Source organism: Cyanistes caeruleus, chromosome 16 (assembly GCF_971803275.1).
Source record: "Cyanistes caeruleus chromosome 16, bCyaCae1.hap1.1, whole genome shotgun sequence".
Taxonomy (NCBI): domain Eukaryota; kingdom Metazoa; phylum Chordata; class Aves; order Passeriformes; family Paridae; genus Cyanistes; species Cyanistes caeruleus.
The window spans coordinates 12,830,737-12,954,724 of record NC_141716.1 but is presented as its reverse complement, the minus strand read 5'-3'; the positions used below and the strand labels follow the sequence as shown (position 1 = coordinate 12,954,724).

Sequence of the window (123,988 nt, the reverse complement as noted above, 5' to 3'; positions counted from 1 at the left end):
CAGGTGTTTTTTTACAGGGAGGAAATCTAGATGTGATTCATTTTGAAAATAAGGCACAGAAGGAAAAAAAAAAAAGTGATTACATTTTTTGTTTTGTGGACTGAAATGTCTGTGCTCCTCATTACCCTCAGAATTTGCAGCAGGCCTTGTGCTGTTTTTCAGAACGAAAATTGCCTTTTTTCCACCAAGGCTGTGAAAAAATAAGTTCTGAGAAATGTGAGCTCATCTGAAATGAAGCTTAAAACATTTTTCTTTGCTGCCTTGTCCCCATCCCCCCTGACACCCTTGGACAAGAGAGGGAGGAGTGGTTGCTTTCTCTGTTCTTCTGAAGGAGCTGTGCACAGCCCTGGGCTTCTCCTGATGTGATTTGGGCTCCAAGTGGCTGTTGAGGTTTCCCTGGTGGTGGGAAAGCCCCTGCTTGGGGCTGCCTGTGGACTCTCCAATATTCCACACATGGCAGTTTGTTTTTAATTCCAGACCTTCTCCATTTTCCCAGAATTCATTTAAACCATGTGCTGAAGCACACTGTTTGCCTCTCCTCTTTGCCCTGGATGAGGGAGGTGGCCTTTAAATCCTGCCCCTGGCCAAGAACATCCCTGGACTCGGGGAAGGTGGAGTGTGCTGGGGCTGGAACCCCAGTCCCTCTGGAGATGCTGCAGGCAGAGGTGGCTCCAGAGCAGCACAGGGTGCCCTGGCCTGTGTGGACAGAAGGGAGGGGCCGAGCTGAGGCTCAGGGTGCAGCCCAGGATGTCCCAGCTGAGCTGCCAGACCTGCTCCCCTCGCCCCACCTGCCTCAGGCTCACCCAGCAGGAGCTCTGAGCAAACATATCGAGTGCTGGGGGCTCTGCACCCTTGTGCCAGCCTGGCAGAGGCAAAAATGCCCCTGCCTGGGAGGAGATCTGGGCAAGGAAAGGTGCTGAACTCGGTGTTTGCTTGCAGGACCAGGGTGTCCATCCAGCCACGTGCCCTCTGTCCAGGGCAGGCAGAGCATTCCCAGTGTGGCTGGGTCCTTTCAGCACCACCGTCCCCATCCAAGGCCTGGGGGTGTTTTCCTGCCAGAGGATGGACAGGCTCCACCAGGAGCCTGTGGGGCTCTTGACCACATCTCCACACATAAAACCTGGTTGAGGAGAGGGAATTGAAGTTCCTGTAGGTAACAAGAAGACAGTGCAGGAGGGATGTGACCACTGTGACAGACACTGCAACTGGCTCTCACAAATTCCCCAAAGGACAGTCCTGTTACAGCTGCAGTCACTGAAATGTTCCCAAAGTGCAGCACAGCCTGGAACTGTGATGCTCCTCAAAGTTAATGGGAGTTCTTCAAGTCAGTGGGGGTTTTTGTTGTGTCTCCTGATCAGACTGCATGAGTGCAGGCATTTTGGCCCCAGTGATTGATTGTCCATGTCCAGAAGCAATGGAAGGAGCATTTGGGACTGGAGGAACCCTGCTCTGCTGCTCTAATGCCCGTCCAGGCCAGCATGGGAAAACCAGAGCAGCAAAGCCTCCTGCACATCTGTGGGTGCCATGCTGTGCCACGTAACCCAAAGTGTGTCAGCAGCCTCAGACACTCCTGCTTCCTGTGCAGAGCTGCAGGGAAAGCAGCAGGGACTGAGACTTTGGGGGTGTTTCTAACCAGGACCGTGCTGCTTTTGCCACTGATGGGATGGCAGCAAACAGCAGCACAAGTGAGAACCCAGCTGAGGTCCAGGACACTTGGGAATGGGACCTTCCCTCTGTGGGTGGTGGGGAAAGTCTTTCACAAAAGCTTTATTTATTTTTTTTTCAAGCTCACACCATGTGTGTGTGTGTTCAGTCGAGCTGCTCAGTTTATGCTGGTCACTTTTCTCCAGAATATGCAGCTGTTGAATTAATTGTCTATGGGGTTGTTCTGGAGGGAATGGACTGGCCCAACCCTCATCTTCCCCCATCCCAGCAGGGCAGGGACAATTTACAGGAGTGCTGTGGGAACACTGGACCATGGAAAACAAGGTTGGGTGCAAATAGAATGGGATCCTTTACATTCATTCAAGAGCTAATGGGATCTAACACATCTTTGTATGTTTGAATTTTGATGTTTGAAGGGCTTGAGGAGGACCACACCTCTGTTAGGCAGGACAACCCAAAAGGGCCAGGAGCTGCCGGTGCCAAAAGATGAGATGGGGAAGAAAACTGGCTTGGCTGAACTTATGCCTGGAACTGAGGAGAAAAGAATAATTTCTGACTTCTGGAAGAACAGAGAGGTGATTTAGGACAACTACAGTGGTGTCATGGGGTTATGCAGGGAGAAAATAAGAAGGGTCAAAGCTTAACTTGAATTTAATCTGGCTACTGCCATAGAAGACAATAAAAAACGTGGTTGTAAATACATCACCAACAACAGCAGGGCTAAGGAGAATCTCCCTCCTTTATGGGATGTGGCTGGGGACTGGTCTCTTTTCCCAGGTATCAAGGGATAAGACAAGAGGAAATGGCCCCAGGTTGTGCCAGGGGAGGTTTAGGTTGGATATTATGGAAAATTTTGTCATTGAAAAGGTCATCAGGCATTGGCACAGGGCAGTGGTGGAGCCCCCATCCCTGGAGGGGTTTAAAGGGTGATGTGCACTTGGGGATGTGGGTCAGTGATGGCCTTGGCAGAAACTGGGGAAGTTGGGCAGGATGGCCTTAGAGGGCTTTTTTAGCCTAAATGGGTCTGTGGGAAAACCGTGCTCAGAGCAGGGGTGACCCCTCCTGGGCTCCCTTTCCTCTCCTGATGGACCAGTGCAGCCAGCAGGGAGCTCTGCAGGTGCTTTATGGCCCCAAGGGTGAATGAAGGGGTTGGGGGTGTCCCTTTCCCACCCCCTGCTGCCCCCTCACCCGGGTTCTCTGCACTGCCATGGACAGACCTCTCTGAGCACCAAAACCCCAGAATTCATCTCCTTGGGGCCCCACTCTGCCAGGAGCAGAGTGAACTCCCTGCAGGGGCCTGCCTGAGAGCTCCCAAAGCTCTCCTCCCAAAATAATGAATAAAATCAAACCAGTTGTTTGCTAGGAGGCCTCATCCATGCTCTAGAGCTGAGCTGGAGTGACCCAGCCCCAGCCCCTGATGCACTCAGCTCTCAGAGCTGGGTGTACGGCTCAGCAGACTGGAGGCTGGGCTGATTTCCATGTTCTTGACAACCTTGGTTTGGTTTTAGGGCTTTTTTCCCCCCTCCTGTTCCTCCTTCCAGTCACAAAGATGCCCAACCACCAGTCTGGTGCTGCTGCTTCTCACGTTGGAGTGAACTGGTGATTCATGGCAGGATGGATGGACAGGTGGATGTTCAAACATCTCACACTCACCATGAACTCAGGCAGTTTTGCCCTCCAGGGCTGGATGGTGGCTTGGAGAAACCTGGTTCAGTGGAAGATGTCCCCAGGACATCATCTTGAAGGTTCTTTCCAACCCCAACCATTCTGGGATTCTGGGATTGTCCCCATGTGGTCACTGGTCCCTCCTGACACCGCTCTGGTGCCAACCAGAACAACACTCTGCTTAAGGAGCAGTCTTCAGCACTGCTGGCTTGTGCAAACTGGCAAAGCAGCCAGATTTTTCCAGTCTGTTATGAGCTGGACCAGTGCAAAGTCCAGAGATTAAAGGCCTGGATTTGGCCCCTGCTCTCCTACATCAAAGAAGTTTCCAAGCCTCCAGAGGAAAATCCCAGAACCCCCGTGAACACAGATGTTCTGCTCAGCCCTTTCCCCTGGGCAAGGGAAAGTAAATCCTGTGGGCAGAGCTGAGTCTTGGAGAGGGGAAAAAAGACTTGTCTGGAACAGAGGAAACGAGTGTGTGTGCATGGCAGAGAGAAGAGAGGGGAAGCAAACTAGATTTCTTTCTTTTATTATACAGGATTGTATGTACAAGGTCACCTCTCTCCCAAACAGCAGCAGCACAGTCAGTTCACAGCCAAACCTGCAGCTCATCTCTCCAGGCCTGGAGAACAGCTCGGGACAACTCGGGGCAGACCTTGCACAGGAACAAGGGCAGGGCAAGCACGGGGCTCCCTCCAACCCCTCCCCAAGCAGCCCAAACTAAGAAATGCAAAGAAAACTTTGTGCTTCAAGAGCCACGTGTCCTCCAGGACGGCACCAGGGGCAGGGAAGTGTCACCCCTGGAGCTGTTTTCCCTTCACCCTTCCAGGAGATGCTGTGGATGAGGTTGGAGCACTGGGAGCACGCAGGTGTTGTGTGGGAGGGACTGGCCGGGGGAAGGTGTGGACACTGCTCTGGTTCCAAGCAGGGATGTGTGTGCTGTCCTGGAGGGGAAGGGCAGGCAGGACACAGCAGCTCTGGGTAAAGCTGCCCGAGCTCCAGTCCCGGGAAAACGGAGCCCAGGAGGGAGAAACGAGGAGGAGAACGGCCGAGGCCTCTCGGGTGCGGGGGTCCCACGATGAGCCCTCTGCTCACAGCACGGGGCAGGGGGCAAAGCAGCTGGGGTCTGGGGAGCAGGGGAGGTGCTGGCACACCCTGCTCGGGGTGTCCCCGGCCTCGGGCACGCTGTCACCCTGGCGCTGGAGCTCAGGCAGGAGCGGCAGCACCGCTCCCCTGGCGTGTCCTGACCGGGGCAGGAGGAGACGTGGGCAGCCAGGGAAGGGGCTGATGTCTCTGGTTCCAGGCTGCAGGAGTTGGGTGCTCCACATCCCTTCTGGGGAGCAGCTGGTCCAAGGAAAGGGTCTCATCTGCTCACACCCCTCACTCTGCAGAGGCTTGCTCAGCCCTCACATGGTGGAGGATGAGGACACCAAACCACTGAGGGTGACGTTTGCTTGCTTTCTCCTGCTTGGGATCACTTGCTTTCCTGCAGCTTCCTCTCCCCTATCCCTCTTCAAGCGGCTTCCCAGAGCACAGCAACTGCTCCAGCACTGACTCCTTTCCACCTGGAAGTGACTGTGGACACACAGCAGCTCGTGGGGCACAAGAGAGGTGACAGGAGGTGGCTGTGCTGGAGGACAGCTCACCCCACAGCCTCTGACCCAGCTGGATCTTCAGCACAAGAACACAAACTGTCCAAACTGAGACACTGCTTCTCCCTGTTAGGAAATGCTCTGGCTCTCACCTCGCAGAGGAAAAATGTCTTTACTGGGCTGGGCTGAGCTCTCTCTGCTCTCCTGCAAGCAGCTCTAGAACACCTCAGGACACTTCTGCTCTCTGTGGTGACTCTGGGTTGTGCAGGTCTGGCTCCTGCCTCCTCTGCTGGCTGCAGAGCTCCGAATCCATTGCAGGGGTGGTGGGGATCTGCTGGGAGGATGAGTTTTCTTTGCCTTTGCTTTACAGATGGATGGAAGATGTCGGGCCATGTTTCTCCTTTGAATGCCAGGTAGAGATGACAGCAGCCCTTCCATTCAGCTTGTCTTGCTCAACGTGCCAGGACAGGGTTTAGCCTCGTGCTTTCCTCACACTGCTGCTCACAGCTGCAAGGAGAGAAGGGGGAGCTACAGCACCGTCCTTGAACCCCAGAGATTTGTCACTCAGGAAAGGGGGTGAAGGGCTGGCCAGTGACCCAGCTGAGCAGCCAAGCTCCATGCTAGGAAAACACAGAGGATCAGTGGAAAAGAGCTTTTCCTGAAGCAGCAACCCCCCAGGCCCAACAGGAGAGCTTTGGCTCCATCAGCAGCAGGGAGCTGTACCTGGTTACTGTAGCCTGGCATCCTCCACGTCTGTGTAATGGCTGTTCTCCTGCAGGGAAAAGGGAACCACAAACAGTGAATCACCCTCCTGCCCTGCCTGGGACACTGGGACACCTCACACGTGGTCACCAGCTGGTGCCCTGCTGTGAGAGAGCAGTGCCAGGGTGCTCAGTGTGATGGAGGAGCTACAGACCACAGCTGGCATGGACACCGGGGCCAGGGCTGTGCTTTCTGCCACAACACAGGCCCAGGAAAAAACACAAATTTCCTCTGGCTCCTTGTTCTGAAACAGCTCTGCCAAACAGATCTGGGGTGTGGAATTCCCTCCAGGGCTTGGAAGTAACAGAATCACAGAATCATTTAGATTGGGAAAGACTTCCAAGATCACCAAGTCCAAGCAGTAACCCAGCCCCTCCATGTTCACTTCCCTGGGCAGCTGTTCAATGCCTGGCCACCCTTTCAGTGAAGAAACTTCCCTGATCTCCAATCTGAACCTCCCCTGGCAGTTTGAGGCCATTTCCTCTCATCCTGTTTCTTCTTCCCTGGAACTACCCAGTGCTGCCAAGGTGCATCAGTCCACAAAGGCAAATCAGTGTTCTGAATTCTGCTGCTGAGCACAGGAACCGGTCCCAGTTTGCAGCAGAACTCATTCTCCAGGACAGTAACACTCATCCATCACTCCAAAGGCCACAAAAATGGTGCTGAACTGGTGTTCCCCATGCAGGGGGTTTGGAAAGCACAGCATGTGTTTGCACTGACTTGATGGTCTTGGAAGTCTTTTCCAGCCTTTATGGTTCCCAGTGGAATTTCCTCCTGGGGCTGCTCTGCAGAGCAGCATCACTGGGGGAATGGGGTGCTCAGCAGTGCTGTTTAATCTCCTGAACAGGGTGAGGACTTCAGGGATGGAAATGGATCCAGGAGTTGTCTGCAGGAGACATGAGGGGCTCCAAAAGGAAAGGCAAGGGAACAGGCTGAAAGGCAGGGGAGGTGGCCTTGCCCTGGGCCCAGCTGCAGTGGGATGTGCCTTGGAGCAGGCCTGAGCCAGCTGGGAGCCTGGGGGGAGGACCAGGGCCAGCCCAGCGAGGGTGACACTGTGACAGGCATCTCCTGCACACCCTGGGGTGACCTCCACCACCCTGGCATCTGGGGGAAGGGGCAGGGCTGGAGCAAGAGACAGGAGACTTTTGGAGAGCATTGAGAGTAAGTTCTGACCCAGCTGAGCAGGGGTGATGTGGTTCTGGTTCCTGATGGCCAAGGACACCTGGTCAGGGTGTAAAGGTGGAGAGAAGCCTTGGCTGCAGAGCCCACAGGCCTGTGAACCTGAGCACCCTGAGTGAAGTGACCAAGAGCAGGATCAAATCCCTGAACTTAAGAGAGCAGATTTTGGGTTGTTCAGGGGTCTGACTGGTAAAATCCCATGTGAGACTGCTCTGGAGGCCAAGGAGGCTGGGACACCTGGACTGCAGTGGTGTGAGGCTTCCAGTGGGCACCCAGCACCAACCCCAAAAACTGTTTAGATGCAGACTAGGCAGATAAATTACCAAAACTGCATGAAAGGTAAAACAGAAAAAAATCTGACTGCAAATTAACCACTGTGCTATAAATGCCTGAACACATCAGGAGACTTTTAGCTTTCCCTCCAGAGCAGCTGTCTGTGTGCAGGGATCTCCCCTTGAGCAGGCCCATCCCTCAAGACACCCCACAGCTGACACCAGGCATTGATGGGCTGGCAGGTGACATTTTTTGCACATATGTGACATTTGAGGCAAGTACACAATAACTGTATCCCCTACTAGGTGTAGTAAATAGTACAGACCACCAATCCAGCTGCACTTACTCAACATTTTCCAAATCCAGATTTATGGCTCAGAACTCAATGAACTCCCTCAGCTCTGTCTGAGTGACCTCTGTCTCTTTTTCTGCCACACCCCTGCCCCTCAGAGCCAAAGAGATTTTAGGGACCCCATGTGGGTGCCATGCCCATGGACAGCAGGTGGTGACAGCCACACTGGGGTGTGGGATAAAGGATTCCACAGAACTGGGGGAATTCAGAACTGCTCAGTGCTGTGAGCTCTGCTGAGCTGCCTTGCAGGGCTCGAGAAGCTCCCTGCACATGAGCTGCACACACTGCCCTGAGCATCCAGAGCACTTGGGAGCCTGTCTGAGGCTGGCAGTGGAATGTTTCTGGTCTTGATGCCACATCAGGACCAGGGAGCTACAGAAAACAGAAATGTAAGTGAGCTGAAACAATCATCTTTTTCTTCTTCTCTTAATGAGGACCAGCTCTTCCTAAACCACTGCCAGCAGATGTCTCTCCACTGTTTTCTTACCCCAGCAAAGGCACAGAAGTGCACTTTTTTTGTTGACAGGCTGTGTGCTGCTTTAGCATCATTAACATCAGCAAGTTTCCCCCTAATTTCTACCATCTGTTTGCCCTGATGTAACTCAAACCTGGCCTTCCTTTTCCTGTGCCTTTCTTCTTCCCAGTGCCTGGTGTGACGTCTGTCCTCCCACAGGACTGACGGACTCCAGCCACGAGGCCCCAGACCTGCAACAGCTGAAGGAGCTGGTTCAGAGCCCTCACCCATCATGGCTGGAGCAGGACAGAGCAGGAGAGCACAAACCTGCTGGGAAAAACTGGAGCTGGAGGAGTTTAAGGCCTTGGGAAGTGCTGTGGGTGTGCAGTGTGGTCACTCCAGGGATGGGGGGTGAGGAAGAGGAAAGGGACACTGAACTTCATCCTCACTTCTGCTGCCACCAGTGCTGGGGTGGGGAGGGACTGGAGCTGTTCCAGGGACCACTCAGAGCAGCTCATATCCTTCTACCCTGCAGCCCTGCTGCCCTCAGCCTGGATCTGGAGCTGATCCTGCTCTCAGCAGTTTGGGTTTGGGATAAATGTCAGTGCTGCCAGTGTTACCACAGTGCCTGGAATGACCTGTTCTGCACCCAAACACTGGGCTCCCATCCAAATGCACAGATTTGTCACTGGGCTCACCAGAAACACCCTTGCTTGGGGCAGGACTAGGAGCAGTGGGGCTGACGTGTGCCCCACACACCGCTGGGGTCAGATCTTGGCTTGTGCCATGGGACAAGTGCCTCTGGAGAGGGACTTTGGATAAGGGCCTGGAGTGACAGGACAAGGGAATGGCTTCACATTTCCAGAGGGCAGGGTTACATGGGATATTGGGAAGAAATTCTTCCCTGTGAGGGTGGGCAGGCCCTGGCACAGGGTGCCCAGAGCAGCTGTGGCTGCCCCTGGATCCCTGGCAGTGCCCAAGGCCAGGTTGGATGGGGCATGGAGCAGCCTGGGACAGTGGAAGGTGTCCTGCCCATGGCAGGGGGTGGAATGAGAAGTTATCTCAGGTTCTTTCCAATCCAAACCCTCCCATGACTCTGTGGGTGTCTGGGCAGCTGCAAGGACACTGCAAATGCAGCTCATCTAACACAGCCTGTCTGCTGTGTGTTTAAATCTACCTAAGGATCACTTGGGAACAGAGCACCTTGGTTTAAACCACTCCTAGCTGTGAAATCAAGGATAAATGTCTGAATTTCAAGAGCCAACTGTGTTTCTTCAGCATCTCCACACATGCTTGCATGGACAGTGCTTCTGCAGGCAGCAGAGCAGCTTGGAAGCTGTGAGCAACAATCAGATTTAAATACAGTGATTTCTTTGGAGGAAGGAAAAACTAATTTTCCTGGAGATTTGGCAAGTTCCAGTAAAACTGTGGCCCACTACTGGCCTCCTTTTCTGCAGGGGTGCATTACCCAAGCTCTCTTACCAGTTCATCTTCACACTCCTCCCGTGCCAGCCCCTCCTCCTCGCCCTCATCCCCATTGAGCGGCTCCTCGGCGGTGGCCTCGGCCTCGGAGGCCGTGTCCTCCTGGGACACCTCGCTCTTGCTGCTCTCCGCCTTCTTCCGGGCCTCTGTGGGGCAACAGCGGGATCAGGGCTGGATCAGGGCTGGGATCAGGGCTGGATCAGGGCTGGGATCAGAGCCCCAGCCTGGGCACCCTGGGAGAGCCCCACAGGCCTGGGCAGGGAAATGGCAACGATGGAAACGCTCCCTGCAGCCGGGAGCTCTGCTGGTGTGGAGGAGGCAGCCTGGGACACCATGGAGAGGGAACAGCAGGTCCTACACCCCCCAGCAGGATAGGGATGGGATAGGGATGGGATGGAATGGGGATGGGATGGGGATGGGATGGGGATGGGGATGGAATGGGGATGGGATGGGGATGGGGATGGGGATGGGACAGGGATGAGGATAAGATAGAATAGGATAAAACAGAGATACGATAGGAAATGAATAGGAAAGGAATGGGAAAGGAATAGAAAATATGCAGAGCAGAGCAGAGCAGAGCAGAGCATAGAATAGAATAGAATAGAATAGGAATAGAATAGAATAGAATAGAATAGAATAGAATAGAATATAGGATACGATAGGATATGACAGAGTAAAACAGAATGGTAGAACAGAAAAAGCCAACTAAAAAGTATAAACTATGTGACAAAAGGGGAAAAAAAAAATCTCATAATTTTAAACCCCAACTTCATAATTTCAGGAATTTTGATGTGTAATTTGAGCCTGTGATTCTACTCTGGAAGCTGGAGGTTGACACTTCCCTGTCAGAGCCTTGAAGAAGGTGTGATGCCCAAGGCCAGCCCCACACCCCACTGACCTGCAGACAGCTTCTGCTCCTCAGCAATCTGCTCCAGCCGGCCCAGGAGAGCATCAATGTTGGATTTGATCTGTGTCAGCTCAGTTTTGATTGTCTGCAGCTCGCTGCTCTTCACTTGGAGGGGAGGAAGGAAGGAAAGGAAGGCACTCAGTGCCCTGCAGAGCAGCCCCACCCCACACCCAGGGCACCTCCCTGAGCAGGCAGAAAGGAACCCCAGGCTGGAAACTTGCTGGGAGACTGGCAGAGGAGCTGGGGGACTGCTCCCAAAAGAGCCCATGGGTGCTGTGTCCAGGCAGGCTGTGGAGGCTGACCCCAGGCTTTGGCACGCTCAGGCTGTACTGATGCTTCAAGTTTTAGCTTTCATATTTTCCATACTCTGCACTGCATTGGTACATAACTCTGAACTTCTGATAGTGTCAGCAAGTTCTCCTCAAAGCTCAGGCAATTCTTTCCCAGCCCCAGAACCAAGGAAACCGCTGCAGCTTTGGGCCCAAAAAGTGCAAACAACAGCGAATTGAGGAGAGCAGTCTGGGAGGATGGGACTGCATCACCTGGAGCTGGAATAGCACAATTGACCCCAATATGGAAATGGACCAGAACTGATGAAAGTTTAACTCGTGACTGGTCATCCATCTCAGGTGCAGCCTTGACTGGGTTCTTGCACTGCCCAAGGTGCATCCTTTGAGGGCCTTTTAATAAATCCCCACTTCATCCCTTTAATTCTGTCCAGCCTCTGTTCCAGGCACCTCTCAAGTCATCAGTGCCTGCACCTCCCCCAGGTTCACCCCCACAGCTGGGCTGCTGTTCGCCGGTGTTTGGGGCTTCGGGAGGTTTTTTGGGAGGTGTCCGTGCTGCCCCACACGTGTCCCCAGCCCTGGCCCATACTCACACTTGAGCCTGGCCGAGCTGTTGGCGATGGCAGCCGACCTGGCGAAGAGCTTGACGGGCAGCGAGGCCTTGACGCGCCGCACCAGGGGGATGGTGACCCGCGGCCGCTTCACCGGCACCACCCGCGGCACCGGGGACACCCGGCCCCGGTACTCGAAGATCCTGAGGGGAGGGGAAGGGAGGCAGGTGGGGCTGCCTGGGGGGTGCCCCAACCCGAGCCCCCGCAGCTTGGGGCTGTCAGATGCCGCCCCACAGGCTGGGCTGGACCCCCCGCACCCAAAGCCCGCCCTCCCTGCCCCACACAGCCCCTCGGGCCGGCGCCTCACCTGTCGTAGAAGTCGTCTCTGTAATAGTCATAATCGAAGTCGTAGCCACTGCAGAGACAGTCAGGGCATCAGGGGTTAATTAGCGCTGGTAATTTGTTATTTTTGCTCCCTCGCTGCCCGGTGAGCGCCCCAGGGCCAGCGAGGATAAATAAACTGATCCCCCTCAGGAGGGTCTCAGCAGGGAGGCGGGCTGGGCCCAGGAGGAACCCGGGGGGCTGCAGCCACTGGGGACGGTGATGTTGGCAGCTGTCCTCCTGCTTATCTCAAGGAGGAGCAGTAAGATGCGTGTGGAGAAAAACGGGGACAAAGGGGATATTTATGGGGATATTTACTGATGTAAACTCTCTCCCCTCAGCCAGGCAATGACCACATCCTGTGTTCTTAAGCTTGAGCTGCATTTTAACCCGAAGTAGGAGCATTCCCAGTCCCAGGAGACCCAGTAACACTTTTCCCCTTGCTGCAGCTGATTTTTCACAAGGCAGCACAAACCAGGGCACCCTTCCCTGGTGTGCTGAGGCTCAATTAACACTGGCTAAATCAGTGATGCTGGTGATCTCCTCTCTGCTCCAAACAAACAGAATTAGTGCAGCCCCAGACAGAAAAGTCTGTCCTGCCTCCTGGAGTGGCTGAAAAGAATGGGAGATTGATGGGAGAGAGGGAAGGGCTCAGCCACGAGGAGCTGGGGACAGGGAAGGATGAGCACCCAAGTGTGTAGCTGGGAGATAATTTGGTGTCCTGCATCTTGGAGAGACGTGGCAAGGACAGTGTGTGGCTGACTGGTGGGAAGCATGCTTTGTCCCAGGAATGCCAGGCTGGACCTGTTGGAGTCTGAGGCACTGAGTGTGTGTTCTTATCTCTGATACCTGGCTCTGACATCTAAGAAAACATTGAATTTCATATAACACCATGAAAATAACTGGTAAAATAATGTTAAATATGTTAAATATAATGTCAAATGTTAAAAAAATGTTAAATAGAAAACCTAAAAGTGTAAGTGTGTAAATTAGTCAGTTTTCTTAAGTCACTGGGTGAAAAAGTTAGTTTAAGCTTAAACTACTTTAGAGAACAGAAGACAAGATGGAGGAGTTAGGGTGTTGTCTCTTGTCCTTCTTTCTTCTTCATCTTCTTCTAGAGGTTTTTGGGTAGTAGTAGGTGATTGGATAGAGAATGCCACAGTGCAGCACAGAGGTGATGGGTCATTGGGTCAGTAAGAAAAATAATTAACATGTCTATTGTTAATTAGGTAAGGATAAGTATAAAGATAAAAGAGCTGTGTATTTCAAGGCCATTTTGTGCCTTTTGAGGCAGGTGATGGTGGGTTGAACCTGAGCAGAAAGTCTGGGGAAGACCTGCCATTATTATGTGTTAATAAACAGGAGAAACAAGAGCCTAAGGAGCCTTTGGAGAATCCTTCCTGACACAGAACTGAGATAAGGGAAACTCTCTGTGAAGGAGTATCCCAAGGGAGCTCAGCCCTGAGGAGGCTGAAATCTCCAGCAACAGGACCCAGGAGGGCTGTCCTGCCTGTCCTGGCACTGAGCTTCCCAGCCAGTGTTAAGTGTCACTGCCTGGCTTCTGGAAGATGGTTTTTCCAGGCTCCTTGGGTTCCCCATGGCAGCCTCTGGAGACCCAGCCTGTGCCTGGGGGGAGCTGAGCACCTGTGGATGCTTGCAGACACCAGAGCTGCTTTGGGGCATCAGTTGGTGCCAGGGTTAAGGATGTGGAGGTGGCTTGTGCACCTCCTGCCCCAGTCATGCCCTGCCATGGGGACTTCAGTGAGGAGCTATTCCATAAAGCTGGGCCTTATCCCTGAGCAGCTGCTGCCTGAGGCATTCCCAGAGGGCTGAGGATGGGATGGGCAGTGCAGGTGTCCCTGCTCAGCAAGGAGACTGGTGGGGAGATGTGACTGTGGAGTGTAATCACCACAACCCTCCCAGGCTCCACTGCAGGGTGGAAAAGGGCCATTTCTGACAGATGAATTCCAGATTCTTTTCAGGCGCCCTCCCCTTCTGACCCGAGTTGTAGCCAACATTCCTGCTGGGCTCAGAGGAGACAGGAATATCCCACAGCCTCTGTCCCAACCACTGCATGAGGTGTGTTCATTTATTCCCTCTTCTGGACGAAAGGGAGATGCTGCTGGGATGAGCCCAGCTGTTTGTGGGGCTGAGGGGATGGGGAGCAGGGATCCAGGCACCTCCATGGAGCTTTTCCTGATGGGCAACGGGATTTCTGTTCATCCTGAGGTGAAACCTGGAGATACAAAAACTCACCAAGAAAATAGCTCCCCTCAGCCTGCCAATTCACTTTGATCACTGAGGATGTTTGACTTCAGGTCTGTTTGAATCCAGTAAATATAAAATACCATCAAAATAGGAAGCCATTTGAAAGGAAAATTGAAGTAGGATGCTTCTACGCTGTCAGACTCTTCTTCTTCAATTTTTCCCCCATCCTTAGATGCAACTCAAATGAAATTGCTGCAATTTTGTAATATTTTCAATCCTGACAGGCTCTGCTGAAGTACTTCTGGCTCTCTCCAGCAGAGCCAGCGTTCTCCCCAGTCCCAGGCAAGAGGAGACAGTGGGATCTCCCCCTGGCTCCAGGGCTCCGAGTGGGATGAGCCATCCTGAGACTGAGGGATCATTCCTCAGTGACCTGGCAGCTCTGTCTTTCTGCACAGGAATTGTTTTTGCCATTTTTCAGTCAGCTGGTGACGTTGCACCCTTTCAGAACAAAGCAGGGGCAACCAGAGTGAAAGGCTGGGAAGCAGGAAGGCTTCAAGGAATGCCATGCTTCCACCTCCTGATGCATTGCCTCTGCTTTGTTAGCCTTTAGCAATCAAACATTTCTGCTGCCACAGGTTCAAAATGCAACTGTTCATAACTGAGGGGTGATTGTCTGCAGGTGCTGCCTCTCCACCACATTTGTGGGGCCACTTCTGAGCCTGGACCTGGACAGCAAATGTGCATTTGAGCATCTGTGCTTTAATTACTGCCTGATATTGCTAATCAGTGCCACGGTGAGCTCAGCTCCAACCCTTCTGTCATGGAATTACTGCAGCAGGGAAAGGAATACCTGCTGGAAAGCTGCTTGGAAAATGTGGCATTGATCAAACATGATCTTGTGGAGCTGTGTGACTCCTTCCTCCTGCACACGGCCAAGGCAGTGGGAAATAAAGGGATGTGTGATGAAGCCTGGCATTCCCAAAGTGCTGGGGCTGCTGTAGGCTGGGACATCACTGCTCACCTCCCCCTCTGCCCCAAGGCTGCTCTCAGCCCTGTCCATGTGGATTTGGCTCTGGGATGTCCCTGCTCCAGCACAGGGTCTGAGAGGGGTGTTTGGGGTGGGCTGACACCAGCTTTGGGTGTAACAGGGGCTGGATGCCAGTGTTCACTGCCTGTGACAGTCAGTCAGCACTGGTTTGTCCCTGTCACCACTTCAGAGACCCCTCCTGGGGCCACTGAGCTGCAGACACCCAGCAGCTCTTGCTCAGGTTGTCCTCTCTGTCCTTTTGGCCAGCTTTAGCCCCAGCTCTGCAGGGCAGGACAGAGATTTGTGCCTCCAACACCTTCCCTTCACAGCCAGCTGACAGCATCTGGGTGGGACCTCTGGCAGTGACCTGAACGTGGTCCCACATGCCCCAGGAAATCCTGCCCAGACACTTTCTGGGCAGGTAAAAGGAGGTGTTGCCAGAAGGCAGATTTGGAGAGGCAGCGAATGACTCCCTGGGGACACGGTGACAGCAGCTCACTGCCCAGCCACGCCTGTGGTGGTGGCCAGGATGCCAGGCAGGACCTTCCCTGTGCAAAGGGATGCTCTGGGAAGTGCCAGAGGGAGGGAGGCAGGAGCAGAGATCCAAGGGTGGAGGACAGCAGTGATGGCAGCAAGTGAAGGTGCCTCATGTGGAGACACCTGAGAAAACTGATGGTGGCATGAGCCTGGGTGGAGGTGCATGGGAGGCTACATCCCCAAGGGTTTCTGTTAAACACCTGGACACCCACCTAGGCTGGTGGGTAGATCAAAATGTCCCAACTGTTGCTTCCTGTATGTTCAAAATGGAATTTCCCTTGCCCTGCCTTCCCCTCGACCCTCCCATGCAGACTTGGAGGGAGGCAAAGCAAAATCCAGCCTTTGGAAAAAATCCTCTGCTGTGTTTAACACAGCACTCCTTATAAGTTACAGTGCTATGATTTTTGAAGTCTAACATTTAGTAAAATTGATGGTGGTTTGGGAAGCTGTAACCACAGCTCGCTGCAAACCTGGGATCCCTGCTTTCCAGGTGATATCGTAAGTTCTGCCAGTCCAGATGGCAAAGTTTTTATCTGACAGCCAGTCTGGGATGAAATATTGCTGGAGCTCAGAGCAGTGCAGTTCTCTGGCCCATATTTTAGCATATCCATATTTGTGGGAGGAAGCAAACATCTCTCTCAGCAGTCTGGAAGTCTGAAATATTGGTCATTCCAGAGGAAGGGATTAGTGCTCCAGGCACGGCTGAGCAGTAAATGAAAAGCTCGTTAGTGCAAGATGTATGGAAGGAGCTGATGTGTGTTATGGCCCCAGCCCCACATGAGCAGGCCACGTGCAGCTGAACAGCAGGATCTGTGTCATCTCTGCTCCCATCTCCTTCCCTTCAAGTGAATCCCCTGGAAATGCAGAGAGCCACGTCCTGGGAAAGGCCAAAGTGTCCCAGGGTGGGAGGAGACACGTCCCTGAACGCTGCACAGGGGGAGAGAGGCTCCTGGAAGGAACACAGGGATGCCCTGTGGGTGCTGGGAGGCTGCTGGGGCTCTGGCTCTGCCAGAGCTGCATTTTCTAACCAGGAGTTGCCATTCCACACCACAGCAGTGCAGGACCACATGGCTCAGTCTGAACCACAAGGTCTTCTTCACCCCTCACACTTTTTTCTTCTTTTTCTGGAAAAATCTCCAGTTCTTGTGAATTCCCCTTTTGCTACACCCACCTATAACCCCAATACTGATTTTAGTCTTTTCCTCCCAACCTTACATACTCCAACTCCTGTCTCAGCCCCTCAGTCTCCTCACCATGAGACTGACATCAAAATTATGACAATTTATAAATAAAACACATTTGGGGACCCTGTTATTTGGTTTTGGGTTCCTGAACCTGCAGGGCACTCCTGATATCCCTTCTCAAGTTTCCCTTTCTGCAACCAGAAGCAAGAACTTAATGAGTTTCTCCCCTCATTCCCCTGACTCCAGAGTCTGGGGCTTAAATGAAAATCTTCACCTCTTGTGGAAGTAATGATAAATTCTCTCGAGCTGAGGGCTCACTGGCACCTGTAACATGCTCCACGTGCCTCAGACCTCTCTGTGTCCCACCTGCCCCTCCTGCTCCCTTGATCCCTTGGCTGTGCTCCTCAGAACAGGCTCCCTTGGGATTTCCCCCAGCCACCTCCTTGGTTCACTTCCATCTCTCACCCCAAGGGCTTCCCACTTCCTTACCTTCTTCTCTCCCTTTGATAATCATTCTTCTCTTTCTCTGAATTATCCCTGTTCCCCGTTTTTTCCCCCCACTCAGCACCTCTGTACCCTCTCCTGCTCCCTGGCTCCTTTTGCTTCCCCTCCTGTGGTGTGGTTAAGGCAGCTACTGCCCACCCCTCCCCAGGCCCAGCTCCTGCACAGGACCCAGGAAACCTCCCACAACGCCCCAGGACTGGCCAACCTTGGGGCTGCCACTGCCTGAGGGGCACTGCCAGGGAAAGGAGCCCTTGGGAGAAGCTCAGCAGCAGTGCCCAGCAGGCTGCTGGGGGCAGGCAGCAGGAGCTCAGGGGGGTGCTGGAGGGCAAACACCAGCCCACAGACCTCACCCACTGTGGTCAACACCTACCTGTACAAGGCAGAAGCTGCTCTCTTCAGCCCTTTGGGTCTGTTGGGTTTGGGCTCCCCGGCCATGTTGATGTCTGCAAGGAAGGGACACGCAGCTGTGACACTGCCCGTCCCTGACCGCCCCCACCTCAACCTGGGCATGGAGCTGGGGCAGAGGCACACAGCCCTGCCAGGGAGAAAGGAACTCCTCCACACCCCCCAGCCAAGCCCACCCGCTTCTGGCACATCTGGGGCCTGCTGGGGGCTCCACAGGAAGGTGAATAAACCCTTGCACTTGGCAAACCTCTTCCTTTTTCCAGAGCCACTCGCCATTCCCTGAGCTGTCAGCACCCTGCACATGGTGCACTCCACACACACAAATCCAGGACAGCTTTCTTGGGAGATTTTGGTGTGATGAGGCAAAATCCAAACCTGCTGCACAGTGCTGACTGCTGAGCACCCAGCCCTGGATCCTTGGGGAATAATGAGGAATGCTGGGCCAGGCAATCCAACATGGGGTGTGGAGCCAGAACTCAGAGAGGTGAGCGGTGGCAAATGTCCTGCTGCCTTCTCCAATCAGCCCTAAACACTGTTGGTTCTTCCTATGTTTATGAAGAGGTGTCAGACCTCTGGGCATGGCAGATCTGAGCTGAGCAGGACAGGATTTCCTCATGTGGACCAGCACTGCCAAGCCCACCACAAAACCACGGCCCTCAGACACAGCAGGAATAAAGAGAAAGGAGTATTTATGTAAAAGAAACCCTCATGTTTCAAAAATGCAAGCAGTGGAAGGAGGGAGTGGAAGAACAGCTGCTGAGTCCATGGGGTTGGTTAAGAACCTCCTTCATCAGCTGGTGTGAGGCCAGTGATCTCCAGGAGCTCGGAGGAGCCACACCTGTGCTGCTGGAGAAGGCTGGGTGGGTTCAGGAGACTCTGCATCACAGCTGGGTCACCTGCTGAACAGACTGGTCCTCAGGGCTCTGTCCTGACCCTCCCAGAGGGACCTGGGCCCCCAGAGAGAACCAGGGGCTGGGTACATCCTGCAGCTCTGTGACACCCCACTGGAGCATTGGGATGGACCAGAGATGTGGTGAGAGAAAAAGATCCCAGAATGGTCTGGGTTGGAAGAAATCTTCCCTGAAAGCACAACCCATTCCATCCCTGCCACGGCAGGGACACCTTCCACTGTCCCAGGCTGCTCCAAGCCCCATCCAACCCAGCCTGGGACACTTCCAGGGATCCAGGGTCAGCCCCAGGTGCTCTGGGCACCCTGTGCCAGGGCCTGCCCACCCTCCCAGGGAGGAATTTCTTCAATGATGCCTTTCTTTCAGCTACCTGCACCTTAGGGGACATCCAGCCAACCTTTTAGCACATCAGGTCATTTAAAACTTGTATTTTTTTCATGCTTTATGAAGGGATTTTATGAGGAAATGTGGACAGGTGGGTCCACACACCATCAAAATAAAGAGCCTACAAAGTGAGCCAAAGGAACATCCTGCTGACTTAGGTATTAACCAAGAAAACCATCTTCAGGAGCACAGGAAGGCTGCAGCATTGCTGGGAGGAGCTGAGCAGGAGGAGCACAGGCTGCACACGACTCTGGAGGAGCATGGACACGTTCCCACTGCTCAGGGCCTTGCTGTCCAATTCCTTGGCTGCCTTTTAGGGTCTGTCAAGAGACCTTATCCCTGCTGAAGCTGGAGCCTCTTTCTGAGCCTGAACAACAAATGTGGTGTGGTGTGGTTGGCTGAGCCATGGCACAGTGGAGGCACATTCCCACCAGAGCCCGTGCTTCCCTTGCTGCCTTCCTCCACCCCACCATTCCCAGCTGCAGGGGAGGGCTGAGCCTGGATGCTGAGAGGGCACAGGACAGCTCCCAGCTGCAGGGGAGGGTTGAGCCTGGATGCTGAGAGGGCACAGGACAGCTCCCAGCTGCAGGGGAGGGCTGAGCCTGGATGCTGAGAGGGCACAGGACAGCTCCCAGCTGCAGGGGAGGGCTGAGCCTGGATGCTGAGAGGGCACAGGACAGCTCCCAGCTGCAGGGGAGGGCTGAGCCTGGATGCTGAGAGGGCTGCACATGGCTCCAGGGCCAGCTGCTGCCAGCAGGAACATTTCACACAGGGTCACCTCTCAGAGCCTGCTGAGCCACCATGGCTGCTGGCACTGCAGGGGAACAGAGGGAGCAATCCTGCCTCGCTGTAGCCCAGGACACAGCCCTGCCCAGCTGCAGCTCCCTGGCTGAGAGCCCTTTCTGCTGCCAGGGTGCATCTGGCCACTCACTGCTCCTGGAGAGCCCCTGACAGCACCAGGCTGGGCAGCACCCTCCAAGGGAGAGGCACTGGGAGCCCAGGAGGGGAGAAGGACAACAATTAGCTCCATTTGCTGGTCCCCACTGCTACAGAGAGCCCTGTGGAGCCCTCACTGGCACCTGACAGCAGCAGGGAATTCATACTCTCAGCTCTGGTGGTGAGGGGCAGTCAGATCCCACAGGATTCCCTTGAGAGTGAAAAAGGAGAAACAAGAGCTCAGCAGGAACATCAGCCTGGACAGATTTTGCATCTCATTCTCATTCTGGCTCCCTCCTCTGCATCACTGACTCCATCTGCCCACCCCAAGGCAGTACTGATCCCTCCTGCTCATACCCAGGCACCTGTTCCATGCTCAGTGGGGAGCTTGTGCTTTGTCCAGTCCACATGGCAGGGGCAGGGGATGGTGTGGATCCAGCTTCCAGTGCCTCCCCAGGGCAGCAACCTCCTGCAGTGCCTGGGGTGGCTGCAGAAGGCACTGCAGAGGCTGCCAGGACCTGCAGGGACAGTCCCTTCAGCAGGGTGTCTGCAGTGTCCCCTGGCAGTCCCAGCCTGTCCTCCCTCTCCACATTCCCACATGGCCATCCCTCCTCTCTTTAGAGAAAAGCTTCCAGCCTTGTCTCAGCACAGCTCCTCTGTGCTGGCTTCTCCTGCACCCTGCTGCTCACTGCCAGGAGCAGCAAGGGGAAGCCTGAGCAGCTCTCCTGTGCTCAGACTGGCCCATGAGGGGCAGGCAGATCAAAGGCAGCTGAGTTTGCACCTTGTCCAGGACATGTACAGGACACCCAGCTACCACACAGCCCTTCTGCCTTCTTTTGGAATTCCAGGCCTTTTTGGAATTCCTCTCATCAGAGATGAGAGGTTTCAGGGGTTTTCTGAGAGGAGGTTTTTCTCACAGCAAACATCTCTCTCTTCAGCTAAGTGAGCAGGTGCTCCCTGCCTCTTGCCACATCTCCTCTATCTGTCTGGAGCATCACAAGGGTTCCCCAAGGCCCCCTCCATCCTATCTCAGGCTGCACACGTGGGAAACACCTGGGCTGGAAGCACTCCTGGCATGCTGAGCTCTGCCAGGTCTGCAGCTCTGCTCTCTGGAGCTTGAGAGAAGTGAGCAGAAGTTTCTGGTACCTGGATAAACCTCAGAGGAAGCAGCATGGCCCCAGCACAACTCCTTGTGTCAGGCTGCTGTGCCAGCAGCAGGGTGGGAATGGGCTGCAAATTGCTTTCCTGGGTACCCACTGCCCACAGCAGGCTTGGAAATCACCATCTTTCATTAAAAATCCTCTCCCCAGTTCCAATTCCCACTTGGAGCTGGTGACAAGACCACCTCAGAATATGACACCTCAGAGCAATCTGAGAAAGCAAAGATGCAGCTGAGGGGATTTGCTTGTTAGTTCTCATCCCACAGCAGTGCAGAGGTGGGGGGAAGTTCTCTCATTCAGCATCTGCTGGCTGAAGTTAGGCTGAGCTGCTCTGGAGATCAGCTCTCCTGACAGGCTGAGGGTAGAGCCTGGTCCTGGAAGGGAATCACTGAATCATAGGATGGGTTGGGTTGGAAAAGACCTTAAAGATCATCCAGTTCCACCCCCTGCCATGGCAGGGACACCTTCCACTGTCCCAGGCTGCTCCAAGCCCTGTCCAGCCTGGCCTTGGGCACTGCCAGGGATCCAGGGGCAGCCACAGCTGCTCTAGGCACCCTGTGCCAGGGCCTGCCCACCCTCACAGGGAGGAATTCCCTCCCAATATTCCATTCATCCCTGCCCTCTGTTTAATGCCATTCCCCCTTATCCTATCCATGTCTTTGATACCAGGCAATGTCTTTCCTCACCCTCGTTCTTCCCCAGCAGTTCCAGGACAAGGCCATGGGATGATCCAGAACTGTGGTTTTGCTGTTTGGCTCCTACAATCACAGCCCAGAGCTGAGGCTTTGGGCCACAATGTCACGTGTGGTGCCTTTGATCCCATCCTACACAGGAGCTGGGAGCACTCAGACCCTGCCTGGGGTGCTGTGGGAATGCTGATCTCCAGCTCTGTGCCTGCCCATGGATCCTGCTGACCCTGCCTTATCACTCTGGGTCATCCCTCATCTGCTCTGCAGATCCAACATCCCAGTCTGACCCAGCACTGGCCACCCCTTCACCACCCCCTTTGGAACTGATGCTGTTTGGGTTTTGTCTTTTTTGTTCTTTTCTGCGTTCTCTGTATTGTTTGCACATTTATCTGTAGCCTATCCTATCAGTGGCCAGTTTTCCCAGTCATTTCCCACAGCCTTTCCCTAGGCTGAAAACCAAAACAAATTCCAGAGCTCCAAGCCCTGGGGGGATACAAGACCCCTGTGTTATCTTGGTTCTTTCTGGGTACCAAGCTTAAAAACAACTCTTCAAGATACATTTTTGTAGACAAAGTACAACCAGTGCTGAAGGGGGGCTCCAGAGAAGGGGCTTGACCTGGGGTGGGGAATTGCATCACCACTTGTGCTCCTAATTGTTGCTTTTTATCAATTATGCTAATTTCCTAAACCTTTAAAAATATCCTCACTCCTGGCAGGAGGGAATGGACTTTCCTTAACTGCCCCCTGAAAACCTTCAAACAAAATAAAATAAAACAAAAACCAGACCACTTTTACATGACCTCCTGACCAAAACACTCTCGTGTTTCATTCCCAAACGGGGGAAAAGTCAGGAGGAGTGGGCTGGGGACTCACCCAGGGTCTGTCCGGCCAGCACGCGGCCGTTCTCGCCCAGCACGGCGGCGCGCGCGTGCCTCTCGTTGGAGTACTGCACGAAGGCGTAGCCCTTGTGCACGGAGCAGCCGACCACGCGCCCGTACTTGGAGAAGATGGTCTCCACATCCGACTTCTTCACCAGCGCCGTGTTGAGGTTGCCGATGAACACCCGCGAGTTGATGGACTTGGGGTCATTCTTGTTGGTGATGTTGCTGGTCTGCACCTTCAAGGACATCTTGGAGGCCTGCGAGGACAGGTGGGGAGTCAGGAGGGCGTGCAAAGGGATTCACAGGAAAACAGCTGGGGGATAAATCAGTGGAGGAAACAGCTCCTCAATTTCAACAGGTCACAGTGGGACAGATCCCGTCTCTGGGAGCCCCTGGGTGCTGAGAGAGCACTGGCACAGTCAATCCTAAATTCTTGCTGGAAATTAATTGATCAGGCTGAACCTGGTTGGCTCTGTGCAGGGCCAGGAGTTGAACTTTAATGGGACTTGTGGGTCCCTTCCACCTCAGGGTATTCTAAGGTTGCTTTTAGAGGAGAAACCAAGATTTAAATCCATTTCACATCTAAGTGAAAGCTTTGATGCTGTCATACCAAAGCTTTTACCTCTCTATGCTAAATCACAATTCAAAGAACTCTTTCTGAAGCAGTCTGCATCCAGCACCTTGGTTCATGCTCGCTGTTCCAGGCTTTCCCCTGCCAGCACCTCCCAGCCCAGCCCTCACTGTTCACAGGGATGGGTTTGTCCCTGTGGGGCCACACTTGCACCTGGAAGGGGACTTGGGAATTTTGGATATAAATGAAGAGATTTAAGCAGTGATCAGCCCGTGTGCTCCTGCTGGCGTCTGCGCTGCACTGCCTGCACGCTGGGTTTCGGGCTGGATTTTGTGCCAACAGGAGGTGTCACTGTTAGCTCAGAAATCACCATCACATCAGCTGGGAGCTGCTCCAAGCCCCTTCCTGATCCTCCTTTGTGCCTCAGGTACCTGGTGGGCAGCCCCTGGGAACAGGTTTGCCCTCTGAGCATGAGAGAAAGGCTGGAAGTTGTCTGAAATCCAAGGCAGCGTGGCCTGTCTGCTCAAACTGCAGTGAAACCCTCAGCTGTCCAGAGAGATCAGCTTGATTTCCACCTTCCAGCCCCAGGGATGCTCTGGGATCCGCACTGTGCTGCACACACAGGGAGTGGGATTTACCTGGGAGCTGTGCCAGGTGTTTTGTGATGCACACTGAGGTGCTGCCCTTCCCCAGCCCCTTCCAGCAGCAACCACAGGTGCTCCCACTCCCGAGGGCAACAGTACCAGGGTGTGCACAGCTTCTGGAGCTCCCCAAGCCCGGCACAAGCTGCTACCACAGGGCCTGCTGTCCCCTGCCTGGTGGTCCCCAGCACCTGCCCTGGTTTTGGGGTGCTCTCTGGACTCCAAGCCCAAGTCTGAAGAGCCTGGTCCGAGGTGGGGTGTTGCTCTAAAAACTCAGTTTTTCGATCTTGTTGACATAGTTTCTAAAGACTTTCCCAGGACAGTAACTGTAAACCTAGAGATGTGTACATTCTTTCTGATACATGTCTTGTGATGGACATCTCTCGCAGCCAGTGAGGTTGGGAAGGTGTTATCCTGACCATCCAATCCCAGCAGCAACAGAGGATGGTGGCAGCTGCCTGCCTGCACTGCTGCAGCCCCTGGGGACCCTGTCCCCCTGGTCCCCAAGCCCTGGCAGGCTCTGCTGCCCCCAGCCCAGCCTGCCCGAGGCACTGACAGGGCCCTGGGGGATGTTCCAGATTTAGGGCTCACCCTAAGCCACACAGTTCCCTTTCCTACATTTCTGCCCTGGCAGCCTGAGCCTGGCAAAAAGCCACAATATTTTGGGGTTGTATCCAAGACTTTCCAAAACCCCAGTCCTGCTTCTTCCTTCCTGCACAAGATTCCCCACAGGACACAAAATCTCTGGTTACTTCTCTCTCCTCTGTTAGAGGGGGAACACCATCACACCCCCCTCACCCTCTGCCCCAGGGGAGCCCTGTTTTGGCTCCTCAGGGATGTTTTCCCTCCCAGTGCCCCGGGATCTGCTCTTGCCACAGCCCCACTCTGCCCATTGGTGCCAGGGCTCACCAGCACTGCTCCAAACCCCAGGGCTGATATTCCAGGACAGGGACACGGGAGGAGACTGCCCCATCCCACAGGCAGAGGGTGTTTGCAGCCTGACCCAGGAGCCAGAGGATGCTGGAACAATCCCCCAATGGGCTCTGTGCCCACCTCCACCTTCCACCTGGGAGCGCAAAGGGCTGGACACTCCATCCCTTTCCCCATTTACAGCCAGACCACACAGAGCACTGGAGACACCTGGCAAGTCTGAGCCTCTCTCTCAGGATGTGGCTCCACAATAAAGCCCCTCTGGCTCCAACCCCTGTGACTCCATTAACCTGCCACTGAGGCTGGAAATAATCTTCCTGCTAAATCCAATCATAAAAAAAAAAAATAAAAGTTAGACTTTGTCTGAGTCTGGCTCATTGTATTTTCCCTTTCACGCTAACAGATTAAAAGAGCCAGAGACTTTTGTTTTATTACTTTAAAACCAATTCCTGGCAGGCAGAGTTTTCCTAAAAACACTAGGAAAAATAGCCAAAGGACAGGACTTTTAAAGGAATCTAAGTGAATTAAATTCTCAACCTTTGGCAAGTGGTGCTCCAACTTCTACCCCCATATCAGCCCTTGTTTAATTTCTCTATTTTAACTTTTTTTTCCAGTGCCATCTGGAAGAGGTTCCTGAAGGAAACTGGTGCAGATGGGGAGAAATGGAGGCTTTTTCCAGCTCTTTGGTCACTCTGGGTACTCAGCTTAACCCTCAAGGACTCATTTCTTAGAAATCCTGAGTAGCTGCACCAAGCCCAGCTGTAGGCTGGGCTCCAGGGTGGCCAGTGCCCAGGGAATCTCCTCCTGAATGTGGCCAGTGCCCATTCCGTCTCCATCCAATTCCAATTCCAAACTCCATCTCCATTCCAATCTCCATCCTGAACGTGCTGGGAGTGGCTGAGGCAGTGCAGGACCTTCAGAGAGCCTGCACACTTGTGGGGTGTCTGCAGCCAGGTGGCCCTGGGTGGCCTCGCTGCCCTGAGGACACATCAGACCTGCTGTGAACTCCTTTCCCTGGGGATTCAGCAATGTCACACCTGGTTCTCCTGGAGTCTCCAGCTCCTGAAGCTCGTATTTTCTTGTTTCAGAGCCAGCCTGCCCTGGCAGCTCTTTCCCCCACCCCAGGCCATGCCACAGGGACATCCTTGGTCCCTTTAAGCTGCTTCCCCCTCTACAGGATGCACTCCCACTTTTCCATTCCCATCTGGTGGAGTCTGGGAAAGTCTCCAACCAATTTTCTACCCACCCATGGTCCTCCTTTCCCCCAGACCTCAGAGAAACTCCCCTGGTCCCTGGGCAGGGTGTGAGCCCTTCTCCCCGTGCCTGGAGCCCCCCATCCAGCTTGCACTGCCCTGGGGCCTGTGTCCCACCTGGATTCCAGGATGTTGCAGGATATCCAAAGCCTTCCTCAAGCTAGGGCAGACACCAACCACTTTGCCACAGAAAAAAAATTAGCTTGGTCAAATCTGGCCACACCATTTGCAGGCCTGGCCCTGCTGCAGGCAGTGCTGAGGAAGGTTCTCTTCATCAAAATCAGACCCAGCACCCACATCAAACACACCCCTGGCTCTGCTTGCACACCCCAGCACTGAAGAGCTTCACTGCTGCTACCCCCCAGTCCCAAATCAGGCAAAGCCCAAAGCCTCCCCAAGGACTAATCAGCCCAGTCAGGTATTATTTACTTGAGCCTGAAGCTCTGCCCAGCTGTTTGCAGCTGCAAACCCCAATGACATCAGGGGCTGAGCTCCTTAAGCCTGTGTAGGAGGGATGTGGGTTAAGCTGCCTCTGTGGCTGGGCTGGAACAGGCTGCAGGATTCAGGTGGGATGTGGGGAGGGTGGGGATATAAAACTGTGGTTTCCCCCCAATTCCATGGGCTCTCAGCAGGTGCCACGTGAGCTGTCACTGGACCCTTCCCCATGTGGGTTTGCTATTAAAAAAAAGATCTGGATGAAGCTGAGGTGTGGGCAGGATCTTCACTGGGAGAAGGAAATCTCCTAAAGTATCTCCCAAGATGAAGATTTTGGCTGCCATGGAGTTGGAGGGGGTTTGAAAAAGGGGAATCTGTGCCTCTCCTGGGTCCCTGCTGCCCATCCCCACCTTGCACCCTCCTTGTCTGGCTCCTGTGACCTTCCCCACGCTTCCTGCAGCTGGACCAGCACGTGCTGTGCTTGTTCCCTGTGCTGTGTCCTCCCCTGGGTCCCAACAATCCCATCAAACTGGGCATGGGATGGGCAACTTCTACCCCTGTGGAAGGGCTTTGTAAAGCCTTACCTACAGGAGACACAGCCCCACTGCAGGGACAGTGAGCGGGGAGCTCATCCCTTGGGGCTCCCAGTGGCTCCAGAGCCACCTCAGGACACAGCAGGTCTGTGCAGGGATGTGCCTGGGCTGATGGGAGATGGGACAGGGCCACCAGATGGCCAAGCCAGGGTCAGGCAAGGTGATGGCCACGCTGCTGGGAGGGCTGGGGAGGGAGGCAGTGGGACCCCGGTGTCTGCAGATGGGAGCTCTCCAGGGCCATCTGCCCACGCTCTGCTGGCCCTGCCCGGGCAGGCAGCAGGGATTTGGCAGCAGGGAGAAGGGAAGGCCAAGGCTGGGGAATGCTCAGAGGGTTTGGGCCCCATCAGTGGTGGCTCCCAAGCCCCTGGGCACTGCATGTGCCTGCACCCTGAGCAGCTCTGTGAGCAGAGCTGCCACACAGGAGCCAGGCATTCCCTGCAGAAATCAGCCTCCCCTTCTCCTCTGTCCCACTCATTTGGGATTTCCTCTTAAACACAGCATCACTTGGCACCACTTACTGGACTCCTCACTGCAACAACTGGAAAATGGCATTTTAACCATGGCTGTTAATGTTTCATACTCCCCCTCCCTGGATTCCATCAGGGACTGTGTGTCCAGGTGAAATCCATCAGCTGGGAAACAGCTCCACACCTGGGGAGAAGAGAGGCCTCTCCAGCCACCATCACTTGGATACACCAGGGAACATCCAGCAAAGTCAGAGCAGAGAAACTTGGGGATGAGCCTGGTCAGAAACACTCACACAGCACATACACATATTCCTGGTAATTCCAGGATATTCCAATAACCATTGCATCAGCAGGTGCATTTCCACTGCTCTGATTTCACCTTTCAATCTCCATCCCACAGCTGCCACAAGATGGACTAGAGTTGGAAAAGAGAAAAGACAAAAGGAATAACACTTGGACATGAGTAAGTGAATGTGTAAAGGGGTTCTTCACCTCCAGGGAACAGCAAGGACAGAGTATTAGGATTACCCCTGTTTTCTGCAAGGGAAACTGAGGTCCACACAGGAGAGGTCTGGGGTGGAGGGGTGTGTGCCCCCAGCCTCACCAAAGCCTCCAGGGATATTGCAATGGCACTCCCAGTCCCAAATGCCCCTGAAGACACAAGGACACTTAAGGATGAGATTGCCAGGAGTAAGATTTCTCCTTCCATACTTCCTTCCTTCCTTCTACCCTTCCTAGAATCATTGAGGTGGAAGAGACCTTAGAGCCCATCCAGTGCCACCCCTGCCATGGCAGGGACACCTTCCACTGTCCCAGGCTGCTCCAAGCCCTGTCCAGCCTGGCCTTGGGCACTGCCAGGGATCCAGGGGCAGCGCCAGCTGCTCTGGGCACCCTGTGCCAGGGCCTGCCCACCCTCACAGGGATGAATTGCTTCCCAATATCCAATCCAAACCTACTCCCTTCCCCCTTTCCTTGCTTCCTTCCTTCCCTCCCTCCTGCCTGTGCCATCTCCTCTGTCCCCAGGGGACAGCAGTGACCCCAGAACATCTGTGGACGTCCATCTGCACCCAGGCTGGGCTGTCCAGCACCTCTGAGCACCATCCCTGCAGCCTGACCCTCCACACACCCCTGGAGCCTGGGATTTACCCAAGACTCTCCAGGGGTGCATCCCTCTGGGCCTGACCTGCGTGCCACTGCCAGGTAAACACAACAGGGATTAACTGAGCTCTGCAGCCCAGTAATTCAAGGGGACCCCCCATGTCATTTCTAAGGGCTGGTGAGGACCACTGCAGGGTCCCAGTGAGCTCCCCCACCCAGGACAGGCCCCTGTGCCATGCTGGGAGGGGGATGGATGCCAACAAGCTCCTCTCCCTGCCTCTGCTTCTCCCTTCCTGTGACAGCACACCTGGCAGCAGTGTCATACACTGTCCCTGCTGTTGCCAGCATGCAGGAATCCCTCAAAAATCCTGCTATTCCACCCAGGAGGAGCCCAAGGCTGGCACTGGTGTGCTGATTCCCTGCTCTCAGTGCCTTCTTTCCCAGATTAGCCCATTAATTGAGAGGCAGGTGGCTGCAAACCCCAGGGGCCCAGGTGAGTGACGAACTGTCACAGCAGGAGAAGGGAAAGCAAAAAGCAAAGCCAGGCCCCCCTGTCTCCTGCAGGAGCTCTTTGTGTCAGTGTGAGGCAGCAGCCGGGCTCTTCTCCCCCCTCTCATCACGTTTGCTCTCGGGAGAGGAGATGTTCTCTCCTCTCCTGCCCACATCTCCACCCTGAACACCAGTCACACGTCCTTCCAACTTGGAGGTTTGACAAATGCAGACATCCTGCAGGCACCTCCAGCACGGGAGCAGAGGGACAAACCTGGTCCCTGCCCGGTTTGAGGCTAATTTGGCATCAGGGGTATTGGAAAAAGCACCAGCAACCCGTGTCTTGGCAGCATGGATGGATGATCCAGCCTGGATCGTCATGCTGGAGCCAATGTGAGTGAGGTGCACCTTGTTCAAGTCTTTTTAACCATCTCAGATGCTCCTGTGCAGGGCAAACCCCAGCCCTGACCTCGCAGCTTTCATCCCAAACCTTTTCCATACAAATATCTTTCTTGCCACTTGCAAGGGAGCAGCACAGAAAATTTTTGGAACTTGATGGGGCCAAAACTCTGAGTAGGGTCTGTTGTGACAGGACACAGGGGAATGGTTTTAAACTGAAAGAGGGTCAGTTCTGGTTAGATATTAGGAAGGAATTGTTCCCTGTGAGGGTGGGCAGGCCCTGGCACAGGGTGCCCAGAGCAGCTGTGGCTGTCCCTGGATCCCTGGAAGTGTCCAAGGCCAGGCTGGACGGCCTTGGGATAGTGGAAGGTGTCCCTGCCATGGCAGGGGTTGGGAATGGGATGAGCTTTAAGGTCCCTTCCACCTCAAAACCATTCTGTTTCCATGAACTTAAAGGCTAAATCAGCAGCATTACACTGGAGACAAAAATCCACCACGGGAGCGATTTGCACTTCCTTGCAAGCAGCCAGAAAGGTGAGTGCTAGGAAAGGCCTGGGAAGTTAACATTCCCTAGCACAAACAAATTGGCACAGCTGTCCCACAGGGAGGATCTCAGTTTGGGCAGCCATCAAGACTCTTTTTGGCTCTGAGGGGTTTAGGAGAATCACAGAATGGGTTGGAAGGGACCTTAAAAATTATCCTGTTCCACCCCCTGCCCTGGCCAGGGACACCTTCCACTATCCCAGGCTGCTCCAAGCCCTGTCCAGCCTGGCCTTGGTCACTGCCAGGGATCCAGGGGCAGCCACAGCTCAGGGCACCCTGCTCCTGTTTGTTTTCCTTTAAGCTGGAAAAAGAGACTTTTGAAAAGAAACTCAGCCAGCTGTGAGAGAGGGGACTGCCCTGCCCAGCTCCATCGGCAGCACAGAGCCCCACAGGCCCTGGAAGTGTGGTCCCTGCCACCTCCAGTGCCAGTCATTCCTCCCTGGAGAGCCCTGAGTAATTTCCTAGCGAGTCCCCAGACACCAGAGCCGAGCTCAGAAGCACTGGTTTAATAACCAACACAAACCCTGCACTCTTTTCAATAACTCCTGAGTCCCCAGCAAACCCTGCACACAAACCTGGAGGCTCAGCCCTCCCCACAGACAGCAGGAAGATCCTGCTCACTGCTGTGGGCTCCAATAAACAGAATAAACTGAGAGGAAACCAGTGCTTGGGTTTTCTGGGGAAAACAGCTTCAATCCTCCCAAACGTCAGTGTTAAAGGACTGGGAAGTTATTAAAAAAGGGGGTAGACAAAGGTGCCACAATTATTAGACTGCTTCTGCAGGCCCAGGGCTGTCTCTTGGGGGAATACTGCTGTGCTGAGAGCTGTGCAAAGCTGGGGATGAGCTCAGCAGGAGCCAGACTGAAGCTGTGGGGTCCCTTTGCCAAGCTGGTTCTCCCTGCAAGTGCAGATCCCAGGAAGGGAAGATCCCTGCGGGCAGGATTTGGGTCCCTCGAGTGCCATTCGGGGCTGTCCCCTCTCCCATCGGACACGTGGCTCCTTCTACAGGGCCTGTGAACATCTCCCAACACCTCCCAGGGCTCCACCCTGCACATCCTGCAATCAGTAAGGCTGGAAAAGACCTCTGAGATTGTCAGCTCCAAGCATGCACCCAGCACTGCCACCAGGCCCAGCACCACCTAAACCACACCCCAAGCGCCACAGCCACAGGTTTTTTGGTCACTTCCAGGGATGGTGACTCTACCCCTGTCCTGGGCAGCCTGTCCCAGTGCTTGACAACCCTTCCCATGAGGAAATTCTTCCCAACATCCAAGATAAACCTCCTGTGGCACTACCTGAGGCCTCAGCATGCCGCCTGTCCAGGCTCAGGCTCTGTCAGTGGCAGTCCCTGACCTCCTGGTGCTGTGCAGGTGCACCAAGGCTGTCCCTGCTGGGGACCCCTGGCTGTCCCCTACCCCCTCTCCATGGCCAGCCCACCCCATCAGGGCTGTGTGGCTGGGGCAGAAGGCACCAGTGCAGCTCCTGTGCATCCCCAGTGAGCTCCAGGCACCTCCTGGGAATGCCTGAGGACACGGGTTCCCTCCTGAGCAGGCAGGCTCAGGCTCAGCCAGCTCATGTTTGCCCTGGAAGAATGAAACGCTGTGTTCACACCTGAGCTGCAGGGTCAGCTGCCACTGCCCTGGCTGGGGACAGCCCCAGGGACAGAGGCTGAGACCCCCAGGCCGTGGCAGAGCACCCAGACATTCCCTGGAAGCACCTGGACACCCCCAGGGAGCTCCCACCCCCGTTTATAACCTGACCCCACTGCCTGCTGCACTCAGGTTATGGGGTGGGAGATGGGGGAGCTGCTCCCCACCCTGCTCCCCTTCCCCACACTCAGGGTGAGGCTGCACTGGCCCAAACTCGGTCTGAAACCACCTGGGGAGAGCAAAGAGCCGGGTCTGGGCTCATGGGGACACACAGCAACAGCCCAGGCTGTCCCCACAGCAGATGTGGCTCTGCAGGAGGGGTGGCTCCAGCCCCAGATCCCGGCTGATGCACTGGGAGCATCCTGGGCTGGAGCTGCTCCAGCACAGCCTCACCTGGTGTCACCTGTGCTGCTGCCTCTGTGCCACGGGCAGGAGCTCCTTTCACCCCTCTCCTTTGCAGTGATGTCCCCACAAATCTGGGATTCGCTCCTGGCTGATGCAGGGACAGGACTGGCTCCCCCCAGCCTTCCTTCAGCTCTCCACCCCGCTGTGCAATGAGCCTCCTGTGCAAAGAGCCTCCTTTTTGAATTTTTAATTAAAACAAGTCATTTCAAACTGCCAAAATCCTGCCAATCCTTTGAAAAGCTGGCTCTGGTTTAAATTTCTGAAATCCTCCATAAGGCAGCCATAAATAATCAATAGCTGTTTAAATAAGTATTTAATCAGCTGTTAAAGGTGCAATAGTCACAAAGTCCATCAGGTCAGCACTCAGTTTATAGCTGTGGCTCGTTACCATCTGTCCTATACATTATTTATGCCTGCAGAAGCTTAAAAATCTATTCATTAGAGCAATAAATCCTTCCTAATAAGTGTGATAAAGGAGGAGCTAGAGCTGGACAGTGAGAGCTGTCCAAGCAGCCTCTGCTCCTCACCCTGCCTTGTCTCCACACATCTGGGGCTCCCCCAAACGCTGCACAACTCACTGCACATGGGTGGGGTCACCCCAAAGCTGCTCATCTGCTTCCCCTTTGGACACAGTGCTTTACCCCAAAGAATCATGGAAGAGTTTGGGCTGGAAGGGACCTTTAAAGATGGACTTGTTCCATCCCCAGCCATGGGCAGGGACACCTTCCACTATCCCAGGCTGCTCCAAGTCCAACCTGGCCTTGAATATCCCCAGGGATGGGGCAGCCACCATCCCCATCTCTTGGCAAGGCTGAAGTTTTGTCTTTGAAAGAATTTTCTCCATGAAAATGTATTTTAAATTAAGGCACTTTTCTCCTAGAAGCCTTCCCTCCCCAAATAGGAGCATCCTTTGATTGCAGAATATGCAACAAGTGAAGTTTTCAGGAGCCTCTGCCTCAAATCATCTCAGAAATCTCTCGTGAACAGACCAACATTCTTTTTGACAGCAGCAAAATAAATTTTAAAGGTCAATTGAATCAGATAAGCCCAGTCTGGCAGTCCTTTCAGATGCAGAATTCCATGGACAACATTTAGGCTCTGCTCGAGAACAGAAACAAAATTCTTTGGAGGAAAGAATCTTCAAAAGAAAAAAAAATAAAGAGGAAGAAAAAGGAAACAGCAATTAAATAGAATGTCATCTGTAATCCCACCAGTGCAAAACCTGATGATTACCTACCAGGCACTGGACAATGCTACATGCACTAATCTAATTAAAGGCCTTTTTTACAGGCAGCCGAAGCTAGCTCATTAGTGTGTTACCAAGATGCTCATTAATGACTAATTTCTTGAGAATTATTCTTTAATTCTTTATCATTCCCAGCCTAACAGAAAACCACAATGTTTCCATCCCCCCTCTCCCACTCACAGGGGTTCTGATGTTCCTTAATGAACACCCCCCCCCCAGCCCAATTGTTGTTTTAACAGCAAATGATTGATTTATTTATGGGGAAAACCAAGGGAAGTTTTTGGGAAGATTTTTTCTCTGGCAATGAGCTGGAATTGCTGCTGCTTTCAGTACCTCCTGCCCCCATCCATGAGCCCAGGGCTCTCCTCCTCCCACAAACCCCTCTGGCCATGTCCAGGAGCTCTCCCAGGCTCCCCATTCCCAGGCTCCTGTGGGAAGGACACGTGCATCTCTCACCACTGGGAAATGCTGAATTAGAGGGAGAATCTGGGCCCCAGGGAGGCCCCCATTTTGTGCTGTCAATTAATTTAATTTAACCCCCTCCAGGGACACACAGCTCCCAGAGAGGAGCTCCCAGGGCTGGAGCTTCACTGATGGAATCCCCTTTTTGAGCTCTCTTGGTCTCTTAAATCATTACAGTTGAAAATGACCTCCAAGATCATCCAAGTCCAACCACTGACCTTATCTCCTGGGCAGAGGTCCTGCACTGTGCTGCTCCAGCACTCCAGCCCTGCTCCTCCCAGCCAAACTGGTCCTGCTCATCCCCCAGGTCTCTGCCAAGCCAGGAGGGCGATGGCTCAGCCTCCTGAGTAACTGAGCAGAAATCAGGGATTTCCTGTCCCTGGGGATTTTAGCACAGCCCCAGCCACCAGGAGACTTGGCCAACTCCAACAGCAGGACAGTCACCAGCCAGATCAAAGGGGTCCCAGGGAGCCAGAGCACACTGAGCCTTCAAAAGGCTCAGTTCTCTTTGTCTGCTCTCCTGCAGACAGAACACCTGACTGTCCTCCCACCTGCTGAAGGACTTCCCATCAGGGGCACCACCAAACTCACACAGAACTCACACCAAACTCACAGAGCCTGGGCTTGTGGCAGGGGGTCAGACATGGGATGAGGAGCTTCAGGGAGTCTCACTGAGAACCTTCACCAGCTGAGGGTTTTGCCACACTCCTTTCTTCTCTCTGAGTTAATTACCAGCTGATTGCCTTTCACGATTATTTCAGACACTTCCAATATGCAGAATGACATAAACAATTAAGACACAAATCTCTGTGGAGTGGCTGGGATGTGGCTCCTGCCTCATTTCTGGCTGGATTTGCTGAGGTTTGGTTGTCTAAATGCCACCTCTGAGGCTCCACAGGGATTGGGCAGGCACCTTCTCTCCAGGGAAAACATCTCAGGTGGGACTGGGAGACCTGGAGAGCGGCTGGGAACAGCTACAGCAAGGCCTGTGGTGGCAACCATTCCTTTTCCTCCTGAAAAATAACAAACCCTGCTCCTGATCTGTTGGCCTCTGCCTCTCCAGCTGTACACGGATGCAAGGGCTAAAGCCAAACCTGGTTTTGCAGAGGGTGCTGTGCTCCCCTCGGGGTCTGGGGATTTCCCTCCCACGTCAGCGGGCTCTGGGCCAAAGCTGAGATCAAAGCACATCATCTGCTGCTCTCCTGCTCCATCAGCATCAGCGTGACCGTCATGCGTGCCAGGGTGATGGGTCAGGGCTGCAGGGCTCCTGGGACTCTGCTGATGCTGCTTTCACCCCTTCACTCCCTGCCAGCCCTTCCTGGGGACAAGATTCAGCTCTCACAGAAGGGGCTGAAGACACAGACCCCCTTGGAATGAAACAGCAAGATTAGCAGCCCATTGTTGTTTGTTGATTATGGTCATTCTTTTCTGTAAATGAAGTTTAAAAATCATCAGCAGATTATCAGCTGTGACTTATGAGCCCTTCTTGCTGTAGGGGAGTGAAGCAATGCCAAATCCCCTCCACCAGCACCTCATCTGTTATGTGTGAGGAGTTGTTCCAATTACCAGGGACCCTTGGAATCCATAAACAGAGAGCTACAGAAATGTCCTCACAGCTGCTGGGACCACTCCAGCCACGGCCCCAGGGACCAGGCACATGTGGCTTTACCAGTGCTAGCCAAGCCCTGGGCCCAGAGTGGGGAGTGGCCGGAGCAGGTCCCAAGCAGGAGATGGGGCTGAAGGGCTGCAGGAGCTGAGGTTGGGGCACTGGCAGTGTCTCCCATCCAGGGCAGCTGCTCCTGGTGAGATGAGGAGGAGTGTGGAGAGCTTGCTGGGACAGCAGATGGGGTTGTACACGGTTCTGGGGGTCAGGACCTTTCTGGCTGTGCTCTGGGATGGAGGTGGCTCCCCACAGATCATCCTGGTAAAGCCAAAATTCCGTGCCAGGGCAGGGCAGGCTCAGTGGGCTCCCCACGACTCCTCACCCACACTGGATGCTCAACTCTGCCCTTCCCATGGGATGCTGAGCAGCTCCCCCACACCAGGCAGGCTCTCCTCCTGCTCCCACTCATATCAGACCCCAAACTGGCTGCTGGCCCCTCAGTCCTGGCAGGAAGGCAGAAGCTCTCCAGGTCCCTGCAGATCCTTTCTCTAACCCTCTCCCAGGGTCCAGCCCCACTCTGGGGGTTCCACACGAAGCTGGAGCCCCCCAGCCTCTCCCAGTGCCACTGGGGAAGGGCACACATCACGTATCAAACTGCCTGGCTGATGCCAGGGGACACTGGAGAGCTTCTCGTTAACACAACAGCTTATAAAATCAATTAGATCACATCAAATGGCAATCTGGCCCTCATCACACTCAGCCTCCCCTGGGAGAGGGGTAACGGCCCCTGGACATTTTCCTGTTTGGCTTTCATTTGTTGGGCTTGGTGAAGGGAGCACTGTGGATAACCTTGCTTTTCCAGGCAACAAAAGCTGCCACTAAAACCTTTGAGACAAGCTTCTCTCCAGAATTTCCTCTCCCAGAGCCCTGTGAGGTGTCCTGGGGGTCCCCCAGCAGAGCAGGGACGTGGGGTGCCACAATGGACCAGACCAGTGCCAGGAGCTCTGGTTTGCATCTGGCAGTGGCCACCACCCAACCCCTGCCTGTGACAGCAGCAGAGACGACAAAGAACAGCCCTTGACTACCCTGGGTGTGCCTGACATCCTCATGCCCAAAAGCTGATCATCCTTCACTCACCCTCACATGGAGGCAGGCAGGAGTTTACCCTGTAAACTCTATTTTCTCCTATTTAACCCAGTCAAAAGCAACCTTTTATCAGCAAACCTGGCTGCCTGGGACTGTGCCTTCCACCAGTGGTGCACAGACCCCTTGGGGCTCACCCAAGCCAGCGTGACTCCCAGCTATGTTTGCTTTCCTGGCTGTGCAGGGCATCTTTGACTGTCACAAAGAGCTGTGAGCAGGAACAGATCTGTCTGGACACAGCTGCTCCACAGTTATTCATTTTAACAGTAGCAGTCACTGGGGGAGCAGCAGAAGAAGAACGATTTCATTTTCATAACCTTGAGTTCCTGCCCTGCTCGGATGAGTTTGGCTCTGTTATTTGCACCCCCAGGAATGCAGACCCCACTCTGCTCCAGAGCATTTCCCACGTGTGCTGAAGGCTCAGTCTCAGCTCTCAGATGCCCAGGGCTTGTTCCAGTGTGGTGGATGATGAACCCCCCAGGGAATCTGCGATTGACCCGCGCGGATAAACCCTGAGCATCCAACCCGAACTCACTTCCCCTGGTGAGTGCTCATCTGCAAGTGCCAAATGAGCTGCTGTGAACTGTGCCCCCTGTTCCTCCACACAAGCACCAGGGGCCCAGCCCTGGCTCCCTCATCAGCTGAAGCTGAAAAACTTGAATGGGGAATTTAAATTGGTTTGTGGAATTTAGTGTTTCACTGTAGTGGGATTTCAGCCTTTCCCTCAGTCCACACCCACAGCCATGACACCCATGAATCCTCTGACACTCCTGGTCACGCTCTGGTTCTGGGAAAGGCAGGAGGTTTTAGTTTTTATTATGTTATGCATTTCTGTTTTATGCAAGAGTCTAAGCCATGCCAACGCCTCTGGGCCACACGTGGTTATTGCTTCAGACCCCATTGCTGCACACTGCCAACACTAGAGACAGAAAAATGAAGAAAATTCCATTTTGAAGGCTTTTCCTAAGCCCATTCCATCCACATGGCTTTTGTTTTGTTAAACTAGTGACAGCTGCTCGGTTCTTTGCAGGTGGGTCTGTATTGGCAGTACCTGGCACCCATTTAATGGCTGCACTGGGAAGCCACTGGTGACCTGCACTTTCTCCTGGTGCCAGGGGATTTTGTGAAACTCACTTTGATTTTGTCAACCACAACTCCTGTGATGCCTCTGCAGTGGAGAAGAGCAAATATACCCCAAACACTGCAGAATCTTAGGATTACTTGGGTTGGAATATCCTCTAAGATCATAAACTCCAGCTGTTATCCCAGCACTGCCAAACTCACCCCTAACACATATCCCTCAGACATGGCAGGAATAAAGAGAAAAGAGTGTTTATTTTAAAAATGCTTTTTTTATTTTGAACCAAACTAGTGCAGAAGCTGAGGGAACAACTCCTAACATCTGTGTTTGTCTCCCTGCAAAGAAACCCTCGCTCCTGAGCAGAGAGGAGGAAATATCCCTTTTATATATATATATTTTACCTCCTCCAGAGCTATTTGATTCCTTGTCTCTGTGGCTCACACAGGCTCTGACTGGCTGCCACTTCAGGAGGACATTTCAAACTGGGAGGGCTCTGCATGAAGAGAATTCATCCAAGGAGATGAAAACCTCCCAGTTTCGAGCAGCCATGGGAACATCTTACTTGGGAAAGCTGGGAAAAATTCTCTTTCTTTCACTCTGATCTTTAACCTCCCCGTGCCACAGTTCATGTGAATTGTTTTTTGGATTTAAGATGAAGCTGTGAAGGTTTGCTCCTGGCTGTGAATCACCTGGAAAGCAGCCTGTGATACCTGCAATAGATAACATCACCCTCCCACACATCTAATATACATCTTGGCCAGTCAAGAGGGACTGTTTTACAGCAAGATCCCAAGCTGGGTTTATAGAGGTGAAGATGCATCAATAAACTGAGACTTCTTTAAGATGTTTGACTTGGGGCATGTGTTTTCACTCTGAGATCTGAACATTTACTCTGAGACCTGACTGAGGGCTGCAAGTGTCAAAACGGAGCCATGACAACACCCAGCAGCTGGAGGATGAGGCAAAGGCAGATTATAAACCAGGTACAAACACTTAATGCTGGGGGTAATCAGCCTGAGAGGCTTCTTGCTCTGACAGATCCTCTGTTGCTTTTAAAGCAAGGCAGATAATCTTCCTAAAAAACCTGATACCTGTTCCTTTAATATGGAATTCAGGGCAGTCCTGGGACCTGATTTATATAGATGGTCAGATTAAGGGATAATTCCAGTTAATAAATTTATCCAGCAATTTATCACACACATGACAGCTCAAGCACATGGTGCTGTCTCCCTCTGGTTTCACATCCAGAGGAGTTCTCCCTTTGCCAGCACCAGGACATCCTGGCAGAAGCAGGAGTCCAGTTGCTTTGCTAAAGCTTGTGGCACTTCTAACTCTTCATCTAAAATATCTAAGAATGTGCCTCTGGCTGTTAAACTACAAGTTCCCCCATTTAAAGGATGCTCAGGACCTACCTTCCATTCTCTTGGAAAGGGTGCCCAGAGCGGCTGTGGCTGCCCCTGGATCCCTGGAAGTGTCCCAGGCCAGGATGGACAGGGCTTGGAGCAGCCTGGGATGGTGTGAGGAGTCCCTGCCACAGCACAGGGCTGGAATGAGATGAGATTTATTGCCTTCCAACCCAAACCATTCCATGATTTCATGAATCTAACGCTGTCAAACCAAAGGACTGAGTGGACTTGTACAGAAGCTCCATGGATGACACAATCCATGCCACCATCACATTTCATTTCTGCTCTTCCGAACTAATTGTCCATCTGGGCAACAAAACTTCTCTGGAAATGGCATTATTCACTCTGTTTAAATCATCAGTTACAGCCTCTGGGAAATGCAATGGAGCTCAGTGAGGAGGAGATGGGCAAATCCAAACATTAAATAGGTACAGGTGGAAAAACTTCAGCTCAAATTTAGCCACCTTGAAGCTCTGCACGGGTTGTGCCTTGTGCTCCTCACGTGGAGTTTGTGACTCCTTGTGCCAAGGGCAGCTCAGCAGCACCGTCCTGGCCCTGTGCTGGTGCCAGACAGACAAAGAGGGCCATGGTCCATCCAGAACGTGGTGGAGTGGGGTCAAACTCCCAGAAGTGGGAGAAGAAAGGGTTTAGAAAGAGACCCTTTTCTTCTTAATCAGCTTTCAGCTTATGAAATCATTACCCCTCTTTGGGCAGTGCCCATCTGTGCTCCCCCTCTGGCAGTGGGGGAAGGTGCCTTGGCAGAGCAAGAGGGCATTACACAGGAATTTGGGGAGATTTCCACACCTTTACAAAGCTCCCTGCTGCCTGGACGCCTCCTGACTAGAGAGATTAAAGGGATTAGAAGCTTATAAATGATGAGGCAGGGAAGTGAGGGGTTTTAGAAAGTACCAAGGTCTTAATTTACAAGGACTGTTTAAAAATGAATGGAGTGAGGATTTTCTCCCACAGGAAGATTTCATTGTGAGGGAAGGTTATTTGACCAGTAAAATGGTTGGCCCATCCCATGTGGAACACCAATGTATATTTTATACAGCACAGACAAAAAGCTTCTTTATGAGAGAGGTGAGGAGAGTGAAGGGGGTGTAGGAGGGCAGAGGACATGGGTTTATGAACACAATGAAAAAAGCCTGAGCAGAGCTGGGAAGCACATTTCCACGTGAGTAGCTCATTGACTAAAAACTGTATTTTGGGGTAGGCTGAGCACTACTCCCAAAATGTCCCAGTGGAGCACTTGCAGGAGGAGTGAAGTGCAGATATTTTATTTTCACAGACACGAGAGCAGTGTTTTAGCTCAGCACTGGCAACACCCTGCTGGGCTCCCTCCTTGTTTTCACCTCCATCCCTGCCCTGGGATGTGCTATTCCCACACTGACTGGCAGCTTGGGCCAGTTTAGCATCCAGCCCTGGTTAAACCAAAATTTAACTGAGCCTGCAAGAAGGAAGAGGTGGAAAGAGCTCTTGGAGGCTTTCCAAAAAGGACTTTACTGGTCTACAATATGTTCTTTGCTCTCCATTCTCTGCAGGCAGAGAGAAGGGAAGGGCAGGATGGGTGTGCTGCAGGATCTTGGCTTTGGCTAACAGCTCCCAGACACTTGGACAAGCTCCCCAGACCTCTTTCTGCATGTTTCTCCTTGGCCATGAATGCAATTCTTGCAAAAGTAATTCCAAGGGTAGGTTCCTTTCTGTGCTGGCCCTTGCAAGCGTGGTTTTCTCCATCCTCAGTCCCTGCTGACTTGTGTATCCCATTAATTCTGTAACACCAGGACTCCAGGCAGTGTGTGCCTGCAATGAAAGGCTCATTCTCATGGAATCACAGAATATCCTGAGCTGGGAGGGACCCCCAGGATCAGCCAGTCCAGCTCCTGGCCCTGCCCAGACCCCCCAACAACCCCACCCTGGGCATCCCTGGCAGCGCTGTCCAAACGCTCCTGGAGCTCTGGCAGCCTCGGGGCCGTGCCCATTCCCTGGGGAGCCTGGGCAGTGCCAGCACCTCTGGGGAAGAACCTTGCCCTGACATCCAGCCTGATCCTCCCTGGAACAGCTCCAGCTGCTCCCTGGGTCCTGTCCCTGTCCCAGAGAGCAGAGATCAGAGCTGTCACCCCTCAGCCTCCTCTGCTCCAGGCTGGACAGACCAAGCGCCCTCAGCCACTCCTCCTATGGCCCTCCCAGGCCCTTCACCATCTTTGTGGGTTTGTAGAGACCATCTCCAAATGACTGTGCACAGCTGCACCATCCCCAGAAACCCTCTGAGACCCCAGCATGAGAAGGACTCACAGAGACCCCTGTGTGACACTGCTCAGAGTTTGGAGTGGTCCCTGCCTCTGGAGGCCTCTGCTCTGCTTCCACTTCACTCACCTCAGCACTCCACAGTGGTTTGGGCTGGATGGGACCTTAAAGCTCATCCAGTGCCACCCCTGCCATGGCAGGGACTCCTTCCACTGTCCCAGGCTGCTCCAAGCCCCATCCAGCTGGCCTTGGACACTTCCAGGGATGGAGCAGTCACAGCTGCTCTGGGCACCCTGTGCCAGGGCCTGCCCACCCTCACAGGTGATCATTTGTCCCAAGGGTCCCAGGGGGAGGAGGGGTGGTGTGAAATGGCCAGGCAAAAAGCCATTTGGATGATTTTTGATCTATCTTATCTCTCACAGAGCAGAGCAGAGCTGGAGTCACACATTCTTCTGGAGTCACATATTTGTGCTCGTAAAATCCACCCAAAGTCCAGACCCTTCAGTGCAGAGTGGGGAGTAAACATGACATCTGAAGGGAAGGAGAAAGTGAGAAGGGTTTGGGTCTCTATAATTAACCTTGTGACACTAGTGAATAGCTGACAATCTGAGAGTGTAAATTCTGACACATTTTTATGTAGTTCAGTCTCCCCTGCAATGCCATAAACCATAACAAAACCAGGGCCATGCCAGAGGTTATGAGCTGGAGTATTAAACCTGTTAACCTACTTCAAAACCCCCGTGCAAAGTTAAATTAAGGCAGATCAGGACTCTTAAGGGAATTCAGTAGTTTCCAGCACCTCAATTAAATTCCAAAAATCCCACCCATTAAGTTGAGAAGGTGGGAAGCAGGGATGCTCACTGGGATTTCCATGAACCAGTAGCCTGACCATGATCATGAGGTCTTTGGATCTTCATTTCACTTGCTTCGTGCCTTGCAGGGAGGGGCTGTATTTCCTGATCTGGTCCGTGGTTCACTCTTGCAGAAAAATTGATAATCACTGTAATCACACCCCAGAGTGCTCCTGATACGGTTCTCCTTCATTCCCTAATTTTGGAGGTGGAACTTGCTGCTTTCTGTAATTTGCTCCTGATTTATTTCTGGGGTTGTCAGCAATTTATCAGCCACAGTGTGGCCAGCAGGACCAGGGTCACCTCTCTTTACTCAAATCCTGGGCTCAGTTTTGGGCCCCTCATGACAAAGGCACTGAGGGCCTGGAACGGAGCTGGGGAAGGGTCTGGAGCACCAGGAGGGGCTGAGGGAGCTGGAAAGGGGCTCAGCCTGGAGCAAAGGAGGCTCAGGGGGCCCTTCTGGCTCTGCACAATCCCTGCCAGGAGGGGACAGCCGGGGAGGTCGGGCTCTGCTGCCAGGGAACAGCCACAGGAGGAGAGGGAACAGCTTTAAGATGTACCAGGGAAAATTTTGGTTTGAGATCAGGGAAAATTTCATCACTGAAAGGCTGGTCAGGCACTGGACAGGCTGCCCAGGGCAGTGGTGGAGTGCCCATCCCTGGGGGTGCTCCCAAGCCCTGTGGATGTGGCTCAGTGGTGGCCCTGGCAGCACTGCGGGAATGGTTGGACTCCACAGTCTTGGAGGCTTTTCCAAACTAAACGGTTCTGTGATTCTCTCGCTTTCCAAGCAGCCTCTGGCTGCCTCAGAGGAGCTGCTGGTGGCCCTGGGGACCACAAGGGTGGCTTTTGTGCCTCTCTGCCCCTCCGTGTGCCCACGGGTCCCACCTGGAGCCAGCAGGGCTCAGCCTCCCCCAGCCTGAGCACAGAAAAGCTGGTGATGCAGAGAGGAGGCTCCAGTAACCAGGACACTGTGACTTGACAGAGCACTTCCCAAACTTCCCAGGCTCTGGCTGAGATTTACACTGGGTGTAGGGAAGTATTTCTTGTGGGGCAGAGGAGTGCAGGCAGCGAGCGCCGGCACCGTGAGGAAGCAGCGCGATCCATCAGCGGGGGAGAGCCAGACAACTGATCTGTTTGCTGCAATTCCACTTACAGCCAAGAAAAATGAGCCATCATCACAGGAATTATGTGTGGCAGGGAAGGACAAACTGCTCTAATCAAATCAACAGCAGTTCAGATAACTCCTGGAAGAACCCTGGCACCCAGCTCCATTTGGAGGGAGATGCTGGGCCGGGAGGATGCTGCTGGCAGGACAAGGAGGCACAGCCTCCCCTCCTTCAGGATGGATAAATAAGCACTCAGGAAGCAATGCAATGCATCTCCAGAATACTGATTCCCTGGTGCTAATATTTCCTGGCTCCCTGCTACACAGCCAGGGCAATTTGATTTAAGCCAAAACATAAATAATGAACTTCCCAACTGTAGGGTGAGGTGAGGCAGCAGAAGATGGTGGGGAGGAAATATGGAAGCAATGAAAACTAGAGCTAATCATGCAAGCTGCTGAGACTGACTGGCTCCCAGAAATGCCTGAACTGCCTCCTGAAGGCAAAGCTTTCATCTGGATCTCCACTGCTCTGTTATTTTCCTCAACAGAAGTGTGAACCTTGGGGTCAACACCTTGAAGCTCCTTTCAAGTTTGCTGATCTGAGCAGCAATAAACTTCCTTCTGCCCCTGTGTTGGCACAGACCCTGAAAGGATTTTTAATTCCAAGTTCTGGGGTCCTCACCATCAGAAGGATGTGGGGTTGCTGGAGAGAGTCCAGAGGAGACCACAAACATGCTCTGGAGCCAGGCTGGGAGAGCTGGGGAGAGGAGAAGGCTCCAGGGAGACCTCAGAGCCCCAAGGTAAAAAACAAATACCCTCACTTAGGGACAGACAGGGCCATGAGGACTCTGAAGTCCTGAGCAAGTGCCCCTCTATCAGACCTCATCTGGCTGCAGGTCCTGCCCAGGGGAAGAACAAACCTGCTGTCCCCACAGCTCCCAGGGGTTTGCCACTGCATTCCCTTCCTGAGGCAGGCAGCACTGGCTCTCCTCACAGCTCTCCCTGCTCCTGTGATGTACGACAGCAGGGAACTCTCATATATCCACTGGGCAGGCTCATTTATACAGTGTTTGAGAAATAGATGGTGTATGAAGTGCAATTTGGTGTTGTAGCAGAGCTCTGTCCCCCTTGGGGTGTCAGGGCATTTGATTAAAGCCCTTTTATGGGAAATCAATATTTTCCTCATTATAACTTTCATTCTCAGGCCTAAAAACTACTGAGATGGACTTGTAAGATGCAGCACTACATGCATGCACACACGGGTCTATTCATTAGGGGACTAATCCCACAGCATTTATTTTTCTTTCATAAGCTCTGACAGAGGTAAATAAGCAGTGAGGGGATCTCTCTCTAATGGGTTAGACACCACCTGCAGCAGGCATGCACTGTTCACTGCTGGATTAAAGGATCCTGCTTCCAAAAACTGGCTCAGATCTCCCCATCATCCCAGCCAGAATTCTGGACAAAACTCTTCCAATGCCAAAGGAGCCTAAAGTGTTGAGTGACACCCAAGGGCTGTAGCTGAATCTCCTCTGCCCTTGTGAGACCCCACCGTGTCCAGGTCCAGGGGACAAGGAACTGCTGGAGTGATTCCAGAGGAGGCCACAGAGATGCTCCAAGGGCTGGAGCCCCTCTGCTCTGAGCCAGGCTGGGAGAGCTGGGGGTGCTCACTGGAGAAGAGAAGAGAGAGACCTCAGAGCCCCTTGCTGTGAGCAACTTTTCACACAGGCAGAGAGATAGGGCACAGAGGAACAGCTTTAAACTGGAAGAAGAGATTTAGGGTAAGTGTTAGATGTCCCTGTGAGGGTGGGCAGGCCCTGGCACAGGGTGCCCAGAGCAGCTGGGGCTGCCCCTGGATCCCTGGCAGTGCCCAAGGCCAGGCTGGACAGGGCCTGGAGCAGCCTGGGATAGGGGAAGCTGTCCCTACCTTGGGCAGGGGGTGGATTGGGGTGGGCTTTAAGGCCCCTTCCAACCCAAACCACTCTGGGATTCCATGGTATGATTCCAGGCTCAGTGGAATGAAATTAATAAAGGACTGACTTGAGATCCATGGAAAAGATCTGGAAGAGGAGTGAGATCCTGGGTGGGATTTTGGCACAGAGCCTGTGGCTCTTCCCATGGGTGGTTCCAGGGGTTGCACACCCAACCTGCGCTACCACCCCGAGCTGCTGCTCATTCCCACCCTGCAGCAGCTACAGGAACCAGACAATCACAGCAATAATAACAAAATAATGCTTAATAATCCCTTCCCACAGCAGCCCTGATTTATTTCTCCAAGGGCTTGCTTTGACTCCTGCAACCTGATCCCAAAGTGCTGAAACCATGGGAACAGCTCAGATGCTCCACTTGGGAATGCACAGCCACCAGCACCCTGCCTGGATCCAACCTAATTATGGAATAATTTGGCTTGGAAAAGCCCTCTAAGATCATTGAGTCCAAATGCTACCCCAGCACTGCCAAGCCCACTGTGTCCCCAAGAGCCACACCCCCATGGAAAATGATGATAAAATTATGATAAATCAAATTTCCCTTCTGCTCACCGCTGACAGGCAGATGAACATGTCCAGAAATGCTTCCTCTTTACAGTTTGAATAAAACTCCAGTTTATTGTTGGTCATTGATTAGGGTGATTTTAGGAGCCAGAATAAGGGATGTGAGGCCAAGATGGCAAATGAGGCATAAAGAGAGGACAGATCCTGTCTGTGTCCCCAGCCCAGCCCAGCTGAGCTTCTCACTCCACACCACTCCTGTCCTGGTCCTCCACTATGGACTCACTTGGTCCTGGAAAGATCAGAATAAACTTTATAACCTTCTGTTTAAAGCACTTCAGCCACTCCACCCACCCAGTGTGACAAAAGGACAAACTTCTCAACAAGATGAAAAGGAACAACGTGACCGTGATGGCAGAATGAAGGGACAAAGTCACAGCATCAGCTGGGGAGAGAAATGTTTCTGTTTGTTGCTTTTTTCTTTCAAAATACAGAATTTCATTAACATCTGAAAGGACTGAATATCTTCTGCTTGCTGCCTGGAGGTTAAGAAGTGGGAAGGAAAAGTTTGCAAACATTTTCCAACTCTCCTACTGTTTATTCTTGGAAAAATGTCAGATGTTCAAAATATATCTGAGGGTTTTGTGCCCAACCACACATGGATAATAACACTGCTTTGCAGTGGGATGAGTGTGTATGAGAAATGCCTCCATTTACAGGAAATATAACCAGGTTGGGGTTTTATCCAGGATGAATGGGATCAGACAAACTCTGACTGAAAGGGACCCAGCTGGTTTTGTGGGGACAATCTTCCTCTGGGTGAAAGCTGGCAGGGCTCAGGTGGGGATCTGCTGCTGGGAACAGCCAACACCAGCCTGAATCTGCTGCAGTGCTCATCTGTGCCCTGTTATCTTCCACAGCTCCTCTGCTCAACCAGTCACACTCCCACCAAGCCCCAAAATGAATTAATTTGTCTGGGTAAAGACATCCAGACAAGAAATACAACACAAAGCAAGGCATCAGTGTTCCTTCCAAGGGACAACAAACCACATCCCCAAAGGCATTCCTCAGGTCAGCCTTCTCCTTGTGTCTGTGCCCAGGAGGAAACGCCTCCCCAGCGCTGGGATGGCAAGGGGCAGCTCTGCATTTATAGCCCAGGTGACTAATGGTGGGCTTGGCCTCCTCTCAGGGGTGCTTGGGGCACATCCATCCATCCATCCATCCATCCATCCATCCATCCATCCATCCATCCATCCGTCCATCCGTCCATCCATCATCCATCCATCCATCCATCCATCCATCCATCCATCATCCATCCATCATCCATCATCCATCCATCCATCCATCATCCATCATCCATCCATCATCTATCCATCCATCCATCATCCATCCATCCATCATCCATCCATCCATCCATCCATCATCCATCCATCATCCATCATCCATCCATCATCCATCCATCCATCCATCCATCCATCCATCCATCCATCCATCCATCCATCATCCATCCATCATCCATCATCCATCCATCCATCCATCCATCCATCCATCCATCCATCATCCATCCATCCATCCATCATCCATCCATCATCCATCCATCCATCATCCATCCATCCAACACCCCCCTGCCAGGCAGAACAAACCCCTGGTGCCTCCCCACGCTGCACATGACAGTGTGGTTCCGCACAGCCACTCGCATTCCCTTCGCCCCAGGAATTTTAGGATTTGCCACTGAGGGATTTTCATCATTTTGAGAAGCTTTGACACCGGAAGGGAGCCCTGCTGCTTCCCAGCACTGGCAGGATTTACAGGCAGAGGTAGGGGAAGGAAACTTCGTGAAGTTTACACACTTTCTTTTCTTTAAAAAGTGTCATCTTCTATTTCCTGACCTGGTTTCCAGGCTCACATCTGCATGTGCACTCACAGGAACCCAGCTTGAGGATTAGAGTCAAGCAGTGCCTTTAATGCTTTTATTTGATTTTAAAGGTATCAGGAATAAACCCAGATGTCTCTCCTGAGCTCCCCAGTGGAATACGTCCCTCAGGACCCACAGCCTCCAGGGACAGGGCACATCACCTGAGAGCACCTCCATGCCAGTGGGCATCCAACAGATGGCTCAAAGCAAACACATGGAATCCCTGAATCCCAGAGTGTCCCAAGCTGGGACACACAAAGATTATGGAGTGGCCCTGCCCAGACCCCCCAACAACCCCACCCTGGGCATCCCTGGCAGCGCTGTCCAAACGCTCCTGGAGCTCTGGCAGCCTCGGGGCCGTGCCCATTCCCTGGGGAGCCTGGGCAGTGCCAGCACCTCTGGGGAAGAACCTTGCCCTGACATCCAGCCTGAGTCTCCCTGGCACAGCTCCAGCTGTTCCCTGGGTCCTGTCCCTGTCACAAAGATCAGTGTCTTCCCCTCCTCTTCCTCACATGGAAGCTGCAGACTGTGACGAGTGTCCCCTCAGTCTGCTCCAAGTGTTCTCCTCACAGGGCTTCCCCTCCCGGCCTTTCCCCATCCTCACATCCCTCCTTTGGACACCGGGGCCCTCTGGGGTGCACTGGCCCATGGTGACCCAGGCTGGGGATCTTGGGGGGATTTGGGGCTGTGTCTCACTGGTGTGGGAGGTGCTGCTGGCTGAGTCCTGGCCCAGCAGAAGGAAAGGAGATGAGACCTTCTGCCATGCCCAGGAAGGTGTGGCTGTGACCCCCTCACCTGCACTGGGGGGTCACCAGGTGCTGGGAGTCTCTCTGGGGTCTGGGTCCAGGAACCATCTCTTTTTTTTCTCCTCTCTACTCTTCCTTTTGTTACTAACATATTTAAAAAAGCCCTTCTTGCTGTGCGTGGCATCATCCCAGATGGGGACAGAAGGATGGGACTGGGACAGCGTTGTGCATTCCAAACCTGCTCCTGGCAAACCCCAGCGCTGCTCATGCTATGGCAGCTCAGGTGTAAATCACAAGTTCCATAAAAATGAGAGGCTGAGAACACCTCTAGGAAGGCCTTAAAGAGCCTCCTGGGTAAGACTGACAGGAGCACAACCCTTTTTAGACATCAGAGAAGGGAGTGGGAACTTCTGAACAATGCAGGTGCAGAAAAACCTTCCAGCCCAGCACAGGAGAAAATCCAGGTTCAGCCTCTCCCCACCACCAGCCACTCACATTCCACACTCACACCCAGAAAGAGCTCAGCTCGAGCTGCAAATTGGCACTATTCTGTGGGGAAGTCCATGAACTGAGACCAAGAGCTGCCCTGCACCAGCTGCAGCAGCAGCAGCTGCTCGTGGAACTCCAGGCTCTGCCCTGCTTTTACAGAAGACAATTAACTATAATTAATAATTAACTTCAGTGCAGCAGGATTGGTCCCTAAGGAAACAGCAGGAGGACTTGGTTTTATTCACTCTGTGGGAAACACTGCCAGGTGACAACGCTCAGTAAGAAATTTGCTGGTAGGATTTACAAACTTCCAGAGGATTTCTAACCCTCTGATTTTCAGGATGAGTGAAAACCACAGATCCTGATTTGAAGCACCTTCTCCAGAACACCTTGTGATCTCAGGGTTAGCAGATTATCATGATTTGGGGTGAAACATGTCCCAGGAGTTTGACTGGATGAATTACACTTCTCCAAAACCCAGGGTACTGCACAACTCAGGCTCTCCACAGCCATGACCCTGACCAGGCTGACATCACTTGCTCCAGAAGAGAACGTCCCACTTAGAATGCACTGAAAAATGAGATCTTGTAAGTCTACAAAGTCTGAGTAGAAAATGTGACTTCTTGCCCCAAATTCTACCTCACTAAGGACCCTCCTGAGTGAAAACATCTTCTCTCCCTCTGAAGATTATGAGGATTCAGGGTGCTACAATAGAAAATGCTTCCTTGAACTTCCAGCTGCTTTTTGACACCTCTGGGGGGTTTGTTGGTGTGCTGTGAATGCCCTATAATTTAACATCTGTGCACTTAAATCTGATTTTAAGTGGCCACTCAAGTTTGAGTTTTAAAAAATATATTTTTTAAAATAAATAAATAAATAAATAAATAAAATATAAATAAATAAAATAGATTTTCTTAATCAGGGGTTTGACACTTTATTTTCCATTTGTAGAAAAGAAGGTTTTAAAGATATGAAATTCCACAAGAGATGCAATTCCCTAAATCCACAAAAATCTGTGATTAAAAAATGCCAAAACAATTGCTCCTAATTCTGGAAACTTCTGAAACTCCTGAGAGGTGCTTGGTAACTGTAATAAAAAAAGGTAATAAACACCTTCCACTCCTACAACGTGCTGTGTACTGGGGAGCAGACACATCCCCAACAACATCACATTATGTTCGTTAGAAAGATCATTACACTGCTTTTGATTAAGTGTCAGGAATAAACTGTGGATGAATGATGGAAGTTTTTTTATGAGTTCAAAGTCCATGAAATAATTTTCTTCTCTGGGTCAATTAGAATTTCAAAGCAAAATTCCTATGGGACCGATTTATTGGGAGTGCAAAGAGGCTTTTGTTCTGCATTTCCCAGACACTCCATAGGCTGCCTGGGCCTGCCTGTGTTTGGATATCTGGCATTTTGCTTACTCAGATAAGAGGCTGAATGCCCCAGCTGAGAGCTCTAGGGAGCAGCTTTCCCTTTCTGCCTGATAACACAGATTTTGGTGCTGTTACTTACAAAAGAAAAAAGATAAATGTCCTGCACAGTGAACACTTCCCCACGACCCATCAAACTGTCCAGGGATTTTTGCAGGCAGGGATGTTCAGTGTAATCTGAATACAAGGAGCTCTCCTCTTTACATGGGATCCTGCCTGGAACACCCACACAGGTCACCAAAGTGCCTTTTGCTGTGGGATATGGGACAGCACTGCACCAGAGCACAGAGAACATGATTTCAGACCCTGGGTAAGCCAAATCCTCCCAGTAAGGACTTCTGGAGAAGGTGGCCATGGACAGGATCCAAGCTGCTGTGGCACAGCTGCCAGCTCCCCGAAATTCCTGTTGGAAGTCATCTTCCAAACCTCTTAGAGAAATGTGACAACTGCTGCTGGCACCACCAGCCACAGGAACAACTGAACTGCTGGCCCAGGGCAAACCAAAGATCCATCCCTGTGGACAGGGGTGGTGTGTGCAGGGTAATACTGAATATATCCAGTCATTTCATAGAGGAAGTGAAGAAACATAGCTGAGAAGCATTCCCATCCCAGGAAATGCTGAAGGACAGGCTTGATAGGGCTTGGAGCAGCCTGGAAGAGTGGAAGTGTCCCTGTCCATGGCAGGGGGGTGGAATGAGATGGGCTTTAATGTCCCTCCAACCCAGACCGTCCTGGGATTCCAGGGAACACAGGCAGAGGTGACTCTGCCCTCTTCCCTCACCCACAGCACTGCCTGACACGAGCCCTGACCTCCCCTTCCTGCTGCTCCTCCTTGGACTGTCACCCAGAGAGGCAGGAAAAGCCTGGAGCTGCTGGCACCAAGCCTTTTCAGGGACCTGGGCTCCAGACTGCAGTTTCTAGACCACAGATGTTGATTTAACCATCTACAAGTTCAGGTATGTAACACATCTGATCCAAAGGACCACGGCATCAGTTCTGCTGAATTCATTCCCTGCCCAGGAGAATGCACTAAAAATTGGGAAATCCATTCTTCAGAACTTCCCAGCACGTCAGCTCCTGCAACTTCCACAATGAAACACAGCCCTGGACTCAACAGGAAAATAAGGCATGGGCTCAAGTGATGCTTGGTCCAAAGCTCTCCTTGGCAGAGTGAATTCCCAGATTTCTGATTTTCTTGATTTTCCATTCAAGGCAGCTTTGTCTTTGCCCCAACAAGGACAGGTTTGCCCTTGGGGTGAAGGCTGAAGCCCTTGAAGTGGAAAGTTTCTCATGGAATTCTCTGTGTGCCAGCACAGCTGTAGAAGGGAATCACAGGAAAAAACATGGAATATCCCTGAGCTGGGAGGGACCCCCAGGATCCCCCAGCCCAGCCCTGGCCCTGCCCAGACCCCCCAACAACCCCACCCTGGGCATCCCTGGCAGCGCTGTCCAAACGCTCCTGGAGCTCTGGCAGCCTCGGGGCCGTGCCCATTCCCTGGGGAGCCTGGGCAGTGCCAGCACCTCTGGGGAAGAACCTTGCCCTGACATCCAGCCTGAGCCTCCCTGGAACAGCTCCAGCTGCTCCCTGGGTCCTGTCCCTGGTCACCAGGGTCCATCCACGTGAAATCCTCTGCTCCACAACAAGAAGGGGCAGCTGTGGAAGTGCTCCCTACCCTGGTGCTGGGCCAGGCACTCAGTTAATTATTTGTTTAAACCTGAGCCCAAGAGCAGCCTAATTAGATGCAACAGGACACCCCTCCAGCTTAAGTGTTTTTCTGGACCAGCTCCCTGGTATAAAATATAAAGCCAGGGGCTCTGTGCAGAATATAGAGGGATTTTGATTAAATTCTTCTGACGGGGAAGGCGGGAGGGAGAAATGTAGCCTTTATTGAATGTCCTCCTCAGTTTACAATTTATATTCCAAAAAGCTGAGAGCTGTGGTTTCAAGGCAGGGAGGAGGAGATCAGCATCGCCCGCAGCGAGCGTCCTCCCCTGCCCACCACGCTGTGCCCACATTGAACCCAAAAAGGAATCAGCCTTATCTTATCTTTTCAGTCAAAAAGAGAAAAATGGAATGATTGTGCTTTCCCGAATGAGGGACAACCCTGTGTGACTCAGGTTTCCCACTGATTTTGGATGCCCCCAGAGGACCAGCCCACACCTGCAGAGAGCTGATCCTTGAGCTGCTGCCTGCCAGGAGCACCTCCAGATCCAAGCAAACCTCACCTGGAGCCATGCACAGGACAAAGGGAAGCCTGTGGAACAATGGGGTTCCTCCCCAGTCTGGAGATGCTGAATTTGCCCAGCAGGCAGGATGGCAAAGGAGGATTATCCCAATAAACCAACAACCCCCAGCCCTCCCAGCCCTCCCCAAATGAATCAACCCCCTGAAATCCTCCACAGCCAGACCTGGCTGCACAGCTACGTGCCTGTAATGACCCAAATGACAATTCACATCTCCCTCAGCCTGCAGAGCTTCAGAGATTCCAGCTGTGGTGGTGACCTGCTCATGTCCCATCACCAGCACTGCTGCCAGGACTGCCCCAAAACCATGGGCTTTGCTGAGAGCTTCTACTAATCCTGTGTCAAAAAATCCCTGTATTTACCCAAAAATCATAGAATGGGTTGGGTTGGAAGGGACTTGGAAGACCATTTCGTTTTAACCTTGCTGTCAAGGGCAGAGAGCCCTTCCACCAGACCAGGTTACTCCAAGCCTTGTCCAACATGGTCTTGAAAATCAAACCACAGAAAACCAAAAACATCCCAAACCAGCAGCACTGGAAACTCCCAGCTTCCACAAGATGGCAACTTCCTCCTGCATGTTTCCAGCAGCATTTATCACCAGCAGCTGGTCTGGAGGGGGTTTGGCTGCTGCCAGTTTGAGCACACTGTGGCTGTGGGTGGTCAGCAGTGAACTGGGAACCAAGATCTGCACATCAATAACAGCATTTTCCCCAGGTCTGGCTGCTCTGAATTCATCTGTGTCCCAACTTCTCTGCTCATCCCAAGCCACTTTCCTCAGAATTTCACCTTGTTGTGGTATAACCTCAGCCCCACAGAGCTGCTCCCTGCCCTCCCCTGGGTGGGATGTTAGAACTGGAAGGGTAAAAATGAGGAAAGTAGGTTGGGATAAAGACAGTTTAACAGGGAAAGCAAAAGCTGTGCATGAAAGCAAAGCAAAACAAGGAACCCATCCCACACTTCCCATGCTCAGGCAGGTTTCAGAATCATTACAGATTCGTGGGGTGGTTTGGGTTGAAAAGGACCTTAAAACTCATCTTGTTCCACAGGCAGGGACACCTCCACCAGGATCCTCCAAACCCTGTCCAACCTGGCCCTGAACACTTGCAGAGCATCTGAGGCTCCGTCAGCCCTAACAGTGACCCGGGAAGACAAACACCATCACTCCAAACATCACCTCCTTCCTTCTTCCCCCAGCTTTCCATGCTGAGCACAATCCCACATGATCTGGAATATCCTCAGCTGAGCTGAGCCCAGCTGCCCCCTCCCAGCTCCTGGTGCTCCCCCTGCTCAGGTGTGACTACAGCATCCCTGTAGTAGCTGCACTGTTCCCAGCACAGATCCAAACCAGCTCCTGGGAGGAAAATTAACCCTGTGCCCTTCCAAACCAGCCCCTGATGCTGCAGCATTGGGGTCCTGCATCACCACCCCAGGGCCAGGCCAGCTCCCAGTGGGATCTGCATCCAGCTCTGGGCTCAGCCCCAACTATTTAACCCCTTCAGGGCCATCTGCAACTGCAGCCCAGGCAGGGGCCCCAGTCCCTGCAGATCCATCAGCTGCAGGGCACTGCCACCCTGAGCAGGGAGGGCACAGCCTGCCCAGGAAAGCTTCTGACAGAGGTTCATAGCAAACCTACTGCAGGGGCTGCTCAGTGCTTCCTTTTTTGTTTTGGCCACACTTCTGTGCAGATTTGTACCCTGTAAAGGAGTTCTAAATTCTGGGACTGGGCACAGAAGGACAGAAAGTGTCTGTTTCCTTCACAAAATAAAAAGGCTACTTTTGAATGGAGCATGAACTTTGTTCCCCTCCAAATCCACTCTTGAGCCTCCCTGCCTATGCACACACATGGACAGGGAGCTCTGAGAGCAGCTGTGTGGTCTCAGTGATCCTCCACCTCCAAACACATCAGAAATATTCCTCAGGAGCAAAGACGGCAACCAGAGATGCTGATTAGACCGAGAAACTAATAAAGAAAACCTTTCACAGATCACAAAGGCTGTGACTCAGAGGCAAAGCTAAGCTTTAGGATTATTCCACTTAGAGCTTCAGAAGAAGATTCAATTAAATGACAGCCTGCCCTGAGTGCCCCTTTGCAGGGATGCAATGGGCACACCAGGGATGGGCACAGCCTGGTGTGATTTGGGAAGAAGAGCAGGAAGGAAAAGTGTCCAGGGAGGGCAGATAGGAGATGCAGGACCCAGAGCAAATATTGGAGCAGCTGGAACAAACCAGCTGCAGGAGGCAATTTAAAATAGGGAATTATGAGATAGGCAAGGAGAGTCCAGAAAAACAAATTCCAGAAATGGATTCCTTTCAAAAGAGAGGGGGAGACAGGGCCAGCAGCAATTGGTGCCCATCAGGGTGAGCAGCACAGCCTGAGCTGTGAATCTCACTGATGTGAGCAGCACTGGGGAGCAGAAAGCTGCAGAGTTGATGCACTGGCAAAAATCCTCAGGGATTTGGCCCCAGTGCCCTCGTGGGCTGCTGGCCTGGGCCTGAGAGAAACAAGGCACAAACCCAGAGGAGTGACCCACCTGCAAACACCTCCCTGAGTCGCTGCCTTGGAGGTCTCCCACTGCCCAGACTGAGAGTTCTGTGCCATCCTCTGCTAATCCAGCTCCCCTCTGGCCTGGGACAGCTCATTTTGGGAACATTCCTTTGCCTCCTTCCTGCAGGGCAGGCTCAGCAAACAGCACAGAGCTCTCAGACCTCCTGTCCTCTGCTCTCCTGCCTGGCTGGTTTCCCTCAGCAAGGAAAACTTCATCAGGAGCTGATGGAAAAGCAGCGTGGGCAGGAGCAGCACGTGGCAGGCAGGTTGCTGCACTCTGGCTGCAGATCCACACCCCAGAACTGCCCAGGTGGGACCCATCAGGTTCACCAGGTGCTCAGTTCTGGAAACCCGGCTGTCCCTCCATGCCAGACAGATGAAAAACACATTGGTATCCAGAGGGAGGCTCCTTGTTATGCAAATAAATGAAACAGTCTACAAAATTAAAAAATAAGGTGACAAAACCAAGAGGCTACTCAAGCATCCAAGACAAAATCCGTGCTGGCCATTATCTGCTGCCTGCTAAATGGCCAGGCAGTCTTTATTAACCAACAACTGCAGCAGCAAACTCCAGTGACTGCAGAGCTCAGGAGCTAAAATAAATCTCAGAGACTTCCCAGGCAAGGCAGTGGAAACACCAGGGTCTGCAGCAATCTGGGATGCCTGGGAAGAGCAGGGGAAGGCCATTCAGAAATTGTCTGGGCAAGCTGTAACTACACTGAGCAGATCACCTCAGGTTAGCAAAGTTGGAGTCAATACCCAAGCCTTCAGATTTAGACTTTCAATCAAGTGCTTAATTAACAGAGCCTAGAAAAGCAGGGTTCTGCAATTTAATGAGACACTCAACGCAGAGCTAAGTGCTTCAGATATCCAAGCTTTCAAAAAACACGAGAGAGCAATAAAAAAAAGTGAAGACTATGCAAATATAACCCCTCTCTGGGTCGACTGCAAGGTTTGCTGCAAAGAAATGAGGATGCATCATTGCTGGAATGGCTCTGAGACAGTGTCAGGAATCTTCATTAAGGGGCTTGATCCTCAATGGCTTCAGCTTCTCTGAGTTGAGGAGGATATCCCAGATTTCCACCTGCTATAGGGAGAGCTGCTGAACTCCTCCTGCAGTTCACTCTCCTGGGTTCTTCACCTGTATGGACCAAGCTGGAAGATCCTGGAAGTGGCCAGCAGCTGTGGTGGGGATTCCTGCAAAGTTTCACCAAACTGAGTCCCTTTAGGAATCTCCTTCTCCCCTGCATGATCTGACAGGAGAATCAGAAAGAAAATGCCCAAGCAGAAGTGGAGGTGCCCTCAGTGAAGGGAGTCACGTCAGGAAGGCACCAAGAGCAAGGCTTGGAGAAACCAGCTTCAGATCCATGTGATCCCTGTGTGCACCTGCCTTTGTCCTGGCCCTGAGCTGGCCTTGCCAAAAAGGGTTAATGGGGCACATCTGCAGAGTTTGGGGAGGCAGCAGATCAGACACCTGGCTGAGAATGGCTCTGTGCTGGGTCACACTGCTGCTCTGAAGGCTGATGGCTGTGACTGTGTGGTGAACCACAGAAGGAATCCCAGGATGGTTTGGGTTGGAGGAATCTTAAAGCTCATCCAGTGCTACCCCTGCCACGGCAGGGACACCTTCCAGTGTCCCAGGCTGCTCCCAGCCCTGTCCAGCCTGGCCTTGGGCACTTCCAGGGATCCAGGGGCAGCCCCAGCTGCTCTGGGCACCCTGTGCCAGGGCCTGCCCACCCTCACAGGGAACAATTCCTGCCCAATATCCCATCCAGCCCTGCCCTCTGGCACTGGGAGCCATTCCCTGTGTCCTGTCCCTCCATCCCTTGTCCCCAGTCCCTCTCCAGCTCTCCTGGAGCCCCTTTTGGGGGGGATCCCCTGGCAGGGGCTCTGAGGTCTCTCTGGAGCTTTCTCCTCTCCAGGTGAGCACCCCCAGCCCTCCCAGCCTGGCTCAGAGCAGAGATCCTAAATCCCAGGCTCTGGGGCTTCCTGCTTGACAAGGATCCACAGGGGACTCTGTGGAGGGTGAGGTCCAGGGCATGGGTCAGACTCTAAACTCAGGGCTTGGCTGCACTTTTGCACTTCTGATTTGAAAACCGAGATGCTCAATTCAAGATCAAAATTCTACAGATTAAAAAAATATATATAAAGTACAGGAAGCAGCCCCTAAGGTGATTCAGGGCTGGAAGAAAATGCTTGACAAAGGGAAAATTAAAGACTTTGTTCTGTTTAGCTTATCAAAAGGGCTATGGGAAGGTGATGTGATTACTGTGTGTAAGAACCTTCATCTGCAGACAATACCGGATACCAAAGGGCTCTTTAATCAAAAGGGTAAAGACAGAACAGGAATAAATGGCTTCAAGCTGAAGCCCAACCAATTCAAATGAGATAAAGGGCACAAATTATAGCAGGGAAATGATTAACCACTGGCACGAGTGACAAGGGGGGCAGGAGAGTCTGACTGTTGACATCTTAACTGCATTTCTGTCTGAGAGAGACACTTTAATCACACACAGGTTCCCAGGCTCAGGGCTGGGTTGGACTGGGAGTGAGCACCAGGAGCCACAAAAAAACTCAGGAATGACAGCAATGGGATGATCCCAACACCTCCCAGACCCTCCAGGCTTCTCCTTAAGGAAATGCATCCACTGGCAGGGATCCTCCCACTGGTCAGAGGCAGCAGGTTAACCCTGATCTCATGGGAGATGCCAGCCTGCTGTGGGATGCTCCTGGGGAGCACAGATTTGGGAATCCATGCACAGCCCACCCCCTCTATGAGCTCTAGCTCACATAGATTCATATGATTCTGATTCTGTGTCACCTTTGCAGAAGCAGCTGTAAGACCCTGCCTGTCTGTGTAAAACAGCAGCACCAGGTGAAATGTTTTATTTGCTCCCTTAAATCACAGCTCTGCCTTTTTTTACACTGCTCTAAACACCAGCTCCAGCTCCATTATTTCCCACATTTCACACCCAGAGAATATATTCTGGCAATTCCCCCTGGTTCTGGTTTTTAAGCACAGAGAACAATTACACTCAACTGCACTGGTAAGGCAGCGTTAATGAGGCTCATCCACACTTTACTGACAGCAGCTGCTGCACAAATCCCTGCGTTGATGCTGGAGCTGCAGGGGTGCGACCCCCCCTGGAATTCAGCTGGAATTCGGCTGGAATCCTTCCTTGGATGGGAGCTCTGCCCCAGGGCTTCTCCTCTCAGCACCAGCAGCTCTGGGGGTCCCTGGCTGGAGCTCTGAGCAGGCACCCCCTGTCCAGCACAGAATCATGGAATCATTGTGGAAAAGGGATCTGAGCCCATCGAGTCCACCCACCCACCCAGCAGCACCGTGTCCTAATTCAGGTCCCCAAGTGTCACAGCCACACACCTTTTCAATCCCTCCAGGAACTCCATCCCTGCTCTGGGATGTGCCAGTGCCAAGCCTTTCCATGAAGGAATTTTCCTTGCTGCAGCCCTGGCTGAGGCACTGCACAGCCCCAGGGATGGCACAGGTGATGGCTCTGCACTGCCAGGGAGCCCCAGTTGGGATTGTTTGGTATCCTGGGGTTCTCCCCTCTACAGACAGTTCCAGGGGTGATATCCAGGTCATTTCTCAGGAGCTGAGGGAAGAGGAGGATGTATTTTCCCTGATCCCCAAGGACACCCAGCACCCACGTGGCTCTGGGTGGGCCTGGCAGCCCAGCCCTGAGCTGGTGGGGCACACACAGGCTGCTCTCCCAGCCCAGGACTCCTTCCTGCTGGTGGCAGATGTGTCCACATCCCTGGGAATGCACTGCTGGAGTCACTGCTCCCACAGTATTTACCTGCAGGCTGCCAAGTGCTCCTCCACTGAGCAAATATTTGTGTGCTCCACCCTGCCAGCCTCCCTGGCTGGGAGCAGCATCCTCGGGAGAGGGATGGAGGGGGAGCTGTGTGGCTGAGGCTGCTCCTCCTCTGCCAGAGCCCCAGAAAAGGCCTTTCCCACAGGTGGGGCAAGGGGATGTGCCCAGGGACACCTCAGGGTGCCTGCCTGGGGGAAACTGAGGCTGCTCCCTTCTGCCACGGGGCTGGTCCTGAATCCTGCTGGGATAACCCCAAACCCAGCCCTGAGCAGAGGACACAGCTAACATCCAGTAACTCCCTGCTGGAAGAGCCCAGCTCAAGGTGAGAGGCTTAAGAAGTCTTTCTATGGACATGATCCATGAGACCTCCTGGGCAAGGCTCTGTTTGGCTCCTTGAAGCAGGAGACAGCAGGTTTGGGGGAGATCCAGCCTTTCCAGAGGGCAGCAATGGGATCCATCCCTTTTCCCTGTGTCTGGGAATGCTCCTGCCCATTCCTGCTGATCCCTGCCTGGGGTTGGAGCTGCCAGAGCTGCTGGGCTTGGGCATCACAGGCTGCCCCACATCAGGCTCCTGCCCTGCCAGAGGCATGAAAACTTGTATTTGGAGTCCAGGGAAAACTCCAGCTCAGCCAACCCAGAGATCAAGCAATTAATGCTAATTGGGAGGGGAAAATTGGGAGTGGCTGAGCAGAAAGGCTTTTGGGCCAGGGACTGGCACTGAGGATGGAGGGGACAGGGTGAACCATCCCTGTCAGGGAACCAAGGCAAACATTTTCAGCACCTTAAGGAGGACATCTGGTGAGCTGTGAGCTGCCCAGGTGCTGAGCCCTGGTTGTGTTTCATCTCAGGAAAGGCTGGATATGGCATTCAAGGATGCAGGTTTATTCAGGAATCCAAGTTTATGCCTTGTGTGCCAATTTGTCACCCTTATCTCCAGCAGCCCACGCTGCTCTGGAGGGGCTTGGAAGCAAATATTACCCTTGAGGAAATGGCACGTGCTGGGAAAAGAGACCATGAGGCTTCCCTGGAATGGAATTCTCAGGTGTCTGGGAGAGGGACAGAGTACCTGCAGCAGGGACTGGGGTTCTGCTGAGGAATCCTCTCTCTCCTATCAGAAAATACCCCCTGACAGTGCTGGAGAGCAGCTGGAAAGGGAGGGAAAAGGGTTTGCCATGAAATCACAAAGCTTACACAAAAATGTATCAACTCTAACCCCTTTTTTTTAGATTAAAACTCAAAGTTATAATTCACTGTTCCTCAGTAAAGGTTACAGCTTTCATTCTTCCTATTAGAAGCATGACAACTCCAAAATGAAAAACTTTCTAAGACAATTGCCCCAGCCCTGGCAGTGTCCAAGGCCAGGTTGGATGGGGCTTGGAGCAGCCTGGGATAGTGGAAGGTGTCCCTGCCATGGCAGAGGGTGGCACTGGATGAGCTTTGAAGTCCCTTCCAACCCAAATATTCCATGGTCCCATGACCTTTGAGGTCTCTCTCAACCTAAACCACTCTGTGATTTTATGATTCTATGTCAATTTGCACTGCAAAAGTAATTTTTAACCAAAAAACTTGAATTAAAGCTCACCCTTTTAATTTTTCTTCTACAGAACAAAATCCCCAATGCTATCACTGTGGAGAGCTATGAAATCTATAAAAAGTGGCCTTCCCATCAAATTCTGTGATCATGGCATTATTGATGTATCCCCACTCCACAGGACTTCCCTGCAAAGAGCCTGAAAAATTCTGATTATCGAGAGCATTGTCAGCAAACTGCCAAGAGCTTCACTATTTGCTGTGCTGCTCCCCGTGATAAATAAATAAAACAACTGCTTTGCCCTTTATAGCATTGATTAGATCTGGGTAAAACAAACAGAAAGGGAAAAAAAAAAAATCACAGGAGGGACTTAGAGCTGCTCCTCAACTCAGTCTCAGGCCGGGGGAGGAGTTCCTGTTAACTGTGTTGTTTGCAAGGTGCTGATGTGGGTGAGGATTTCAGGGATCCTGATTTTCAGAGCTCCTGAGCTGCTCTGCCCCCCAACACCCAGCCAGAGGCAGGAATAGCCTGAAGGAGCAGGAAAATGGGGGGTCCAAAGAGGAAATCGGGTCCACAAGCTTCAAACCCTTTTCCAGTGAGGTTCAAGAGCAGCATCCTGGCGCAGACCTCTCCTTCCATCACCGCTTTGCAGGGAGCCTGGTGGCCTCTCCCACGCTGGCCGTGGTGCAGGAACACAGGGAGGGCTGAAACTTGAACCTTTCCTACAGGGTGAGCAACCTACAGGGTGTCCTGAGCAGCTGGGGCTGCCCCTGGATCCCTGGCAGTGTCCAAGGCCAGGCTGGATGGGGCTTGGAGCAGCCTGGGACAGTGGAAGTGTCCCTGCCATGGCACTGGATGATCTGAAAGATCCCTTCCAACCCAAACCCTTCCAGAGTCTGTAATTCTGCCCTGCTCCAACACCATCGTTCCTTGTGCAGTTCCAAGCAGGGTCAGGGCCCAGGGGGGCTGCAAAGCTTGGGCTGGGCTGGGGTGGCTCTGTCCTGCTGGAGCTGCAAGGCCAGGTGAGCATGAGGGTGTCCAAGGCAGCATCAGCCTCACTGCCAGCAGGGCAGGAGATGGTGACAAGCTGGGGACAGGGATGGCAGACACCTGAGCTCCCATCACACCTCCCTGAGCACAGGGATGCTTTAGGGTGGGGTGCACTGCAGGCAGGATCTGCCAAACCCCAGGGCACACAGGAGGCTCTCAGGGGGAGACACAAGGAGGCAACAGCCTGCAGAGGGACCATGAGATCCAGGTCTCCATCCCCGCTCACCTTCCCTCGGCTCTCCCTGACTGCTTCCACACATCCCCTCATTTCAGTGCCATCCATCCCTTCAGCACCCCCTTCTCCTGCTCTCTGATGGGAAATGATGGCACCAGACAGCCCCCATCCCCTTCTCCACAACAAAATCCTGTGCCAAATCCCAATTCATCCAGTCAGTAACAGCAGAGCCTTTCTCAGTCCGAATGCTGATCTTTAATCTCCAGAGGTTTCTGCCACCTGGAGTTCAGGCTCCACTTCTAATTGCTGGTTAGAATTAGCAAATCTGCCTGCAACAGCAAGTTCCCAGTGGTGCTTTCCCAAGGGCTTTGTGGGAATGACACTGGCATCACATTCCCTCCCAGCCCTGTCCAGCCTGGCCTTGGGCACTTCCAGGGATCCAGGGGCAGCCACAGCTGCTCTGGGCACCCTGTGCCAGGGCCTGCCCACCCTCACAGGGAACAATTCCTTCCCAATATCCCATCTCAATCTACCCTCTGTAAGCTAAAAACCTTTAGGAGAATCCCAAATTTTATTTTCCGTTTGCAGCCAGAAACTTCCTCTGGCCCAGGGGGCTCGCCCCACATTCCAGAAGGGAATGTGGAATAGGACTGAGCCAGCAGATCCTCTGCTTTTTCTTTTTGGGTCCCCAAACTTTCTGTTGCTCTCTGTCCATCCCACCTCCCTCCCTGCCAAGAGCAATCCCTTGGATAGAGCTCCTTGTTACCCTGCATTTTATGGAATATAGATCTGCTTTCTCCCCAGCTCTGAGCTTTGCTGACTCAGAGGAAAGGGATCTTTAATGATCCCCTAGATAGCTGCATTTTTCTTACCTAAGTGCTCACAAATTGCATCCTACAACCAATTAAACAGACAGTCTCTCATTTTTTCACAACAAACATAATTTGTAATTCTGAAATGTCAATAAAAAGTCCTTCCTTTCTTTTTCTATTCCACGGCATTTGCAACTCAGCTCGGTAATTTTGGAGTCAATAATTAAAAAAAAAGGGGAAATTAGGGTATTAATTGAGAATCAAGTTACTTTATAGAATATATTCTGTATTTATCCACTGTCTGCTCTGCCCAGACTGCTCCCACCACATGGAATGCTGCTCCATCATCACAGCTGGGGTTTTTAGAGCAGCCCATCCTTCCTGCCAGCCTTTCCTCTCAGCTGGGCTCCTGAAACACCAGACAAGTGATGGATCTGTACAGGGCTAAGGGATGATAAACCCTGGAGGGATGAGCAGGATTTACCTTGAACTAAGCTGTGTTTGCTTTTGGAACCAGGTGGGGAAAACCAGCCTGGTCACTGTGGAGAATTACAGTGAGAGAAGGGGAAAAAATGGATTTTCTGAAAATGTTATTGTCCACCATGACCACAATGGTTTCATTTTATAAATGATATGTTTTGTATCCTGCTGAATGTTCTAGGTAATTCCTAGAACTGGAAAATTGAAGTGGCCCAACAGAAAGTAGGTTTTTGGTACTAAGATAGCTGTGGTGTAGTTACCAGCCCAAATCACACTTCAGACATCCCAGGCAACCTTTTCCCTGCCCTGGGAAAGGGTCTGGATATGGGATCCCTGAGCCAAGCAGGGTCCCCACACTCTGGGGAGGCTCAGGACCCCACTGTGACCATGGGGATGTGGCCCTGTCTCACACCAGGGAAGGGAGAGGATGGTGAGGGAAGAAGGATCTGGAGGACGATGGAGGAACAGGGAGTGAGTCCCCCTAATCCTGCAGACACAACCCAAACCAGCTCCCTCGGCCCTGTCCCTCCTCCTGCCTCTTCCCCTGCAGCCTGACACTTATGGGAGCAGGATGCTGCTCCCTCTCTGCCTTTCCCAGCCACATCCATGGACAGGAGACATTCTGGATGTGCCACACTGGGCAGATTCAGCCGCAGCCAGCGCTCACACACGAGCCCAGGCACGGAGACAACGCACTCTGCTTCCCCAGCTCTCCCTTGGAGGGATCTTCCCGCTATCAGGAGGGATATTTCTGATCCCAGAGTGCTAATGCAGCCTGGCTTTAGATGGATTGGCAGCTCACCACCTGCAGTATTAAGACTTCCATCAGCTGGCTCGTCACACAAAGAGCAGCGTCTCTATCAAATCCTAATACCTGGTGATTCTGCAAGTTTGGGATTAATACCAAGGATAAGGAGGAAATGCAAGTCAGCTGAATGCAGGGGATGTTATCCCAGTTTGGGAACAGCTCCTCTGCACCAGCACAGCAGCCCTGGCACTCAGTGCACACAGAGGATGCAGAGGATGAAGGCACAGAAGCACCAACATCCTGTGGGACTGCAGGACCACTGCAGGCACTCTGGAAAATTCTGCAAGTGAAATGAGGCTAAGCAGAGCACGGGCAATGAGGGACAGGGGAAGTTCACACGTGGGAAGGTCTCACTGAGCCCACCACAAGTGGTTTCAGGTGCAGTAGTGCCCTGCTTCTGTAGCATGAAGCATCATCACTTCAAGGGAGGGGATTCTGAGCTCAGGTCAGCTCAGAGCTGCCACCAGCCCAGCGTGAGAAGGAAATGGAGCTGTTGGAACAAGTGGCAAGGAGGCCATGGAGATGCTCCAGGGGCTGGAGCCCCTCTGCTCTGGAGCCAGGCTGGAGAGGAAAAGGCTCCAGAGAGAGCCTTTTAGGCTCAGAGCCCCAGCCAGAGCCTAAAGAGGCTCCAGGAGAGCTGGAGAGGGACTGGGGACAAGGGATGGAGGGACAGGACACAGGGAATGGCTCCCAGTGCCAGAGAGTGGGTTGGATGGGGTATTGGGCAGGAATTGTTCCTTGGCAGGGTGGGCAGGCCCTGGCACAGGGTGCCCAGAGCAGCTGGGGCTGCCCCTGGATCCCTGGAAGTGTCCAAGGCCAGGCTGGATGGGGCTTGGAGCAGCCTGGGACAGTGGAAGGTGTCCCTGCCATGGCAGGGGGAGGAACTGGATGAGGTTTAAGGGCCTTTCCAAAACCATTCATGATTCCATGGCTCCACACTCACAGACCTCGGGCACCCTTGGAGCTGCAGCACCAGTCCCAGAGAGGCTTTCAGGGTAGAGGGACTCTGGGATCAGCCCTTAGGACACTCCCTGATCCCCCAAGCTCTGGAGGGGCTCCCAGGAAGGGCCAGAGGCAGGAGCTCCATCTCCCTTCAGGAATGGTTTCCAGTGCAGCCCTCATGACACAGGACACTTCTCCTTCCCTGTGAGGTGCTGTGCTGGCCCCAAAGCGTCCAGGGACACTTCACCAGTGTGCAGGAGGAGCTGAGAGCAGCTGGGTCCTGAGGCCAGGCCTGGGACATCCCTCCCTGGATGCAGCCTTGGGAGTCTGGAGGGCAGGATGGAAAGGGCAGCAGGGAGCAGCTGGGCTTTCTGCTGAGATTCCATCGCTGTTGGTAGGAGATGGTGAAGGACTTTCCTGCCACACGTGGCTCTGGGATGGAGCTCCTGATCTATGGACCACAGTTCACCAAGGAAAGAGCTCTGAAGAAAACTGCTCAAGAGGAAGAAATGGCAGTGCTGTAGAGAAAAGCTCAGGGAACCATTCTCTGGGGTCATTTCTCTTAGAAAAACTGCCCTGTAGAGTGACAGAACAGCTCTTAACTGAGCACCAGGAGCTCTGCAGCTGGCTCTGAGCGGGATGAGAGCCTCGTCCTCCAGGCTCATGGAACCACAGAATCATTGGAAAAGCCCTTTAGGATCCCTGAGTCCCACCACTAACCCATTGGCACTGCCAAGCCCAGCACCAACCCAAGTCCCCAGGGACATTTTTTGAACACCCCCAGGGATGGGGATTCCACCACTGCCCTGTTCCAATGTCTGACCAGCCTTTCAGGGAAGGAGTATTCCCAATATCCAACCTAAACCTCCTCTGATGAGATTGAGGCCATTTCCTCTTGTCCTGTTGTTCCCTGGGAGCAGAGCCTGTCCCCCCCGGCTGTCCCCTCCTGGCAGGGATTGTGCAGAGCCAGAAGGGCCCCCTGAGCCTCCTTTTCTCCAGACTGAGCCCCTTTCCAGCTCCCTCAGGAATTCTCCAGCCCTCTCCAGCTCCATTCCCTTCCCTGGACACACTTCCCATGCTGAGTGTGCCCATGAGCTGTACCTGTACCTGTGGGAATTCCTTCACCACAGAGTCCTAGAGCCAAAATTCAGCCGAGTTTTAGACTGCCCATCCACCCCCCAGCAGCTCCAATGAACGCTGCTACTCCGTGTCCAGCCCTCAATTCCTCCCTGCATCACTCAGGAGGCACCACCCAGGCACCAGCACCCTACAGGAGGAAGGTTCTTCCCCAAATCTCCTTGCAGATGGGTCTCAGCAGAATTTCCACAGCCAGGGAAGGCAAGTGCAGCTTCTTCCACCCCTCTCAGTGCATCACTGAGTCCATCAAACCTGGACCCCCCAGCACTATAAACTCCAGCATTTATCCTCTGCTTGTGAGCAAGGGAAAGAAAAAGTTCACTGGAAGACTTGCCTGGGTCCAGATCAAAAACTCTCCATCCCTTTCACACTTTTTCCTCAAATTACAAAATAATATCGCCTGATTTTACAGCTCTGCAGATTTCATGTGCCACAAAGCAGCATCTATGTGTGCTCCCAATTTCTGCTTGGGTTTGGCTTGGAGCATCTCTTACCTGCCTGTTTTTATTTACAAGTACAAAGGCAAAGCTCCAGCGCAGCTTTCCACCCCCTGCAAACAGAGATATTGGTGTTTATTTATAGCTCCTTGTTTGCAGAGAGCCCATGGAGAGGGGGAAGAGGTGTCATTCCCAGGGGAAGGCAGATGGATTGAATCAATCACCACACTGAGGGGCCTGGGGTGTTTCACAAAAGAACCACAATTCACAATAGAAGATAAATTATCCAAACAGATCCAAACACATCCTTGTCTGTCAGCTACTGTCTCCATACAATCTTCACAAAACACAGAGCAGGATCCCCTCTTTGAAGTCTATCATTAAAGTGCAGCTTTCCTCTCCAGTTTTTGAGTTTGCTCAAGTTGGGAGTCTCACTTTGAACCTCAAACTGTGTCACTGGCTGATCCCCAAATGGTTTCCAGCTTCTTTAAAGGTTTCCTTTGACAGCTGGGAAACAAATCCTCCCCCAAGTGCTGCAAAGTGCTCTGCCATGCACTGCTTGAAGGGTTTGGCTTGGAGGGACCTTAAATCTTATCCCATTTCACCCCTACCATGGGCAGGGACATCTTCCAGTGTCCCAGGCTGCTCCAAGCCCTGTCCAGCCTGGCCTTGGGCACTGCCAGGGATCCAGGGGCAGCCCCAGCTGCTCTGGGCACCCTGTGCCAGGGCCTGCCCACCCTCACAGGGAAGAATTCCTGCCCAATATCCTGTCCATCCTTGCCCTCCTTAAGCTTAAAGCCCTTCCCCCTTCTCCTGTCACACCACACCTTTGTAAAAAGTAAGGCAAGGTAAGGATGGATATCATGGGGGCTGTTCCTACATGAAAAAAGGATATTTCTGTAGCTGGAGGCAGAGGGAGAAGGGAGCTGGTCTCCTTTGCTCGTGCATTGATAAAAATGGTCAATGATGGACAAGGAGAGCTTCTTAATTTGGAAAAAGGGTCAGCACCTCCCAGACACCCACAGATTTCCCTGACAGCATCAGGGAACTGACCTACCTTCAGGAGTTATAGGGTGATCCCACCTGCAGTGTTAAACCCAGCTGAAGAGGGAAGAATGGGAAATAGGGAGAATGAGGAAAAGAATAAAAAAGAGATAATAGAATAAAATCAGTGGAATGAGCAAGTTCCCATGTTTCCCACACACCTCTGCTGAGTGCCTAGCCAGCTCCTCCAGGCCATCCTACAGTTCCCACATGTTATTCCCTCACCAGATCTAACCACACCAATACCCCAGCGTGGAACTCCAGGTATTTATAACCAACCACCAACTTTAAACCAACGATGGTCCCTTGGTGCCTCTGAGATCCTCTAAGCTCTCCATGATCCATGCAGTGCCTCATTTTCCATTTGCTGATAATATCCCAGGGCTCTTACACTCAAGGAATTACCAGTTTGATGCCGTGGGAGTCAGGAGGTGAAATGATGGAATCAGGGAATATCCTGAGCTGGGAGGGACCCCCAGGATCCCCCAGCCCAGCCCTGGCCCTGCCCAGACCCCCCAACAACCCCACCCTGGGCATCCCTGGCAGCGCTGTCCAAACGCTCCTGGAGCTCTGGCAGCCTCGGGGCCGTGCCCATTCCCTGGGGAGCCTGGGCAGTGCCAGCACCTCTGGGGAAGAACCTTGCCCTGATATCCAAAGGACACAATATATTCAACCACATCCACTGCCAGAGCCAGCTGCAGCCCTACCCTGCTCCTCCATCAGACAGAACCAGCTCAGCTACACAAGACCCCATGGAAATGAAAATCCCATATATGAGCACAGCTCTAACCAAAGTATTTTTTAGCAGGAACAGGGAACTGTGTAGATTCCCACTCTTTTGAGCCTCAGCCTGCTGTGTTTTGTGCCTGATCTACAGGGGAGCAGGTAATAGCTCATGATCTTGCCTTGCTGTGTGTTTTTAACAAACACATGGCTCCCATCCTCTGACCCCTTTTTCCCACTTGTGGTCTCAACTTGTAAATCACATGGCCACAAATGACAAAACAACCTGAATATCTGCAGTAATGTGCTTTCCAAAGCCATCCTGGTAATGGCAGGGACTGCTCTGTAAGTAAATGGACCATTTATGGTGGCAAATAAAAGCCCTCAATTCCTCAGAGCCATGGAGCAAAGCAGGGGTTCCCTCTTTGTCTGAGCTCTGGGGAGCTGGGCTGTGGCAGCCACAGGGCAGCTAAAAGACAGAAGAAAAGTCATTTATTCCCTCTTCCACAATTTCCTCACTGTTTAAATGCAGACCAGGAAAAAGCTTCAGAGCAGCAGGAGAGCTGAGCTGGGAGCAGCCAGGGCTCCCCGGGGCAGGTTCAGCTGCACATCCTCATCTCCAGGATCATGGCAGGAATAAAGAGCTGCTGGGGACACAGAGCTCCCTCCTTGTTCAGAGCTGGAACCAAGCAAAGCCCAGCCCAGCCCCTGGAACACCTCCCTGCCTGCAGGAACCTCAGCACACAAGCTACACCAGGTCATGGCCATCAATCCCTTCCATCTGGATGAGACTCACTGGGAAAGGAGCTTTTTCCTTATCACAGCAATGGGATGGGAATTACCCAGAGCCAATTTTGGGACATTTGGGGTGGAAGCCAAACCCCAGCAAAGGAGGGGGTCCAACATGCAGCAATCCCAGCCTTGTTGGGCCAGGAATTACAATACAGCAAATGGGGGGGAAAACTCATCCAAGCAATTCTGAGTTGGGAGGGAAGGGTGGGAGATGATGCTGGCAAGCACAGGGTGAAATCAAACTGGAGAAATCAATAATGAAAGAGGACAGAGGGGGGGCAAGGGACACAGGAAGGGATAAATTAAAGGCTTGCCCAGGTGTTGTGATGGCCAGTGAGCAATAAATTAAATCAAAAAGGGCAACAGGGACGAGTGAAAAATTAATTAAAAGGAAGGGAGGCATAACCAAGGCATAAAACATGGGTGCTCCCGGAAGGATTAGAGGAGTCAGGCAGTGAAGAGGCTTTGGGAAGTGGAACAGGAGCCAAGGCAGAGGCTGTAAAGGCTGTGACTGCATGGGAGGGTCAGGTAAACAATACAGATGCATTTCCAGACTCTGAGAAGCAGGAAAGCCTCGGGGAAGGAAAGTCTCCTGCAGGAGGAGGTGCTGGCATAGCAAACTCCACTCCTTGGCTTTTGCAGCCAAAATGCAGCAGGGTATTGAGTCCCCTGCCCCTCTGCAGGGTGGGCAGAGGGGGCAATTCCCTGGCTGTGTGCAGGGGTGTCTGCACAGACACAGGGGAGGGGTGAGGGGTGACTGGAGCTGGCTGCCCCCAGGGCTCCCCCTGAAGCCATCCCTGCAGGAATCCCCCAGCTCCTGAGCAGAATCCACCGGCCCTGGCTGCCACAGCCCAGCCCAGCCCATCTGTGGGGTGACCCCACTGCCTCCTGCAGCCTGGGGGGACGGGCAGGACGTGGCTGAGGCCGCAGGACAAGCACAGCCCCACTCCCACATCCCTGCTGGGTCCCATCAGGGCTGGAGCGCACAGGGGACACCAGCACTTCCCTCCAGCACTGTCCTTGGACACTGGAACTGCTCCTTGGAACGCAGGAGTGCCACGAGCTGGGAGCTGGAGAGGGGCTGGGTGGACAGAGAACAGCTCAGGGACCTCACTCGAGCATGGCAGGAGCAGAACTTGCCTGAAGTCCCATCTGTGTCCCGTGTCCATCAGCCAGGAGCTGCACGGGCCAGCCCAAAGCCTGGTGATCCATTCCCTGCATCACCTGGGACACTGGAAGGTGTTCCTGCCCGTGGCAGGGGTGGAACAAGAGGAGCTTTAAGCTCCCTTCCAACCTAAACCATTCTGGGATTCTGTGAAATGATTACAGGAATATTTTCAGGCCCTTCAAGCCACAGGGGAAAAGAAAGAATCGGCCAAGTCTGGCTCACACCTGCCTTTAAAGCAGCTTTCTTTGAAATGAACAGGCTGCCTCAGTGCTAAGAAGATTATAAACAGAGACACCTCTGCCAGAGGAGGGAAGAAGGAATAATAAAGGCGTTCAAAGCTATGACAAGAAGATGGGGAAAAATAAAAAAAAAGAATGCAGCAGACTTTTTGGATCTAGCAGGAGGAGCACAAGGAGGATCAAGGCACAGACAGTGACAGGCAGAGCTGGACAAGGAACAGACTCAGAACATCTCTGTGGGGCTGAGCCACCCAGCCCAGAAGAAGCACAAGGACTTTCCCAGGGGACACTGAGCAGGCAGGGAAGGCTGGCAGGGAAAGTAGGGCAAGAAATGATGGATAATTAACAACATCAGAAAAAGCTCAGTGGCCCACAAACCTCTCCCTGCCCTGACAAACTTCTCCTTGATCAGAACTGTGGGAAGGTTTATTGCACCCCACTCCTACAGGCTCAGGGAAGCTGTGATATAAAGAGAGGGGAAAAGGGGGGATTTCTTCTGGCTCTCCACAACTCTGAGCTCTGCTCCCAGGGAACAAGGGACAGGACAAGAGGAAACGGCCTCAAGTTGTGCCAGGGGGGATTCAGATTGGATATTGGGGAAAATTTATACATTAAAAGGCTGGTCAGGCATTGGAAGAAGCTGCCCAGGGCAGTGGTGGAGTCACCATCCATGGAAGAATCCAAAAAACACGTGGGTGTGGCACCTGGGGACATGGTTAGCGATGGTCCCAGCAGTGCTGGGTTAAGGGTTGGACTCCATGGTCTCGGAGCTCCTTTCCACCTGTAATGATTCCAAGATTCTGAGGAGATACCCCCTGGGAGGTGAACAGGGTGCAGATGTCCTGATTCCCCACAGCACAGCAAACCCAGGCTCGTAGGGAAAGATGTGGGGGAATGAAACAAGGTTTGATTTCAAGGCTTTTTCCCATTACAACAGGAAAAACAGGCAAGAGACTGAGGCTGCCAGGGTCCCTTCGTGTCCCTCTCGGGGAAGGGGGGCCAGCCTCACTGATCCACTGACCCTGTCTTTCCAATGCAACCTCCACCCTCAGGAGGAAATTAAAAAAAAAGGATTTTAGCAGAAAAGAACCCCAACAGTCTACCTCAGACAGCTCATCCCAAACACAGGGGCCGTGGCATCATCTCCCATGCTCTGCCCAACCTCTCCAGCCAGCACTGGGTCCCTTATGTTTCACCACATCTTTTGTCACAGCACTGCCTGTGAAAGGCCAGCGCCCCAGGGAAGCAGCACATTTGATGATTAAATGGCAAAATAAGCAATGTTTTGGTTTGTTTCCTGAAATCTCCAGTTCAGGCTGAGCTGGAAGCAAATCTCAGGCCTGGATTCCTAGAGATGAAGGACTGTGGCCACCTCACTGTTTATCTTTTCTGCATTTCTTGCTAACCCCTATTTGTCTCCTTAAAAAAATCCCTAAAACCCATGCTCACATGTCACATTTGATGCATCTGCCAAGGCCAGAGCCGTCATACCCCATCCAGCACACGTCAGTGCAGCCTTGTAAGGGGAAGCTGAGAAAAGACGTGCAGGGAGATCTATTTTTGTACTTTCATTTTAAGGCACCCCCTTGATTTCCTCCTTTCTGACTCACATTCCAGCTCCAGAAGTGAGGACAAAGCTGCACCCAGTCAGGAGAGGACATTCTGTCAATATTTTCATCCAAAGTTTTAGCACAGGCACAGCAGAAGAAGGGATTCGTGCCATCATCTGCCTGGTGTTTGCACAAGCAGTTATTTGGGAAAAGATTTCACATTTTCCATCCATGCACAACCTTAATCTGAATTAACCTCCAAGTCTTGAGAGGTTCTGAGAAACAGATGATTTCAAAAAGGAAATGCAGGAATGAAAAAAGGAAACCAAAAATCCCTCAGTTGGACGATTTAAATCAACATCATATTTCAGTGAGATCGAGATTTGCAGAAAACTGACTGCTCATTAAGAATCACTTGCTCAGCTCTTAAAAGAATCAAACATTTGGGTTGATCACAGAAAACCAGCTCAGCTCTAGAGATGAATCAGTGGCATAGGAAGGTGCTTTCTAACCCACGGCTTTCTTGGAGTGTGACAGCTTTGCCTGAATGTGCAGGTTAACAATTACACACGTGCTCGAGTTTCTGCTGCTTCTCCAGGTTTTACATCCCCAAGCAGGTGAGGTGCAACGCACTGGATCATGTTTGCTGTGACAACTGGTGTTTGAGGGATCAAACATGATTCTGTTGATCTTCTGTTCAGCCTTACAGCCCTTAAATAACACCCCACACACTCTGCTCTTCCCAGATTGCAGGTGACAGCTGAGCCACACAGCCTTCCACTCTCAGACTGCACCGTCAAGGTCCTGAGCAGAGGGTCCTGTCCTGCATCACCTGGCAGAGCTGAGAGCTTCAGGCAGTTCATTTGCTTATTGAAAAGCTCAGGTAAGCCCAGGGATGGAGCCATGAGGGTGTTTATAAAGGGTAAATTAGCAGCTCCATCCAGCAGTGTCCAGCTCGGAAGGTTCCAGTGTCAAGAGTGGCAGCTCGGTGTGTCAGGATTTGGCTGTCACTGGAAAACCTGATCCTTGCTGGGACTGCCTGGGTCCCCACTCCCAGCCAGCCCAGCTCAGCTCCCACAGGCACTGGGAGGGGATGGCTCCATCCCTGAGAACTTCAGAGCTGGACAACACCAGGGGCTGAGCCTGCAGACCCCGCTCCTGCTGTGTGCAAACACTGAATGATCATCCCCCAGTCATCCTCAACCAAAACAACCTCTCATGCTGGCAGTGTCCAGGGCTGGGATGGACGGGGCTTGGAGCACTCTGGGATGGTGGAAAGTGTCCCTGCCCATGGCAGGGGTGGGACTGGATGGGCTTTAATGTCCTTTCCAATCCCAAAGGATTCTGTGCTTTGCTTTCACTACAGACTGTGTGCCAAGAACATCCCCAAACTCCTCTGCTTCCCTGCAGAGTGGTCAGGGACTGGGGTCTCTGTGTGAGGAAACCTCTCCTCCCAGCCTGCCTTTGCCAGGTGGGCTCCACAGCCCATTCCCATGGGACAGGAGTGAGCCTGCTCCAGACCCTTGGGAACATGCTCCAGCCAACCACTCCCAAGTACTGCACCTGCCATGAGATCATTCCCAGCACAGACAAGGGCAATCCTTCCTGGGAGCCTACTTACAACATGAGTTTTAACTTTGAATTATTTTTTTTTGGTGTCTTTGAATTTTTTTTTACAGCAGATAAAGACTGGGGAGAGTGCATTCAGTGGGAATTTCTGCTTGTGCCCTCCTCAGCCTGCTTTCTGATGGTTCACAACTCCTGTGGAGCCTCTGGAATGAGCTCCAACCTGAGGGATCCAACCACCCATTCCCTGGCAGAGGCACCTCAGGCACAGGGGAACTCAGTCCTAGAGTTTGGCATTTTTAGGCTCGACCATGAGCCCTGTGAGGGTCCCTGGACACTGCAGCCCCTCCCAGCTCCTGCCCCCACCGGGTTCCAGGATCTGCAACCTCCTCCTGACCCGGTGTTCTCTAAATTAAGAAGCTGTTACATCCCTTCCTTCCTTGGCCCACGGGGTGCTAAGAAGGTCACCACAGATCGTAGCTTAAAGGGCCGCCAGTGCCCCCCTAATCCTGGCCAGACAGAACTGCCCGGGCTGATAACGACCTGAGCAGGTGATTAGAGCCTGGATTTATCTGTGCTCAGAGCCCTGGTGGCCCCCTGCACCCCAGGCTTTTCTGAGATATGCAGAAAATTTCAGCCATCCTGTTTTTGCTGAGACACCCAAGGATGCTCCTCCTGTCCTCTCATTATGGGGCACTCCCAGACAATCCTGCAAGGATGGACTCAATAACAGCTATTTCCAACACTTCCCCTGCATTCCTGGAATAATGGGCATTTTCATCAGCCTTCCCTGTTCTTCAGTCACTCTCTGTGTTCTTCTCTAACTGCCTGAATGACAGATATTTCCCCACTGAAATATTTCCCAAGGAACAGGGAGCTCAGCAGCTCCTTCTGGAATCTGCTTTTATTCTGTGTGCCACCAGAAAGTGCAGGGAAAAGTGAAAAATGAAAGAGCAAATAATCAGCCAGCAGTGTTCAGGGGCTCAGGAGTCCTGAGATAGGGAAGAACTTGCTGGATAAATGACAATTCCCTCCACTTACAGGACATAACTTGTACAAAAAGAAAGGTCCACACTTCAAAGCTCTACTGAATATGCCAAGAGCCAAAACAAAACTTGGAAAAAATTCTGGCAGCGTTCTTTGTAAAAATATCCTCAATAGTAGAAATCCAGTAAATGGTAAAAATAGTAAAAATGTTTCTTCAGTGCTGCTGAATCCCACAATTTCATTTGCTGAGTTAAATCCTGGTCTATGGAATTAGGGTATAGTGGCTGTCTTAGTCAATGCAGGAAAGGGTTTTTTAGTCAGGTCATTTATTCAATCTACCCATGTACCAGAATATTTTGAGTCAAAATATCCTCACTACCACCACAGGCAGGTACATTGAGCTGGAACAGAAAATGGTTACAGACAAATCTGATCAAACCAAAGTTCCCTTTCTCCCTCAACTGCCTCATTTTGATTTGAAGAAGTTCAGGTGAATCTTTTCCCTGCTGCTATTTGGAGTTTCCTGGATTAGATTTCCAAATAAGATCCTTATTTACTGTGTGTGGTATCTCTGGGGGTTCATCACACAGCAGCAGAGCTCCTACCTCTGTGATAAGAAGTTTTATCTCATCACATTTGTTTTTTCTCTCTTCTATGTAATATCCAAAGCAAAACTCCAACTGTGATATCAATTAAAACACAAGTTCTGCAAACCCTGCTGAACTGGAAACTGAGAACCCCTGGATCCCTGGAAGTGCCCATGGCCAGGCTGGACAGGGCTTGGAGTGACCAGGAATAGTGGAAGGTGTCCCTGCCCATGGCAGGAGCTGGCACTGGATGGTTTTTAAGGTCCCTTCCTTACCCACTCTGTTAATCTGTAATTTCTGCTTTCCTCCATCTGCCCAGGAACTGAAAGAGAAAATCCACTGCTGAAAACTACACTGCTGCATCCTCCTGCCATGAGCTGAGCACAGAACGAGGACACCCTGAAATCCTCACCCTCTCTGAAGCAAACTCCAGGTTTCACTGCTCTGAAGTCCTGCTAATCCATTCTTCCCACAAGGAAACTCCCAGCAGAGCAGGCAGAGCCCTCCCAGCTCCAGCCCTCCCTGACCTCAGGGCTCAGGAAGCACAGCAAGTTTCCAACAGCCACAGCCATTCCCAGGCCAGCATTTCCCAACCCTCAGGTCATGCCACCACTGGACCTGATCCCTAAATCCTTCCCCATCTCTCCAGAAAACCTCTGCGTCACAGAGGTGATTTCAGCTCAGCCCCCCTGGCCAAGCTAGGTCTGGGGGATGTTAAAACTTCCTAAATTGTGGCCTGAGGACACCCTGCACCCTTTTTGGGGATGGGGAACTCCTCTGTCCCGACCTAAAGCACTGACAAACACGGCCCCAACGAGGAAATACCATGGGACATGTTTCCTCCCAGCCCAGCCAGAGGCTGCTGTTCCCCCTGTCAGAGACAGCTCCAGAGGTGTGACCAAACCCTGGCTCCCCCCAGCCCCACAGCACCTCTGCCTGCCCCAAACACTGCATTCCCCCGGGGCAGCACTGGGACGTGCCCAGCAGAGTGAGGAGCAGGGCTCAGCTCCAGGTGACTCACAAGTCACACTCACTCCCACCTCCACCAACTGCAAACAGAACTTTTAGGAGCAACACAAGCAATGGATATTGCCCAAACCCGTGTCCAGAGCAACCCACAGGGTGTAATCACAGTCACAGAGCCACAGAATGAGGCTGGGAAAGACCTTTGAGATCATCCAGCCCAAGCCAGCACCACCTTGTCACCCAGACCACGGCACTGAGTGCCACATCCAGACTTTCCCTGAACACCTCCAGGGATGGTGACTCCAGCATCTGCCTGGGTTAAAGTGATCCCAGCTCCATCCCCAGCAGCACCAGGGGCAGGTTCTCAGCAAATCCATCGACCTCTGGCTCCCTGAACACCCCCACTAGGCCAGAGTGAGGGGAAATCAGCCTCTCCCAGCAGGCTCCCATGGGAGGAATCCTCAGACTGAGCCCAGAACCAAGGTACCCGTAGAGTTCATCTCCTGCCCCAGATCCCACTGCTGTGTGCCCCACAGGGAAGCACAAGGATCTCTCCCAGCACCCCAAGAGCACAGACACAGTCACTCACCAGGGCTGCCTGGGCTCTGGGGCTTTGTCACTCTCCCCGTTCCCGGAGCGGGAGCAGCTCCTCTCTGTGGTTCTTCACCCTGCAGGAACCAGGACATGGAGGGAGGGTAAGCAGATAATCCACGACTTTCTGTGAGGGTGTGCAGTGCTGGGAAGCAAAGCTGCTGCTGTCTGCAAGGATCAGAGCTGGGACTTTCTGAGCTAAGACTCTGAGCTGCTTAGCACGGAGCTGGAAGCAGAGCAGACAGAGGTGGTTGTGTTCCCAGGGCTGAGCACTGGGGAGGTGGTTCAGGCTGGCTCAGGCATCAGAAATCCCACAAAAACTGCTCCATCAGGCGAATGCTGGCAGAGGACAAGGATAGAGGCAGGAATTCTTGGTCAGGATGGCTCAGGGAAAAAACAGAGTTTCTTCAAAGTGAAATATCCCACAGTAAAACTTTTCCACAGTTTTGTTTATTTATTTAATATTTGGAAAATGTGCTTTTGAAACTCAAGATTTTGCTTTGGGTTAGGCCAGCTTGAAACTATTCCTTGATGAAACGGAAATGTTCTGCTTTAAGTCAGTTCCTCTATGTCCCCTGAGATGCTCCAAATCCTCCTGGAACTTTAAATTAAGGGGCTTTTCCTTTTCCCTGCCATGGCTGAGATACCTGCCCAGCATGAGAGATGTGCCAGGACATAACCAGGATTCAGAAGTGGAAGCTGCAGGGATTTTTAAGGCATTTTTTGGCTGAGTCACCCAGAAGCTCCTGGTGCAGTGGGGTTGGTCCAGACAGGGTGTGCAGGGAAGCTCCTGGGGAGGGTGCAGGGCACAGATTCTCAGCTCTTTGTGCCCCCAAGGATGTTAAATTAAGCCTGGGTGAGGTCTAAGAAGTTGACTGATAACCTGGAGTGGAAGCAGCAAAAAGGTGCCACAGGAAAACCTCACCAAGAACAACATCAAGGGAGCTGAAAAAAGGCCACCTTCCACTGTCCCAGGCTGCTCCAAGCCCTGTCCAGCCTGGCCTTGGACACTTCCAGGGATCCAGGGGTAGCCAGAGGGATCCAGAGGATCCAGAGGCACCCTGTGCCAGGGCCTCAGCACCCTCCCAGGGAGGATTCCCTTCCCAGTCTCTGAATCTGCTCTCCTTCAGTTCAAGGCCATTCCGTGCTCTCACACTGAATTCCCCTTTCCTCTGCGACTCCTATGGAATCCAGGCAGCAAAAGCAGCTGAGCCCAGCCCTTGCAAGGCTGGACTGGATCCACTGAGTGCCCCATCCCACAATTTTTGCAGAATCACTTCAACCCACAATGCAGAAGTGCTCTGCCAAAACACAGCATCTTTTGAAGGAAGTAACTGCATTAAATGTGCTGCTTTATTTCCACTCTGGGCTCCCCAAGCCTCTCCCTTCTCTCCCTGAACGATAACGGGCATAAAAATTAAACAGAAGTTCTCCAAGAGCGAAGGAAATGTGCTGAAAAGTAATAAATCACGGGGCTGGATGGCATTCTGAGGGAGCAGGAGGAGGGGAGAAGGGATGGAACAGTGCAGATCCTGACTAAGATATATCACAGACCCTTAAAAAGGCAGGACTGGTCCCCAGGCAGGGACTCTGCACCCTGGGCTCAGTGTGGATGGAGCAGCAAAGGGAGCACACCCAGCACAGCTGAGGGGTTGGAATGTGGTGTCCAGGCTCCCACCAGGCTCAGATCACAGCCAGTGTCACCCCAGCACCTCACCTGCACCCCCTCCTCACCTGGGGATGGACACCCTGACAGAAACACCTCCTCATTTCCCAAAAGCCACAATTCCCATTGCTGACTGCTGAGGGCAGAGGACCTGCAAACAGACGGGGTTTGGGGGGGATTTCCCAAAACTGCCCTTCCTGCTCAGCCAAAAAGCCCTGCAGGATGGCCAGGGCTGCTCCTCTCCCTTCCCAGGGCTGTCCCACTGACACCAGGATCAGCTGGGGACTCCAGGAAAAGGGAAGAGTCAAAGTGAAGCCCAGTGCTGGAGCAGGATCCAGACATCTCCCAGCATCCCACACAGAATGCTCTCACATCTGACCTGGGATCCTGACATCAGAACTTCCAATCCCCTGAAACACTCCCAGGGCATCACACACAAGCCCAGTGTTCTGCAAACACCAGGAATCAGCACTGATTTTATTTCCAGCAAACAAGATCACCTTTAATTTCACAGGCACCTCCCACTTCATTAAAGAGTCTGCTCTCCAGGGATTTGCTCCTCAACTGGGGCAGGAAATGAAAAGACACAAGAAGCCATTTAATTGGGGATAAAGATCCATCTTTGCAGTGTCTATCATAATGATGTGTCATTTCAAAACAAGTGTGGAGCAGGTGTGAGATGGCACCAGCCCTGGATGTGCATAAAAAGGGCTGACAGCAGCAGCGTGTCTCAGAGATAATCAGGTGGTGCAGCCTCAAAACTCCTGCCCCCTCTGAGTTCTCTCTCGCTCTCTCCACTCAAACTTCTCTGCAAAATTGTCTTTTGAAATGGGTGAAAAGAAATGGCATCTCAAGGAAGCCAAGGGGTTTGAGAGGAAGAGAATGGCCCTTGAAATGGTCCCAGCAATGGTCCTGGAAACTGTGGGGCAGGGCTGGTGCTGGTGTTGAGGATGGAGAAGGGAAAATCATCAGCACAGCCAAGGTTCAGGTGACCAGAGCTGTCCTGAAATCCAACCTCAAGCTCCCCTGCCACAGCTCCAGCCATTCCCTGACCAAGTGACATCAGGGTGCTGATGTCTGCCTGGGGAGCTGAGGTGGGACAGCTTTCTGCCTTCCCTCAGGTCTCCCAGCCCCTCTCTCCACGCTCCAGCACCACGAGGAGCGACGTGATAAATCACTTTAATACCGAGGGTTTCAGATGGCCTGCAGGGAGCAGAGTCAAAGAACTGCAAGGAGAGCTTATGGGTATGTTCTGCTTCTTGTTCAAGGGAAAGGGAAACCTGCAGTTCATCTTTTGAGCTGCTGGGGAGTCTCTACAGAATTCAAGGCAGCTCAGCTGGCTCAGGCCTGCCCCAAACAGCTTCCACAGATGAGGCTTTTCCTTCTGAAGAAGCCCCAAATCAGAATCCTCACGTGTGTCCCTCTGTGCTGAGAACTCCTCCAGCTTTCCATGGGAGCTGGGAGCTTGGATCTGATTGTGCCCCAGCCTCTCCTGGGCATAAAACCAGGGGGTGAGCATGACCCCAGAGCACTGGGAGACACTGGAGAGACTGGCTGGAAACCTGGAGAAACCAAACCATCTGACTTCACCCAAAGGCAGAGTGGCTCAGCTGGAAGTGTGAGAGTTCCTCCTGACACACCAGAGCAGAGGTCTCTGCCCTTTGTGCTTCTCCAGATGTTATCTGTAACACCATGGATTTATTTAAATCTATTTTTCTAACAAGAACCTTTTCTGCACCTCCTCTCATGGGAGACAAAATAGGGAGGAACCTCATTTAATTATTGCACTTTAATTAACTGCCTGTTTTGCCAAAGCTCTGCTCCTGTATTCTGATGCAAAGTCACAGCCTTTCACTGTAAGCAATACCTCAGTTTGGCTTCAGTCTTAACTGGTGTTTAAATGTCCTGTTTTCTCCCCTGTGGATCCATACTGACAGAATCCCAGTGTGGTCTGGGTTGGAAGGAACCTTGAAGATCATCTTGTTCCAATTCCCTGCCATGGGCAGGCTGCTGATCCTTCAATTATCACTTCTCTGCTCATCTCACCTTGGGCTGGGTTTCTTTAGCCACTGAGCACATCAGACACTTTTCCTGACCGAGCTTTTGGGCCAGGATGCTGCTCAGGGAGTGTGCTGGCAGCTGGCTCTGCTCCCACCTCTCTCCCACACTGTCCTGCTGCAGGAGCTGCAGGCTGGGAGCAGGATGTGCCTTGAATGAGGCAAACAGCAGCAACTTCTGCAACAGAGACAGGAAACCCTAAACCACATCCCAGGCCAGGATGGGAGCAGGGATAGGGTTTTCTGTTTCACTTCAAGGGGCAGACACAGATCCCCATCGTCCCTAATTTTATATCTTGACATCTTTACCTTCTGCCTGTAAATTCTCTGCTGCTGTCAGAAGGTCACCAGGCCAGTTGGAAAGGCATTTTTCACACCCTGGCTGATCCAGAGGCACCTGGCTGCCTCCTTCCACTGGCAAAATGCTGACAACAAAACTAATTAGTGGGCAGCAGGACTGTGGCTGGGTGACAGCACTGGCCTTTACTGTACCAGCCAAAAATTCAAGGGATTCAGAAGCAGCTTCTGGCTCTTCCCCAGGCTCCTTTTGTGACCTTGGCCTCCAGCTCTGTGCTCTACCCACTGAGGCTGATAACACTTTCCAGATGTGGCCATGAATTTATGGTGAGGAAATAATTCAGTAGTATGGACACAAAGGTCTGTTTAGAAAAAAAATATGACTTGGTTAAGTGTCGCCCTGAGAATCAGACCTTTCAATATTGTTTTCATAATTTCCAGCCCCTTTCCCAGGAAAGTAACTATAAACACAGGTGTTTATACATTCCATTAAAGATTTGCCTTTTGATGGACGTCTCTCATGGCCAGTGTGGATGGAAAGGTGTTAACCTGGCTATCCAATCCCTGGTTGTGGTCAAAAACTTATAAATACTGAAAGAACAAATAAACTTCCTTCTTCTTCTTTCATCTCTCTTCGAGCTGTGTCCATGTGAATCATTTTGTGTCTGACAGTGACAGTTAAGCTTTTCACCAGACTTGTGCACCAGCTGGATATTCCAAATATTCTCACAATATCTGGGCTGAGCAGGTTGAGTGGAACAGGGTGCTCAGAGCAGCTGTGGCTGCCCCTGGATCCCTGGAAATGTCCAAGGTAAGGCTGAACAGAGCTTGGAGCAGCCTGGGACAGTGGAAGGTGTCCCTGGCCATGGCAGGGGTGGGATGGGAAGAGCTTTGAGGTCTCTTCCAACCCAAACCATTTCCTGACTCTGTGAGAGGCGCAGGGGATGCTCTGCAGCAGGAGGCAGGTCAGGAGGGGTTAACTCCTCCTCACACAGCTGGTGTTGTCACGACACTGGAGAACGGTCCATGGACCCTCATTCATCTTGAAATGAAATCAGGGGTGGCAGAGTGCCCTCCCTGTCCCAGGCATCCCCTGGAGCCCTGCATCCCTCCCCAGCACTGCCCCTGCCTGTGGAGCACCCTGCCAGCCTCCAGACACCCCCACAGCTCCTGGGGAGCTGGGATAACCCCAGCTTGGAAAGGGAATGAAGAACTTCTCAACATCCCCAGCCAGATGGTTTTTCCTGTCTATAAAACATGAAGGAGGGCTCAGTGAGCAGGGCAGTGCCTGCTGAATCCCAGCACACCGCGACACCCCGGAGGCAGACAGGAAAGGAAAGAGAAGCCCTGAGCAGCCTGTCACAACTTCAGCAGTGGGGATAATTGGTTTGTACACATTTCTCCCACACCCAATTACCAGCTTGGTTTGGTGCTTGATTGTACACGACTCTGGTCCAGCAGAGCTGCTGCTGTTTCCATTCCTGCACATATCACCCAGTCCCTAAATCATTTTTAATAGCTCCTCTCCTCGTGTGCCCTCCCGGCTCGTTCCAGCCCCATCAGCATGAGGCAGGTTGCAGATATGGAGGAGCTGACATTTCTCTTTTGAGTAATTTGCAGTGGATTTCTTGCCCGTTTGATGTAGTCACTTTGTTCTCGGCACTGATGTGACATTAATTATTGTTAAATATTCTTATCTGTTACACACAGTTCTGTTTAGATAAAGGTCAGTGCGTGAACCCCTGACAGTGCTCGTTGCTGCCATGCTCCAAAGCCAATTTGTCATCCTCTCCCTTCAATACCTTCATCTCGGTTTCAGTTCATTTTCCCATTAATTCAGGCACAGTAGAGAGCCATTAAAAAATACAAAATCTCTCAGCTGTTTAACTCAGCACTCGGACAGGGAATGATGAGGCTGGGGAGCACCAGTTGCACAGGGAGGGCAGGGAATAATGCCCAGGAAAATCCAGCAGCTGCCTCTTTCAAGGAACTGTATGGCTGTCCCCCAAATATCTGCACATAGTTCTGCTTTAATGAAGATCTGCTAAGCCTTGTGCAGCACATGGTGCCTTCTCCCAGCTGGATAACAGCACAGTCCCAAGGCCCTGAGATCCCTCCTGGATCCCTGGAAGTGTCCAAGGCCAGGCTGGAAGGGGCTTGGAGAGCCCTGGGACAGTGGAAGGTGTCCTGCCCATGGATGGGGTGGCACTGGATGGGCTTTAAGACCCTTCCCAACCCAAGCCATCCTGGGGTTTATGATTCTCTGCTATGCCCACACCACCCTCTCTTGGCAGAGGGCAAGGATGAGCTCAGGCTGTCAGAGCTTCCCAGAGCAGAATCACCCAGCAGTCATCCATGTCTCCAGAGACCTGAGGAACCTGCACCAGCCTCTACTCTGTCTTGCTTTTTATCTCAATGACCAAATAATTACCCTCTACCACCCTGAGGCATCGCTTGCCACCATGTCACCTGCAAGGTGGGGCCTGCAATGCAGGGACAGCTCTGATGGGACTCACTCCAGCACCCCCGGTCCCTGCACACCTTGGGACCTCCTGAAGAGCCAAAACTGGGTCTCCACAGCCTGTCAGGAGCAGGGGTGCTGAGAGCTTCTAGCAGCCCGTGCCCTGGCACGGCTCTCCCTGGGGACAGGTCACACAATCCCGCGGGGACACACGTCAGCAGAGCCAGGCTGGCACAGCTGGCAGCAGGACAATGCCAGCCCTGCTCACACTGCAGGGAGCAGGGCTGGAGCAGACCTGTGCTACTCGAGGGCCTCTGCTCCAGCCCAAGTACAACCCAGCCTGGAGCCCTTCCCACAGCCAGCTCCAGCCCCAGGGAGGCTGAGAGCCCTGCAGAGCCATGCACAGGAGAAAAGCCCTCAAACCAACCCAGGGACAAGGACCAGGGTGAAGATGCTCAGGAGGCTCCAAAGCCAGGACTAGGATAACCCGAGCTGCCTGGAAGGGTGGGTTCTGCTGCACAACCTGAGAAGGATGCCAAGGTGGATTTGGCATGACTTGAGGTATCATGAGTCATGTGCTCATCCCAGCACACTTCACATATGGAAGAACATTTGAACCTTTATTCAAAGTGACATGTCATTTTGCATTGTGCTAAATCATTCTGTGCTTTTAAATAAAATAGAATAAACTCCCAAACTTGTCCCCCACTCAGTGAAACACAAAGAAACAGTGCAATGTGCTGAATGCAATCAAGTGTGGGGTTTTTTTCCCTTCACTTGGAATCACACAATCATTAAAGCTGAACAGGGCCTCTTAGATAATCGAGTCCAACAATACCAAGCCCACCACTAACCCATGTCCCTAAGCCCCACACCCACAAGTTTTTTGAACACTTCCAGGGATGGTGACTCCACCGCTGCCCTGGGCAGTGTGTTCCAGGACTTGACCACTCTTTCTGGGAAGACATTTTCCCTAATCTCCAACCTAAACCTCCCCTTAGCACAACCTGAGGCCATTTCCTCTCATCCTGTCCCTTTTCACCCAGGAGCAGAGACCAACCTGGCTGCCCCCTCCTGTCAGGGAGTTCAAGAGAGACAGAAGGTCCCCCCTGAGCCTCCTTTTCCCCCCACACTAAACAACCACCTTGTTCATCAGAAGCATAAATAAACTCCAGGGCACAGGGATACTCCCACCCCAGGGCTGGGGTTGCAGCAGAGCCAGTGGGAAGCAGCAGCTCTGCCCCCTCCCCTCTGCTAAATCGGGAGCAGGGACGGGAGAGAGCTGGCTTCACACGTCAGGAAAGGCATGAGGCAAGGCAGGTCCTCTCCAGCCCTGGGGACAGAGTGTCCTGAGGCTAAAAATACAGAGACGAGCCAAAAAGTCAAGGCTAGCAAGAGGCATGAAGAGAACCTGTTTTTATTTCTGTAGCCAGTGAGCATCCAGAGAGAGCCCGAGCCCCCGGCACTTGGTGCCTGTGTGACGGACAGGCTGCTGCAGCTGGAGGAGTCTGGTTTCCACACAGGGCTGGCCCCTGGCCCCTGCCCCAGGCAGCCTCACACCTTGCCTGCCATTGTTTTTAGCTGCTGCACAAAGCAGGGTGATGTGCAGGAGCAGAGGGACAGGGCAAAGGATGGAAAGCACAGCCCCGGTGAAGGGAGTGAGGATCCAGGTTTAGCAAGGTTTGTGAGCAAACTTCAGGGTCAGTGGGATCCACGATGGAAATCTCTCTACCAGCCTTTACCAGTGGGAGATGTTGCACTCCAGAGCAGGACTGGGCTGCCCACAGTGCTCCCACCACACCTGGACACACCTGCCACAGGTAGGGCCTCACCCCTCCTCAGCCCAAAGCACCACAGGTCCATGGAAAGTGGGGTTTCCATGGAAGATTTCCACCACCAAAAGCAGTGGGATGCAACCTCATGGCTGGCAGTGGCAGTCCTAAGGACAGGGATGCTCCCTAAGCCTGCTCCAACAAAACCATCACAGAATCCCAGAATGAGTGGGATATCTAAGACAATCTCTTTCCAGCCCCATGCCATGGCAGGGACACCTTCTGCTATTCCAGCTTGTTCCAAACCCCATCAAACCTGGCCTTGGACACTTCAGGGATGGAGCAGCCACAGCTGCTCTGGGCAATCTGTCCAGACTCTGGACTAGAGCTCTGTCTGACTGGAGCTGTCAGAGCTCAGCTCCCCTCACCTGGCATAAAAACCCCAGCAACAGCAGGATGGAGCCACTGGAACCCCAAGGGAACACCACAAGGAGCCTCTGGCACTGGCTATGTGCCAGGCTGAGCCTCCCACACAGGGCTCTTCAATTCAATTTGCCATCCTCCATTAACCACAATGGATTTACACCCAAACCAGAACTGAAAACAATCAATTATCTGTCTATTTAACCTCACTGCCATGTTATCATTCCCTCTGTCCCATGTTTGGCTCTCCTCTGTTATCCAAATTCTTGCAGGGCTGACAGAAATTTGGCCCAGCCTTCACACTGCAGGACAAACTTCCAAGGTAATGAAAGGATAATATCCCAGTTTCTTCTGCAAGAGTGATTTCAGCACTAACTGCTACAAAAATATGAAAACTCCAGGCTTGTAAGTGCAGCTGATCCCTCTGCAACTCGCACTCCAGTGCATGGGTTAAGGTCTGTCCTGCTGTAAGGAACCACATCCCTCTGACAGGAATGCTGCTGGAGCTCTGGGGTAAGCAGGCACTTGATTTTCAAGGCTGATGGCAGAGGTACCTCGTGGGAAAAGAGCATCCAAGAAGTTTTACCCATCAGCAGATGCTGTTGGCTCCAGGCACTGGTGCAGCCCTGAGAGCCACAGAACAAAAGATCTCCAGTGTGAGGTAATTGATTTTTGGTGCTACTTTGGCCTCTGAAAGCACATCAGATGAGGCAGAGCTGGTCTGAAACTGAAGGGAAGGAGCTATTGCTGCTCTGCCACTGCTGAGCTTTGACACAACACCCAGTAAATCCCAGTCCAGCAGCCACCTGGACCCTTGGTCAAGGTGCACAGACCATGGTGCCTCAAAGCTCTGACCACTTCCTCACCCTCATCATCACAGGCACCTCTGGAGAGCCTCCTCCCAAAGGAGCCAGTGATCCCAACACAGCCACAGGAGACTCCCCACAGCCAGGGGACCTCCAGGGACATCCCCAGCACGCACAGAGCTCCACAGAGAGGGGGATGTTCATTCTGCACTCAGCTGGGTGGTTTGTTGTACACAAGCAATTCCTTTTCTGTAATGGAATGGGTGGGTGTATCATTACGATTAGGCACAGTTATTACATCCAGCCCTTAATTAGATTTGTGTAATTAGAAATTCACTGAGTTATTTCACACGGTGGAAAAAGTCCTGCCCGGGTGGGGTTACATGAGACAGCAATAGATTCCTCTGGAGCTTCCAGAGCTGACTGATAACCTGGAACAAATGACACCTCCAGTTCTGGGACCTCCACAAGGTGTGCCTAATGCTCAACATCAGGCAGATTTTGCATGGCTGAAAGGCAGAAGTCAGGCAAAAAGCACATGGAAAATACCATGACAGTTCCTGCCAGTGTTTTCTCCTCCTGCAGCGGTATTCAGGCTGCACAATCAGGAGCCCCCAACACCCAGCTGGGACCAGGGATGTCCCCAAGTGGCCACTGTGGCTTGGACACAGGAATGAGATACTCATGTACCAAACATGGAGAAAGTCCCTGGGAGAAATCCTAGTGGATCAGAAGGCTTTTGCACAGGCCAGGCAGGCAGATGGAAGAGCTGACCCACACAGCCCAGGTCCAGCCCCACTGCTGCACCAGCTGGGAAACATCAGGACCAAGCAAGTTGGCTGCCCTTTTTTGGGTTGTTTATGCTAGAAAACACCAGCTGAGAGGTGATCCAGGCTCCTTTTCACAGGGGGAAGAGTCAGGCCAGACAGAAAATCACCTGGACTAAAAGAGAAACTGCTACACAGAGAAACCAGGGAATGGTTTGGAGTGGAAGGGGATTTAAACCATGGCATTGCAGTTCCCCTGCCACAGGCAGGGATTGCACCCACCAGAGCAGCTTGCTCTGAGCAATCCAACCCAGCCTGAACAGGCTGCAGCCAGTGCCTTTAAACTCCAGCTGGGGGAGACAGTGAACCCCAAGTCATTTTAATTCACCCCAGGGCAGAAAAGCATCTTGTGGCACGGTCAGGGGCAGATTTGGACTCACCCTGTGGCACTGCAGCTTTGAAAAGCTCCCTGGGCATTTCCTCCTGGGACAGCACTGCACCAGGCACCTGCAATGGGCTGAGAGCTCTCTGCACCCCACAGGAAAACACCAACAGCACAAAACATTCAGGGAAGCAGCAAGAAAATGCTCTCATGAGAGACCTGAGCCTGATTTATTTTATTTTTTTTTTCCCATTAGACTATTTTTACAGATGGGGAAATGAAGCAAGAAGCCAGAAAAGCCCCCAGCCACAGAGTTATTTACTGGTAAGTGAACAGCCAGCTTTGCTCTCAGACTGCTACCCTGAGCAGTGTCTGCACCTTGAGTAACTCCTCCCAGCCAGGCAGGGTGCCCACACAGCCAAGCTGTGCCCAGGGACCAGGTGGCAGCCAAAGGGATGCTCCACACCTTCCCTTGGCTGGGTCAGAGGTGGCCAAAGGGCCACCAAAGAGCCTCTGAGAAATGAACATCTTTAACTGGCTCTGTGACACCTCCACTGGCTCAGATCCAGCTGGGGAAAGTCACTGCAGGATTTGAAAAAAGCTGGAAGTGAGAGAAAACAGCAGGTCTGAAAGTGGAGATACCAATGCTCCAAAAATCGTGGCTTGAGTTCTTTTCCATGAAACTGCTTCTGGCAGGTGGGAAAAGAGGGAATCAGTTACACAAACAACTCAGGAGGATAAGAGCATTTGATTAAGGGGCACTTTGAAGGAGGTTCTTCACAAACATCTGAAGGACTCTAATACATATTTGCAGTCATGTTTGGAGCTAACTTAAACAAAATGTTTAATTGCACAACCAGATGAGAGTCAGATTATACACTAAAATCTGGTTTTCTTCTTCCACAGCTTTCCCTTAGGTTCATGGTCCCTGCTACTCAAATTTCTCCCAGTCCTGCTTGTGGGAGTAACACTTCTCCTGCTCCCCTTCCAGCTCCCACTGCTCAGGGACTTCAATCACAGCCCTCAGTGACTCTCAGGGACCCTCCAAATTCTCAGGCCAATCACAAACAAGCAGCAAAGCTGGAATTTCAAACATTGCTTGAAGCTGAACAACTCTGAGAGCTCTTCACCAAAACAACTTGATGAACAAGCATGGGAGGAACCTCCTGTCTGGAGCAGGGGCTGGTGCAGAGGAACCTGCATCCAACAGGAACCTCTGAGTCCCCGCAGAGCTGCTCCCAGTGCATCATCCCAGACTGCTTTGGGTTGGAAGGTACCTTAAAACTCATCCAGTGCCATCCCCTGCCATGGCAGGGACACCCTCCTCTATCCCAGGCTGCTCCAAGCCCTGGCCAGCCTGGCCTTGGACACTGCCAGGGATCCAGGGGCAGCCACAGCTTCTCTGGGCACCCTGTGCCAGGGCCTCAACAGCCTCACAGTGAGGAATTTTTTTCTAACATCCAATCTAAACCTATTCCCTCAGGTAGAAGCCATTCTCTTGTCTTGCTCCTCTATTCCTTGTCTCAAGTCCCTCGGCAGCTCTCTTGGAGCCCCTCTATGCACAGGATGTTTCTGAGGACAATGGTCCTGAAATACTCCAAGAACAGGAGTAGAGTAGATGGACTTGGGGCAGAAGTTCATTTTCACTTCACTTAAAAGCAGAAATCCTCCAGTTACAATCCAAACTTACTCACTGAACCAGAACAGTGGGTGTGCTATCTGTACTGTAACATCTCCTGTGGGCATCCCTGCAGCTCCCCACCAGCTTTTGTGGGGAGCTGCAGCTTTTGTACAACTCAAAACTTGCACAAAAAGCCCAGGAGCTGCTGACCCAGCCCCTCAGCTCTGTGGCAGATCATGCAGATGGTTGGGATTCAGGGATGGCACGGGACTCCTTGGCCACACAGTGGCTCCAAACCCAGCTCTGCCCTCCATAAAGGAGCAGTTCTGGCACAGTGGGGCTGTGCAGGGACACCTGGCAGGTCAGCTGGGGTCAGCAAAGCCACGAGGCAGCTGGAGCTGGCCCAGACACATGGAGGCAGCTGGCTGCACCGAGGGGACGGCCTGAGCACACCCCCAAGGGTTTTGGAGAGGGTCCCCCTTAGGCAGCACTCCAACATGGGCTTCTCCCCTGTTCCAAGTATCCACTGCCACTGTGAAAGATCTGCCTCAGATCTGAGCTCCTTCCTCTGCCAAAGCAGCTTGGACCAGCCCCAGCATCTTCCCCGTGCTCTGCCCACCCCTGCTCCCCCAAATCTCCCATTTTGGGCACTCCTGCTCGCTGTGGGCCTTCACACAGGGCTGTGTAAGTTCAGATGAGAACCTGGATCCTGGAAATACGATCTGGGATTGGGAAGGGAGAGGCCCCTCCGCTGCCACCTCCGCAGTGACGCTCCTGCTGTGCCCTGGCAGAGGTGGAGCTGCTGTGGATTAACAGGAACCTGCTGGGCTCTGCTCCTGCATCCAGCAGATATGGAAACCTGATCCAAGAGGGTCCTGACACAAATCCCTCCTGCTCCCCACCCCTTCCAAGGAGAGTGACTGTCCCTCACTGTTCTGTCTTCTGGGAATGAAAGGGATGCTAAGCCTGTGTCTGTGTGGTGGGAGGGAAGAGCCACAGGGAGATGGGAGGGGGTGAAACATGGTGGTAATTACAGGAGAAAGGTTACAGCCTTGAAGGGAATTACAGAGCAAAGGTGCCTTACAGGGCTGCAGCCATGCCTGGCTCTGGTAATGGATACAGCTGAAATCCCCTCTGGAGTCACCCTGACAGGGAAGGTGAAACACTGTGCCCCTCACACTACACTCATTTTCCTGGGCACTGCTGTCCCATGAGGGAACACCTGCCCACATCTCCTTCAAAGGACCGTGCCTGCCCTCCAAGCAGCAGTGCCTTCACCTCCCCAGACACCAGCAGGGCTTGTGGTACCCTGCACAAAGGGCTCAGCACATCCTGACCAGTCCCCAGCCTCATGAGCAGCTCAGTGCCATGGGGAGGAGACACAAGAACTTCCCTGATTTCAAAGAGCATCCTCCCTGGATTGATTTAGCCCAATTTGTCCTAAATTGATTTCCCATTCCCATTAGCTTAAGGGAAGAACAAAACAGCTTGCAAGAGTACTTCTGATTCTTGCAGCAGAGCAAATTTGTGCTGGGTAGAAAATGTAAACATCTTGTTGAGGCGGAGTATTGGCTTGGGATTCCTATTATGAGTGTGGAGAGGAGCCTTTCCCCCAGTCCCTGCCCCAGCTCTGGGGTCCTGAGCACAGAAGGAGCTGGAGCTGTTGGAGGCAAGGCAGTGGAGGCCCCAGAGATGCTGCAGGCTGGAGCCCCTCTGCTCTGAGGAAAGGCTGAGAGAGCTGGGGCTGCTCAGCCAGGAGGAGAGAAGGCTCCAAAAAGGCCTCAGAGCCCCTACCAGGACCTGAAGGGGCTCCAGGAGAGCTGGACAGGGACATTGGACAAGGGTTTGCAGGGACAGGACACAGGGAATGGCTCTCACTGCCAGAGGGCAGGGTTAGATGGGATTTTGGGCAGGAATTGTTCCCTGGGAGGGTGGGCAGGCCCTGGCACAGGGTGCCCAGAGAAGCTGGGGCTGCCCCTGGATCCCTGGAAGTGTCCAACATGGGACTGGATGGGGCTTGGAGCAGCCTGGGACAGTGGAAGGTGTTCCCTACCCATGGCAGGGACCTGGTTGAGTTTTAAGGTCCCTGTAACCCAAATCAGTCTGTGGTTCTCAGATCCACCACCTGCTACCGGGCCTGGCTTTTCAAAAACACCTGGGGAATGAATGTAGGTGATCCAATACCCCTGGAATTCATTAGGAATGTAAATGAGACACAAGTCAGGAAGAGACTTGGGCTGCTCTCCAAGCCTGGCTGCTCAACATTTAAATGTTACCATTGAAACCATGGTACACATGGTTTAATAAGTACAGTATTGCCTCCACTATTGCATCTCTCACTTCCAGGGAGCCCAAACCACGTTTCCAGCTGCCCTGGCTCCACCTGCAGAGCCACATCTGCACTGAGAATGTCACATCCCACACAACAGAATCCCAGAGGAGCTGCCACCAGGACAGCCTCCCTCACCCACCTGGTGTCCTGCTCTCTCTGTGGTCTCTCAAAAAAAGCCATCACCATCTTTCCACAAGAACAAGTTTCCATGAGACATTTTATGCCCAGCCAAGTTTCCAAACCCATCTGTTCACTGGGCACAAAGTCCTTTCTACAGAAACCCAACCCTGCAGCTCCAGCCTGGCTTCCCTCCTGGGATGCATGGGCAATGAGGAATAACAATCATGGACACAGCTATTCCCTCCTCTTACAAACCCCAAATATAACAAAATCCAAACCCCACAGTGCCTTTATGGGGGTGTAGATTCCATTGAGTTTAAAGAGGAAGAACTGGAACAATAAAAATATTAAAATCCACAGAATTGCTCCCCTCTTTTCTCATTTAGGTTCCATGTTCCTGGCCACATCCAAGTCACAGGATTCCAAATGTGGTTGGGAGCTGTTTGGCACCAATATTCACCCTTCCATGTGGGCCTGGAAGATTTTCCTCTCTCATTCTACAAAATAAACTTTTAGTCTTTATAAACTATGGCACCAGTTCAAAACTGGACAAAAATCAAAATGCATCAGCCCTTCTTCCACGCTCCATAAATTAAGCAGGTCAGAGAGCAGAGACAATGAATTGGTGGCACTGCTGTGCCTGGAAAAGCAGCTGGAGACAGTCCTGGAGCCCAGAACTCACAGGAAACAACAGAGGTTTCCCATCTCCTCTGGCTGCTGCACCACATCTCCTGTGTGATCCAGAAAGGTTCACAGAGACCTCCCCCTGCTTCCCAGCACCTGGAAATTTCCCGTATTTCTTCCCATTTGTAGGAATGATGCTTTCCACCTCACCTCTCTCATGGGAAAAATGCTGCTCAATGTTGAGCCCAATATTCCATCTCATTCTCTCCCAGACTGTGGCTGTAATGTCTCCTTAAAATCTGCAGCAGCACAGAGGATTCCTGGGGATGTTTTTCCAGTTTTCTCAAACTCCCTGTGATCCTGGCCTGTCTCATCAGTGATGCAGAGAGGCTGCAGCAGTGCCCGGTGCATCTGTGCCCTTCTCACTCCAGCTCAGCAGGCTCCAGTGGGCATTTCTCCACCAGGCCAGAGATCAAGCTGTGCAAATGAGCAATTCTTTCCCACCAGGAGCCTGCAGGTCCCCTGGGACAAGGCTCCAGTAGGGCTCAGGCTGATCACTACCAGGTACCGAGGCAATGCTGAACCACAGAGGGACTGGTACCCACCAAGGCAGAGATGCTGGGATGGGCAGTGCCACATCCCTGGCTGCAGATGGAGGTGCCCACTGCAAAGCAAGGACAGAAAGAGAAGATCTGGGGGCCAGAGGAGTCTGGCAGGGGGAAAGGGGGACAGCAGGAGCAGAGTACAGAGGCACTGGCTCACTGCAGCATCACGTACAGCACCCCATGGGGCCACTGCTGCTCTAAGCAGCCTCTAAAGCAACCCCTTCCCAAGGACACAGGGCTGTGCTGAGAGGTGTGGTCCCACTGATCCAGACTGGATCAGGTCCAAGAGGACAGCTCTGTGGGCAAAGGGGAAGTGAGAGAGACTTTCCCTTTATCCTTCTCAACATCCCCACAAAGGGCAGTGAAGAGGCAGGCACTGATTTCTTCTCTGTGACAGTGACAGGACCCAGGGAATGGCCTGAAGTTGTGCCAGGGAGGCTCAGGCTGGATGTCAGGGCAAGGTTCTTCCCCAGAGGTGCTGGCACTGCCCAGGCTCCCCAGGGAATGGGCACGGCCCCAAGGCTGCCAGAGCTCCAGGAGCATTTGGACAGCGCTGCCAGGGATGCCCAGGGTGGGGTTGTTGGGGGGTCTGGGCAGGGCCAGGGCTGGGCTGGGGGATCCTGGGGGTCCCTCTAAGCCCAGGATGTTCCGTAATTCTGTGACTATTGGAGCACAGGCTGAGATCCCAGCTCCCAAATCCACAGGCTCCTTCCTCCTCTCCCAGCTCAGTGCTGGTGCCAAACAGAGCATCCCTGCGAGGTCCTGCTGCCCCAACCTACCCCAAACTCCATAAACTCAGCTGCCTCACACCCAGCCAGCCAGGATCCAGCTCCTAAACCTACAATCTCTCAATTCTCTTCCTCATTAAACAGTTTTAAAAGCAGTTCAGAGCCCCTAAATGTAACCACACTGTGTTTTATAAGGGGTCAGAGCAAGGCAAGAGTAGGATACAGGAACACACCAGCCAGGAGCATCACCCCTCCCTCCCCAGGATGCTGGGATGGCCTGGGGATCTCTTCCAAAACGAGCTGACCTCTCATTTTACCAAATGGTGAAGGAATCCAATTCAAACCTTGCCTCCAGCAGCACAATATCTTGTCTCAATCCAAGCCACACGTGCAGCTCCACCCCTGTACACAAAGCAGGCAAGAAACAAAGCCTGTGGCTCCAGCAGGTGACTCCATGTGCAGCACTAGAGAGAAGGGCTCGGAGCCCTGTGCCCAGCAGGGCTTGAGGGAAGTACTGGAAAGATGGCTCAGGTGAGATTCAGCTGCAGTTCCCAGGATGTTGCAGCTGTGGTGCCTCCAAGCATGAAACTCCATGAGGAGTCTGGAGATTCCACCTGCAAGGACCAGTCCTTGCAGATGTGAATCCCTCTGCAGAATCAGAGCCTCTAAGCAACAATGGCTTCTTTTCCCTGTGGCTTTTTAGAAAAATCTGGAACAGCTCAAGGCAGTTTTTGGGGCAGCCTTGTGCTCATCCCATTGCCAGGCTGGGGAGGGTGCAGTCCAAGTTAATGTCTGCTGAGAGTGGCAGGATCCCAACCTCTGAGCAAACAGCCTCCCAAAACCTTCATTTCAGAGAGTCACCAACACTTTGCCTCTCATGAAAGAGCAGGTCAGATGGAGTCACTCCTCAGCCACAGGCAGCTCTAGGTACAAAGCCATCACCCACTTTGTTCCCAAAGTCCCTGCCCAGAATCCAGCTGCTTTTACATAACCCAGAGCTGGGCTGTGCCCTGAAGAGCAGCAAAGCCCAGCCCTCAAAACACACTGAATTAATTGGGGTCTTGAATTAGTGAGGTCAGAGCAAATTAGCTCAACTTGACCCAGCTGCTTTAAGCAACATTTTTCATCACTGGAGCTTGTTATCACAAAGATTCATCTTGGTGCTAGGTGAAAAATGAGCTGCCAGAGCAGGTGTGACCCTTTGGGATGCATTTTCATCCTTTCTGAGGGTGAAAACAGGAGAGAGGCCAGGAGGAGAGAGCAGCCTGGGGTTTGCAGCCCAGCACTGAGGAGCTGCTCTGGCCAGGCTCTGTGTGTCCACTGCTTGTTGAGGAAAAAAATGTCCAGACACCCCTCCCCTCCCACCAACCCACCTGCTCCACATGGAACTTGCTCAGGACACAAAGTTCAGTAACTTTGTGTTATTAGTAACTTATTAAACTTAATGTTTAATATCTTTGTGCCCAAGCAGGGGCAGCTACAGAGCCAGCATTGCCCAAGTACCACATCCACTCCAGCAGTGGAGCAAAATTCCTTTTCTGGACACTTTTAATCTGCAGAAAGGCCAGGCTGGATGGGGCTTGGAGCAACCTGGGCTCGTGGAAGGTGTCCCTGTCTATGGCAGGGGGTGGCACTGGATGAGCTGTAAGTCCCTTCCAACTCAAACCAGTCTGGGATTCTGTGAAAGAACTAATCCTGCTCTGTCCCTTTTCACTGCAAGAATGAAAAATGCAGATCAGAGAAAAGCCCAAGCAACAGCACACAGGTGAGCAGCAAGCTCAGCACCTGGGGTTTTATAAAAATGAAAGAATCCTCAATGAAACTATTCCTGGAAGAAAATGCATGGTTTGAAGGGCTCTTTTCTAATGAGAAAAGTGAAAGCAAAAAAGAAAAAAATAAAAAGAAGTTTGATTGTTTTTTGAATTGGTATTTGCAACAAAATAAGCAGCAAAATAACCTTATTTTATGTGTCACTTTATTGACATCCCCAGCTATATGAATGGGACTGCAAACCCCCTCAGTGAAGTAGAAAACACCAAATTCTCCAAATTTGTTTTTATTCTGTGAGCACTACTCTGAGTCTGTCAGATGTTCTTGTCAAGATGTCACACACTGAAGCATTTAGAATTCCTTACAGACAAATCCTCAGTCCCAGAAGCTCTCTGCAGGCAGCAGTGGGGGGCTGCTCATCACACCTGGCATCAGCAGCAGCTGGGGGCACTGCTCTGTGGGAGATGCCTTCAAAGGAATCCAGGAGAGGTGACTTAAAAGGTTCCCCTCTACATTAGAGGCCATTCAGCCCCAAATTCCTGGCTGCCAGTTTGGGTTGATGATGGCTGTGACACCCCAAGCAGGATCATAACAAGGAGGTGTCACAGCCAAAGGAACATGGAGTGATTTAGGTTGGAAAAAGCCTCTGAGATCATCAGGTTCAACCATTCCCCAGCACTGCCAAGGCCACACTAAACCACGTCCCCAAGTGCCACATCCACATGGATTTTAATCCTCCAAGGATGGTGACCCCACCACTGCCCTGGGCAACTGTCCTGATGCTTGACAACCCGTTCAGGGAAGAAATTCTCCCTCATATCCAATCTACATCTTCCCTGGTACAGCTTGAGGGTGTCTCCTCTTATCCTGCCACTCATTCCCTGGGAGCAGAGCCGACCCCACCCTTAGGGAGCTGTGGAGAACCACAGAGCCCCAGGAGGTGTCACATCCCTTCCTCTGGAACTGGGAGCACTGAGAACCCCCAGTCCCAGCTCCCCACATGCACCCACCCCATGAAAAACCATTGGGATGTGGCCCCTGTGAGCACCCAGCAGTGAGGAGAGAGCTCTGGCAGCGTCCCAGCCCAGGCTGGACAGGCTTGGAGCAGCCTGGGCTAGTGGGAAGTGTCCCTGTCCATGGAAGGGGGTGGAATGGGATGACCTCTAAGTTCCCTCCAACCCAAACCAGTCCAAGGTACAACTACAGGGCTAAGATGGTTTTTTAACCCCCTCACTAAATACAGAGATTAAGATATACCAAAATAAATGCACTCACTGAATAAGCACTCACTACTGAGAACTGTTATGGAATCAGCCATGAACCCTGCCTTTGATTGAAATAATGATTTTTTTTAAAAATTCATCTTTCCCTAACATCCCCTTATTATCATAACCAAGCCTAATGAATGCACTCAAAGCTAGAAACCTCTCAATTTTTTTTCCTTTCTGAACAGGTTCCATTTATTGGTTTTTTTTGAAGCCCTGGAACAGAGGAACAGCTGAAGTCACAACTCACACAAACAGAATTAGGAACAAAACCCCAGCCCAAGTAGCTGTTCCTCCAGGATTCCCAAACACACAGCCTCAGAGATTAGGGAAATGGAGGGAGTTTGTGCACAAAGCTACAAAAATAAAAGTTAAATGTTGTATTGGGCCAAGAAGAAAGCAAATTCACCAAGGAATAGCTCTTTCTGCCTCTATTAGTTTCAGCAGGCTGTGGTGCTTCCCACAAGCCACTAATGCAGCCTAATTGGGAGGGGAGGGATGGAGCTCAGCAGCTGCTTAGCAAACTTTATCATTATTTTTCACGAGGTCCCAATTTTCCCTGCTGCCTTAGATTTGCTTTGCCTCTGCATATTCTGCTGTCCTGTGCTTCGTTTTCTTTCCTCCCTTCCTTCTCCTCATCTCTCTCTGTTTTATCACAACCTCCAGGGCTGGCTAATGAAAAGGAGCCTCCACAAGCCCCTCAGGGCCTGGCAGCAGCGAATGTGCTGTGCCCTGAATGAGCCAGCAGGACACACATCCCTGCACGCTCCTCAGCTCCTCCATGGCCAGAGGAGCGCTTAGATGGGATATCAGCAGGGAATTCTTCCCTGGCAGGCCCTGGCACAGGGTGCCCAGAGCAGCTGTGATCCCTGGAAGTGCCCCAGGCCAGGTTGGACACTGGGGCTTGGAGCAACCTGGGACAGTGGGAGGTGTCCCTGCCCACTGGATGGGCTTTAGGGTCCCTTCCAACCCAAAACATTCCAGGATTCCATGACCATCAGGACCAAAGGTTTTACCATCCTGCTTCTACCAGCTCCTGCCAAGGAGGCTTTGTGGTAATCAGGATGAATCCAAAGCAGCTGGCAGGCTGGAAACACCGGGTCAGGCTCACGTGGTACAACACCCTCAAGAATTTTTCACCACAGGCTTGTGAAACAGATGGGAACAGATTCTAGGGATCATTCCCAGCAAGGATCAGAGAATCAGGGAATATCCTGAGCTGGGAGGGACCCCCAGGATCCCCCAGCCCAGCCCTGGCCCTGCCCAGACCCCCCAACAACCCCACCCTGGGCATCCCTGGCAGCGCTGTCCAAACGCTCCTGGAGCTCTGGCAGCCTCGGGGCCGTGCCCATTCCCTGGGGAGCCTGGGCAGTGCCAGCACCTCTGGGGAAGAACCTTGCCCTGACATCCAGCCTGAGCCTCCCTGGCACAGCTAAAGGATGTGGGGACCCAAACCTCACATCCATCCCTTCCTCCCACCCAGAGGAAGCTGCTGTTGATGATCTCCTAATTAAGCTCTGAGAGGTCCCAGGCTCCATCCAGGTCCCTCGGGTGGGCTCCAGCCTCCCCAGGCCTGAGGACACGGCTCAGGAATTACACACTTCATCTTCTGTCGTTTGCTCCCCTGGAGGAAGCAAGGCTCCAAATTGAATTATCACAAAGAAATCAATTCCAGATCAAACCTCTGTGAAATTATAATTGCTTTAATGATCTGCAGGCTGGAATAGACAGGGCCCAGAGAAAGCATCATACACTTTCCCTCTTCAGTTCATAAGGCTCCTGTAGGAATCAGCCTTTGTTCACAGGGAGCATTAGCGTTTTCTAATTATGTATTAATTTAATCTACTATTAATTTTCAATTATTGTTATTACACAGGAACTTCCCTTTTCCCAAATGTAACTGCTGTGTAAGATGCTGAATTCCAAGCAGCTCTGGGGTGAGCTGACAGGCAGCTGCTTAGCCTTTAAAAAGGGGGAAAAAAAAAACCCTTCAACAACCAATTTTGATGAAGACATTCCAACCAAACAAAAATATATTAAAAAAAAAAAGACACACACAAACCTTTCTGACTCATCTGAAAATGAGCAGCATTTTACCAGCAGCCTGTTTAGCCTAAAGGCTTAAATCACTTAGGTATGGCGTGTCTGTGGAGATTTTCATTAGAATTGACATTTTGACAACTGCAAAAAAACTCTACAACAACCCTGCTCACAACATGACGGGCAGTTTAAAAATAATTATCAACCACAGAACAAAGGCAGACAGGGAAACGAAGTTTCACTGAAGTCTCTTCTTCCTAAAGATGGTATTTAGAAAATAATCAACCATCCTTCCTTAATTAATTGAAGATGCAAAAATAGCTCTGTATTTTCAGCATTACACATGAGCAGGAGCAGAAGGGACAGGGCTGGGAGCAGAGCTGCCCTGGATGGGCACAGAAGAGTCTGAGTGTGGGGGGATTTAATTCTTGGATTTCACATTCCAGAGACTCTGCTGTCAGAAAGCTGCTGGCACTGAGGGTGGGCCCTCTTTGCTATGGAAAACATCCAGGATGCCCAGGGGAAGGGGAAGCTCCTGAAAAACACAGATTATGTCAAACCCAACTGGCTTGGTTTGTGCTGCCTTTCCCAGGAATGCAAGGGACGAGGCTGTGAGGTTCTGTGCCTGGACCTGGGGCCTGTCTGCCCCAGCTTGGCAGAAGATCCTCAGATTTTCCATGAACAGCTAGAATCACATCCAAGAGCTAGTAAACTAGGGAGAGACTCTCCAAAGGCTTCCATAGCTTTGGAGCAGAGGGACTCACAGACACTTGCAGTGCATACAAAACAAGGAATTAGATAATCCTGGAAATAAAGGCTTAGGAAGCGCCTTTGGCTCTGCTGGTCCAACAGCGGCAGGATGAGCCCATCAGAGAGCAGATCATGGAGCACCAGAGAGACAACCAGAGCTCCTGGGGCAGCAGGACTGATCCTGCACACTCCCCTGGGAAGGGCTGACCCACAGCCTGGGCATCCCCTCTGTGAGGTCCCTGTGCCACCACTGGACTGGGGACAGCCTCTGTGACCCACTGAGGTGACAACACCCCTCAGGCTGAGCCACAGGGAGCACCCCAAGGTCTGTGTCCCATTCCCTGAAATACTCAGCCTAAATCCCTGCAGAGAAACCTCTGGACAAGTCTCCAGAACACAAAGAATAGAATAAACCTGGTTTTTTTTCCCTAGGAATTACAAAGTCTAAGGTTACTTCATGAGGTTAGGAATGTTTCCTTTGAGCCGTGTGGTCCAGGGGTGCTGTCTGCCAGCACTCCTGCCCTGTCAAAGCCCCATTTATCACAGAGCTCCATTCTTCTATTACTGTGTACCAAAACAGCTGTAGTGAAACCATAATTACTCCCAACTTGGACCAGAATGTCAGCAAGCCAAGCTCGGCTCAGCAGCTGTGGAAGTGCTCTGGCACAGAAACGCTGCACGGTGACTGAAATCTACCTGATACAAGGAAATACCTCGCTCTGTGGAACACCCTGAGATCTCCCAGGAGATGCCACCATAAAGATCAAGAACTTGGCAAGGTGAAGGCAAACTGGACTGACAGGGAGATAGAGGTGATAACTCAGGACATCTTCAAAAATTAGTACCAGAGAGCTCCTTCCAGTGCTCTAAAGGTGCTCCAAGAGAGCTGAGGAGGGACTTTGGACAAGAGATGGAGAGACAGGACAAGGGGGAATGGCTTCCCACTGCCAGAGGGAAGGGATGGATGGGACACTGAGAAAAAATTCTTCCCTGTGGGGGTGGTGAGGCCCTGGGCAGGGTACCCAGAGAAGCTGTGGCTGCTGCTGGACCCCTGGAAGTGTCTCAGGCCAGGCTGGATGGGGCTTGGAGCAGCCTGGGACTGTAGAAGGTGTCCCTGTCCAGGGCAGGAGGAGGCACTGGATGGGCTTTAGGGTCCTTCCAGCCCAAATCACCCTAGGATTCTCTCACAGACAGCACACAGTGGAATTAAACTGGAAGCAGGGATCTGAGAGTGCCATAAAGTGACATGGAAGCACAGACACATGCTGGTCCTACAGAGACCAAGGCTGAGGATGTATCCCCTGCAACACCCCAAGGCTCCTCAAGCTCTAGTTATGATATTTTTTTTAATATCTACTGTAATCACTTCCCTGTGCTGCCCTTCCAAGTTCACTGCTGCAATGGTGAATGAGCACACAGGAATTAAAAACACTCACAGCAGGGGAGCCTTAAGGAACCTCAAGGATTTCATTGGATTTTGGGGCCTAAATCAGAATAAAACATAAAAAAATATTAAAGAGAAAACTCCCATACCTTCATCAGATGCAAAGGTGCAGCAGAGCATTTTAAAGAGACCAGCAGGAACCCTAAATTGCAGCATAAGTCTCTCGAAACAGGCACTACAAGGTCACCAGCTCCCACCACCTTCCAAGCTTTGGCAGTGTTTATTATTGAGTTCCTGATACTTGTGGCTCCTGAGGTCAAGCAACATGAAAATCCTGAGGTTTCTGAGGGTTTTTTCCCCTATGCCTGCTGCTGGTCATCATGCTGAAATAGCTACAAGAATAAATCTTGCAGAATAAATCTTGAAAGCAACATCCCTGGAGGAGGCCAGGCACCAAAAGGCAGAGAGGAAAGAAAAGTGCAACACTCAAAAAAATAATACAGAATTTGAAATCGTGAGATCACTCATTCAGGGATCTTTATCTTGGGACAGAGAAGGGTAACAAAAACCCACCAAGAATGGAAGATGTATACATGGACAGTAGAAGTTTATTGAAATATATTTTATACAGCGAGTAACACAAATAGGAATGGGGTTTGGTTCAATATTTCAGGTTGTACCACATTATTATTGAAATACTGCAGTTCCACCCACGGGAAATGTGCAGTAGTGATGGGACAGTCCAGACATGCAGGGCTCCTGCTCGAGTCTCAGAATCACAGAAGGAACCAGGCTGGAGAAAGAGCTCTGAGATCATCAGGTCCAACCTCTGACCCAACATCTCCTCAAGTAAACCACGACACTGAGTGCACGTCCAGGCTTTTTTAAACACGTCCAGGGATGGTGACTCACAGCTGGCTCCTGAGCCCTCCCCAGCTCCCACCACTCAGTCACCATGAAACCAGCACATTTCTTCTCCAAAAAGGACACAAAAAGTGACTTCTCCCATTTCCTGAGCCCCTCTGTGAGGGGGAGAGGGTGTCACACACGGCCACCAGCACTGACTGACAGCTCCAGCCTGGGCTGTGGGAGCTCCCCACGTCCCTGCAACACAGACACATGTGAAGTCTGGTCAAATTGCTTGAGCTGGCATGTTTTCTGCCTTCCTTTAAACCAAGTAACTCATGCTAATCTGCAGCCAAATCCCACCAGCCCAGAGGCACTGCTGACATCAGTCAGGAAATAATTCCCATTCCAAGGGACAAATCAGATCCTGTTGACAAAATCCAGTGTCACATTTTTATTTAAAGGAGTCTCAGGCTCTGCTGAACAAGCAGGAGACACCTTGTTTTGAGCATTATTTCAAGGATGGCCAGATCTGAGCTGCCCCCAGAGGAGCAGGCTGGTTTTGGCAGGGTCATGTTTTATACATCACCCAGCACTGCAGCTTGTGCAGCACACAGCTTTGAAGAGTTATTGTTTATGGATGGGGGATTTTAATAAACTGGAGCGAGCAGGGGATGCAGGATTCCCAGCTCCTGTGGCATTCCCAGGTGATTTAAGATCAAAATAATCTGTGTGTGCATGGAGGCAAATCAAAGCACAGCCTTGGTGGCAGCCTGGGGTGGCAGCAGAGGGACAGGCAGCACTTCCACCTGAGCACCAGAGGATCCTACTCCTTTTTAACTCCACAAGTTAACCTCAGTGGAGTGCTGGAGCCCCTGCAGTGCCTCCTGGACTCTGGCCAGGGTGGTTTGCTACTGAATCAGCAGCAGGGATGGACAAGGCTCCATGTGGAGAGGGCTCCCTACAGAAAAGCTCTCCAGGCAGGCAGGTGTGGAATCCAGCCCAAAGGCAGCCCCAGGGGCAGCTCCACCTCAATTCCCCTCAGCCTGCCTTGGACAAGGAGCAGCCAGACAGAAAATTACTGCAGAAGGATAATAAATTCCTCTTAGAAATGGGCTGGAGGCACACAGGGTGGCAGCAGGGTCAGGTACAGAGTTGGGCAGACTTTTGACAATCCCAAGACCCCTGTGGCCCTTGTTGCTCCTCCTGAGTTGTCACAAAAATCATTCCAACAGCTCAGGCAGAGGACTGATTTCATTCCAGATCTAAGGAGGGAGAGAACAAGCAGGTGGGAGAAGCAGCCTGGTTCTGGAAGCAAACCCATCCCAAAATTCCAAGAACACAGAGCTGCTGCCCCCAGCTGTGACACAACATCACTTCCCTGGCACCAGGGGAGCAGCTGTGCCCAGTCCCTGCACAGGGAGAGGCTCTCTGGTTTTCTTGGCAGCCTCGGGGAAGGATGGTGCCCACCAGCCCAAGGGCAAGCACAGCTTGTGCCCAGCACCACCAAAGCACTGGTACCAGTCTGGAACTGGCTGCATGTGCTCCTCTAGGTGCTCTGGAGCCACAGAAGGGCTCAGGAGACAGCAGAGCCAAAGAGATGTCTCCAAAGTGTCTGTGCCTTCCAAACACCTGAGCTTTGCTGTGTTTGGCAACTGAGACCCCTTGCCAGGAGAAAGCCAGCCCCAACAGCTGTAGAGTCACTTCACAAGGCCCCTTTTCCATGGATGGAGGTCCTGGTGAATGCAAAATCCTCTTTACCTCTGAACTTTCAGGAGGAAAACCTCCTCAAACACTAAACTCAGCCTTAGCCCATCTTCTCCCAGCTGAGTTTACACCAAATTAGCAAAGGCCTGGATGAACTGCTGGGAGGCTCAGCCAAGCTCACTCCCCTTGAGCCACAAACTTCCCCCAAAGCTTTCTCAGAAGGACTTCCTGCCATGCAAATGTTTGAGATTTTTGTTTTGGCCAAAGCAGTCATTTTACTTATGCATGGCACAGGACCCTTTCTTCCTCTCTTTTTAAATCTCTAAAAATAAGGAGTTTACACCCTGCTTCATCATCAAGCCAGGAGAAAACTGCAAAATACTCGAGGAGTACCTGTTTGTTTTACAACCAGCACAGCTGAGACCCCCAAAAGCTGAGGGGACTCCACTTGTGAGCTCACCAGAGCCCAGAAAATTCACCCCCTGCTCTGCTCTTTGCCTCCACTTTAAACCCCCGTGGTCCCCACGCCATCTCCTGCCCAAAACAAGCCCAGATCTCCTGGTGGGACTCCTGACTCACCAGCACATTTTCCTTTTAAAGGTCAAAACAAATGTGTTGTGGCAATAGGGATTTCATTAGTTCCCTCTTAGTTTCAGTTGATCAGCAGGAGTTTTGGAGATTGGTTGCACTCTGGAGCTTCCCTAACAAGGCACTCTTCATCTTATTTAGGAAGAAGGAAAGGAGCAGCCATGGGAAACGTCTCATCCCTGGATCTGTGGCTGAACACAGCAGCAGAGCAATTAGCAAGGTGCTCTCTGCAGCAGAGAGCTGCACTGGGATGTCCTCACACTCATTTACACACCAAGAATCAGGACTGCAGCTGGAATTCTTGTAGAGAGCAATTTCCAATTACTCCAAGTTCCCTCCAAGCGTTCCAACACCGCTCTTTCCATGAAACTCTGTGCGACTCCATAAATTCCAGAGTCCATTTCCTCACACTGGAAGCCTACTCCAACCCAAGGGCAATGCTCCCAGATCCATGGATCAGTGCTCCACCTACCACCACTTACTGCTCCAGTCACCAGGAGCTGCCCACGCCACTGTCCTGAGCTCCTGGGCACGCATCCAGCTCCAGGACACAACTTCCCATCCCATTTGGAGTCTCCTGGAAAGCTGTTAGTGCTTGTAGACAATCCCTCCTTTGCTGAATCCCTCCTTTGCTGAATCCTTCCTTTGCTGCAGATGCTGCTCATTTTCAGAGGAAGACGTGGCAGGTGGGGCCTTTCTTTCAGTTCAAATGTTTCTTGGTAAGGCTTGTGGAGCAGACAGAACAATTCTGATACTGGAAATATCTTCCACCCTACACTGGGTTGCATAAGGACATGCAAATATCCATCTTCATCTGCTCTGATCCCCCTCTGCCACTGCCCCAGTTGTGGTCACTTCCAAGGGCATCTCAGCTAAAGAAAAGTAATGTGGGCAGCAAAGCCAGTTCCCTCTTCAGATTTAAATGAACCTTAGGTCCTCTGTTTATCTGGTTTTAATGGATAAATGAACCTTAGGTCCTCTATTTATCTGGTTTTAATGGATGTTCAGGGACCCATTTTCAAGTTCCCCCTCAAAAAAGCCCCTTCTGTGAGAAAGAGTTCCTGTATCACCCACAGAACCTCAGGACTGAAGACAGAAGAAACTCCCAAAACGTACAAAGCAGGCAGACTGGTTCAGGTCTCCTGTTTCATGGGCTGGGATCAGACTGAGGAGATCAGAGGACTCTGATGAGTGGCAGATCAGCAGGAACAGTGTCCTTGATCCCTGTTACTTTCATCCCAGTGGAGCATCTCCCACAAGACCAAACACACCTGGATCTGAGGCTGTGTCCATGAGCAAGGGGAGACTCACACCTGCTCTGAAAGGTGTTAGCTCAGGTCCCTGACTTGCTCCTGGGCATGACAGGTCGCCTGTTTCCAACTCCTTTTCTCCTCTTACCACTGCCAGAGCCAGAAGAGGTCAAGGAATCCCAGACCAGGACTGGCTGGGGGGAGGAAAGGGGAGGGAGAGGGGTTTGCAGGTGAAGAGATACAGCAAGAGAAACACGGGCTGCAGAGATTAGGGAACAGGCTTTTTAGTGGGAGCAGAGCAAGAGGCAGCTGCTGGAAGAAGGGCAGGGAAGCATTTAGCATTTCCAGCTGCAAGGCTAATCTGATATGACACTGAATCAAGCCTGGATACACAGCTCCGATAAATCTCCATCAATAAAAGCTCATTGTCACAAACCTGGAGCCCAGCAGGATGGCAACAAACTTCACCTGCACACACAGCCCCCGTGGGGTCTTCCCTGAGGACATTTCTCATGGAGAAAGCATGTGAATTTTGTGATCCTCCCTCGCTGGCTGCAGCGAGGAAACGCTGTCAAGTTTAGTCTTCGTAAAGAAGCAACTACACATCTGACCTACATAGAGTGCACAGATGTGAGTAGCCTCGCACAGCACGCTACAGATTATTTTTTTTTTTTAATGCAGAAAAAAATTAAACACCACCTGCTTTGCCTGGGAATGTGCAGGAACAAAAGGCAGCTGTGCACAGGAGTGCTGCACCAGGATTCAGATGGGAACTCGGGAGCAGCACGTCCATCTTTTTTTGTTTAAATATACTTGTCCATCCTTGAAAGTGTTCAGGGCCAGGTTGGACAGGGATTGGGGGAAGCTGGGCTAGTGGAAGGTGTGTCCATAGCAGGGGGTGGAATGGGATGGGCTTTAAGGTCCCTCCAAGCCAAACCATTGCAGGATTCTATGATTTTCAAGACTGGGGCACAGCTTTTATTCCCAGGGCTAACAGCCCTGTAACCTTGGCCAGGAGTGTGAAGGATTGACATCCATTCCCCAGGGATCCTCACAGGATGATAAACAGCACCAGCACAGGGACAGAGCCCTGGGCTGCTGAATCAGGGGACAACCACAGCACTGCCAGCACTGCTGCAAAACCTCTTCACCTGAAATAAGCTGCACACGCCTGCAGCACCCAGGTGACAAAGTCCAGGCCCATTAGGACAGGTTGGGGTCAGGCTCTTCTCTCAGGGAACAAACAACAGGATGAAACAGCCTGAAGCTGTGCCAGGGGAAGTTTAGATTGGATATTAGGGAAAATCACTGAAAAGAGAGGTCAGGTATCGAGGTAAGCTGCCCAGGGAAGAGGCACAGTCACTGCAACCCATGTGGATGTGGCACCTGGGGACATGGGTTAGTGACAAACGTGGTGCTGGGTTAACAGTTACACTCAGTGGTCTCAGAGGTCATTTCCAACCTCAGTGATTCTGTAATTTCAGGTGTCTGTTACCTCCCAGAGTTTAACCCTGAGACAAAATAGGGAAGGAGAATCAGTCGATGCAGCAACAGGAAACAGGTGCTGCGGGCAGATTTGCCAAGGAGGGTGCTCAGAGCAGGGCCAGCTCCTCAACCCAGCACTAAGCCCAGCAAAAACGGCTGCTATGCAGCTGCACCGAGCGAAACCCCACGTGCCAGGCATTCCCTGGAGTCCAGTCCCTCCGAGAAAATCAGCTGTGACAGGGCAGAGCCCCAGGAATGGGGTGGGAATGGCCGGGAGCAGCAGCGCCTGGGCTCGGGCACCCCGCACCTCGCTGGGGCTGGGCCAGGGACCTGCAGGGTCTGGGGGAGGCCAGAGCAGCCCAGAGAACGTCACATGGCAGGGACTGGGAGCTGAAAGCTGGCTTGGCTCCCAGCTCTGCTGCTGCCCAAGGTCAGGCCAAGCCACATGCCCTCCTACCTGTTATATATTTAGAGCATCAACGCCAGAGCCACGACGGCGCCGCACCAAGCCCGGAGCTGCAGACAGCAGCACCCTGCTGCACAGCAAATGTCAGCACTGCCCAACAAGCCCTACAGATTTCTCAGATTTGGTTACATTTTTTTTCGGGGTGGGGGCAGAAGCAACTCTAGAGGGTGGGAAGCCTTATCAATACCTCCTGGTTGCCTTTATTCTCACTAAATAACTTTGAGAAGCCAAATTCGAGAACTCAAGGAAGTGATCACAGCACCAAGCCTGCCAGAGCTCAAGGGATACTTGGACAATGCTCTCAGGCACAGGATGGGATAGTTGGAGTGTCCAGGAGTTGGACTCAATCCTTGTGTGTCCCTTCCAGCTCAGACTATTTCATATTTCTAATGAAATATATTGGTTTCCATCAATTTTATCAGCTGGTCTATTTGCTGGAGATTCCTCTTGCTCAGGACTGTGAGACTCAGAGTAAACAAGAGGCTGACAAGCTTCAGGATAAGAAAAAAAAAAAAAAATCCAAACCCATTGCCTAATTTAACCTGGAAATTTATAAAGCAGCCACTGGAAGCACAAGTCCTGGCTCCCTGCACCTCAGCAGCACCAGCCTGTTTGGTACTAACAGAGAAAACAATTCCAGTATGGGCTGAGGGCAGCTACTTCCAAAGGCAGCAGCTTCTGAAAACACTTTCTGTTAACAAAAGCTCAGTGGATCTAAAGGCTGCTTGCCATCACTGCACAAAGCTTTCCCTCTCACATCACTGCAGGTTGTGGAGATGCTCAGGAATGCTCCCCTCCTGTAACAACCCAGGAAAGAATTTGAAATTCACTGTGTTTGTAAGATTGCTGGGCTGCTTTGCCCAACTGCATCTTGCCCTGGGATATGGCACCCACCCAGCCTGAGCAGCCTGTTAAAGTGGTTCATCCTCTTTTTGGGGACTTGGAGAGAAAAGGCTTTGTGTAAACATGCAGTATTTACTCCCCAACATGCTGTAGTTCGGCGACCCAGCTGTGCAGACTTGGGACAAGCCATAAATCACTGAGTGGTAAAAGCCTCTGACTTGCTGAGCCAGAATCCCCTACACCAATGCCTCACAATAACCTATAAAATACAGATGTTTATGCTACATATAAGGCTAAAATCTATTCATGATGAGGTCACACTGTTTTTGCCCCTCTTGCAAACGAGGGGTTGAAAAGGCAGAGAGCATCAGCACACAGAAGGGGATGGGGACGTGGAATCTGCAAACTGAACTGCAGAAGGAGACTGGAATGAGATCAGCCTTAAGGTCCCTTCCAACCCAAACCAGCCTGTGACTCTGTGATAGGATAAATGATAATAAAATCAGTGAATGCAGACCCCAGCCTGGATCACAAACCCACACAGCTCAGGCTGCTGCATGCCCCTTCACTGAGCCAAACCCCTCAGCCCAAGCCCTGCAGGACCTTCCTCTCAGCAGTATTTTGGGACATAGACCAGGAATAAGGGTGATTGTGCATCTAAATAAGCTGCTCCCTTCTGGCTGTGCTTGGGAGAGAGGCTGGTGTGACCTGTTACCAATGAAGTGTTAACAACACCACAGCAAAGAACTGTCTGCATAAAGGAGCATCAGAAACCTGCTCCAAATGATTGATTAAACCTTCCTGCCTGTTCAGCTGTAGCTCTGGGCTTTTCCATGCTGAATTAACCACCTCTGCTGTCTGCTGCCTGTTTGACACAGAATAAATGTTCTGCTGTTAGCGAGTAGTTTTTTTTTTTCCCAGATCTCAGTGCTCTAAAGGCAAAGGAAGTGATCCAAAGTTTATTTTCCAAACTTCCCTGCCAGCAGCTGCCAGTGTCAGGCATCACCTCACCTCTGCACCCCACTGTCTGGAGGGCATCACCCCATGGGGCTCCCCAGCCCCTACCTAGGGAGTGGGAAGAAGAAAGATCCCACTTCTGCAATAAAGGGGAAAAAACGTCATTTTTAAACAGGATCCCGCTCCCCAAAGGGAAAACTGGCAGATTCTGCCTCAAAATTAAGTTTCACTTTGGCTTTTATCTTTCCTGGAATCCTTGCTGCTTTGCAGACTGGGCTGGAAGATGAATCCAGGAGAACTGGGCGAAAACACGGGAGCAGCTGATTTATACGGTGGCTGAAAGAGCTTTAATTCTCCCAGCCCATACGCAGCCCATTCATTTGGGGGGAAAAAAGGCAATTTAAAATATCTCTCCTAATGTCTGCTGGCAGAGGAAAGATGAAGGATTGTAAGAGATGATCAATGTTTACGCCCATCTTCAAAGCGATTTGGGGAGCTGCTGAAGATAAACAAGCAATTGGGGCTCAGGAGCCAGGCTAAAAGCTGCCAGAGAAATTGCTTTTTTCCAAGGCAAACAGAGGCAAGGAAAGGCTCAGTTGGGAAAGGCTGCACTCACTCCCTCATAATATGACCAGGGCTACAGACCAAATTTAATTTCTTCCTCACAACAACTTTAATTAAATCATCTAAGCCCTCCCTGCCTCTCTCCCGCCACGAGGTGTGGCTGTGCTCACAGGAGGTATCAGCAAACTCTGCCTTATTACCGTGGCCTCCCTGGAAATGCTGTTTATGCCGCAGTCAGATGGCTGGGGAGCCCAGCTGCAGGGCAGCACTGGCTCCTGGTTAAGGGGAGAACACACAGATCCCACCTTTGATGTGCAGCAGCCACTCCTCCAGAGCTGGAGATGCTCCACAGCCTTACCTGCACAGGTTTCCTGCCAGGGGAACTTCCCATGGGCAGTTTCTCCTCTCCTGGGCCCTGAGGGTGCCCAGGGGCCACCAGAGGTACAGCATGGACACTGCAGGGTGTGAGCTGCATCAAGGATTTTTCATCTTAAGCTGGCATTTCAGAGCCAGTCCTTGATTCTTGACAAGGGATGGAGGGACAGGACACAGGGAATGGCTCCCACTGCCAGAAGGCAGGGATGGATGGGATGCTGGGCAGGAATTGTTCCCTGTGAGGGTGGGCAGGCCCTGGCACAGGGTGCCCAGAGCAGCTGGGGCTGCCCCTGGACCCCTGGCAGTGCCCAAGGCCAGGCTGGACAGGGCTTGGAGCAGCCTGGGACAGTGGAAGGTGTCCCTGCCCATGGCAGGGGTGGAACTGGATGGGCTTTAAGGTCCCTTCAAACCCAAACCTTCCTGGGATTCTCTCAGAGCCATCACAGAGACAGGTGAGGTTTTACTGGCCTGCTGAAATGTGTGAACATAAGAGCTGAACTCTTTGGAGCAGAAGTTAAAAATTATAAACAAAAAAAAATTAAGTTTGAATTACTAGAAGAGCTCGAGAGGATTTCTGCAGTGCTTACAGCTTTCACCAGCTCCAGAAGGAGCTTTGGGAGCTGTGAGAGCTCCAAGCATTGCAGATTGCTGCAGCACCAACAAAAATACCTGTTTTACAGCAGACACAGCTCCAGAGACAGGAACCAGGAGCTGCTGAACCACCAAACCCCTCCAGTGCTGCCCCTCAGCAGGAACACAGCTCAGGCCAGGCAGCACCATCAGCTCTGCAAGGTCTGTCCCACAGCAAACACTGAGATTTTTCTAGATGCAAAAAAACCACAATTATGTTTGAGCAGCAGCCACCTGCAGTCTTCTACACAGGAGCCACATCCCAGGCCAGAAGAGTCACTTTGAAGCCCTGGCAAGTGGAGGATGTCACCGAGGGCCAGGTGAGAGCCAGCTGTGAGCACAGAGGGCACAGTGACACACCAGACCCATGCAGAAGTGGCAGAGCCAGCGCTCCCCACATCCTTCCAAAGGAACCTCTTCTCTCACAAATGCTCCCAAGACTGTTTCCAAAAGAAAGTTTGCTCAAGACAGAAGGGCAGGACAAGATTTAGATTAATAAATTCATCAAAAGCTTTGGTGGGGGAGACCTGAGACCACCTCCTCTGTGCACCCTGTGGCCTTTGCCACATCCTATCCTGAGCTCAGAAATTCACACATTAAAATGAACAACAATGGTTCCACAAGGATAATCCATTGCCACCTTTTCCTCAACACCTCCTCTGGCAGAAATTGTCTCCTGTTTAAGCCCAGCAGGCAGAGCCCCAGGGGAAGGTTGTTCTCCCTCCAGGGAAGGTGGGAGCCACTGGGAATCCTGACCCAGCAGGAGACAGAGCTGCACTGCCTCAGTTATTACTCCAGCTCACACATTTCACCTGGCCATTCTTATTCTGCCTGCAGTAACAACCCGAAAATGAGTTCACCTTCATTCCCAGCGCGGCTGTATTTGTTGAAATGTAAGCTGCTTGCAAAAGCATCAGATAAAGCCCTGGCACTTCTCAGCTCCTTTTGTTTGGTACCATCCCCACATGGAGGTGATGCTGCATGGTGAACCTTCAAGCCCAACTATTTACCTTTCTCTTGGTAGAAATAAACCCTAGCAACCCGCTGTTGTGTTTTCTATTTTAAAACCAGATCTTTTGGAACAAATTTGAAACAAAACCAAAAAAACAGAACAAGGAAAAAAAAAAAAACCCCAAAAAACATACAGTTGTGCAACGTCACTGGCAAAGTGTGTGGATGTTCAATAAAGGAAATACAGGTGCAAAGATGCTCCTGGAACAGAGCTTGGCAACCTGCCAGGCAGCAACAGAGGGGAAGGAAAAGCCCAGGGATCAACTGGGAACCTTCCCTGCAAAGACAAGGCCAAGTCTTGCCTCAGATCGCCAGCACCACTTGCTCTACACATTTCCAACACATTCTCCAGGCTTGCTTTAAAAAAAAAAAAAATAAAAAAATTAGGATTATGAAGTGCCACGGTAAGAGCTGCAGGACCCAGGTGCTCCAGAAGCTGCAGCTCAGAGGTGCCCCTGGAGAGGTCCATCCAGTGCCACATCTCTCTGTGCTGGGCAATCCAAGAGCAGGACAAACAGCATTGTTTGGGTGTTATACAAGAGCCAAAAGGATGACTCAGGCTGCCCTTATAGCCCTTCCCTGGCTATCCAGAGCCAGGCTGAGGAATCAGCTGCTCCCAGGGACAGGGGAGCTCCAGGGACACCTCCTGCCCAGGTGAGACAGGCGTGGCACTGCTCCTGCAGCCAGAGCTGCTTTCAGACAGATTTTCAGACAAAACCAACTCTCGTTTTATTTAAGAACAAGAAGTCATTACAATACTCGCAGGATTTCACCTTTATCTAACAAGGAGCATCTCGCTGGGAGCTCACAGCACTCCAGATTGCAGGCAGCAGACTTTTCCACATCCATGCTCCAGCATCATCTGTTACATCCTGCACAATATTCCCTCAGCTCGGGCTCTGCAGGAGCAGCTCCTCTTATTTGCCCACAGCCTGGCAACAGCAGGATACACTTTCTGATTGTTTTAGGCTGCAAGTAATGTGAGAAGCCCCAAGAAAAGCTTTGGATTCCCTCGGTGCGTGCAGGCTGGTCTCTGTGAAAGGAAACAGCCTTTGCTCGTGGTTCTAAGCCTTGGCTTTGGTATTTCCAACATCTCAAATACAAAAGTAGAGGCAGACAGATGTTAATTCTGCAGAACAATCATCTAAGTCAATCCCTGCCCGGTATCACCTCAATTCTACCTTTTCTAAGCTCATTTTCTATTGGAGATGGAGCTGGCAGACACCCGACCTTCTCATTAAACACACATTTTCAGGTGAGAGCCCCTGGGCACTGCTACTCACTGGAATTAAACAGGTACACCAGCACTGGTGGCAAAAATAAAAATAGCCCCAGCTCTCAGCACGCCGGGAAAGGCAGCGGCCTTCTGTGCACAACAGCAAAATCAACTTAATCACAAATGACAACTTCTGAAAGCCTTTACTTTGGATTCATCCTTGGCATTTTTCTAGGCCAGCTTGAAAACAAAAGCTTTGTCTTCTTAAAATGCAATTGCCTGAGGCACCTCTAAAAAAAGTGACATAACTCAGGTTTGAAAAATGCCTCCTGGGTTTCAGATCCTCCTAAGAGCCTCTTTACTATTCAGCTTGATTCAGATTACCCAGATCAGCATGAACTCTGCAGATTTAGCCCCAGCTACCAGCACAGGTATAAAATGCACACATTTAGGATTATTTTTTTAAACTATATGATTAAAGCTCTACAGTTACAAAATAAGAACTTGTTATTGATCTGAATGGTTGCTCCCTGTCTTTTCTCCAGCAGGTTTATAAAGACTCTCTGACGACAGTTTATTCTGATTTTTTTTTTTCCCCCAGCCTGTTTTTCTGCTGGGTATTTTCAACCTTTCCATCACAAATCTCAAGCTGTGAGAAGAATGAGCAACTTGTTTTGGAATCACAATTTGAGCCTAAAATTTGATTCTTGTTTCTTCTCCCCTGCACAAACCTTTTTTATTTCAGTGATTTTACGAGCAGTGACTCTGTGCTTTTGCAAATCCAGGAGCACAGTAACTTGATGGGAGGGGGCAAGGAAGGAAAAGCTGCAATTCTCCCAGACAGACAAGGCTACTTCCAATGCCTATAATTAACACCTTGGATAAATCCACAGAATTTCAGCAAATCACAGATTTGTTATACCCATAGGCTGTTTCCTTTGAGCACATACAAATTTACTGCTAGGTCTGAAAACTCCTTTAGCAGCCACCAGCAAAGAACTCAAATCAAAAGGAGTTTTGTTGCTTTTATTGAATGATTTGGGACAAGGAGAGCTGTAAGCTGTCTTGGTGATGGGAACACCTTAGAGTCTTTTTCTGAATGATCAAGTCCCATCACTTACTCCACATAAACTGTTCTCTGTCAAGAGCTTTAATCCTCTCTTTTCAATCCCTAAATAAAACATCCTCCCCAAACTCACTGCCTATTATCAGCCATTTCTAAAGAAAGTGGTTCTTAAGAGACACACCTCTTTCTGCTTCCCTTGAAATCCGTCTCCAATATTAGCCCGACAGAAGTAAAACAGCAGCAATCCTCCCTTGGTCAGAGAGCTGGGAGAGTCTGAACACCCACCCCTCTCCAAGGAACCTTTCACACGCGGCCAAAACAAGTCACAAAAGGCTTCCAGGAACAGTAAAGCTTGTGACAAGCTGTCAGCCAGAGCAGGCAGCCCACCAAGGTGCTGCAGGGTCACACATCTGTGGCACAGCTCCTCAGCTCCCTGACAACAGCACTCCTTCCCTTCCCACCCCATCCCGGAGCTCACTTGGAAGCCAGGCTCCTTCCCTGTCCTTCAGAATAATGCAAAGATCCCAACAAACAGCAGAATAAAGGACAGGGTGAAATGAAAGGGAAAAGCACCATCTCACACTTAACTGCTCCAGGGAGACCAAGAGTGGAGGCACCTGTGGAAGAGCTCAGCCCTCCCCGCAGCAGGGACAATCCGGAGCTGCTGTGACACTGCCCAGCTCTCCCTGGCTGCTGACACAGCCGAGGAAAACAGATTCAGCCAGGGCAAATGCCAAGGGCTTGTGGCAGCTCGGGAAGGGCCGGCAGCGGTGTCCGAGCTGCGCTGCCACCCTGCCCGGCAGGGTCACCACACTGATTTACTGCTGGGGAAAAACAACAATTCCCTCCATATGAAATAAGAGGCTCTTTTCTTCTGGCCTGGAAAGTCAGCTCAAGGCAGCCAATGCCATTGACTTGAGTCTCCTGAGCAGCCTGAGCAGCCGCTGGAGTGTGGGAAGGCCCCAGAGCCACAACCAGCATGGGCTGGCTCCCAGCCCTCCCCCGTGCCAGAACCACGGGAGAATTACACCCAGAAGTGGTGGAGTCACCATCCCTTGAGGGATTTAAAAGAGGTGTAGCGGTGGCACTTGGGGACATGGTTTAGTGGTGGGCTTGGCAGTGCTGGGTTTAAAGGCTGCTCTCGATCTGAGCGGGCTTTTCCAGCCCAAGTGATCCTGTGCTGAAGCACTGAAGGCTGCCATGGGTCGTTCCTGCAGGTGGGCTCTTGCTCTTCAGCAGCAAGTCAGGAAAATGCAGGAGCACATCCAGCCCGCTGTCCATCCCGGCAGCTTGTGGCTGTCTACAGAGGAAATCAGCAGCCAGACACCCTTCCAAAAACACGGCCGGATCGGACTGCTTCACACTCAGCAAAGCTGCTCTGGAGTAGTCATACATCACCTCAAATCCGTGGAATCACTAAGGCTGGAAAAAACCCATCGAGTTCCAACCTCTGACCAAGTCCTCCCATGCCCACTAAACCGTACGGCCGAGTGGCACATCTGCTCATTTTTCACATTCCCAAGGATGGTGACTTCATCATTTCCCTGGGGAGCCTGTTCCCAAACACAACTCCCGACAGAAATCGCGTCCGAGGAGCTCCGGCGGGGAGCGGTGCGGCTCAGCGCCGCTCGGGCTCCATGTTCCGCCTGTTTCTCGCTGCCAAGCCGCTCCCGGCCGCCCGAGGCCCCGCTGGCAGAGCAGCGGAGCATCTCCGGTTCGCAAGAGGCACAAAGTACCCCGCGATCCTGCGGTCACACCGCGGATATCCCTCCCAAGCGTCCGGGACCCGCGGAGGGCTCAGCCCCGGAGCCATCGCGGGCCCCGGCGGGGTCGGACCCACCCGGCAGCCGCTTCCAGGCGCGGCGCTTCCCCATCCCGCGGGCGCCGGCATCTCCGCTTCCCGTCAAACGGGGAAAACGCGCATCAGGGGCGGGAAAAACCTAAGCGCACACGGTGGGAAAAGCGAAGATTTAAAGGAAAAAAAAAATAACGATAAAGCGGCACTAAGTCACTGGCAGGGGGACCCGCGCTGCCAGTACGGACCGCACGTTCCGGCTGGCGGGAGCGGCCCCCGCAGCAGCCGCTCAGGGGGAAGGGGCGGCAGCACTCACCGGGCAGGTCGGTGCCGGGCAGGTCGGTGCCGGGCAGGTCGGTGCCGTGCGGACGGAGGGCCCGGCCCGTCCCGCCTCGCCCGCGGGAGCCGCCGGCTCAGTGCCGCGCACCGCCCCGCGCCGCGGCTCCTTCCCGCCGACCGTACCACGGCTCCACGCCGGGGGGGACCCGCGCTCCGCGGAGAACACACCCCGCCGCCCGCCGCTCGCTCTCTCTGCTGCCGCGGCGCGGCCCGCAGCGATCCTCCCTCACGGGGCTGTGCCGGGCAGGGCCGCGCCGCTGGGGCTCGGCCGGGGCAGCGCCGCTCGCCCCGCAGCGCCCGCTCCCTCCCGCTCCGCTGCCCGCGCGGTGGAAGAGTCCAGAGCGGGGCGGGCGCGGGCGGGGCCGGGCGCGCGGGGCTGCTCCGGGCGGGGGTCCCCGTGAGGGAGCGGCGGGGCGGCCGCGGCGGGGCCGGAGCCGGTCCCGGTCTCGGTGCCGGTCCCGGTGCCGGTCCCGGTGCCGGGAGGTCCCAGCCCCGCGGCGTGGTCCGGAACCTGCAGAACAGCCGCTCCCAGCGCTCGCACCGGCGCCGCTCGCTCTTTGCCTACACCCGGTTCAGCGGAGCCGCAGCCGAAGTTCGCACCCGCGGCGTCCCCGCTGAGCGCGGAGCGGAGCCGCGGGTCCAGCCCGGAGCTCCGGCCCGGCCGCTCTTCCCCAGCGGCTCTCGGTAAGAGCGCGGTGCTCAGGTCGGCTGCTCCGTTCGCCCGCTCCTGGCACTACCGGGAAGAAAACGCTTCTCTTGGGAAAATGATGTTTCCTGACCGAAATTAACGTCCAGCATTTCGTCAGTGTGTGGAGGCGTGGGAGCCCCGGCGCTAGAGGGACAGGCACCCGCCGAGCTGTGCGGGGAATCCCGGCTGCGGACAGCACCCGCTGGAGCTGGCACACGGTTCCACGGCTCCCGCTGTGTGCTCCCAGCTCACGGCGGCCGTGTTCAGGTCACATCAATGCAAACAGTTCTATGCAGCTATGCGTGTTAGGGAAGGGCAAAAGCTCACCAGCAGGAGCGACCCATCACACAGGTATAAATCATAGAATCACCGTCTGGTCCCACCATTATCCCAGCACTGCCAAGACTACTGCTAACCTATGGCCCCGAGTGCCGCATCCTCACAGCTTTTAAATCCCTGCAGGGATGGTGACTCCCCTCACTGCCCTGGGCAGCTGTTCCAGGGCTGGACAACCCTTTTAGTGAAGAAATTTATTCCTGTTACATGTCTCGGATAGTGCACAGCACAAATGATTAATTAACAATCAAGACAAATCCCCCTGACTGTTCCCCCACTGATCCCAACAGAATTATAGTGGTATTGAAGTGATCTCAGAAACTCAAAATTTCCCAACACAGTGCTGATTGCTGATGGGACTGGTGGGAGTGTTGAGGTGCTCAGAAGATACCTCTGAATGTTGGGTAAAGACTCCTCAGTAAGCTGAACTCTTCTGCCAGCATCAAGACCTCTCTGGCTGTGAGCTGGAGAACTCGGTACCTACCAACCCAAATGTGAACAATTATCTGGCTTTTTCAGCTTAATTTTTCTTGGACAACTCATGGCTGACAGAGGGCAGGGATTAGATGGGATATCAGGAAGAAATTCTCCCCTGTGAGGGTGGGTAGGTCCTGGTACAGGCTGCCCAGAGAAGTGTCCAGGACCAGGCTGGACAGGGCTTGGAGCAGCCTGAGGTAGAAGAAGGTGTCCCTGCCCATGGCAGGAGAGGGCAGAATGAGATGAGCTTTAAGGTCTCTTCCAACCCATTCCATTATTCCATGATATCCCTTTCCAAGCTTCATTTTTTCACCTGCAACATGTGCTTTCCCTTGGCAGGGTTGAAAGCCACAACAGCTTCCTGGTGGAATACATTGTTTTCCCAGGAAATCCAAATCTGACACGGGATGTTGCTCTCCCTCTCTCCTCAGAGAACAACGTCCCCTTTGGGTTTGGCTTTCCATGATAAATCCCCCCTCAGAGTGAGATGAGACAGGCATCACAGCAGTGCTGGATCAGGGCATCAAAGTGCCCATCCTGGGCATGGCATCTCCTGGTTTCCTTCCAAATTCTAATTCCCATGGAGCTACACAACAACATTTCAGAATCATTTAGTGACATTATCCCAGGGTTGGAACACTCAGAGCTTTCACTAAAATTCTCCACCAACCAAAGCCCCAGGAATGTCTGTAAACTTGTGCAACAGCAGGTGCTTCTCTTATTAGTCCAGAATCAAGTTTTCATCAAGCCCTGATTTTCTTTAGAGACCTATTTATTATTGCTTAAAAATCACTTGAAAGTCTATGGGTGGGAAGCAATACAAAAGCTTCTTTCATTATTCATTAAGGACAAGTGATGCAGGGCTTTTGGAAGGGAATAGAAAGCACACAGACTTTTCTGCATTTAAAACAATTATTTCTTATTAATAACCCTGCAGAAAGGTGCCCCACAGAGATGTGCAGTTTTTGTGTTTTGAAGTTCAGTCTCTTGATCACAAAAAGAGGTTTTTTTCCCCTGTGACATTCTTCAGCAGAGATCCTGGGAAATGTTTTGTCATTTTTATTTTTAAAAAATATGTAGGTGATTATTTGTGGGAGTGTCCCCTTCCTGGGATGGATAATAATGTAGTGGTGATTGTGGAGATCAAGACCTGATCTCCATGAGAGTCTGTCATGAGAATAAAAAGCTGCAGCAACAAAGCAAACCTGCAGCAGGCTGGGAAGAGGATTAGGGAGCTACAAGATCCCAGGAGAGCTGAGGTTGGAAGGGACATTGAGAGTCTCATTTTGCAGGTGCATTTCTCAAGTCATTACTATGGCTATTAGGGCAGGTGCCAGGAAATTCCCCTGAGGGGTCTTTGCCCTTGTAACTGGCACCCAGGAAGGGTCCAGCCCATCCCTAATCTCCCTGGAGCCCAGGTCTCATCCAGCCTTTCCCAAGCCCCCTGTCTGTGCTGTGAGATGCTGACTTGGAGTGCCAGGATAACGTAGGAGACCACACCAAAGCCCTTCCCAGCACCAAGGCACCTGGGGTGCTCTGGGATTCCATGTGAGGAACCACAGAAGATTCTCTTTATCAGCCTCATCCCAGGAAAAAGTGGATGGGGACCTGCAACCTGCAGAGCTGAGGATCTGCTGGTCCAAGTCCCTTGGACTGCCCTGAACAGATTTTGCTGAGGTCCCACTGGTGAGGAGGAGCTCCAGGGCCTGGCCCAGCTCCTCTGGCTGTGCTTTCCCAGAGGATCTGTCCCTCCAATCCTGAATAAGGCATCCTTGAGGCTGCAAACTGGGAAATTCAGAAGGCTCTGGAAGAAGTCAGCACAGGTCTGTGCACAGCCAGAGCGCCCCATTACCAGAGGAGGAGGCACTGGGAGCCCACCAGAGCACCCATGTGGTGAGGAGCTGTTCCCAGGGTCCCACTGCCAGCAGAGTCTGGCCTGGGAATGTCAGAATGCCTCAGATTCCTTCTGTTTGTCCCCTCCCTGCCACCTCCTGCCTCTGCCTCCCAGCTTGGAAAAATGGGGCAAAGCAGATGGGAGGTGATGTCTGTGGGGACTTGGGGCCATGGGGGGACTGGGGGTGCCAGCCCAGCTGGAAAGGGAAGAATGTGGGGTCCTGCCAGGCTGGGAGAGCCTGGAGGGGCAGAAGAGAATGGCTGGGGTCATGTGGGTTGTTCAGCTGGGGAAGACAAGACTGAGATCAGATCCCATCAGGGTCTGCAGCTCCTCCCAAAGGGCAGCTCTGATCTCTGCTCCCTGTGACAAGGACAGGACCCAGGGAACAGCTGGAGCTGTGCCAGGGAGGCTCAGGCTGGATGTCATGGCAAGGTTCTTCCCCAGAGGTGCTGGCACTGCCCAGGCTCCCCAGGGAATGGGCACGGCCCCGAGGCTGCCAGAGCTCCAGGAGCATTTGGACAGCGCTGCCAGGGATGCCCAGGGTGGGGTTGTTGGGGGGTCTGGGCAGGGCCAGGGCTGGGCTGGGGGATCCTGGGGGTCCCTCCCAGCTCAGGACATTCTATCCTGTGATTTTCTGAGAGCAGGGCTGAGGGCAGAGCCCCTCCTTAGGGAGCTCCCTGGGGCCATGGTGCAGCTCCCAGAGCTCCTCTTTAGCTGCCTGCTAAAACATCCCAAAGAAAGTGAGTCCACCTGTGAGACCCTTCCCTGGCTCCTAATTTGATAGTGGGACCCTGAGAAGATGACAGGTCCTTTTTACTCTCTTTATTGACACATTTATCCCAGACACTGTGGCTGGATCCTTCAGACATTTAATCCTCTTGCCCTTCCCTTCCCATCACCCTGTTTTCAATCTTCCACATTTGATTTTTGTGCTGGGAGACAGAGAAATACCAATGGGTTTCTTTCCTCCTTTTTTTTTTTTCCTCTGTTTTTAATGAATTTTTCATTTTGTTTCACGCATACAGAAAGAATAACAATGAAGCAACAGTGTCAACATAGAAAGAATTTTCTCCAAAGTCACACCGTGGCCAATCTACAGCAGCAATAATAGATTTTGTGAATCCCACTGAAGGGAATCATAAGTGGAAGGGGTGGGGGGGTGCAAATGAAAGGCTCTGAACTAATTTGTGCTTTCCACACCACGAAACCCCATTCTGAGGAGCTGTCTAAAGAACAAGCAAAAAAAAAGGAAAGAAAATAAAAAAGAGCACTCTGCTAAAGCAGATTTTTAACAGGAGAGGAGCAAGAAGTACATAGGTGCTTTGTGATGTTTAAAAAAATAAGTTGCCTAAAAAGGCAGCTTTCTCCATCTCCTGGGAGATGACCAGGATGCTGCCAGGGGCTGGGACCACATCTGGCCTGAACAGGCATTGGAGTTGGGCTGGATTTGCTGTCGTGCCAGACTCTGCTCTGCAGTGGCTGCCCCAGTAATGGCTCTGCTTCCACGTCTGAGCCAGGTTCTCTTTTTATATTTGTTGTTCTTTCCAGGAGGTGTTAACACCAATTTATGAGCTCAGTGGGATGACAGAGCCGGGTGAGCAGCGCTGACCTTGGAACTCACCTCTCTCAGATTTCTTTTTCCACCCTGTCTCAAAGTCAGTCTAAAAGCAATGAAAGGATGTTGGAAGGGGGGAGCTGGGGCTCATCCACTTCATGTTAAAGGAGGAAAACTCTGTGAAGGTGATCTCAAAAAGCAGATGCCTCTCAGGTGGCTGTATCTGTACCGCTGTCTCAGGAAGGGCTGCACGCTTCCCCTCAGTCTCCTGCCCGCAGGAACTGCCAAAGGATCACAGGATGATGGATCAGAATATCCTGGGCTGGAAGGAGCCCCCAGGATCATCCAGTCCAACCCCTGGGCCTGCCCAGGAAACCCAACAATCCCCCCCTGTGCCTGAAAGTGTTATCCAAATGCTCCTGGAGCTCTGGCAGCCTTGGGGCCGTACCCAGTGCCCTGTGTATGTCCAGGTGCCTTTTCTTACAGGATCTGCACATTACATGCAGCTGAAAACAAAACCTATGCTTATTTTCTTTTGTTTTTCTTACTGTTACGTTGAGGAAATCAAAGATTTGCTGCTAAGCACTCCCTCCACCTCACCAGGATACGAAGCAGCTCACTGCTCCCAGGATACGCAGAGCCTGAATGTGAGGCAGCACAAACAGGATTCTCTCTGAAAAGACAGAAAAACAATTCATGTGTTGGGGAAGGGGGGTGAAAATAAAGAAAATAGAGAATATTACTTGCAATTATCATTAAAAATAAACCAAATTGCTTGAAGTGTGGTGGTTAAACAGCACTGGCACAGGGTGCCCAGAGCAGCTGTGGCTGCCCCTGGATCCCTGGAAGTGTCCTGGGCCAGGCTGGACAGGGACAAACCTGGGATAGTGGAAGGAGGAGTTGGAATGAGATGGTATTTTGGTCTCTCACAACACAACACATTCCATAATTCCATGTTTTTTCTTCTTCAAAACAACACTTGGTATGTCAAGGTACTTTCTGGCCCAGAAATGCTGCCCAGCTCTGGCAGTGACATTGTTTATGAGCTACCAAGTGGAGGTGGCTGCTTGGAATGAGTGTCCTGAGGGAGAGGAGCAGGGACACGGATCACACAGGGCCACACCTGCCCAGAGAGCTCCCCATCCCTTGGATGGTGCCTGGTCACAAGTGCCAATAAATCTGCCACTGTCCAGGTATCAGCAGCGTTTCCCAGATCGACGTTTGTTCTGTTTGGTTCAAGTGCCTGACAAATGCAGGAAGCATGAGAACAATAAAGACTAAATCTTATTTAACAGCCTTTCGTTATTAACTGTCTCCAGGTTTATTTGTCACTGAAGGAGGGAGGGAGGGTGAGCCAAGGCAGGTTCCTGCCTTTCCCCAGCTGTGTGATTTCCATCACTGAGGTCTGGCTCTGTGGTTTGATTTTTCCAGCACCCACACTGCCTGTAGGGAAACTGTCCATGTGCTGCCCCTACCATCTGATGGCTCTTGGCCTCCAGGTTTTCTCCTCTTGGATCCTTCTGGGATGGCAGTCCCGTGGTGAGGCAGAGGCAGGGACAGCTCCTTGTCCCAGGCTGCCCCAGGGAAAAGGGAGAAGTGAGGGCTGTCCCAGCTGGAAGAGAACAACACTGAGGAGCAGGATCATCCAATTCCCCACCAGGATGCTTCCCACTGCCTTTGCCATGCTCCAGGAGAGGGATGTGGATGTATTCCAATTATGCTTTTATTTCACAGCACTTTCCTGCCTTCCTGTGCCACCAGACAGACACCTGCCTGGTGAAACCTGCTGTTTCAAAGGATTTCTTACCTGGGAAAGCTGACCAGGAAACTCAACAATCCCAAAGAACTGGCAGCTCCCGTGGGTGTGCATTGATAAATGGATCCAGCACCATGGGAGCTGCTGGGGAGTGGGGCAAGGACCCAACCTTCACCTGAACAGGGAGAAGAAGCGTGGGCAGTGGTTGGGGGAGAGGAGGGACAGGGTGCTAAACCTGAGCCCAGCACCCCTGCCTGGCTGTCACAGCCTGTGCTGACGGCAGAACAGCAACAAAAAGAGAAAAATTCAAAGTGGCTCAGGAAACACAAATCACTCCCTTTGCAAACCCAGCCAGAGTCTCCCAAACCAGTGTGGTATTTCTGGCCACTGGAAGCGTGGGATCGCTTCTTAGGCAGATCTTAATTTGTGTGTCCTTCAGCACTTCTCCCAAAAAAGCCCCAAAAGGAGAGTTTCTGCTGCAGCTGCCGTCCAGGAGTTCCCATTCTTAGCTGAAGCACATCCACTTCCCCGAGACCTGCTGTCATTAGGTGCCCAGGCAGAAATCCCACAGAAATGCTTTAATTAAAATGGACATTAAGAGCTCACTCATTCAAGCCAAAGAACATTAGGAGGAATTTAAATGAAGAGATTTTTAAATCTGTGACATTTGTTCTAATGAGAAAACACTTTCTAATCCTAAGTGTCTCCTAATTCAAAACAGATTGGAAAGACTGCAAGTGAAAACAATTTTTTTTTTCCTCCCAAAAACACATCCTGCAATTAGTAGACCTAACTGGAAAATACCATTTCTCTTTTCCCTACAGCTTCCACATCAGCTTGGAAGCAGGAGGTGAAAAGCAGCCTATGAATGCACCCACACATGTCTGCATTGTATGTTAGGACAGGTAACAGAACTGATGGAAATTTCCACCACGTCAATCCCAGCATCTGGGGGAAACCAATACGGAGGATGCAGGATGCTCCTGATCCATTTAATGACAGGGATATTGCTGCTGGATGCTGAGGAGGGACAGGGAAGCAATCTGCAACAGAGAAAAAACATCCAGTGATTTGTCAGAGTGGGACTATTTTCATCTGGAAACACTGAGATAATGAAATGTAAAATAACAACAGACAGAAAAGTGTGAAGCCTCAAATGAGAGGAACTTGGGGATGTAGCAAACCCTTTCGGGGGGGTTAGACAGGTGTTAGATAGGTGAAATGCAATCCCTCATGTTTTGCTTTAATCGTGGAAGAGTTGGCAGGAGAACTGAAGGGTCCTTGATTTTTTGTGTGTTTCACAAATGGAAGTCCTGCATGGTAGAAGGTGACATGTCCTGCTCCTCCCTCAATTGTCGTTTATTTGGGAATATTGCCCTCAGCATAAACCAGTAAGGCAGGAAATGTGCTGGGCACTACTGCAACTTCCTGGGAATCCCAGACATCCACGGTTTGTAAGGACTTCATCCTTTTCCTTAGGATAAAATAGACTTGATTGTACCAAGAGAATCCCTACAATATCAGAAGTCCATCAGCTGTCCCTGTGCCTGTGTGCTGGGACAGTGACCTGCTGGTGACAGCTCATCCTGTCCCAGGGCTGAGCGAGATCCTCTCTGCTCGGGGCCCTCCCAGGCAGGGCAGGGCTGCTCCACAAGCAGAGGATCATCATCCTCCCTCGTCCAGCATTTGGGAATGAGGATGCAGTGTTCTGGTGCCTCCAGCAAACTGGACAGGCATCAGCCTGGATCCAGCCTCCCACCTCCTTAAGATACTGCAGAAGTTGGCTCCAGAACTAAAATTCACCATCAGCCTTACTCCTTCAACGGGACAAACAAAAGGATCTGGCCACAAAGACCCAAGGTCTGGATTGGGATGTTTGTGGCATGGATCCACCTCCAGTGGACATGCAGAACATTAACTTCCCTATCAAAGAGCGTGGTTGCACATGACATGATCCTATGTAAAATCCAGATCTGCCTGGTTGCTGTACTGGGGAGGATGG

The 123,988-nt window shown here is 52.1% G+C and overlaps 1 protein-coding gene and 1 long non-coding RNA gene across 9 annotated transcripts; both read right to left on the bottom strand.

Moving 5' to 3' along the window:
• Positions 1-3,840: 3,840 nt before the first annotated feature.
• On the bottom strand, positions 3,841-115,409 carry RALY (RALY heterogeneous nuclear ribonucleoprotein). 8 transcript variants are annotated; one of them, XM_086853578.1, is made up of 11 exons: positions 76,271-76,349; positions 67,117-67,160; positions 66,117-66,172; positions 22,363-22,627; positions 17,378-17,450; positions 11,534-11,581; positions 11,209-11,369; positions 10,320-10,433; positions 9,422-9,567; positions 5,643-5,691; positions 3,841-5,426 (listed from the first exon to the last, which is right to left on the bottom strand). In XM_086853578.1, exons 4-10 carry the CDS (start codon positions 22,616-22,618, stop codon positions 5,647-5,649), a joined length of 843 nt encoding a protein of 280 aa, XP_086709704.1. In that variant the 5' UTR covers positions 22,619-22,627; positions 66,117-66,172; positions 67,117-67,160; positions 76,271-76,349; the 3' UTR covers positions 3,841-5,426; positions 5,643-5,646. The 8 variants fall into 8 exon arrangements, with proteins under 8 accessions (XP_086709704.1, XP_086709702.1, XP_086709701.1 ...); XM_086853576.1 differs by lacking the exons at positions 66,117-66,172; positions 67,117-67,160 and adding an exon at positions 115,258-115,409; XM_086853575.1 differs by lacking the exons at positions 66,117-66,172; positions 67,117-67,160 and adding an exon at positions 115,273-115,362.
• Positions 87,112-93,973, bottom strand: LOC147650206 (uncharacterized). Its single transcript, XR_015277051.1, has 3 exons — positions 93,278-93,973; positions 90,578-92,264; positions 87,112-88,205 (listed from the first exon to the last, which is right to left on the bottom strand). It is a non-coding gene; the product is annotated as an uncharacterized LOC147650206 (long non-coding RNA).
• Positions 115,410-123,988: the final 8,579 nt, after the last annotated feature.

Excerpts from the sequence above, each read along its gene's own strand:
- RALY (XM_086853576.1), bottom strand. The coding sequence starts at position 22,618 with ATGTCCTTGAAGGTGCAGACCAGCAACATCACCAACAAGAATGACCCC. Across the intron at positions 17,451-22,362 it reads GCTGGCCGGACAGACCCTGG|ACATCAACATGGCCGGGGAG; the intron begins GTGAGTCCCCAG and ends CCTTCCTTGCAG. Across the intron at positions 10,434-11,208 it reads CAGCTCGGCCAGGCTCAAGT|TGAAGAGCAGCGAGCTGCAG; the intron begins GTGAGTATGGGC and ends CTCCCCTCCAAG.